This window comes from Xyrauchen texanus, chromosome 15 (genome assembly GCF_025860055.1).
Source record: "Xyrauchen texanus isolate HMW12.3.18 chromosome 15, RBS_HiC_50CHRs, whole genome shotgun sequence".
NCBI classification, from domain to species: domain Eukaryota; kingdom Metazoa; phylum Chordata; class Actinopteri; order Cypriniformes; family Catostomidae; genus Xyrauchen; species Xyrauchen texanus.
The window spans coordinates 20811845-20935812 of NC_068290.1; the positions used below are offsets into that span (position 1 = coordinate 20811845).

Sequence of the window (123968 nt, forward strand, 5' to 3'; positions counted from 1 at the left end):
TCCTTCTAGATGTGCCTACCTCTAAACCACAGTGTAGGCTATTTAATAGACTTAAAGCTGCTACAGATTCACTTTTAAACAAAGTTGTTTTCATTTATTCTCATATTTATCTCAATAAAGTGATGGCAAAATAAATGTGTTGATAAAGTTTACCCATCAGAGACTATGGAGAGGTCAATAAGGATCATGCCATCCCAGAAGTGTATGACTTTTTTTCTTCAGCAGAACACAAACAAAGATTTTTAGAAGAATATCTTAGCTCTGTAGATCCACAAAATGCAAGTGAATGGTGACCAAAATTTTAATCTCCAAAAAGCAAATAAAGGCAGCATGAAAGTAATTAATAAGGCTCCAGGGGTTAATCCATGTCTTTTGAAGTGATCTAATCAATTTAGGATCAGAACAGACCAAAATGTAACTTCCTTTTCACTGTAAACACTGACATTACAGTATCTAGGCACGATAATTATTTTACGCTCGATAACACTTCCTAGTACTTGACACATGAGCGTTAGATGGCGCTAGGAAGTGTAATCGAGCTTGAAATTATGATTCTACCTAGAGACTGCAATGGAATTATGTACAGTGAAAAAGGAGTTACATTTTGATCTGATCGCTTCCAAAAACCAATTGGATTGCTGGAGTATTATTGATTACGTTTATAATGCGTTTATATATGCTTTTTGGAGCTTCAAAGTTTTGGTCAGCATTAACTTGCATTGTGTGGACCTACAGAGCTGAGATATTCTTCAAAAAATATTTTGTGTGTGTGTGTGTTCTGCTGAAGAATGAAAGTCATACAGTTCTGGGGTGGCATGAGGGTAAATTAATGATTAGAGAATTAACATTTTTGGTTGAACCATTCCTTTAATTGTGGATTTCTTTATATAGGCTAATTGTTTAGTTAGGCTACATGGTAGGAATAGATACAATATTAAAATAATATAGTTCTTGCGTGTGAAGGCAGACGAGCAGGTGTGTTATTTTATTAGTTTGACTGTCTACTGCCATTGTGTTATAAACTTATCCTGAATTCCCTCACATCATGTTGGATGAGCTCTTTTTGGCATGCCATGCCACGTCCTTGTTTCTCAGGAATAGGAGGAGGGCTTTCGCTTGGACAGGTATCTATTACCTGTATCACGTGGGTGCTGGCCAGGTAGGGCACACACAAAACCAGCGCGATCTGAGCAGCCATTGCGGAGCAGAGACAGGCGTTTCGGACTGGATTGCATTGACACGATTAAAAGGCCACGGAACACGTAAAGGAGAGTCCGAACCCGGCACTGATCTGTCCGTAGGCGTGGGGTCACTGGAGTCTCTGCTTCTCTATCACCTGGAGTTGAGCTGTAGGTTTTCTTTTGGCATCGAGGTGGTGGCAATAGTTTTTCCTTCCTAACATGACGGTTAATCCCGATTATCTGCTGCTTTTATTCACCACCACATCTGGCGCAAGTGGGGACCAATTAGGATCAGATGAAAAGGAAATTATACAGTTGTTTTGGCAAGTTGTGGATTTAGCGACCAAACAGGTATTTTCATAATTTCGTCCTGATGTTGTGTGTGCGTGTATGTGTGTCGTAATTGTGGTGGGGGTGAGAGAGTGAGTTTGAAATAATAATTTACAGCAGTGTGCATCTTAAATTGATATAGGCCCATAAGCCTTTTTTAAAATAAATTATGACAGAATATTAGACCAAGTGTTTGTTCATTTTTTTTATTTATTCATGTATTTGTTGAAAAAATTTTAATCTAAAAATGTGCTTCATGTGGTAACATCTAACTGGTTTGAAATAAGTCCAAAATATTATTTAACATGTCTGGTTCAACCTGAATACACCATTTACACCAAACAAAACTAATTTTTAGCATTAGATTAGGTACAATTAGCTCCTTGAGCAAACAAATGCATGTCACCATTTTTACTGATCATTCCTGTCTTCCTACTCTTAGGCTGGTCAAGTAAACAAACTGCTTGTCAAACCGGAGCACATTGAGCTCTCTGAGGAGTGTCAGGAGGTGTGTGGACTCACAGAGGAGGCCTTGACCAATGCTGCTCCACTCGAGGAAGCCATTGACCAGGTGATTATTCTCATATCTGTTGAGAAATATTAGGGCTGCATATATAACAAAACAGAATCAACAACAATCAAATACATTCATGTGCAATTCTTCAATTGTGTCAGTTCTGATAAAGAAGTCCTAGTTCTTAGTTAATTAGCTGGTTTTGAATAATAATAATGATGTTTATATTTGTGAGTTCCTAGTTCATACTCAAGACTTTCCTTAAACTAATGAATTTCAATTGATCCTTTCAACAAACAGCTGAACTCAGAGTTTAATTGTTGCATATAATAGCACAACAGCTTAGACACCATTTAATGCTTGTGCAAGCAGTAATTTGTGGGTGTAGATTAAACACAGCCACATGAAAAAGAGTGACTTGACTTCATTTACTTAATAGTTTCTACATGTGTGCAGTTGAATCAGCGGTTTTGTGCAGAGGTGGACACAAGTGCAGGGAACACCTTCTGCCTCTGTATGGATGGACAGCTGCACATGCGTCAAGTCCTGCATCCCGAGGCCTCCAGCAAGGTAAACACTGCAGCTGAGTGGGTGATATTTGTAGTATCAAGTGATTAGCAAGCTTGGTTAATAACCTTGTTTTTTTTTTTTTGCTTTTCAGAATATTTTGTTGCCTGAGTGTTTTTTCTCATTTTTTGATCTGCGGAAAGAGTTTAAGAAAAAAATCTCTTCAGAAGGGGAATTGAAAGACTTGGATCTTCAGGTCATGGCTGACTGTATCCTTAAAAACATGTGAAATATTCATTGCTGCCTTTCTCAAAAGCACATATTATATCTTAATTCTCTTTGCAGCTGACAGCCAGTATAAAGTTGAGTTTGAGTCTACGTGTGTGTGTGCGTGTGTGTGTGTGAGAGAGAGAGAGAGAGAGAGAGATAGAGAGAGAGGCAACAGGGTGTTGGCTGCAGGATCCCAAGGTTTTGAAATGCAAATAGACTCACAATAGTGTGGGCTCATTGAGGCAGCAAGAGAAAGCCAAGAGTGTTTAGCCAACAAGCTTAACATGCCACACCTACACTGTAACGTCTTAATATCCACACACACACACACACACACACACACACACACACACACACACACACACACACACACACATGTTGATGCAGCTATCATTATGAGGACTCTCCATGACATAATGATTTTTATACTGTACAAACTATAGATTCTTTCCCCTAAGCCTACACCTAAACCTAACCCTCACAAAAAAACATTCTGCATGTTTACATTTTAAATAAAACATAGTTTTGTGTGTTTTTTTAAGCAATTTGAATTGACACTAGAAATGTCCTCATAAACCACATTTATAGCATAATACCCTTGTAATTACCAGTTTGTAACCTTTAAAAAAGTCCTCATAAACCACATAAACATGCCCACACACACACAGTCAAACACATAATGGAATAGCACAGACCTGTCTGCACTCAAAGAAATAACTCTTTAACTGAACTTGTTTCAATCTTGGACAGTGGTTCCACATATTTAAAATGAGGTTTCTTAACTTAAAATTACTATGCAGTCTCGACACAAACACTTTTTGTAGAAAAAACCTAGATGAATTGGGTAAACCTAACAAAATTAGACGTGTCAATGTAACTTAAATAAATCTCTATTATTTATTTATGTACAAACTAGTGAAAATGAATGTTAGCATACTAAATTAATGCTGGTTGTTAGCACTACAGAGTGTAGTTTAGTAACTATGCTATGGTTAGCAGCACAGCATTTGCTCAACGATGCGAACAGTGTGTGACATCTACTTGTACTTATCGTTAGCTGAAGCCCCACTCTTCACCATAATGATAATCTCCAAAACTCCAAAATAACAGACACTCTTCTAAATCTCTAGAAGAGCACAAACAAGTATCCCCCTATATGGTCATCTTGCATAAAAATCATATCAAATTACACTTTATTTTAACATTTACTCTCCCTATCGAGTCCCATGCAAAAGCATGCAGTTTCATCGATGCTACATTAAAAACACTAAGAAGGATTAATATAGTCCCAACTCAAATGCATTAAGTAAACTTCCATTTTACAAATTTAAATGGATAGAATGCAGTGAAATCAAGTTGTGACAAAATGTTCTAGAATTGTGTTGCTTTAGTTTATTTTAATTAAGTAAATTGAACAAGCAGCAAAAATCCTTTTTTTTTTTTTGTGTGGAGTGTACACAGTAAGAAAGGTTCATCTAAAGTCATACTCTTCCTTCATGTTTGCATTGTGCTTTCATTGAAGATTATTGTGTATCAATGTTTCTTTTACATTTGTAAACCATGCCTTTGATGTTCCTCCTGTCTTAAATGTGTTATTAACTAGTAATTAAGGTGTAGGTTGTAACGCTAAACACAGATGCTGTATTCCTTGACTGATGTGGTCAGATCTGAATGTTGTTGTAGATTCATCTCTTCATGCTTTCACTGCTTACAAGGTTGAGCAGATGTCAAAGATTGTTTTAGCACTCCTCTCTGAGCCTGTTTGTAAGTTCTTTAAACTTCTATATATTGCCATCTACATTATACGAATTTAATATCCTCAAGTGTTTTTGGTGTGAATCTGCTTTATTCTCTGTCATAGGCCATACATTTTCTTGTCCTGAAAAAGTGAATGACAAGTTTGAGACTGGGACCTGGTAAGAGCTAACAAACATTTGTCTGCAAACATATTTAATTGATTTGAGAAATAGTTGTGCAGTGCTGCTTGTTTAAGTTACACAAAAGATAAAGGCAAAGTTCATCCAAAAATGAAACTGTCATAATTTACTCTACCTCATTTTGTTCCAAACTCATTTTAATTTCTTCTGTGGAACACAAAAGAAGATGTTTGGCAGTATGTTTGTTTGTATCTTTTTTCATACAATGAAAGTGAATGGTGACTGAGACTGCCAAACATCTCACTTTGTGTTCCATTTAAGAAAGAAAGTCATATGGGAACAGCGTGAGGGTGAAAAATTGACAGAATTTTCATTTTTGGGTGAACTGTTCCTTTAATCAACTTTTTCCTGTGTGTGCTCTGTGTGCGTAGCAGTAAAATGGAGAGGGTAGATGATAACACGGTGATAAGAGCTCGAGGTCTTCCCTGGCAGTCCTCAGACCAGGACATCGCTCGCTTCTTCAGGGGTCTCAACATCGCCAAGTATGTACGCAAAACCTCACAAACCACAGCCAACATTGATTATCATGCAATCTGTGTACAATGGCAATCAAACGTTGACTACCTGTCTGATGAATGACTTTTTGTGTGTAGAGGAGGTGCTGCGTTGTGTCTGAATGCTCAGGGCAGGAGAAATGGAGAAGCACTGGTGCGATTTGAGAGTGAAGAGCACAGGGATCTGGCCCTGCAGAGACACAAGCATCACATGGGCACCAGATACATTGAGGTACACCAACATTTAAAAAGCTAGTAATAGAGATACATTTGTCTCCAATAGAGGGGTTCCCAAACATTTTGTTGTTATACCAGAATTTATGTTAAATGTTACATTCAAATATTTTTTTTTTTACTTAATTTCTTTTAATTATTAAAATGTTTTATTTAATTGAATTCAGCATTGTCATTTTTATCACAATGTCATGAACCACATTTTCTAGTGAACACCTGTTTGGGAAACCCTGTGTTAACAATAACTCTGTTTCTGGAAAAATAATAATAGTAATAATAAACTAAGTTACATTTAGCATTCTAATGAACTGATGTCTAGTTAAATGCAACGTTGAGATTTTTTCTTTTTTAATTGTAGTAATACTAATTTTAAAGCTTGTCACAGCTAATCCAATAACACTGTTTTGTATTGCAGGTTTACAAGGCAACAGGTGAAGACTTTCTAAAGATAGCAGGAGGTAAAAACAACCATCATTTTTATCCCTGAATTTGCATGTGTTTGATATGTGGATGCATAATTCAGCACCTTTAAAGGAGTTACTAGTTTGTGTATGAATGTTGCATAATTTGTGTATGTATTGTACATGTCCTCCAATGTGACATGCTATACTCCTGAAACTATTGTAAACAGAATTTTTATAATGATCTAATAATTATTATTCATGACGTTTTCATGACCTTAATTGAGATATTACAATGAGTATTTGTACTTTGGTCACATCTCAGGGCCTTTTAAAATGAACTAGTGAAGGGAAGAAGTTTTTTTAATTTTTCAGAATTTTTGTATGATAAGATATCTGCTTTTCCTAATACATTCATATATATTTTAACCTAAACTCTTGATGTTGATTTTGTTGAATATTTCTATATCTTTTAATATGGCTAAATTAAAAGGAATAAATTAGGTTACAACAGCAAAACTAATTATAAAGGTTAAATCAGGTAAAAAATAGCTATTTAAGGTAACAGTTGCAGGTTACAACCCTTTTCAGTGTGTGTTGAGCGGCTTACTCATATATGTGAATCTTTGACTGACAGGTACCTCTAATGAAGTGGCCAATTTTCTCTCAAGAGAGAGTCAGGTTATTATACGCATGCGTGGACTTCCGTTCACTGCCACTGCGGAGCAGGTGCTGCAGTTCTTCTCCCCGTCGTGCCCCGTGACTGATGGCAGCGAAGGCATTCTGTTTGTTCGCTTTCCCGATGGCAGGCCCACTGGGGACGCTTTCGTCCTGTTTTCCTGTGAGGAGCATGCTCAGAACGCGCTGAAGAAACACAAGGACATCCTGGGCAAGAGATACATAGAGCTCTTCAAGAGCACTGCAGCTGAGGTGCAACAGGTGAGACCAGGTTGACACATTTGTTTTGAAGTCTTTGTCTGGTACCCTAAAAATATGCTTTATGTGGTATCATCTAAATTAACTTGTTTCATTCAAGTCAGAAATGTTATTTTATATGACTAAATTACCTAAATTACCTAATACATTAGGTTACACCAGTGAAAGTCATTTTAAGGTTGAGATCAAGGAAAAATAGTACCTTAAAGAGATAGTCCATCAAAAAATGTAAATGCTGTTATCATTTACTCATTATTAAGAGTGCTAGGACTAAGCGCAATGCCATTAGTCATAAGTGCAAAGTCAGTGGGCATGGTCATTAAGTTTTGGTGGGCACAAGTGGATTTGGCAAAATCGTGTGTGTAAGGCGCTAATAGGCCTGGTCAAGTGCAATGTAATTCGGAGGTTGTTCCCCAGTTATTGCAGCATCTGTGTCCATTCACTCAAGCACCAGCAATATAAATGAAGACAGCACATTCATAAGAAGTTGGTAGTGTAAATGGACTGTATGCAATGAATGCTAAGAATAGAAATATGGACTTCCATTATTTTGTGTATTAACTGTGTCCTTGTTGAATGTGACACGCTCCTTTTTATGCATGGAAAATGGATATGGAAGTATTAATCATTTTCATCTACTGACACACAAATCATGGCTAGTTTTATCAGTGATTGTATTGAAATGCATTTCACTTTTACCAGTCGATTTTGAAAAATTAAATGAATTTATTGAAGCATGAAAGAATTTACCAAAAATATTTCTATATTCAAATTACACTTCAAACAAAATGAAAATATCTGTAATATATGTAAAAAAAAAAAAAACTTGACTTGAGTCACTTGACATGACTTGATTTCACTTGACTTGAATATATGAAAAAAAAAATCATACCAAATCCAAACATTTTACCCTCTCCAACTACTTCCACCGGCCACTTTTGCAGTGACTTAAAAATCACTCTGAGAAAACAGATGGAAAAATACCAATATAAATTACATAATAAGTGCAATTGTAAATATAAAAATAATATGAGTAATAATTGAAAAATAAACCATGAACTATAGCTAGTTTAACACAAATCTAATACATTTTCTTTCATAAAACGGCTACAATAGTGATTGTCAGGGACATTATATTTTCTGAGTTTGGACATGGACTTTATTACCATCTGCTGATGGAATCTCCAAACTGCAAATGCAGGAACTGAGTTTAGACTTTGCGCTGCAAACAGATATGCTTTTGAAACGTCATAGTGTAAAAAACTAGCAAATTACGCGTAGCACTTTGCGCTGGCAGGAAAATTGCACTTAGAATTAGCACTCTCACTAAAATTGGTGCTATGAAATCTTACGAAAATAGAGCTATGTTTTTCTGAATGTCTTTCTTTCTTCTATGAACACAAAAGGAGATGTTAGGCAGAAAGTTAGCTTCGGTCACTATTCACTTTCATTGTATGGAATAAAGATGCAATGAAAGTCATTGGTGACTGTGGGTAACATTCTATCAGTCTAACACCTCCTTTTGTGCTCCATGGAGGAAAGAAAGTCATACGAGTTTGGAACAACATGACGGTGAGTAAATGATGATAGAATTGTAATTTTGTAACTTTCCCTTTATGGTAACAAGTGCATGTAAGCACTTTTTATGATCTGTCGTTTGGATTGTATTTCAGTTTGTTTGGATTGTTAGACAGACAGTTAAACGTGAGATCTTTGATTGTGTGAGTCAGTGTGTGTATACATTTCTACTATAGCTGAATGTCCGGCTCACTGAACAAACACTCAATTCAGTGACTTGTAAAAGATTAGCTTTTCAATGCTGTCATAAACATTGTTCTCCCAAACCAGATTCTCTTAGTCCTCCCATTCTTCAAATATAAAACCTTAAAATTTCACCATGTCAATGCATTTGTAGAATTACTTGGAATTCCTTCATGTTAATATTTATTAAATCTTTAAAAAAATGTTAAGTCTACTCAACCATGGAAGATGGTTGAGCTCACCTTAACTTGTCTTTGAGCAGAGCTCATGTGTATTTGACTGGGAAGGGCACTGTCTCAGAACCCTAAAGTGACAGTGTGGACTCTTTGGCTTACTCTAATAGAAAGTGGAAGGTTAGACAGTCCTGATCTGGAAAAGTTCCAGCAAATATAAAACCTGAACCTCCACATAAAACCTAGTAAGCATGTTGTCTTCATATATTAGGGCGTGTTTTAGGACACAGACTAGAAATAGACTGATTATGGGTTTGACCAATATTTTTTATCCATTATTCACGCTTTTCCATTTAATCGTTTTTCAGTTCCTTACTATTTCTGTGCAGATAAATGGCTTTTTTTTTTTTTTTTACAAATCTCTGTTTGGAAACATTCAACTTTGTCATACAATTAACAATTGACAGTTGGCAACACGATTATTGTTATTATTATGAAAACAATAATTGTTATTGTATAATAATTGTAATCTAGCTATGATCAGGCTGGAAATTGCTCTTTGTGAGTTGAATCTCCAGTAATCCAGTAATCACGAGTGATCAAACTGTGTGTCAACCCCAATATTGGTGATTAGACACTTAAACAATGCAATAATCTGCATTGGCCATAAAAAAAAATTATAAATACAAATTTCAATTGGTCTCTGCACATACACCAAGTTTTTTTTTACCATGTGTAATATATGTACTGTATGGTGGAAAACACTGTCTGCATCTCCATTTAGAGTATAATTCATCACACATTTCTGACCTGGAACTGAGTCTTCTGATAATGTGTGTTTATGTTTTAATGTCTCTGCTCGGTGCATTATCAAAAAGTCCGGCGTGTGTGTTTGTATGTGTTAGGTACTGAACAGATACTCATCTGCCCCATTAATACCTGTGGCCCCCTCCCCCATCTTATCTGTGGTACCACCGCCCACATACCTGCCCCCAACGGCCACCATGACAGGTGTCCGGGACTGTGTGAGACTGAGGGGTCTGCCTTACGATGCCACCATCCAGGACATATTGGTTTTCCTTGGAGAATACACAGCTGACATAAAACCACATGGAGTGCACATGGTGCTTAACCAGCAGGTAATGCTGTCAGATCCACTTACATTCTTATGAACTGTTGTATACACAGAAATCAGAAGGTAGAGACTGACTTTGAATTAATGTAGAGTTGAATAACACACCTATATATGTAAAGGGATAGTTCCCCCAAAAATGAAAATTCTCTCATCATTTACACACCCCTCATGCCATCCCAGATGTGTATGACTTTATTTCTTCTGCTGAATACAAAAAAAGATTTTTAGAAGAATATTTCAGCTCTGTAGGTCCTCACTATGCAAGTGAATGGTAACCAAAACTTTGAAGCTCCAAAAAGCACATAAAGGCGACATAAAAGCAACCCATAAGACTCCAGTTGTTAAATCCATGTCTTCAGAAGCTATATGATAGGTGTGGGTGAGTCCTTTTTTACAATAAATTCTCCTCCCTGCCCAGTAGGTTGCAATATGCATGAAGAACGTTTCCTAAAAACGAAAGAAGAACTCTCAGGAGAGAAGAGTGCTTGGTAAAGTGAATGTGTAGATTCATAGTATAAAAGGACTTAAATATCTGTTTCTCACCCACACCTATCATATCCTTCTAAAGACATGGATTATACCACTGGAGTCATATGGATTACGTATTTATTGTCTTTTCATGATTTTGAAGTTCTGGCCACCATTCACTTGCATTTTATGGACATACAGAACATAGGTAATATTCACAAATTCTTAATTTGTGTTCAGCAGAAGAAAAAAGTCATACACATCTGGGATGGTATGAGAGTGAGTAAATGATGAGAGAATTTTCATTTTTGGGAGAACGATCCCTTTAAGAATGTGTTCTGTCAGGGCATTTTCCACATTCGACACTGCCAGAACAACTGTTCCATAAAAAGGATGATGAATCACTCAGTGCAGCAGCTTCTGTCAGGACTTGTGTTACTTCATTCCTTCACAATGTGTTTCTGAACTGACTGTCATGCCCCAGTCCATGCAATAACTAAAGCAGTGGTTCTCCATTGGTGGGTAGCGACCCAAAATTAATAAATTACAATTTAATAATATATGAATTTAATTATTTAGCTATTAAGGACAGTTTTGTTTAATAAACCTTTGATCAATAAACAATTTTGGTTCTGTGTTGGATCACCATTTGATGTCTAATGTAAAATCTGGGTCCTGAAGCAAAACCAGTTGAGAACATCTGTCTAAAAGCATGTTGAAGAAATCTAAACTTGAGCACAAGGTGTAAAGCCATTCAAATATTTCCACACAGACCCACAGAAACATAAAAAATAGTCTTGCATATCTGCAGTCAAACACAAAAAAAACCTGCATGTTTTTATTAAACATCAAGGTCCAAGTTGATGACTAAGTTCTCTCTTTCTTGCGTTTTTGTATAACCATTTAACCCACTTTGCATTTATTTAAAGGGTTTCATCCTTTTTAAAATCGAGTTTATTAATTTAACATTTGTGAATGTGTGTTTGGTCAGGGTCGTCCGTCGGGTGATGCTTTTATCCAGATGCGTTCGGCCGATCGGGCGTTCCTGGCAGCCCAGCGTTGCCACAAGCGCTGCATGAAGGAGCGCTATGTGGAGGTGTTTGCATGTTCTGCTCAAGAGATGAACATCGTGCTGATGGGGGGAACGCTCAACAGGAGCGGTCTCTCGCCGCCGCCATGTAAGTTACGACGTAAGTGCCGCTGGGCTCTGGGGCTGCTTCTCTCAGCTGTGTGTGCGGGTAGGTGGCGCTTCACGCCTTCCTGTTTTTTCCCCTTCTTCTCACTCATTCATTCACTTATTCATTCATTCATTTGGTGGGTGTCCTGTCCAGATTTTTCCAGAAATGGGCAGGAATAGGCATCAGGAGCAGTAGGAATCTCATTTGGTCAATTCAGATCTGATGACTGCGGTGAAATATGGCCAAGTTACTCAGATGCTTTTCCACAGCAGGGGAACTGAGGGCTTTGATTGGGGGTGATTCTGAATCTTTCTAATTTTGCACAAGATTTCAATCCACATCATAATATCATGTCATCAATTGCACTGTGTGGTAAGGCACATGTGGAGTAACTTTCTTTTTGGTGTAGTAGATTTCTCTCTTCTTCAGTTCTAGTCCTGGATAGATTGTCAGGTCAGTAACTTTCCTACCATAATATCTAGGGCTGGATCATTTTTAAATATTGCTTATTCACATATTTGCAATGATTTTGCTTACAATAAAAAATTAAGCAACATTGATAATATTGCAAAGATTTTAATGCACTTTTTTAAATGTCAGAAAACTCGTTATTTGACTACTTTCACAATAACTAGGTCTGAGCAATGTATTGAATATTCGTAAAATATTTGCAATATTCAATAATCAAGCAACTTCGATAATATCAATTTGAATGCACTTTTTAAGTTTCCTAAAGACTTAGTATAAGTATAAGAGTAAATTTGATTCAAGTACTCGATCCATAACTCTTATTCAAAAAATCTTACTTCATGGCAGTGTTTGCATGGGATTTTTGATGTTGAAAATGATATAGTAAATATAATGTATACAGTATGTACATAAATATTGCTGTTTTTATATTATATTATTCTATTGGTTTATTAGTGCATAATGTATAAATTAAAATAATTCAATCTCATTTAGTTCTTTACATTAAACATTTCTATACCAATGGCTGTTTGGTTGAAATGATAGTTCCTCGTGGGCCTGGGTAGCTCAGTGAGTATTGACGCTGACTACCACCCCTGGAGTCGCAAGTTCGAATCCAGGGTGTGCTGAGTGACTCCAGCCTGGTCTCCTAAGCACCCGGTTGCTACGGAGGGTATAGTCACATGGGGTAACCTCCTCATAGTCACTATAATGTGTGATTCTCACTCTCGGTGAGGCATGTTGTGCGTGGATGCCACGGAGAATTACTTTTACACACACTATGTCTCCGCGGTAATGTACATAACAAGCTATGTGATAAGATGCATGGATTGACGGTCTCAGACGCGGAGGCAACTGAGATTTGTCCTCCACCACCCGGATTGAGGCTAGTCACTATGCCACCACGAGGACTTAGAGCACATTGGGAATTGGGCATTCCATATTGGGGAGAAAAAAAAAGAAATGATAGTTCCTCTGACTAAACAAATAACTCAAAATAACACTTTTAAAGCAATTTAAAAAAAATACATGTTTGTGCAGCCACAGTCTGTGGGTATGTGCTGCTGAAGGGTGAAGGGAACATACCTGACTTGTAGCTGAATTATAGTGGCAGATATTGATGGTTTTGGGTTAAGGTCTGCTGCATGCTTTGTGTTTCACTATGATAAAAATAATGTGTATGTGATGTAAAGATTGGGATCAAAATTTTAATATAAACTTGTTGGACAGAGGAATTTTTTATTGAAGTTAACTGGTATTTTGCCAGCTCGGAAAGCAAAATATTTGGGGATATTTAAAGTGATGAGACACAAAACACATTATAGATGAGATTTGTAATCATACCTGGAGTGCTAAGGGATAATTCTGTCATTGTTTACTCACCCTCATGTTGTTCAAAGCATGTGTGACTTTCTTTTCTCAGAGGAACACAAAAGAAAATGGTAGGCAGTAGGGGTGGGAACATTTTTATTTTCCAATGCATTGCAATCTTCATTTGAATGATCTTGATATCGAACCTTAAATCATAAGATCAATCGTTTACTCTATGCACAATGCCCTACGACAATGAGTGGAAATCACTTGCATTTACAAATATATTTTGGGCTATGCAACTAAAATGTATGTATTTGGTAACTGGCTTGTAAATGTTTACATTTCAATCACCAGTGATTGTGTAGTATAGAGGTGGATTATTTAGCAGCAAGATCTTTTCACTAAGTTTTGAGGGTAAAAGTTGTTCCGCGTGTCCAAAGACGAGATCCACGCGACCCATTTGTCATTGAATAATGTCTATTATAATAGCCTTTCTTTTCTTTACAGTCATTTGTTGATCAAAAATAATAAAAAAAATAGCATTTAATTATAATCATGCATGGCACAGATGAGATAAACCCATTCAAGTCCTCTCTAGTTAACATGCGCTCATTTACAGATGCTCTTTAGCACGTGTTCAACAAATCAATGTAAATAGCTGTAAATAGTAAAAATTATGCAATTATACAATAAACATGTAACAAAAAATATTATACAGTACTATGCAATATAATATGTTTATTGATTGAATACATTGATTTGTTCATTTTTAAAAAGCCAAAATTTGACAAAATTATGATGAAAAAAATAAAACAACATAATTAGTCAAATTTATATTTTCGTAATGTACCTTGTTAGAAGGTCTTTCATATGTTACCAAAAGGGACAATATAAGTGAAATATACCCATGTGAATCGAGAGGTTGTAAATCGGAATTGAATCGAATTGGGAAATCTGTATCAATACCCAGCCGTAATTGGCAGAATATAAGGGACTGACAGCCTCTGTCATCATTTATTTTCATTGCATCTTTTTCCATACAATGAAAGTAAATGGTGACTGTGTAAATGGTAACACAATTTTAATTTTTGGGTGAACTAACCCTTTAACTATGTGACATGCAAGACAACTCATTTAGACACAGAGAAACACTGCTGCTAGAACAGGTTCACAAATGTGACAGGTGTTTGAGGTGGGCTTTTGAGGTGGCTACTGCTGGTGTTTTGGTTTTCCCATGCTCCAGCTTGTTGACAGAGTTGATTTGCCCTGTATTGTTCATTGATTGTATGTTGGGATGACTGCATGAGCCTCTGATGACAAACAATGACCGGGACATGTAAACGGGCTGTGAATGTAGTTTAAGAAAACAGTTAAAAGCATAAAGGCCTCATTGTAACTGGCTTAGGTTCAGTCAGGACCACACCCACAGTTGATTGGTGAAAATAACTCGACTAATCACAACTCTTATGATTGAAAGAGTTTTTAGACATGAAAGCTCTACTAGCATGATTTAATTCAGAATCACGTCTGGTTCAGAGTCAAGCAGGTTTTTTTCCACTCAGTAATTTTGTTATGTCCCACCTGCCCCTCCCCCATTTCAGGTTTATCACCTCCATCGTATTCATTTCCTCACGGGTCGGCTGTCCTTCCTGCTGGAGCTGTCCTTCCAGCAGGGGCGGTACTACCTGTGGACCCAGCAGCTATCTACCCCTCCCAGTTCCTGCTAAGTCCCCGGGGCCTGGCCCCAACCACTGCGTTCTACCCTGGCAATAACCCACTGTACATGAACTACACCACCTATTATCCCAGGTGAGGGTTATCACATACCTATTGTTGTTTTTTATAGTCAGTTCAGAAAGTAATGCACAAATGTTAATTCCTTTGTAAGAAATATTGGAAGCTGTAACTTAATTTACCAAAGATGATTGCATACCACTTATCCCTGTTTAAAGCTTAAGTGTGTAATTTCACTACGTGGAATTGCAAAAATAATATGTTTTCAAACAGGTTTCCTCATCTGCTATTGACAGTGTTGGGTAGATTACTTCTGAAGTGTAATCTGGTACTGAATACAAATGACATAATTAAATTGTAATCAGTGATGTCATATTTTAAATGACACTTTCTAATCTGATTACATTCTGATTATTGTTGTATTACTGATGAAAAGGTTACATTCCATAAAGTAGGTGTAAATAAGTAATTGTAATATGATTACACACTGTTAACATTTTAATGTAATTGAATTACTTGTAATACAGATTACATGCAGTCCATTACTACCCTAAACTGGCTATTGATCTAACAAACATTAGTTGAGCCAATATTTCTGTGTTGGGCTGGTCAGGATGCTCAAACAAACTGTGCAATGTTTTGATAGCATCAGAGAGCAACTCTGCAGCAAAGAGGCTAAATGCAGTAACTATCCCAAAAATGATTTTTTTTTGGAGTGTCCAGCCAAATTTGAATTATTTAGATTTTTAGATCTGAACATTGGTGAGCTAAACCTGCCTGTCACAGGACAGAAACCAGCCCAAGAGACCCGATTTTGGTCATTACTCAATATTGACAAAATGTAAAATCCTGCATTTTGCACAGCAAAAATGTGTCTGTATATTGAGAATACATAGGAGAAAGTACTTCATCATAAATTACACACTTCAGTTACTTTAAGTTAGACATCAAATACTCTAGTCAGTAAGTAAAAGTACACAAGTCAAATTGTCACCGTTATGTGACCTCAGGAAACTTGCCAGTCAATATGTTATGTTTTGACAAATAATAGCAGCATAGACAGAGAGGTTTTGAAAAGTGTGAATATTGAAATACACTGTGTAAGCGGGTAATGTTTGTGTTTGAGTGTAATGTGTTTTGTGTTTAAATGTTGTCTTTGTGGAAGTTGCCTGTGTATTTTGTGTGAGCTTTTGCCTCAGGCATTTTTGATGAGCTGCTTAAATGAAGCTCAGAACATAATGACTTTGTCTCTAAGAAGAGCTTGCACAACAAGGACTGGGTGTGTTTTAAAGGGTAACAGATTGTACAGGTCCTTTAAAGGAGCTATAATGCCTATTTTAGCACACTCCATAGTGGAAGAACTGGTTCACGCACAGAGTGTGCATACCAGTGTATGTGAGAAATAAGGACAAAAAAATAAGCTTTAAATTATTTAACTTTGAGAAGGTCACAGAAATGTAAAGACAAGCTCCTGGGTAGCTCAGCGAGTATTGACGCTGAATACCATCCCTGGTGTCGCGAGTTAAAATCCAGGGTGTGCTGAGAGACTCCAGCCAGGTCTTCTAAGCAACCAAATTGGCCTGGTTTCTAGGGAGGTTAGAGACACATGGGGTGACCTCCTCGTGGTCGCGATTAGTGGTTTTCGCTCTCAGTAGGGCACATGGTAAGTTGTGCATGGATCGCAGAGAGTAGCATGAGCCTCCACATGCTGCAAGTCTCCTCAGTGTCATGCATAGCAAGACACGTGATAAAATGCACGGATTGACTGTCTCAGAAGTGGAGGCAACTGAGACTTGTCCTCCGCCACCTGGATTGAGGTGAATAACATGCCTCCACGAGGACCTAGTAAGTAGTGGGAATTGGGCATTCCAAACATTGTGGAGAAAAGGGGATAAAAAAAAAGAATAATTACAAAAAGTTGATGTGTGTATATTTTTGTAAAATGTTTAAAGGCTGTTTTACTCCAGTTTCCTGTCTCAGTGTGCAGAGACTATGTAGCTATCTATAAGCAAGCTATTCCTGGTTGATTCCCCCTAAAAGTGTAAAAACTGTAGTGCTGTTAAAACATTGTTCTGTTTATTTGTACATCCAAACCAGCCCGTAACAGCAGCATTGGCTCGATCAGTAGCTTGAGGAGTTTGGGGCAGAACAATCTGTTTTCGACCAATGGCAGATGGTGGTAACATGTTTGAAAATTATTCCATATGTTGGCAATTCCGTTTGGTTATGCTAACGACACAGAAGTTACACACTTCACCTTTAATGCTGTTACACGAAATTATAATTTATGTTGTTAATGTTTGACTTTTTCACCTTTTTTATAAATTTCATTTACAGTATATCTTTTGTTTAACCACAGCCCACCTGGCTCCCCCCCTAACATCAGCTACTACTCTGCTGGCCACACCCCTTCAGTTGGCTCACTCCTCTCAGCCCCACCCACAGCACTGATACGAATGCAAGGTCATGTCCCTTCCCATGCTTACAACGGTGGAGTTAAAGAGATCCTCAGCATAGTACATGGATATCAGGTGAGTTTAAAATACACATCCGCCCACTAATGACTCTAATCCATAATAACAATGTGAATTCAGAGAAGGGACAGGAATTTGTGCCTGTAGGATCTAATTAATTATTAAAAAATTCCTTCCGAATATCAGGTAACTAAATATTATAAAAGTCACTGGCGACCTTTAAGGAATTTAAACAGTATTAACAGGCAGCTACTAATGCTCTTTCTCAATGTTATACAAGTCCTAGTTTGTCCCACACCATTAAGTGTGTGTTTGTGTGTGTGTGTGTGTGCATGCGTGTGTGTGAGCGTGTATTTATCACTTTGTGGGGACCAAATGTCCCCCATGAGGATAGTAAAACCCAAAATGTTTGATCTTGTGGGGACATTTTGTCGGTCCCCATGAAGAAAACAGCTTATAAATCATACTAAATTATGTTTTTTGAAAATGTAAAAATGCAGAAAGTTTTCTGTGAGGGTTAGGTTTAGGGGTAAGGGATAGAATATATAGTTTTTACAGTATCAAAACCATTATGTCTATGGAAAGTCCCCATAAAACATAGAAACTCAACATGTGTGTGTGTGTTTGTGTGTGTGTGTGTGTGTGTGTGTGTGTGTGTGTGTGTGTGTGTGTGTGTGTGTGTGTGTGTGTGTGTGTTTTTTATAGGCAGGGCAGGGCTGGATTGTAGATACCATTTAAGGTGTGTCCTGTACCCTGCGGAGTTCAGAATTGAAGATTTAGATGCTTTAGTGGGTCTGAGTAACAGTGCCGTATAGTTGCATTGTCACACTCCCTCTGTGTGCAGAACAGGTTCCTCTAGTCTGAATTCCCCCACAGAAACACACAAGACATTGAGTTAAGGTGCGGTGCGTTGGCCTGCTCTAACTTGACTACTGTTTCTCACATGTTCCGTTGCTATGGGAGACAACTGTTAGGATTCTGCCGGTGTAGACCAAAACATGGCAAAAAGACTCATGATACATAAGCAATCATACAAATGACTCATTTTCATATTATTTGAGTTCGTTTTGGAGCCATGAAAATGTATTTGAGTTTGTTTCAGGTTTTCCAATTATGTTAGTTTTCATTTGTATTTATTTAATGAAAATATTTTCATTCAGTTTTCATTTTAGTTTTTGTGAATTATAACACTGTTCATACATTCACAGTTTTCTTTTTGCACAAACTTATAACAGTCTTCAAATAACTGCAGATATGCTGTGCAAATGGGCATTGTAAAGCAAGGTGTGTATTGAAGATGTTTTCAAAAAGAATAGCATGAATAATTATTATTTATCAATTAACTTAATACAAAGTGGCCTTTAAAGGGTTAAATACAACCTCAATCACAGGATTTGTGGCATAATATTAATTACCACAACAATTTATTACAACTCATCCCTCCTTTTCTTTAAAAGAAGCAAAAATCAAGGTTACAGTGAGGCAGAGAATGAATATTGGTTTTATGATTTACTTTTAAAAGCATATGTGTGTTTCAGAAAGTCTTAATGACTCCAGTATCGTACACAAGTATTTAGCAATAATATCTAATGCCTTTTATTATGCATTATTCAGAATATTACTCTATTTAAGGTGCTTTCAGTACATTTACTTTTACTTTTCATGTCATCTTGAACTTATACTGACACCTAGCAGCTTTGATGCAGCATTACGCAAAAGAAATAGATTTGGTTTCCGATGCCATTGCCATTGTGCTCTTGGCAGTTAGCCATGAGTAATTATTCCTTGAGCGGGAATGTCGGATAATAGGGCAGTTATTGAGATAAAGAGAGTTGTAATCTGCTGAATCATGTGAGGGGACTCTCTCAGTATACTGTAGAATAAAACATCTTATATTTAAGCTATTGATAAGCCTGGACTTTTCATCTCATGCGAGTGTACATGTTTTTAAACATTTTAAAAGTGCTATTAATTTCTTTTTGTAAAATTTTTAATAAGGAAAAAATTACTGAGTGCACATTTCAGAACTGGGCTTTAAATATTTGACACCACAGGGGTAAAATGTTGTATGAAGTTATGGGCTAATTATAAAAATAACTGCGGCTCCTGCCATGCACAGCCACATTGTGTGTTTCTCCCATGCAGGCTGTCCATTTGCCTCAGGCAGTTCGCTAGTTTTGTTATTAATCATTTGAGGTGGGACTTATTACCTATAATGAGGCATAAGCATGTATCCCTAAATGAAACCTAATTTATTTCTTTCCTGTTTAGCCCGGCAACAGTGATGCCTTGGTAACTCTCCCCTCTGTGCTGTCGGCCAAGCAGCCTATTGGAGACCATACTGTAGGAGGCGGGGCCTATCTTGACTTGCAGTTGCTTTAAGCCAATTTATTCACAAAGCCACACCCCTCTGGTGGAGCATGGATTCAACGAACCCCCTCAAAACCAAGCCGTTTATGCCATTCCTTAGATTAGCTATTTATATGAGAATTAAAAATATATATATGTATTTTGACATTAATGTATATTGCACATTGTTTTTTATGCATTAGAGCTAATATTCTTCTCATACGGTCTCGTTGCTGAAGTCAAATATGTGTTAGTGAGAGTTTGTATGTTTGTGTACATACATGCACATGCAGTGATGTTCACTCAGGAAATAGCTGCTCAAACCAGGGTGTAAAAGATTCTACCTGCTGAATCCAGACAGACTTTCACTGATACCATAAATTTAAGCCAAAGGACCAGAAACATTTTTTGTACGTGTTTTAGTGTGTATTTCCCTGTTGATGTGACTCTACTATGAGTATGTGTAAATATGTGGAGGCCTTTAATCTGAAGGTTATAAATTGCATGATGAAGTTCAAAGAGCTATCTGTTTTAACATGTTTACAAGATTCGCCAAATCCTTACACGACACTTGGATATCTAATTGTCAGGTAATTCTCACAAAACCTGTCAAGAAAATTGCCTGGTCCTATTTTAGTTTGAAATAAAAACAAAAACAAATAAGAAATTGCATTTAGTATTTAGAAAATAAAGACTATTTTAAGGCCAATAAGACATTATTTACACATTTATTATAAGGCAGTTATGCACATTTTACCCCCAAATACAATGTGTATGTGCATATGTGCATATATATATATATATATATATATATATATATATATATATATATATATATATATATATATATATATGTAGTTTTGTTTTTTTTTACCAGGAAATTTTCTTAACAGGTTTTGAAAGACTTACCATTTCAGCAACATTGCTCAGAAGCAAAATCAGGAACAATTCATTACTTTTGTGCTTTCTAACTGTGTTTGTGTGTCATGAATCAAAAATATGCATTTTCCTTACCCAATGTACAATGTATGACGTGAGCTTGTGTGTGTGTGTGTGTGTGTGTGTGTGTGTGTGTGTGTGTGTGCTTTCACATGCACACCATAACCAAAAGTCAATGCATGTGTGTTTATTCACTGCACTCAGAGAGTGTTTCGGGCATGCTGTAATGCACACAGGTGTATTTTCACCCATTATCTGTGTGTTAAGGAGTGTTTGTGTGGAATGTGAACAGGTTTATTTGTTACCTGCAGCTGTACCCCATCTGTACCCTCCTATTTGTTTATGCCAATGTTTCTAGTTTATTTTACCCTGTGTTTTTTTTTTTTTCAATACTAGTGAGTAATTTGCATGCTTAGGCTGTTATGAGCTGTAGGTGTAAAGTGAATGACAGCAAAATTGTCAGTGTGATTTATTTGTATGTAGTGCCCACACATGCCAACAGGCAGTAGCAAAAGAAAAGCATTACTCGTTCATGTTACCAAACTGTTTCCATCCTATTTCTAGTTTATAAACATAAGTAGAGAAAGAAATCATGAATTTGGCCGTTTGGAGAAAGTATTATTTTATTTTGATATTTTATAATAACTTAAAATAAAGCAAATGTAAGAATTTTCTGAGAGATTGAGTGACTTAATCACTGACTACTGTACATATGTACATTTTCACCTAAAAAAAGGGAGGAGTGTCTGAGCTACGTGGAATAGATTAAATCGGTGTGATTATATCAAAATATTAACATTGGAATTGCTCTCCCTTATGATAATCAAGTTGTATACAAGAAAATACAAAAACTCAAATTTCACTTTGTTGCTCCTCCTAACCTGCTTTTCAAAGGCAAATCTATAATGCATATTTAAAGTAATAGTTCACCCAAAAATTTACATTTGCTGATAATTTACTCACCCTGAGACCATCCAAGATGTGTATGACCTGCTTGCTTCATCAAAACAGGTTTTTAGCCTCATCCAATGCAAGTGAATGGACACCAGTTTTTGACGGTCCAAAAAGCACATTAGTCAGCATCAAAGTAATCCACACATTTAATCTTCTGAAGTGAATCGATACATGTGTGAAAAACTGATTGCTAATTAAAACTTTATTAACTTTTAAAAAATCACTTCCTGTAAACATTATTGCCTCACATCACTATCGTATGACATCATCATGTTTTGGCGTTCGTGTGAGAATTCAGAAGTTCTGATCTGTTTTCCACAGAGGAACGTACTTTATGCAAGAGTTAGGTCAATTCAAACAGCAACAGAGAGCTGGCGGAAGCACAGATTTAAAGTTAAAAACGTTTTAAAAAACAATTTGTTTTTCACACAAATGTATCGATTCACTTCAGAAGACATTACTTGATCGGCAGGAGTCCTGTGGATTACTTTGATGCTGACTAAGTGTGCTTTATGGACCGTCAAAAATTGGTGTCCATTCACTTGCATTGGATGAAGCTGTGTGATACTTCCCAAAAAATTTTAAATCCTGTTCTGATGAAGAAAGAAGGTCATATAAATCTTGGATGGCCTGAGGGTTAATAAATTATCAGCAAATTTTCATTTTTGGGTGAACTATAATTTAATGCCCTCTACTGGGCAATTTTAGCTTCAAAACTGAATGTCTCTTCAACTTACTGAAACGTTTTCCTTTACTGTGTATTACAGATAATGTAGGTTGTTGTATAAAACTGTAGTTTCATATAAAAATTGATATTAGAGAGATGGTCAAATATTTAACAAAATATAGATTAGGAACCTTGCATGACATGTGAGCATGGTCAGCATGTTCAGAATGGGATACTAACATACTACTTACTACATAGTGTGTAGAAAAAATAGTAAAAAAGTACAAATAGTTTGTGTAGTACACAATATGTAATGACAAATGTTTCAGACAATAGTATGCTAAATCATTACATTTGCAAGTTCAACAAATTTTATTATTTTCATATTTTTATTTAAAAAACTATTGGTTTGTAATATTTAATCCAGTTTTGTGAAAAACTCTTGGCAGTTCAAATAATCAAATAATGGGTTAAAAAGTTACATTTCTTCCATTTCATTCTAAAATCTGAAAAAGGACGGTCAAGTAAAGCTAGAGTTGCCAAATTTTCAAGTAGGTATAGCTGCAGGGTGAAGACCTCCATATGGGGGCAGGATATCCAAAAGAGGGCAGGGTAAATCCAGAAGGGGTTGTGGTTATCCTTGAAAGGGGGTTGCGCCTACTCCAAAACTTCCACTCACAGTTAAGGTTAGGGAAACGGTTAAGGTAAGGGTCTCTCTATACCTTTAATGTTGGTTTGGAGCGCCCACCCCTTTTGGGAGCAATACCAGCAGCTACATCCTTCTCCAAATCTTTGCATGAATCCTGGACACTTCAGCATTTTGGACATTATAACTAAAATAAACCTCAAATTTATATCAAGATAGTTCAAATGAAGATTGCGATTAATTAAAAGATCAATATTTTTACCCATCGCTAATTTTATAATTTTTATTTTCAGCCATACACGTGATTTTGTGAGGTTCAACATAGCAAAATCCAATTATTTTCGCATACACCCTAGAAACTGCTTACGTACCCCTGGTAGGGAATAACTGCTCTACAGTATGCTGGACCTTTTTGCAAATGTAGTAGGTAACCCGTGTATTCCATGCATGCAGAAAATGTGCATACTGCACACAATATATACATACTACTCTCTGCAGAAATAGTGGGAGCAGTTTTATAGTATGCTATTCCGAACATTGCCAAATATACAGTATGCAAATACACTGACAGCTTAATGCCAAACGTGACCCGTTTCAACAAACTGGCCTCTCAACCACAACCCCAAGGAAACAGATTATAAAACATTGAGATCAATAAGTATAAAGAATTATTAAAAGTTAGCCACTCATTATGTCAGTTTGTACAGTTTACAGGGGCGATACTGATGCCATGCTATTAACAGAATAAGCAAACAAGCAAATGCTTCTGGAAACCATGTTCTGTAACTGCTTTAAAGATGCAAAATAGCTCTTATGTGATGAAGGTCTGTTTCAGGTCTATATACAGTGTAACAGTGAAAATAGTGCATTGAATTAATGGCTCTGTTGTCCAAGTAGTGTTTGTTGTCTGTACGCAGTCGTGTTATGTGTATGTTGCCTCAGAGTTCTGTCATTAACAGAGCCCTCAGCAGTTTTTCTCTATCCATCCTCAGGTCTTCAGAGCTGCACAAACACACATTAGCAAACACACATAAGCACAGATGGATGAAGAGAAAGGATGGGAACCATCAGAGAAAAAAAAAACATCAAGGCCCACGTCAACAGATGGAAAGAAAAATGGGCAAACATGCATATAGAGAGGAAAATATGAATAATTGGAGACAAAAAGCAGATAGACAGAGTTAGTGGAGAAAAAAAGAGAGAGAAAAAAGACATAGATCTTAATAGAATCATACAGTATTTTGAAAATAACCTGATAGTTGTAAATATGCATTACCTTTCTGTGTGTGCAGAATAGGGTAGCAGGTGCGGTACTGAACTTGGACAGAAGTATGGGGAGTGGTCACAATGCTCCAACCGTGGTGCATCCTTCTGCTACGGAGAGAAAGCAAAGGTCTGTTTGTATCTCACTACAGTCAAGCTACTCTTTTAGAAAAGTAGTTAGCTACACTAGAAACTACTAACAAAAAAAGTTATTTAAAGAAGATGCGATATCCTAATTAAATTAAATATACACATATAAATAAACACTATATATACATTATATATATATACATACATGCACACATACACACACACATATAGCTCTGGAAAAAATTTAGAGACCACTGCAAAATTATCCGTTTCACTGGATTTACTATTTATAGGTATGTGTTTGAGTAAAATTAACAATTTTGTTCTCCCAAATTCCAAATACAAATATTGTCATTTAGAGCATTTGTATTTTTTTTTGGCAGAAAATGACAACTGGTCAAAAAAGATGCAATGTTTTCAGACCTCGAATAATGTAAAGAAAACAAGTTCATATTCATTTTTAAACAACACAATACTAATGTTTTAACTTAGGAAGAGTCCAGAACTCAATATTTGGTGGAAAAACCCTGATTTTCAATCACTGATTTCATGCATCTTGGCATACTCTCTCTACCAGTCTTTCACGCTGCTGCTGGGTAACTTTATGCCATTACTGATGCAAAAATTCAAGCAGCTCGGCTTTGTTTGATGGCTTAAATACGGGACAAATCGTGCTATGACAGGGTCTTGATCCGATGGTCTTCCATCACACCTTGAGCGACCTGGCTGTGTGACATGGAGCATTGTCCTGCTGGAAAAACCAATCCTCAGAGTTGGGGAACATTGTCAGCGCAGAAGGAAGTTTTTTTTTTTTCCAGGATAACCTTGTACTTGGCTTGATTCATGTGTCCTTCACAAAAACAAATCTGCCCGCTTCCAGCCTTGCTGAGGCACCCCAAGATCATCACCAAATTATTTTTTCAACAAATTGTTTATGTTAGGAGTGTTGGTTATTAATGTTTTTGAGACATTACAGACATGACATTTTCTGTAAAGCTGAATAAATCGTTTTAATTCATAATAATGTTCATTATCCAATCACTGCCAACCATGTTATAGGCCTAATAGAATTTTGCACAATAAATCTATGTATTGTTTACCAAACATGTTGGGTGGACCAAACATAGGGTTTCCACCCATCCAGTAAAATACAGGATATTCCCGTATTTAAATATGAAATGATGCGTCCCGTATCGAATCGATCCAAGACCCGTTGTCCCGTATTTAAGCTGGTCAGATGGCGTCATGGTGAAATCATTCCAGATCGCTAATTTAACATTTGTAAAGTTGGAACTTTTACCTACTGTGGGTAAGGGACTGTCTGAAAAGTCCACATAATGTGCTAAAACGTGCTAATACTATGGAGGATGTGGTAAGGACCGTCTGAAACTCCACAAATTGTGCTAAAACTGTTTGTTTTTGTTTTTTTCCATATAAATGTTCAATTAGATGTACAAAATGACACCGATCGAACAATGTATAAATAAAATCATAAAGTCATAAAGACAAGTACGGGTAAAGAAAATATAAATAAAATAAAAATGAACAATATTCAAAAATACTTATGAACCAACCTCCTTTTTCAGTCCTTTTTCATTATAAATTCTCCTCCCTGTTCAGTCAATGGGTGCTTCTCAATCAGAAGGCTGCAGCCACGTTAGGCTGGATATCTCTGCAACCACGTAATCAAGCACCGTCAAAGGCTGTCTCAATTGTAGGGACACTGGGAAGGCAGTCTCATTTCACAGCCTTCGTTTGACGTATTTTGGAGGATGCATCAGGTGTATCCTTCGTGGCCTTCAATCACCCACAATCCTTTGCACATGTCCCAAATTATTTAAAAAAAGGGCGGAAAACGAGTTGCGTGAACATGGAGGCAGAAACCTTTATGATGCTGCTTACTTTTTTCTCTCTCCAAGTTTTTATTCGCATTTGCAGTAATTGACAATGTGTAGAAAAATAAAAAATGCAAGTTGTTACAAAGAACATACAAAGCACAAACAAAAGAAATAAAAGGGCAATTACATTTGAGAATCCTTGACTTTTAAAGTTTTCAATATAAATTCTAAGATCAGTGTTGAAAGATTTATTATACAGCCTCTAGCTTTGCGAATAAAATATTTTGCTAAAATAATTAAGGGATTACGGACAAATTTCAAATTTTCTGAAGTATATGGGTTTTCTTAAAGTAAAATATCACATGAGGGATATTGCCTTTGACGGTGCTTGATTGCGTGGTTGCAGAGATATCCAGCCTAACGTGGCTGCAGCCTTCTGATGGAGAAGCACCCACTGACTGAACAGGGAGGAGAATTTATAATGAAAAGGACTTAAATATTGATCTGTTTCTCACCCACACCTAACATATCACTTCAGAAGACATTGATTTAACCACTGGAGTTTTATGGATTACTTTTATGAGGACCTATGTGATACTTGGAGCTTCATAATGTTGGCACCCATTCACTTGCATTGTATGGACCAACAGAGCTGAAATATTCTTGTAAAAATCTTTGTTTGTGTTCTGCAAAAAAAAGAAAGTCAAACACATCCGGGATGGTATAGGGGTGAGTAAATTATTAGCGAATTTTCATTTTTGGGTGAACTATACCTTTATATTACAGTTTAGAGTGTTTTGAACAGTATTCAGTTGGTTTAAATTAATTTAAATTCTGTGTTGTGTATTTCGAAGCCAAAATACAAATGTACACACGTGTATATGGGGGAGTATGAAAAACAAATTAGAAAGCACCCTATTTTATATTACAGAATCCAAATATAGTAATAACTAGCAGGAATGAACTAAATACTTAGCTTCAAAAAAGAAGTCAAAGTCCCTATGAGTCTGCACAGGCCTCAAGTTAATCAATGAATCAGTTATTTGAACTAGGTCATTTTCATGAACTGCCCGAAATAACTAATTCACTCAAATTAATTTGAGTTCCCAAAGATAGATATAGGGGAATTGTTTATTTAAATAATTGTAATAAAATTTACATAATAGTAAATATTACTGCCCGAAAGAACTGATTTTTTTTTTCCAGCAATACATAATATGAGGACAATTTAAGTGAGTGTGTTTGATTACTCCCTTGACTCCAATGTGACAAAAGTTTTTTTCCAGTGAGGCTCTTACAATGGGAGTGAATGGGGCCAATCCATAAATATTAAATGCTAACTGATTCAAAAGTACAGCCACAAGATATAAACAGTATGCCTGTTGACATGATTTTAGTGTGATAAAATCGCTAACTAATCTTCTCTGTGTAAAGTTATATCCAATTTTAAAAGACAATGTAACAGCATTAACACCAAAAGCCCATAAAAAATTACAATATAAAACATTTTACAGTTCAAATAATAGTTTTAAAAAGGATAATTAATGCAAGTGCTTTTTATAAAATGATAAGCTTTACATTTCTGCCTTTAAACCCTCCAAAAATTGGCCCCATTCACTTTCATTGTAAGTGCCTCACTGTACCCTTAATTCTCTCTCTTTTATTTAAAAAAATATTTTTTTGTGGTAATCAACACTATGCCACAAATGCTGTCCTATGCTATGACTTTCTTTTTCCATGGAACACAAAAGAAAATGCTTGGCAGAATGCTATGTAAGTCACCATTCACTTTGCATCTTTTTTCATACTGATACAATGAAAAATGAATGGTAAATGAAGCTAATATTCTGCAAAGCATCTACATCTGTGTTCCACAGAAGAAAGAAAATCATAGGGGTTTAGAATAACATGAGGGTAAGTAAATGATGACAGAATTAAACATTTTCTGTGAACTATCTCTTTAAGAATAGTTTTACCATCATTATATTTCATTAGGAAAAATCATAAATGTTACCGGTGGGTAAATTGGTGGCTGGACTTGTTTGTCCAATGAGTTGCTTGACGTGGATTTTCCCAAACTGCACTGGGAGGATATGGCTGCAAGTGCCTCTGGAAGGTCATCTTCATCACTATGGTTACTATGGAACAAATGACAATATAATTCAAGAGAGGTCTCATTGTAAAAACTAAAAACCAGCAGAGGAAACATACCCTTGTTACAACCCTAATATCACAATAAGAGGTTCATAATATGTTTCTGATTGCTTAAGAAATCTGACATTCTGAATATTATGCATAATGTTTTATATGTTTAGGATTTAAAACGTAATAATCTTTAGAATTTATAAACTCATCAAGTTAACATTATTTAATTTGATATTTAGTATTTAAATCAAAGACTATTTGACTTATTTAGGTCATATTTTTTAATTAAGTACATTTTATTTGTGACCATTAATTTTTTTAAATTAGATGAGAAAGAGGGAAAAGGGTCCTAGATTAATTTGTGTTTTATTTCTCAAGCTTGCAAATGTATATATAGTTATATATACTGTCTGTATGTACAGTATATATTACACTTCAGTGTTGTAGTACTCGAGACCGGACTCAGTCTTGTCATGGACTCGTGAGCAATTTGACTCAGTCTTGACTCGAACTTGAGCAAGTGTGGACTTGGACTTAACCCAGAGTCCAGTCGAGTCCCTATTCAAAATATATACAGTGAAAAGCTAGTCAAACATTTTTGACTGATAATATCTGAGATCTACATGTCATGTCTTGCATTTCAATCTGCTGAGTAGAATCAGAATGAACTTTTATGATTTAGAATGATTGCAAATCAGAACTTATTAAAATGTTTGTTGTTGTTTTTTTGCCCAAATCTAAGTCCTTGTGGTGGCGTAGTGACTCATCTCAATCTAGGTGGCGGAGTAAAAATCTCAGTTGCCTCTGCGTCAATTGTTATCTCGAGGCTTCTTGAGCATGTTACCATGGAGACATAGCGTGTGTGGAGGCTTCATGCTATTCTCCACAGCATCCACGCACAACTCAACACCAATGAGAGCGAACCACAATATAGTGATCACGAGGAGGTTACCCCATGTGACTCTACACTCCCTAGCAACCGGGCCAATTTGGTTGCTTAGGAGACCTGCCTGGAGTCACTCAGAAAGCCCTGGATTCGAACTTGTGACTCCAGGGGGTGTAGTCAGCACCTTTACTCACTGATCAACCCAGGCCCCTTTTTAAGATATTTAGCAGATGTTAGATGCTTTCCAAATGAAAAGATCGAAAACAGAAATCTCAGAGAGACGTACATGTGCTATCTGGGTTCGTTGCACTACATTGGTCTGAATGGCCTCTAGTCTTTTAGAAATACTTTAGCCATTAGTTACATGAATGCTACACATACTGAAGAAATGTACAAATACTTCTCTCAATGTCATCAGAATTTAATGGTTTCTGGAAGAGAGAGAGAGAGAGAGAGAGAGGAGAGAGAGAGAGAGAGAGAGAGAGAGAGAAAAGGATTCTGTGCATACCCCGAAATTAATCTTGCAGGCAAAAGTAAGCAGAAATGCTTAGTTGACTTACAATGAATGAAAAATAGTAGTGTAATTGAGGAAATTGTTAACAAATTGAATGTAAATATTTATATCACTTTCTGTGTAAACATTGTAATATTTAATACATTATTGTTTGGTTATTAGGCCCTTTTTAGTTATTGTACAATTATACTGTATTTTGTAAAGCAGAAATTTTAAATGTTCAAAAACAAATGAGGTTTATTTGATATATGCGCTTATAGTTCTTTAAACTAATTGATACATTCATAAAAAATCTTTTGTCTTAGACTCAGCCTTTACTGGTCTCAGTCTTGACTCGGAATTAGCCCTCTCCAGTCTTGGTTTTGACTTGTACTTGACCCTCTTCTGGTCTCCATCTTGACTCGAACTCGACCTACTCTGGCCTCGGAATGGACTTGGATGAGCTGGTCTTGAGTACAACACTTACACTTAGTTTGTGGCTCCATGCATCTCGTTCTAATGGCATCTGGTAAGTAAATTGCAGAGTTGTGTGTGGAATGGCTTAGACCCTCCCCCTAGTGACTCACAAGCTGAACTGCCGGACGAGGCGTTTGCGCCGGTCCACCCTTGGCTTCTCTGTATTCAGACTGCTTGAGCCTGAATCCTGTGAGGAGCTGGGATACCTGATTTAAAGTACAAAGTCAGTGAATAAAACACACAGACAACGACACTGACACAATATGAAGGTAATTGTACAGTTTCAAAAATGCTTGAAAACCATGTGAGACATTTGCCAACTTCCATAGTTGGTACCTGCTATTCTCACCTGTCAGTTTGGTCTCCACTTGAAGAATTTCCCTTTGAGGTTCCACTATCACTTTGGGTGGCACGCTACAAAAGGAGAGAACAGAGCACAGACATATGCATCACTTATCTACTACACATATATTTATTCTGCAACCTTAACAATGACGTTTATAGATGGTTTTATACCATTATAATTTCCCAATGTAAAGCTAGGCATTTGAAAATGCAGCTAAAACAGCTTATAGTGTCAATTGGTTTTACATGGTCCCTTTTCATTAGCTGGTCTAAGCTGATTTGGGTGGTTGACATATTGGGCTACCAGCTGGTGGGACTGGGATCAAAGACTGTAACCGCATTAAAAAATGGGTGTAACAAATGTGCAAATACAAGAATCAACAATTAAAAACCCATCAGTCAACCACTAATCTGAACATTGTGGGAGCTCTCAGTCCCTGCTGAGGTTGACTTGACTTGTTCAACTTAATTATAGATTTTAGACCACTAAGCTACATGGGACTTAATCTAACTAGGTAACCATATTCCAAAACATCTAGTACTGTTTAAAAAGTTCTAGAAGTGAACTTTGGATCAGCTTTTGTAAACACATAGTGTCGTATTCAAGCATTCTATAAGTGAGAGGGCTTACTTTGGAGATGTTGCTCTTGAGGGGTTCCTGTTGAACCGCAGGGGAGCAAGGAAGACTTTTCTCAGACAATGGTTTTTCCTCTGCCTGTATGTGGTTATGAGGGACAATCACATGCTTATTCACAATGCAGCCAGATAACCTCATCAATTCCTTTGTTTGTTCTTACAGACCGTGATCTCTCTTTAACTGACCATGTCTATGTTGATATGGAGGGCGGGCCAAAGTGCTGGTTCTGCTTCCAACAGGTTCTGACTGTGCAAATCTTTGCGTCCTGGAGACACGACCCAAGCTTCTGATATAAACAAACTCATTAGCATACATATTCTGAAATGTATCACATTAAAATGTAAAGATTTCAAAGGAATAGTTCACCCAAAAATAAAAAGTCTCTCATCATATATCCACCTTCATTCAAACCTGAATGATTATCTTTTTTCTGTAGAACACAACAGGACAATTTTTTATGAATATCCTGGCCACTCTCTTCTATTTAATGAACGTGCATGAGGACTGGAACTGTTAAGCTCCACCATGACAAGAAAACATAATAAAAGTATCATAAAGCTGGCCATTATGGCTCGTGCGCTATGTAGTCCAAGTCTTCTGAAGTCATACTTTTGTGTGAGGAACACATCAAAATTTGTGTTATACACTCATAATCTTCCCCTCCGGTGGACTGCCTGCTGCGACCAGATCACTGAGTCAATGAGCTGAGCTTGAGAACCAGATCAGTACAATTAGTGAAAGAATCATTCAGACCAGATGCCAGTGACGTATGTGAGCATAGTGGAGTGGGAGCGGCATGATTTTGCCTGGAGAAGGAGATCATTGTTTTCTAACAGCACTCCACTAAAGCTCCATCACAGGCAAAACACCTGTTAATGGACCTTAATGCAATAATTCACCACGTGTTAAGCAGTGTTAAACACTATTAGCATGATATAACCAGAAAGAATGTGGAGAAAAAAAAAAAATTAAAAAATTAAAACCTAGCAGCATTTGGTAAAGTTCGACCTCCAGCGGAAAGGTTACTTTCGCTTTCTGTTTTCACGCTCCCAAATTGAGTTAAACTTGCGGTAAAGTTTGACTTAAAAACGACATATGTCTCCTCTCTCTATTCTTACATCAACTGGCATATAGTGAACATTAATGATGGGGTGGCAGAAAATACGAGTGATTGCCACAATCAAGGGTTTGTTGTGAAATCCAAAAAGTCGATAATCCGTTCACATGTGGAGAGAAAATCTAAAAGTTCAGTATTAATACCCCTATGAAATATTTTGAATAATCATATCACCATTCTAATCTAATGCATCTTAATCTTAATTGAAGGCTATTAGCCTATGTCCCGCATTCAATAGTATTGAACTTTCAACCACGTAAAACACTGCGTAGTTTAACTTTAATCGATTGCCATCTAAATTGATTTTAGTGCCATAGGCTAATTTATGCGTTATACATTTGCAGATGAATATGCTCAGCAAATGCGAATAGAGGGTTTAAGATTTTAAATATTAAAAAATTAAAACGCTATTATTTCTAAAAAAAGAACTCTACATAAGGCATATCGTTTTGACAGTATTATCTAGTTTTGATTAAAAAAAAAAAGTGTAGAGCACTCCGAGAATATATTTATTTTTCATTAACAAAATTATAGGACAAGGATAATTAAAAGAAGTGCAATAATAGGGAATGATTAGGCAATAATAGATAGGCCTAATAATGTTTTTCATTTATTAATTTGATTTAATGTTTTGTTTTTGTTCTGGTAATTTATAAAAAAAATATTTAGGTAATTCATATTTTTAAATTTATATATATATATATATATATATATATATATATATATATATATATATATATATATATGTACAGTGCATCTGGAAAGTATTCACAAAGCGCTTCACTTTTTCCACATTTTGTTATGTTACAGCCTTGCAAAATTTATTAAATTCATTATTTTCCTCAAAATTCTACAAACAACGCCCTATAATGACAACATGAAAGAAGTTTGTTTTAAATCTTTCCAAATTTATTACAAAGAAAATCACATACTTTGTTGAAGCACCTTTGGCACCAATTACAGCCTCAAGTCTTTCCTTGTATGATGCTACAAGCTTGGCACACCTATTTTTGGGCAGTTTCTCCCATTCATCTTTGCAGGACCTCTCAAGCTCCATCAGGATGGATGGGGAACTTCGGTGCACAGCCATTTTCAGATCTCTCCAGAGATGTTCAATCGGGTTCAAGTCTGGGCTCTTGCTGGGCCACTCAAGGACATTCACGTAGCAACTCCTTTGTTATCTTGGCTGTGTGCTTAGGGTTGTTGTCCTGTTGGAAGATGAACCATCACCCCAGTCTGAGGTCCAGAGCGCTCTGGAGCAGGTTTTCATCAAGGATGTCTCTGTACATTGCTGCATTCATCTTTCCCTCGATCCTGACTAGTCTCCCAGTTCCTGCCACTGAAAAACATCCCCACAGCATGATGCTGCCACCACCATGCTTCACTGTAGGGATATTGGCCAGGTGATGAGCGGTGCCTGGTTTCCTCCAGACATGACAATTGCCATTCAGGCCAAAGAGTTCAATATTTGTTTCATCAGACCAGAGAATTTTGATTCTCATGGTCTGAGAGTCCTTCAGATGCCTTTTGGCAAAATCCAGGTGGGCCTGAGCTCAAATTTGAGTGTCATTGCAAAGGCTGTGAATACTTATGTACATGTCATTTTTTTCGTTTTTTATTTTTAATAAATTTGCAAAGATTTCAAACAAACTTCTTTCATGTTGTCATTATGGGGAATTGTTTGTAGAATTTTGAGGAAAATAATTAACATAATCCATTTTGGCATAAGGCTGTAACAACAAAATGTGGAAAAAGCAAAGCGCTTTGAATACTTTCCAGATGCACTGTGTGTGTGTATATATATATATATATATATATATATATATATATATATATATATATATATATATATATATATATATATCTCTTTACACTGTTATACAAGCTGTACACTCACTACTTTACATTGTAGCATTGTTGTCACATGAAAATATATAATCAAATATTTACAAAAGTGTGAGGGGTGTACTCACTTTTGTGAGATACTGTATGTATGTATATCCTTCTATCAATTGATTTACTTAATTGATCAATCCCAGAGAATGCTGCCCATATGTTTCAAAAGTAAGATTGGACCAATGTTAGTGCTCTAATAAAGCACAGTGTAGCTTTTCTTCTAGTAGTGTGCATTTACTTTTCATTTAATACACCTTCTGCATGTAAGGTTGTGATATTAAAAAGCATACTGAAATAACTTTACAGTAGAGAGGTAGTTAGACGCTAATTCTGCCATGGATCCAATACAGAGCAGGGTTTCTCGAATCCAGGAGCGCAGAGCGAGCGGGGAGTGGGAAATGGTCAACCTGGAGTGGAGTGATTAATGAATGCTTTGAGCACGGAGGGGAAATTGTTGCCCCTCCACTCAACTCACATACTCTGATTCAGACCAGTTTTGTGAACTGGATCAACTATTTAGTTGAAAAAATTCAATTCAAAAGAATGATTAGTTCACAAATTGGACATCATTATTGTCTTATGAACGTGCCAAGGAGAGCTAACGTAGATATCAAGATTTTTTGTGAATAACCTAAATTTGGCCTGTTCCTCACACTAAGCATGTGGATTCAGAAGACTTGGAATATGACATGAGTTGTATGAACCACTTCTACTTCTGGGAATTCACAGCCCCTATCCTTCTTCACTTTCATTATATTTGCATGAGTGACCAGGAAACTCTTCAAAAATCCACCTTTTGTGTTCCACGGAAGAAAGCAATACAGGTTTGGAAGTATGGGTGTGAGCAAATAACGAAAGAATTGTCATTTTTGGGTAAACTTTTCCTTTAACTCACCCTTCACTTAGATCCCTGTAAATGCCGCTCAAGTGATTTTGTCGAGACTTACTAGGTTTAGCTGTTGTGAGGCACAGGGCTTCCTGTTTTTTGTACCCATGGTGATGGTAGCAGCTATGGATATTTCCAAAAGGAGGAGCTTCATTCTCTTCCACACTAAACCTCTGAGTGTCTGCACTGCTCAAAGGAAAACTACAAAACGGCACAAAAATTAGACCAACAACAATGGTAGGCTACATATGACCACTCCACATTTGTGTTGTATTAGAGGTTGCCAAACTCAAAGAAAAATAGGTGAAAAAACATGCAAGCCCGAGCATCATACGGCATGTTATGAATAACCATGTCAAAACAACATGCTAAAACATACATCCACAGGATTCTAATAGGATAAAAATGGCTGCTTATGAATGAACTTTAATGGATGGACCAACAACAAATATTTACACAAATTATGTTATTATACAGAAATGGAAAACCTTTTCTGAGCGCAAATGTTAATACAAAAAAGAGAAACAAATGTCAAGTGTTAATGTAATCAACAAAAAAGGGAGTCGATTAGTGTAAACAACACATTTATTAAGGCAGGTCTCATTGCAGCAGTCTGGGATCATTAAAAGCCCACCTCCCTTGATATGACTGAATGGATTTTGATGACCAAACACAAGGCACTGCTAAAGAGTCTGACTTAAAGGGATAGTTCACCTAAAAATGTTAATTCTGTCATCATTTACTCACTTATGTTACTCCTAACCTCGTTGACCGACTTTCTTGAATGGAACATGTTAGGTATAATACTGTATTAGGGATAGACAGCCTCAGTCACCCTTCACTTTCATTGTATAGGGAAAAAAGTTGCAATGAAAGTGAATGGTGACTGAGGCTATCATTTTCTCTAATATTATCCTATTGTGTTTCATGGATAAAAGAAACTCATGGGTTTAGAACAATATAAAGGTGAGAATTTTCATTTTTGGGTGAACTATTCCTTTGACAATTTGAAAAGTTCTTTCAAATGTTTCAAGGAGAATTAAGCATTTATTTAGAGGCATTAGTATGCTTGAATTAACTGTTTGTAAACAGTGAGGTAATTGGCATGATATCATATAACTGATTCGCACTTAAAGTAAACTTTGATAAGCAGGCGTACCAACATGCACAGATCTACCATAAGCCAGACAATCCAATACACTAAAATGATAAAATAAGTAATATTTCAAATAAGTCTCTACAGCAATGCTGCTCAATCTTGCTTCTAGAGATTGAATCACATTTGAATGTAATTTTTAAGAACTTAATTAGCTGGGTCAGATGTGAGTAGAGATAAAGCTAAACCCCAGCAGCACAACAGAACAACCCTGCTCTAGAATACAGCAGCAGTTACATATCCTGACATCATGATAATTATCATAGATAATTTGTTTGTTCTAGATTTCATCGTAAGGCAAACATCTTAATCATTGAATGACGACAGAGCACTAAAAGCTATAAACAAACACAGGTCCATATATACAAAATGTGCTTTTTAGACATCTCAGGGTACATTTGTAAAATGATGGATGATCACAAACAATTTGAATGTATGAGAGTCCTGCAGTTGAGATGGGTTGGGTTTGTGATGTAGCAGGATGACAAACTGACTGTGATTGGATGAGGGTGCCATGGAATGTTCAGTGGTCTCTTTTAGTGAGGTGAGCAGCTCTCACACGCTCAAAGTGCAGTCATAACTTTGTCTCTGTGCACCACAGACACACTCCTGCCACTGAGCTCTATCACATTTCTCTCAAACCCACCACTGCTCGCAGGAGATCGGTCCACATTGGAGGGTCTAAATCAGACAAACGTTCACATGCAAGTGAAACAGATAAGAACATGCATGCACACTGGCATCAGCCTACATTTTCTAATTTTAACAGGAACTGAAATACTGGCACAGGTTTTTAATCTTAGACCCAATTTAAACCTGGGATAAAAGGAATAGTTCAATCTTGAATTAAAATGAATGTTGTTCTAAACAGATATTACTTTCTTTCTTCAGTGAAACACAAAGGAGAATTAAAGCCTCAGCCACCATTCACTTCCATAAAATAAAAGTGAATGGTGACTGAGGCAAAAATTCTGCATAACATCTTTTGTGTTCCACAGAGAGAAAAATGTCATGAAGATTTTGAACAACATGACAAAATATACATTTTTGTGTGAACGGTTCCTTTAAGATCAGTCTTGTGTGATCCAATCACAAGTGGACAATGCTAAATACAGTTGCAAACTGGGTTAAAAACGTTTGTGACAGATAACAATAAACCTAACCGACAACGTTTTAAAAGCAAATTCGACACGAAAAGCACATTTAATTAAACAGCCACATCATTTAATTTCGCTACTATGGCACTTTCGCTTCACTTTCACACCGAGCGTCCTTGGCTGGGCTCCAGGCTCGGTCTCAGAGTCCAAAGTCCAACACTCTACCAGGTGAGCTAGAAAGCAAGCTAATCATGCTGGAATATGTGTGTAAATGTAGGTAGGTCTGTAATACAAGCATTAAAATGTTAAATTGTTTTAAATGATGCGTTAGAGCATTTATAAAGTCATAAACAGCCATAGTACCCATGATTTTTGTGAAAGTGAATAAAACAGTTTTTGTAGTGCCTCTAGTGTAAATTTCACCAGGAAACTGGAGCAAAATGTAGAAACCGGCACGTAAAACTAAAATAACTGGGAATTCTACTAAAAACATCACGTTTGTGCTTAAATTAAAATTCTAGTATATTTTTTTCCATTTTTTTGTGGTCGCAAGAGATGCATGTCAGATGCTACTACTAGGTGTGAACAGCAATGTGAATAAAACTCACAAGACAGTCAGCGGCTGACAATGTGCAATTTCGGTCTGTAGTTCTGTAACCCACACACTTTGGGTTGCTTGACCCTTCAAAACCAAAACCTCCATGCATCCACATTTACATTTAAGAATGCTTTATATCCATTTGGAGGCATTTTACACTGGATAGTTATTTTTAATAAAAAAACAAAAAAAAAAACAACATCAAATCACCTTTCACAACATTGGGGGGATGTGTGTCCCCTTCTCCCTCAATTTTAAAATTGATATACATCAATTTTACGCAAGTGCGGCTTACCACTTGCGATCGGATAACCCCAGACAGATCCTAATAACAGGAGTAAACTGGGCCTCTGCAAATTCAATGCATACCTGTGTGGTGGTGGAGCATGTCCCAATTCCATTGGCTGTACGTACAAGGGAGGGGTCAAACTAGATGTTTGTGATCTTTGCCAGGGTTCCTGTGAAATTGGAATGTTGCGCTTATACTATAGGGAAACAGAAAAACTCTTTCATTCATACTGGTGAAATCTCCATTTACTCATTACTTGGGCATTAAGAACTCAGTGTGCCAAATATCAGTGTATTTAAAAAGCTTATCATGGTGGCTTATCTCCGCCAAACAAACTTTTTTTCTGCATGTCATTTTAGATTGTGCTTGAAGTGGAAATGGCCCACACATGGCTAATAAACCCTCACATCTATTTCTTTATAAATATAATCATATGGAAGGTATGAGGATATATATATAAAAAGTACCGGTTGTAAGCTTGGGTCAGGGCTGGTTTGAGCACTACAGGAGCAGAGAGAGAATAAGCTCTCATTACACAAGCAAGAAACTATTAAAGTAGCAACACAAAGTATTACTGTATAGATGTGTGCAGCTTTACCTTAGATGTGGATGTTTTGCCGGAGTGATGGCTGTGGAAGGCAAAGGCAGTCATATAAATAACATATTCTATATATGATGTGGTATTTGCACTGAACATGCATTTAAAAGCTGTAGGGTCTGATGAAGTGTTGAGATGGAGATTTTGCACAAGTGGTACCGGGCGGATTTTTGATAGGAAAAATAGCATATGGCACACAGACCTACCCTTGCCCATTGAATGGGCTCGTGATGGGTATCTTTTACTTGGTCTTCTCTCAAAAGTGCTCGCCCTCCTGACTTTACCACTATGTGTGGCCTGATATTCAGTCCTTCCACTATAAACAGAATAAACACTTTTTTAAATTGTAATCACTGTAAATACTTTACCAGAATAATTGTACATGTGTGTGATAGAGATTTGCAAAACTACATATTTTCAAAATTGACTCGTCGACTAATTGATCTTAAAGGGATAGTTCACACAAAAATGAAAAATTCTCTCATCATTTCCTCACCATCATGCCATCCCAGATGTAGAATATCTCAGCTCTATAGGTCTACACAATGCAAGTGAATGGTGATCAGACCTTTTAAGCTCCAAAAATCACGTAAATGCAGCTAAAAGTAATCCATATGACTCCAGTGGTTTAATCAATATCTTTAAAAGCGACATAATAGGTGGGGGTGAGAAACAGATACATATTTAAGTACTTTTATGCTGCCTTTGTGATTTTTTTGGTTTGAAAGGTCTGGTCACCATTCACTTGCATTGTATAGACCTATAGGGCTTCATCTTCTAAAAATATTTGTATATGCTCAGCAGTAGAAAGAAAGTCACACACATCTAGGATGGCATGTAAGTAAATGATAAGAGAATTTAAATTTTTGGGTGAACTATCCATTTAAACGAACAGTTCACCCAAAATGCTCTCATTATTTACTTACCCTGATGCCATCCCAGATGTATGTCTTTCTTTAGCAGAACACAAATGAAGATTTTTAGAAGAAGATAGAGCTCTGTCAGGTCCTTATAACTTAAGAACATGGGTGCCAGAAATTTGACGGTCCAAGTCGATCAATGAATGTCTTCTGAAGCAAATCGATATGTTTGTGTAAAAAAATAAATTGAAAATAAAAACGTTATTAACTTTTAAAAAGGGCTTCCTGCCAGGAGCTGACTCATCCTGTAGCTGTTGTGAGACACAAGCGAGTTGGCGAGTTCACACGAGAATTCAGAAACTCTTTCACACCTCAGAACTTATTCACATCAGAAGAACAAACGTCAAGTTCGGCCATTTCAAACAGCATCAAAGCCCTGGATGGAAGTGCTGATTTAAAGTTTAAAACATTTTAATTATAGACTTGTTTCTTACATAAACCTATCAATTCTCTTCAGAAGACATACACTGATCAACTGGAGTCACATGGATTACTTTTATGCTGCCTAAATGTGACTTTTGGACCATCAAATTGCTGGCACCTGTGTACTTCTATTATAAGGAACAGACAGAGCTCTACCTTCTTCTAAAAAGAATTTGTGTTCTGCTGAAGAAAGACAGTTATACACATCTGGGATGGCATTCGGGCAAGTGTAATGAGAACATTTTCCTTTTTGAGTGAACAATTCCTTTAAGGAAGCACTGTATAATTAGGGTGGTTTTGATCTGACGTGTCTCTTAGAGGGTACACATAAGCCTCGTTCTTGCATTCAGAAACAGATACATGGAATAGTTTACTTTTGGAATGCTTTTTTTTTTTTAATCCTCTTTTCTCCCCAATTTTGGAATGCCCAATTCCCACTACTTACTAGGTCCTCATGGAAGTGCGGTCACTCACCTCAATCCGGGTTGCGGAGGACGTCTCAGTTGCCTCCACTTCTGAGACCGTCAATCCGCGCATCTTATCACGTGGCTCCCTGTGCATAACACCACAGAGACTCACAGCATGTGGAGGCTCATGCTACTCTCCGCGGTCCACGCACAACTTACCACGCGCCCCATTCAGAGCGAGAACCACTTAAATCGCGACCTTGAGGAGGTTACCCCATGTGACTCCACCCTCCCTAGCAACTGGGTAAATTTGGTTGCTTGGGAGACCTGGCTGGAGTCAATCAGCACACCCTGGATTTGAACTCGCAAATCCAGGGGTGGTAGTCAGCGTCAATACTCGCTGAGCTACCAAGGCCCCTTGAAGCACGTTTTTTTAAAAGTTTATCTAAAACATTGCAACATGCAATGACCAAAGTTGTCGATCTGAATGTGTATGTCTGTAGTATTCTTGCTTTAACAGAGATATAATAGTGAATCTAACCTTGGGCGATGTGTGTTTTGTCTTCGCTATACACACACAAAATTTTAATTCATATAAACAAACCGATCTCAGTTCAAAAGACTCTGTGCTGTCAGTAAAGGGTTAAACTTTCAAAGCAAGTCATGTGACAAAACAACATGGTGCTAACCACAGCAGAGTTTGTCTTTGGGTGAAAAGGCAATAAAACAATATCTGCCAAGAACTCCAATTAAGTTTTTACATTGTAACCTATTCAAAAGTCTCTAGATGGCCAATTTTAAAATTTAAGCAATTTATCACAAAACGCCATGCTGTTAAACACAAAAGTACAATAATGTGTACTTCAGAACATTTATTAAGTAGAAATCCTAGATATATTGTGTATTATCACATTGAGAATAAAAGGGTTCATCCAAAATCTGACATTTTTTGATTTTTAGAGGCTTATTATTGAGTTGGGATGAAATTAAGGTGCATTTCGAACTGTTCTGAGAACAGTGCAGATAGGCCAGGCACAGTGGAGGTTAAGTCATTCACTAAATAGGGAGCAAGAGAGCAACCTATAGCTCTCTATGCAGCCAAGTACATGAAAAAAACATGAATAACCAACACTACTGGAAACAAACAAATTGATAAAAATTCAGAGTTTCTATAGATTGGAATTATAAAAAATGTCACAACTTAGTCCCGCTGTCCACATTTGTTGCCATACATTTTTAGGAAAACTATTTGCTCTAGAATTCTTTTCTTTTTTTGCATGTTTATTAGGGACTAATTGTTACATATCAAAAAGGGAAATGCGAAATGCACACAGTAGTCACGATCGGGTCTCAGGAATTTAAAGATGCAGCTTTTAATATGCAAACTTTCTGTGTAAAGAGATAAACCACAAGATGCTACCAGGACGCTAATTAAAGCACTGCCATTTTCTAAATCTAGATAAACTTATCAACCTCAATAATTGACTAGTTAGTTGCTGAAAGCTTAGTAGGCCATCATGACCCACTTTTAGCGTGCATTTACCTGAATCTAAAGCGTGATCCGAGGCGTGTGAAATCACTGCGGTTGCTCTTATTTTGGGCTGGCTGTCTGAGCCGGAAGAAGGCGTGGCTCTCGACTGCACACTTCCATAAGTGCTTACACTCCCGAGAACTCGACAGCTGAAACACAAATGTATGCTCCTGCTCTCGGCCCTGTGGACACAAATATATATATATATATGTGCACATACAGACAAAGAGATTATTATGCATGCAAGTTTTCAGGAACCTCCTATTAATTGGGAGACTACATGGAATATATATACTTTTAAAAGTTACTTTGCCACACCACAGAACCATTTAAAATTAATGATAACATTTTTAATCAAGTTTAGTAAAGGAAAGAAAATTAAAAAATTAAACAAGCAGTTACATGATCCAAGATGTACACTTTCCCTCATGCATTTTAACCTAAACTCTTGTGTTGATTAAAAAAAATGGACATGTTTTGCATCAACTACCCATATAATAATTTGGGAAACATGCAGCGTGAGCACAGTCAGAAGAACAAGTAAAAGTTTGTGCATGTAAAACTCACCTTTTCGTCATCCTCCACCACTACTAAAGTCAGTGTGTTCTTCTTGAAGTCAAGACGTGTTATTTTAGGCCTGATTAAACACATTTACACACAGCATGAGGAGAAGGAATAACAGAAAACACAAGAGAAGAGTTATGACCCAGCCACTGGTGGTAACAACAACAGGGTGAGACTGTGAATCTTACCAAAAGAAGAGACCAATTTTGCTGGATCCCTCAAACACAAGGATTCCAGTTGGTGTGAGCCCCAGGGCATATTCTCCTCCATCCCGTCCCTGCACAGAAACAGTATACAGCACTGCTAGAAAGACATCACCCCATGGGTACAATATAAATACCTCATCTCACAGATATTCAAGAAGTTGCCACTGTTGAAGAGTACTTATATAAATATATCTTGTATTACATATAATCAATATTGATTAATTAAGAAAACAATGACAAATGTCATAAAGCAGTTTTAACAAATACAATAATAAATGGATGGATGGTTGAATGGATGGATGAGCTGCTAGTATAGCGTTATATTACTGCTATTTTGCAGGTATAATGCAGATTTTATGTAGGTTTACTGCTAATATGGTGAGAAGCAATTGAGTTAATATGGTGATATATCTTTGTAAAGATATAATAGAGCTACTATTATTGGAGATATGAATCTGCTAGTATGAAAGTATAACAAAGTATGACAATGTGCATACACTCTTAGCACACTGGAATCATTGAAATCAAAAAGCATTTAGAAATTAACAACTAAGTACACTGGAGTCAAGAAGGGAGTTCTCACCTTCACAAAGTGCATGTCCACTCCATACATCTCCAGCCACTTACACTTATTCAGAAAATTTATCTCAGCTTGAGATGGACTAATTTCCCTGTAGAGAGATGTATTTGTGAACATTATAACTCATGATCTCATGAAGCAAAACAAACAACAAAATTAATTAAGACCCTTTCTAATTCTCTACTCTATTCAAATCTTTGTCCAGTCTCCAGTCATTTCATGGCTATACTACAGAAACTCCTCATTGCCAGACTGTCAGAATCTGCCATATGTCCACAAAGTATCCAAAATGCTGCTGCTCGACTTGTTTTTAACCTCCGGAAATCCTCACATTTTACCTCTGCTAGGTTCTCAAATCTCAACACTGGCATTGATTCTATATTTAACCACAAAGAATCATTGTCACACAAGTCCAGAAATGTAGCTGTTAGTTTAACTCTAGTCTTCAGCTGTAGTGTGATAGTAATCCGCTCCGATTGTGGAGTGAAGTTGCAGTACGATTATTTCACTCATGTTCAATTTTTATAGTCGGCAAGAAAAGGAAGCCAGTTTCATTCTTGTATATTTCTTGGGGAACTCCTATTTTGGCACTGACACAAAAATCTAATGGTCTTGTAGTCCGAGCTACTGTATAAGCACTCTTGGAATGCCTATCCTCCAATCAGATTTGAGGACAGGAACTAACTTTTGTATAATTGGTAGTAATTAATTGATGACGTATTCCATTTTAAGATAATGCGGTTGCAGTTACTTCTATACTGTTGTTGCTTCTAAGTCTCATGTCCAGATTCTGTGTAGGGTGTTTTGACTATTGCTTGTGATCCTTGACTAAAACTTTTGATAGACCCCTATTTGGAAAGGTTTGATTTATGTACATTTCAATTGATAAGTTCAATACACAGTACAGATCTGGTAATTTGTGAGTCACGCAACATTTGTTTCTTTTATTTTGGCAATTTTCTCTTGTTTTTTTATTAGGCAGGGAGTGAGGGAAGTGCATTTTATTTACCATTTGTTTACAGATCATTTGGTTGATTGGCTTTTCCTAGGGTAATTTGTGTCTATTAATCTTCAAACCATTCTAAGGACTTAATTCAAAACCCAAACACACTACTACACTATGCTCTAACCAGGCCTGTGACAAAGCGTTACACCTCTTTCATGTTGACAGTTTCTGTCTCAACCAGCCGCAACTGGGAAGTTACTTTTTTTCCCAGTAACTTAGTTTCTATTTTATCACATATAGCCCTGCCCACAGTGAATGTCATTGGTTCAATATCCTGCTCCACTTAGCTGTATATTATACATTAAGATTGGCTGTATTTTTGTCACACTGCATTGCATTTTTGCTTTCGGTGTTTCAACTTGCCATTGTGTTAGCTACCAAGCAGTACGTAAAGTTGGATGGTGCTTACCGGCACTGAGCCCATTTGTGGTAGATATCTGCCTCCATTATCTCTGTCTGTTTGGGTGAAAAACGAAACTCTGATACCAACACAACAGAGTGTTCTAAAGGGTCACAATCCCCAAGTTCACCTATTAACACACAAAAATAAAAAAAATTTACATTAGTAAATGAAAGAGCTCTGCTGCAAATATGCAAACACATAGTCAAAATTATTATTTTTTTCATAGTCAAATACACAGAACTCACTCTGCAGGCAATAAGCGCCGAGCTCCACAGCCACATCATACGGACATTTTAACCTGGTCGGGGAAAAAAAACAGCTTGTAAATGTGTTTACGGCATATAAAAGCGACTTTTTAACCACATGTTCAAACAAGAGTTTTTAAAATAATGGTCAAAATCCACTTTCTTGAAACGTGAAATAATGAGACCCAGTGTTTGCATAAGAGCGTGTGTGCCCCCTGTATGGGGAAAGTGTGTCGGAGCATATCTTTGCTCTTAAATTAGAAGCTGTGTGTTGGTTCTCATCAGAGTTTCTTTTATTAAAAAAAGGAACAGAGCAGCACCCAGGAGACCAAACCCAGATTATATGCTCTGAAACAGAGCTTTTATCGGACCCCAGTAGAAAATTCTGCTTTACTGTGTTCTTTACACAGAGGGACTGTCAGAGGTGTGACAGGAAAAGGCCCTCTCTTTTTTACACAGCGAGTGTGTGTGCGTGCATATTTGTGTGTATTTAATTGTGGGCTAAGTGTAATTTCTTACTTGCCAGACAGTATGTCTTGTCTAAGCTGCAATACAAAGAGATACCTGCAAAAAGCATTTATAAATCACAAATGAGTCATATATTATAGTTTAAACAAAGGATTAGTTCACCCAGAAATTTAAATTCGGTCATTATTTAGTCATCCAACCTGTATGACTTTCTTCCGGTTTAAACAAAATAGGACATTTTGAAGAATATACTGTTTGATTTTTTTCCCCCATGCAATAACAAAGAATGGGGGCTTAAGCTTTTTAAGCTTTAAAAATTAAATAAAAGTATCATAAAAGTAGTCCTGCATTATTTTACCTTCTGAGGTCATATGATTGCTTTGTGTGAGGATCAGACTGAAATATAAGTCCAATATTTATGAATGAATCTTTCTTTTCAGTTGGATTTTCAATGAATTGATGGAGTATGTAAAAGATTTCTTCACGGATCGGATTGATCTGTTTTTTTAATTGACAATGTTGCAGTGGTTAAAAGCATTGTGGAAGGGAAGATTATCATGGACTAATGACATACAGTGTCAAGAAAAAGCATGTGAACCCTTTGGAATTAGCTGGTTTTTTGCATTAATCGGTCAATAAATGTTATTTCATCCTTATCAAAGTCACAAATATAGAAAAACACAATGTGCTTAATCACACAAACAATTATAAACTTTCATGTCATTATTGAACACATCCCATACAATTTTTACAGTGCTGTGGAAAAAGTAAGTAAACCCTTGGATTTAATAACTGTTCGTGGACAGATGAATATCGAAGCTCTTCGACTTAACTTTACAACCCTTTCCAGCTTAATGCAAAGCAACAACGCTTGATCAAAGGTCTTCTGAGATCTCTTTTTTGCGAGGCATGGTCCACGTCAGCATATGCTTCTTATGAATAGTAAACTCAAAATGTTTAAGTGCTCTAACCCACACCTCCACTCTCGTTTCATTAATTGGATGACAAATTTGCCAACTCCTGTCTTGAATTAGCGTATGTAGATGTCATTAGTCAAGGGTTCACATACTTTTTCCAAACTACACTGAATTTTGAGTGATGTATTCAATATATAACAGACAATACAATAATTTGTTTGTTATTAGTTAAAGCAAATTGTGTTTGTTCATTATTGTAACTTAGATGATGATCAAACCTGATTTAAAGACAGTTTCTCCTCAATGGAACATAGAAAGTCATACAGATTTAGAACAATATGAGGGTGAGTAAATTGACAGAATTTTCATTTTTGGGTGAATTATCCCTCTAAACATACATTAAAAAATCTTAGTTGAATGAATTATAATGCTTTACAAGATCTGAGAACATTAACTATGGCAAAGCATAACATGATTTAAAAAGCTTCACGTCAATCATGATGTTTGTAATGATTGTTGGTTAGTCAAAGTAAAAAGCATATATATGACTGCTATCCTCCTTTACCTGGTGAATTCCTCATGAAGGTTATTGGGCTCTGATGAATAGAACTTAACCCTGAAAAACAATCTGTATGGAGGTCCATCTAGGACAGAGAGAAAGACACCCAATGACTGTCAATGAATTAACAGTAAAATTTGTACATAAACTTAAAAGGAAAAAGATAAGAATCATCCATGATAGCTATAGAAGACGGTTGTCATAGAGACAGGCATAAGTCAGCTAAAGATGATTCAAAGTGACTCAACAGCTTTTTAAAGTGTTGTAAAGCATATACCGTTCTGAAGGGCACTACAGTAATTACACTAGAACACAGGAAAGAAAATCAGAAATGTTGCATCACTAGCATCTATATTAACAACATCAACTAATTTTAAATAACCCACTAGTTGCTTAGAACAGATGGCCAGAAATGATTTAAATTAGAGCTAAAATCATATTATATTTACACTTAAAACTACACTGAAATTAAGTGCTTTGTCACTGCAGTTAATTTTAGCTATATCTCCCACTTTCTCCTTGCAACAATTTTCTCTCTGATAAGCTGCTTGGGGTGTGTCTTTTACAACATACACCAGGATTGGCTTTAGTCACACCCATAGAGTATACAGTCATATAAAATCATTGCAACAGAAGATTATGAGACCAAGGTCATCAGCTATCTGTATCCAGCAAACTAAACAACTCCACAATACCTAACTGTATGTGTGCATGTACGTAACTTAGCTTGTCCCCAAAAGTGAGCTAAATCTGACAAAACCTCCTTTTGGAAACTTGATTCACTAATAATAATGTAAATACTTTCTGCATTTTTTTCTGCATTTCTAAAAATGCTAAAAGTTTTCTTTTAGAGATACAGTAGAGTTAGTCTATGTTCTTTATAATTAGCTTTATATAAAAACAACAGAAGTCTTTGGTGTCCCCCTATTTAGATGGTTAAGATCCTGTTTACATGTGGTACTCAAATACATTTTGGACGATCCGATCACAAATGGACAGTTGAGACACATCACCGTTTAACCTGATCATAATATGCTTCTCTACTGGCCACTTGTGTTTGGATTTCAAAGGGAGGGTCTCTGATTTAATTACAACATACTCTACATCATAATAAAGCGCAAAAAGTCAAAAGGTGCTACAAATTGCGTGCTCTTTTAGTCCTATTTTATTAGCATACGTGTACTGACTTAACCATCCACTGTGAGAACTTTGGAGGGCTAAAAGGTTTGGGGCTCAAAAATAATGGTTATTCGGAACTCACAATTCAATTTTATTGGAAATTCTGTTTGACGCAATCTTCAAAGTGCCCTTTGGAATGCGATTTATCCAGTTTAGACTGTAGATCATGTATTCGCTCTTTAAAATGTTTTAATTGGACAGTTTTTTTCCTTTTAAAGCTGCACATTACTGACAAAATGTAAACTTGTTTAATCACATCAATTAATCACACTTTGACAAGTGAGCAGGCAGTACTTTGCTGCATTTCGAACATATTTAAATGGAAGAGCGTTTACACTTAGAGCCCAATCAAACAAATCGCCCAAAATGCATCTTAATAAAAAATATAAACTGGGTCTACCGTAAGCAAAGTGTGTAAGAGAGTACTGCATGTCTCATTACTACTCACGTCTAATCTGCTTCTTTATGGGCTTGGCTGCATCCAACCAGTGCTGAAATCATAAGGAAATATGAAATACAAAAGAGCAGAACACAGCAAGGAAGGAGTGTGGGAGAAAGTGGGAGGAAAATAAAGAGGGTGAGAGAGTCAAAGAACAAGAAAGCAGGGAGAGAGAGATTCTTTTTAGTCTGAGTGCTTAGGAAATTAAAATCCTGTTGTTCTGATTGATGTCAAGTGGTTGTTTCACAGTGACAGACTCCATTTCTCATTTTTGCTCTAAGAGCAGCAGCTTATAGAAAAACAGTTCACCATCGTGCACACACGAAACACACTCATTAAGTGCCACTCACCGCAACCTGCTCTGGGTCCATGAACTGCAGGCCAAAGTAATCAGCCTCCACCAGATCCAAATGATACATAATCTGATCAAACAGATCCTGTCCTTTAGAGTGTTTCTGAAACGCACACATTTAGATCACAGATTAATCACTAAGTGCAGAAAGCTTGAGGCTTCACACTGATCTTGTGACAGTTTAAGAGGACACCTGTGGAGCATGTCATCAGCAGGAAGCAGCTCCAGAACGCCTGCAGGGCTCAATGGCCCTCATTAGAAACAGCGCCATGCATGCTACATTTATTTCCATATGCACTCACCCTATTCTTGCCTTGCAAAAATTAGGTAGTCTCATTACAAGACATTTGATGGCATGTACCAAGCCCAGAGCTCTTTGAAAAGCCAAAGAGAGACCGAAAACTTGTTTCTATTTTGAGTTATCACGTCTATATGAGAGGGACCTCCCAAACTCATACAAAGGGAAAAAAGTACATCAACTATTCTAGAGATAATCTCTTATTTGGTTTGGTCCATTTGCTTTCAAGGCCAGCATCCACTCAGATCAAAAACTCTTGAATGAATGCAGAGAATTTTTTATTTAGTATTGATTTGTTCCATTTCACGGCACCTGATTGATTTCTACTGTTGGTTTGAGGATATTGTTTGGAAAAGGAGGGAGCACATGATCTGAATGGGTCATGACAGTGGCAGCAGCACCTTGTTATGATGATTATGAGTATTCCCTAAGTGGTATTCAGCCAGTCAGAGTGTTGGAATTCCTGAATAAGCATCTCTGCAGGATAATAAATATTTGTAAACTATGACATCCTTGAAGATACCAGACAAATCGCTAATATAATGAGTCACTAAATACAGACCCTATTGGATATAGACACTTATTCCACACATGGATAAATATATTTACTTTGCATCACATAACAAAATAACACAACTAACTGGAGTGGTGATGGTGTAGTGGTCTAAAGCACATTACTGGTAATCAGAAAGTCGCTGATTCGATCCCCACAGCCAATACCATTGTGTCCTTGAGCAAGGCACTTAACTCGAAGTTGCTCCGGGGGGGATTGTCCCTGTAATAAGTGCTCTGTAAGTCGCTTTGGATAAAAGCGTCTGCCAAATGCATAAATGTAACTTCATTTGTCTTAATCATTTTTGCAATAACTTTTAACCAACTGTGCCCAAGGTCATTTTATTGGATGTATGAAGTCCACACCTGTGTCCTACAGTTTAAGTCAGAAGTTTACATACACTTAGGTTGAAGTCATTAAAAACAAAATGTAACCACTCCATAGATTTAATATTAGCAAACTATAATTTTGGCAAGATATTTATGACATCTACTTTGTGCATGACACAAGTAATTTTTCCAACAATTGTTTACAAACAGATTGTTTCACTTTTAATTGACTATTTTACAATTCCAGTGGGTCAGAAGTTTACATACACCAAGTTAACTGAGACTTTAAGCAGCTTTGAAAATTCCAGAGAATGATGTCAAGCCTTTAGACAATTAGCTTCTGATAGGAGGTGAACAGCTGAATGTATTTTAAAGCCTACTTTCAAACTCAGTGACTCTTGGCTTGACATCATGGGAAAATCAAAAGAAATCTGCAAAGACCTCAGAAAAAAAATTGTGGATCTCCACGTCTGGTTCATACTTGGGAGCAATTTCCAAATGCCTGAAGGTACCACGTTCATCTGTACAAACAATAGTATGCAGGCATAAATACCATGGTACCACGCAGCCATCATACCACAAGGAGACTCATTCTGTCTCCTAAAGTGGAATGTAGTTTGGTGCAAAAAGTGCAAATCAATCCCAGAAAAACAGCAAAGGACCTTGTGAAGTTGCTGGAGAAAACAGGTATACAAGTATCTATATCCACAGTAAAATGAGCCTATATCAGCATAACCTGAAACGCTACTCAGCAAGGAAGAAGTCATTGCTCCAAAACCACCATAAAAAAGCCAGACTACAGTTTGTAAGTACAGATGGGGACAAAGATCTTACTTTTTGGAGAAATGTCATCTGGTCTGATGAAAATTTAACTGTTTGGCTATAATGACCATAATTATGTTTGAGGATAAAGGGTGAGGCTTGCAAGCTGAAGAACATCATCCCAACAGTGGAGCATGGGGTGGCAGCATCATGTTGTGTGGGTGCTTTGCTGCAGGAGGGACTGATGCACTTCACAAAATAGATGGCATCATGAGGAAGGAAAATGATGTGGATATATTGAAGCAACATCCTAATACATCAGCCAGGAAGTTAAAGCTTGGTCACAAATGTGTCTTCCAAATGGACAATGACCCAAAGTATACATCCAATGTTGTGGCAATGGCTTAAGGACAACAAAGTCAAGGTAATGTCAGGAGGTGTATGTAAACTTCTGAATTCAACTTAGCTAGGGAGCCGCGGAGGCATTCACTAAAGTACAGGGGTTTCAGTACAGCGACGCACAAGGGGCGTGGCCATGACATAAAACAAATTTCAGGTCAGCGCACATGCGCATTATAGTGCCTTCTTTCCGCGGGCGTTTCATATTTTCATCGCGGGCTTCAGATTGTTTACATTGACACTATTGGTACAGTAATATTTACATATTTTAGCGTGTGATTTTGGATTAATCTACTTTGCCAAACTGACATATTAAATTTCAACATCACTTTCTATTAGCGGCAAAAAAGGAAAATAATTCAACCGTTAGCGATGTGGGTTATCATCATCATTCACTTTTAGTGCGCATGATCGGTGACCTATGCAAATTTTGAATTAGGAGAACGCCTACACTACCACGTCACATTTTTACGCTGTACTGAAATCCCTGGAAATAAGTGACTGCCGATGTGCGGAACAACTAATTTCACTGACGTTTAAATGAAGATTTTGAAGTCGCCTGCTCTAAAAAATTAAAATCGAATAAAAGACACCTAGTTGAAAATAGCCTTCTTATTCAACGAATTAAAAAATTGCATAACTAGACTAAAACCATCATTTTCTTGGCTACTTACTCAAAAGCATATATATATTTTTTATGAGCAAAATGAACACGTCAACATGGTCACCTGAAGCGGATATCCTGCGCTTGAAAAAGCATGCACGGCGGAAAAATAACATACAAGTATGCAGAGATTTAAAGAAGACTCAAATGTAAAAGCATCCACAGGGACTTCCAAACATTTGGAAATCCGATACCCACACCACCACCAAAGTGATTTAATAACTACTTTGCGGAGTTTGCTTGTCTAGCGAGGACATTTTCCTATACGCGCTGCAAGTGAGACAGGGAAGAAGCACGTGCAGCCTGGTTGAAATGAAACTTTGTATCTGCTCTAGATATCCTCTTTTTTAAATTTTTTTTAATAATATTTGTATGATTAATTCTATATAAAATATGTAACCTCAAAATGACAGTCATTTAAGCACAGTCTCTGTAAATATATAAAGCCAAACACAGGGATGTGCACAGACGTTTCAACAAAACGTTAAATATATTAACAAAACTCTGACTTCCTCACAAATTAATCAGTTCAAACAGAGACCATGGTCTTCTTTAGTATTCACTTGGTTTATCACAAGAGCAGGCAACAGCAAAGGAAACTATGCCACAATGTGTATGTTTTCTATGCTACTAGTTTCAAGTGTATATTTAGAATAAATGACTGCACCAAAGAGAGGGACATAGTTTCACTAATCATTTGTTTATTTTGCACAAGACAATGTGGGAAATTAAAATTATTACAAAAAAAGGTCTTGAACTTTGAAATAATATAGTTATTTTGTTTAACCTTTATTATATTCACCTGCAGTGCCTTGTCAAATGTATGCATATTAGCGCATTTTAATTAGTTAACGCCTAATTTGCATATCAATGTGGCGATTGTGATGACGTTATTAGACACAAATTTTACTGTATTCATCTGTAGTGTCTCCATTAAGTACAGTACATTAGCCTGTATGGCCATGATATATTGCCTAAGGTAACTTAATATATTAGCTAGTAGCTCATGATTCATGCATGTTAGCAAGACACAAGTTAACTATATTTGTCTTTTGACTATTTAGCTGTAAAGTCGAGGCACTGGTAGCTCCACAGGGAGGGCATCGGAACTCAACAAAGTCTCATCGCCTGACCTGATATTTCGATTTTTTATTCAATAAATATATTTGTTTGACAGGGAAGCTGTGCGTAAACAGGATATATATATATATATATATATATATATATATATATATATATATATATATATATATAATTAAAAAAAAAATCACCCCTGAAAAAAGGGCACTTTCTCTTGAGGAAGAAAAAGGGCAGGTGCTAAAGCCCCCTTTGATGTCCATATGTGCACGTGCCTGGCCAAACTTAAATGTGAAAATTTTGGTCTGTTTAATGGGGGGAAATATTAACCAACAAGTAATTCCAGTGACGACTAGCAGCATCAGAACAGTTTAGTCGACTATTCTAGCACATTACATCCTAATGTGATGTACTACACATGTGGTTACTCTGCTAGCACAGTCCTAGCACCACCTTTTAACCACATTTACAATTCATCACATTAACTGTGGACATGTTCCACTAAGACAATAATAAAGTGTCCAAATACATTGCATCTTTATGTACTGTGAAAACCTATTAACCAACTTTTTATGAAATGTTTCCTTTCAAATAGTACAAATGGTAATTTGTTGTGTAATGCAATGACATTCATACATAAGTGTGGCCATGTGAAACTTCTGCAAAAGAAAGAAAAACTAAGTCCATCTGCCTTGACTGAATTCAATGATTACCATGATACAACGACCCAAACAACTGGAAACACTGACTGACGTACTCATTGTCTATCCACTGACAATAATGGGCTATTGTGTTAGCAATAAGTCTCAAAGTCTTGACACCTTGACGTTTATAGGAACTGCACAAAGCACACACACTAAATCCATAAGACAGATAAAAATACACACATAAGGTGCACATACAAACCAAAGGAGGACTAAAAATAGCTGAAGTAACAGATTATAGTGGCTGGAACCCTTTTCGGGGTCTGTGTCTATAGTCTGTGACAATTTTTCTCCTTGATTTTAGCTGCTGTTCAGACTGACCTACACAACCCTTAAAATACATAAGTCACACATTTTAGGGTTCTCCTCCATCAGCATACATCATGCAACACTTAACTATATGTACTGCAATGGAAACAAAAGTTGCTACATTTGAAATGTAACATTTTAATAGGTTGGATGTTTGGGATTCAGATGAGAAAGAACTGGGAGTGTTAAAACGAGCGATGAAGCAAATTATCTATTGTTTCGCTAAAGCATTGACATACTAAAGGTCCTATATGAATTCTTTTACATGTTCAGACTTGTATAGCACCAACATTGCCTGACTATGACGTGCGTGTTCATAAAGCAGTGATCAGCAAAACTGTCCTTCTATGAAATACAAAACAATAACATTATGTTTCCATGACCTTCAGGTGTTCACCAGGCCTATTCTGAGAAGGACATGTTTACTGTTAAATCAAATTAAAACACAAACTATTTTATTCCATACTCAAAATTACACTGAAATGCAAGGAGTTAGTGTAAAATGATCAAAAGTTTTAAAAGCAAACAGAGTGAACACATAGTTCTTTTTTTCCCCTCGGATCTGTTAAGTAATTTTAAAATCCAATTCACACAAAACAATTATTTGAATACATCACTACTGAAGAACATGTTTTCAATTTCTGAGTTGAAAGACATTTTGGTATTTTTTCTGGGGCTTGTAGTGGTTTAACCAGAGATGGTAAAAAAAAAGTAAAAGGTTTTAAGTTGCAAAAAAAAAAAAAAAAAATTATAAATAAAATAAAAAATATGTTGGCATAAGTAGTAATTAAGCAGTGAAACTTTTTGAAAAAAAATATTATTTGCCTTAGATGTGGTCACACATACCTTTGCACAGCTAAATATCCTCGGGCGAAATACAGTCATCTCAATGGGAATCTGCACGTGAATTTTATATAATGGACTTCCGGTGATAAAGAATTTCCCGGTCATGTCTAGAAGTGGGTAAGAAGCAGATCAACATTTAATTCCTTTTTTACCATAAATTAAAGAATGTGAAAGTGGAGATTTATAGTAAAAAAGGACTTAAATATTTATCTTCTTCTTACCCACACCTTTAATATCACTTCTGAAGATATGAATTTAGCCACTGGAATCTTATGGATTACTTTATGCTGCCTTTATGTGCTTTTGGAAGTTTCAAAGGTCTGGTCACCATTCACTTGCGTTGTATGGACCAGCTGAGATAATTTGTGATTAATTTGTGTTCAGCAGAAAAAAGTCATACAAATCTGTGAACTATCATTTTAAGTTGTGTACCTATTTGTCAATTAAATAGTTGAACTGTCAAAACGTGACTGACACATTTCAGGTCCAATGGATCAAAGGTGAAGCGCCTAGTTCACCGACCTCAGTGAAAAAACATTTTGTAAATCATTTCTGGAAAACACATTTCCCGCGAGAGAACATCACCTGGGGAACTCCGTGTTTTTCCCAACATAATGGTTTCATTTTCTGTGAGAGCTCCCAGTGCAGGTGATTGGCTTGTGTGTGACAGGTTGAGTGCTCGTTTGGGTGGGACGTAAACAGCAGGACGAGAGCCCGAGCACCATCTGTCTGCCTCTTTAACCACCGGGAAAGAACCCAGCACCGGGGAAATCCACCCGGCCACACAGATCCATGTTGAAAATGAACTTTGCAGACGACATTCAAAATATAAGAATATTCCAGATGAATATTTCCCCCAGATGACTTGACTCTTTGTCTAACAATTGAACTCCTCTGAACACAAAAGCACTCACCGGTAATTCCACACTGACATCTGATCCGTCCAGCAGCAGGACTCTGCATGTGATGGCGTCTTTGCTGTTGCCCGCAGCGGGAATGTGTACTACGGTTCCTCCGATCACTACAGTCGGCGCGTGAATCACCTGCTGCTGGTGCGCCTGAAGAATTGTGTTTCCGCCTCTGCCGGTCCCGTCCAGCTCGTCTGACGTCCGAAAACGTCTCTTTGACCGACGGCTAAACGTCCTGCGGAGAAACCCCATCATTTTCCCCCACTGGGTCGCGAGACAACGCTTTAATCGACCAGGGAAAACGGCACCGGTACCGGACTGCTAACGGCGACACTCAGGAGGAAGGCATCCAGCTGTTTCCCAGGCTTTCCGCGACGGCGGCGTCTACCGGAATGAGACGTGCAATGCAGTGTGGACAAGTCGGGATACAGGGACCTGTCACGATCTCCGTTTCCTATCTCGAGGACTCGTGGCATACGGGCGAGGAAACACGAGCACACCTGCGGTGTCAAAAGCCACTTCCGTTCAATCTGTATTTTAATAAATACTCCTCGCGCTTTAATTGAACTTCGCACGCTTACCGGGGTTCGGGTGAAAGACGGCGCGTGACTCCTTCGCTGGTTCTTCGTTTCTGTTATCGATCGAAACTGATGTACCTCTCAGGTAAATCAACCAGAGGAACTGGCCAGGCGACCTGTTCTGCGCAAGCGTTAAATCTCAGAGCAACACTCAAACTTTTTTCCCTTTCGGGTCAGCGTGCGCAAGGCAGCGCTACCTGGTGGCAAGTTAAACACTGATCTATGTGAGCGAGGTTACCCTCGAACACTGACTGAATTCCCCAGCAACGATTAAGAAAATCAAGGCAGCCTTCATAGCATACTGTGCAGTGAAATTGCGTCAACTCTTACTGCCGTTATGACCCAATCGTCAGCATTTCATGCACGCATGTTTCCAATCAAACATTCCCCAAGCCATCATGAATAAGAGAAGAGGCACAACGTGATAAGAATTACACATTTTATTATTTATTAGCAGAGGTGAATTTAATTATTCTAGCAGTAGTGGCTTTGGTTTATGTATAGTATACCGTGTTTGTTTTGGGGACAGACTCAGAAAGTGTGTGTGCACTGCAGAATTCTGTCAGCTTTAAATGTCAAAGTGCTTCATGTTTCTCCTTGATCCGCACAGCTGTCAGGAGAGCCGCAATAAGAGAAGAGATTGTCTTTATCCAGTCACGCCCCCTAATCCATGCCCCTTTTTCCTATTTTCATCCATCTTTATCGAAAGTCTGATCACAGTAGCAGAGCTTCAGGCTTATTGTCTGTTTTTTTCAAACACTCTTGTAATGTCTCTCTCTTCTCATCAACTCTTAGGTGTTTGGCTTAGTTTAAATCTCTCTCTGTACACCCTCAGAATGGCCTCGCACACAAAGGTGAATTGGCACTGAAAAACAAATGAGCATACACAAATAAGTAACAATGGCACATCCAAAATAAATATAGTATTACTTTATTTTTGAGCTGAACAGAAACAAAGATTTTTAGAAGAATATCTAAGCTCTGTTGGTCCACACTATGTGAGTGAATGGTGGGCAGAACTTTGAAGGTCCAAAAAGCATATGAAGGCAGCAAAAAAGTTATCTATAAGACTCCAATGGTTAAATCAATATATTCAGAATGGTTATGATAGGAGTGGGTGAGAACCAGATATATTTAAGTTCTTTTTTACTATAAATTCTCCTCCCTGCCCCGTAGGTGGCAATATGCATGAAGAATGTGAATCGCCAAAAACAAAAGAAGAAGAAGAATGTGAAAGCGAAATTTGTTTCTCATCCACATTTATCACATCACTATTGAAAATATGTATTTAACTACTGCAGTATTATGAAATACTTTTTATGCTGCCTTTATATGCTTTTTGGAATTTTAAAGTTCTGGTCAACATTCACTTGCATTGTATGGACCAACAGAGCTGAAACTGTTTGTGTTCAGTAGAAGAAAGTCATATACATCTGGGATGGCATGAGAGTGAGTAAATTATGAGAGAATTTTCGAATTTCCATTTTTGGGTGAATACTTTGCGTTCATTAGTTATTGCATTTGATTTGAGGTATGTTCCCACTGAATATGTATGTAAGAAAAAGTGTGTGCACATGTCTGTATGTGAGTTGTACCGATGTTTGAACCAGCATGGCCCTCTGTTCTCTCAGCATGATAATGATCTCTAGGGGATACACTGGCTTTTCCTTCTCCATCAAGGTCATGGCTGTCTCCATGGTGATCAGCACACCTGTCCGCCCAATCCCAGCACTGCAGAAAAACATTCTCTAAAGTGAGATGAGTGTCTGATAACATTTGTGTTTGCTGTTTTAAATTTGCTCACCTGCAGTGGACCATTAGAGGCACAGACTCCCCCCTCATACTTCTCACTGATTGGACAAAATCCAGGAAGTCTGAGGAATCTTCTGGTACCCCATGATCTGGCCAGGCAACATACTGCAAATGAGTGATTGAGCGCTGCTGTCCCAACTGTCAAATAGGGGAGTGGGGGTAACCGAGAGAGAGAAATAGGGTGAGGCAGAGTGAGACAAAATGCTTGAATGAGTTTGCATAAAAGCCTAGACAAGTCTAAGCATGCCTGTGTTTTGCCTTATACAAAAACATATTTATATGAAATGTTCCAAGAATGAAAACACTTTTATTTTCATTTTCAGGTGTAATTCTATTACTGCAGACAAATCGCAGTTTTAAAAAAATGCCTCAAATGATGTTTCTATAAGATCCAGTTTGCTGTCATACTTTAAGACTGATGTGTATTTTTTATGTTAAATAAAAATATGCTCATAGATTGATTTCACTTGTGTACACATGCTTTCAAACATTGTTCTGCTTGTTTGAGCTTCCCGACTGCTGACTTTTTCCAGACATTTTGTGTTTGATCAATGTTGGTGTAGGGTGTATTTGGGAAATCTGTTTGAAAACAATGTTTATCTTTGCAATTCCATTTGGTATTACTAGTGGTGCAGAAATTATACACTTTTAGCTTTAAAAAGAAAATTCTGTCATAATTTACCTTGCCTCATGTCATACCAAACCCATTTGACTTTTTGTTTTATGTGAAATGCAAAAACAGAATTCTGAAGGAATATCACCATCTGTCTTTTCAGTACAATAGCAATTTATAGTGAATAGCTTTAAAGCCTAAAATAAGACCAGATCCAAAAGTATCATTAAAGTATTCCATGCAACTTGGGCATCATAGTCCAAAGCCCCATTCACACATGCAGCGACTTTTAGAGACAAAGCAATATGATCTTGATGAGTTGGCGACTTGATGTGTCCAGCAACTTCAGAAAGTTGAGAAAAGTTTAACTATGCAAATGAGTAGCATGTTTCCGCAGCGGCAACCATGAGGAGTGAAGATTGTGTCAGTGGATCTCACGTCTTCCGTCTCCTGTGAGATAATGGAGTTGAGTGCAGAAAAGACGGAAAAGTGAGAGTTTCTGTAGTTCAAAATGGATATAATAAAAACGTATGCATGGAAAAGAAATTGTAGGCAGTATGAGTGAGTTTGAATTGTATATTGATAGATTGTTCATCTTGCAAATTATATGATGCAATGAGCATGTTTGCAGTTCATATAAAAACACTCTCCCCTGCAGAATGTACATTTTTACTGAACTGATTTCCTGTCAAATTAGAATGGCATTATAAAAATAGTTTGCAGGGTAGATTTGATTCATATATTGATCTTGTGCATTCATCTTGTTAATAATATGATGCAATGGGCACTGCTGTAGTTTAGTTAAACATTTTCTCCTGCAGTGTCATTTTTTAGAGACAAGTAAACTGATTCCTTGTCAAATTAGAACGATATCTTAGTTTTAACATCAATATGTCTGTGAACAGATTTTCTGAAGATATGGCAAGACCAGTGGGCCAGACATGCAATCCACCAATATTATTAGAGCAACAGCAGTAGCAATGCCCAAAAGTGACTTCACAATGCAAAGACTAGAGACTTAAAGCGATAAAGTCACTGCATGTGTTAACAGGGCTCAAGTCCTATAAAGGCATTTTATTCAAAGTCACAACAAAGTTGCACATTTTTTCATGTCAGAACTTGCATTTTTTATTTTTCCTACTGAAACAAGTAGTGGGGGTGGGACATGTCAAATGACTCATCATTTAAAAAATTAGCCAAGAGGCTTTAGTTTACAGCCACACACACATACCCCTATCCACCGTGCTGCTCATGTCAGAGCCGCTTACTGGGGAAACTTGAGAAGCGATCTCAATACCGGCCAGCTTTTCCAAAGACTTGAGAACCGAACGACGATCTAACCGACAGCATTAATCCATAAACAGCTCACACACACAGCACATCGCAGTCTTTGCTTACGATGAGGCTGGAGCTGTTGTGCAAGTCCAATGCAGATACATGTGGTAACAAGTGAGTAAAATATAATATATCCATGTTTTGAAACACAATACACTAAACAAAGAACACTTACTTGAGCTGCATATACAAAGAAATCTCTGGCTGCACAAAAAATGTAAACAAACTTTTTTATTTACAGCAACTTTCCTTGCATCTAGCTCCTGCATTGGCGCATCCCATTTAAAAGTGATCATCCCTATGCGCTATTTTCTTCTAAAACAATTACATCCACTGTAAGAGCTTCAGGTAGCTGGAAGGTGATAATGGTCAGACAGAACTCACTTTCTAAGTGATTTTTATTGGGGGGGATACAGCATGGATCAAGCTCCCTTCGAAGTGCCCTGTGGAGGTATGATCAGCTTCAGTTAGAACACAGCCAGACGCACTGAAGAGTTGTAGGAAGAGGATGTGTTCTCGTTTTAGAAATCATTTGACTGGACAATGTTTCTCAATCTCTGTGTGACGTTATGGATGTTCCCGAGTCTTTATGGACAGAAGAGAGAGACTGTAGATTGTATATGCTTATATCTTATGAAAATGCATTGTCAACTTTTAGAAGTACACTAGCATATAAATGACCTTAAAGCTAATAGATATGGACTAAAAGCAGCTAACAATATGAGAGTAAATCATAAATTTTTGGAAGAAAAATTCCTTTAAAACAGTATTTCACCTCCAAAATGACTAAATACACTGCTATTTTTGTTACATTTCCCTCAGTTTTGTCATGATTTTATAAGTGGAGGCAAAAGGAACAAGTGATCTTTACGTTCTTCATCTTGAATAAATGATTCACAGTCTGAGGGCTGAAGTGGGAAAAGAAAATCACTTATTGTGACAAATTGTTGGTTCAAACACTCACACGCTGCCATTTTTCCTGTACCCCCAATCAGGGCCAGTATTCACAAAGATTTTTATATTACCACTAGGAGTTATCCAAAGAGTTCTTAGCTGAGAGTTTCTGCTTAAACCAATTCACCAAAAAAATAAAAAAATAAATCTTAAGGTAAGAAGGCATCCAATAAACGTAAATCCAAAGTGATTGGTAAACAGAGAACCGCTATTTGTCGTCAAATTCATTATAGACAGACACACAGTAAGTGTATATTATAACATTTATTTATTTATAACCTGGCTTTTAAAAAGACTACAAGCTAAAAAATAGCTATGGATAATACAGAACCCACACATAAGAAAAGATAAAGAAAGGTTTTTGCGTATTGCTCCACTAGGAAACACAATTAAAAGGAACATTTGGAAGTGGTGTCACCATTAAAGTGAAAAATGAAGCATGGGAACAAATATTTTACCAATTAAGATAATGCTAATTCAAAATAACCACTTCAGAAAAGGGTTAACCCTTTCCTATCACAAAACATCTCAAGTATTTTATAAACAAATTCATCTCCATTGTGATTAGATCGGTCACTGTGAGCCCATTTTGAACATTTTTAAAAACAAAGCCATGCATCGGATGGTTTGTGATATACACTTCTTGAGACCTCAAGAGGACTTCTAAACTGTTATAGGTTAAGGATTTACTTGTAGTGTCAAAATGCTCCATGAAATAATCTTAGATTAAACATATACAAGTCCTATTTAAGTCCCTTTCAAGAGTTGCTCCTAAATTTCCGAGTTAGGAGTACATTTTAGCCTTAGGAGTTTTTGTGAATACAAGCCCCAGGTCTTTCAACTATTTTCTTTCCATTTCTTTACTTCTAGATTTGAGACACACACACACACCCTACATGGACGATGAATGTGTGATGTAACCTCCGTCTGCTGTCCGTGCTGAGATTAACTCCCACCAACAGAGACAACAGATGGGTTTCCATTCTCCAGCAATGATAGTTTGTGTGTGTCAGTGAGTGAGGGTGTGAGCATGTGCATATACATTTGTGTATATGGTTCCATGCTCATCGCCACAGCAGTATGTGACCTATTTGCCATGTTCACCACACAAATCCCACATGTTTACACTCTCTAACACAAATGGCTTTCCCATAAAAAATGCCTAAAGCCACAATACTCGGTTTTATACAAAAAGTTAAACTCCAGTGTAATGAGACGGACAGAAGCATGAGTAATGGCAAACATTTGCATAGAGAAAACAAAATCTAGACTAGGCTAAAAATCGAGGGAACAATATATGTTAATGAAATGGTTCTAGAGCATCTGTACCAAAGATACAGCTATTGATCATTTGATAAAAATGTGTGAGGTTTTAATAGTGGATTTTCAGATATGATGGATTGTGTTGGATATAGTTGTTTTAATAATTTTTTCTCATTGTTTTCTACAGGGGTTCTGTCCGTTACACTTGTTGCTGAATAAAGTTACCTGAGTATTTGAGAGTGTAAGTTCTCTGGTAACATATGCCAGGTTACACTCTTCTGAGTGACAGCACACCTGAAGATACCCATAATCCTTCTCTTCAGGAGGGTGCGGCCAGTATTGGTGGCACTTGGTCTGTGGAAATGGAAAAGAGATTACTGAGCACAGCAAAAAAACAATTGCACTCCTCTCTCCCTTCCTCACACAAACGGTTTATTAAATCATTCCTTTGGAAAAGAATGCAGAGCGCTTGGTTACCAAGCAACAGTCAAGCCGATCCGAAGAACACGATAGTCACAATAAGCTGTCCTTGGGGAGCTGGAGGTGTTGTGATGGGTGTTTAATGGGTATCGTCTGATTAGGTAGAGTGAGTGTGTGTGTGTGTGTGTGTGTGTGTGTGTCAACTTTGAGAGCCCCTGTTTGTAAGTGCTTGTTTGTTTTAAAAGTGAGTTCAGGTCATGAGTATATCTGTGTGTGTGTGTGTGTGTGTGTGTGTGTGTGTGTGTGCGTGTGTGTTTATGTGTGTGTCAACTTTGAGAGCCCCTGTTTGTATGTGCTTGTTTGTTTTAAATGTGAGTTCAGGTCATGAGTATATCTGTGTGTGTGTGTGTGTGTGTGCGTGTGTGTGTGTGTGTGTGTGTGTGTGAGCGTGTATTTATCACTTTGTGGGGACCAAATGTCCCCATAAGGATAGTAAAACCCGAAATTTTTGACCTTGTGGGGACATTTTGTCGGTCCCCATGAGGAAAACAGCTTATAAATCATACTAAATTATGTTTTTTGAAGTTTTCTGTGAGGGTTAGGTTTAGGGGTAGGGTTAGGTTTAGGGGATAGAATATAAAGTTTGTACAGTATAAAAACCATTATGTCTATGGAAAGTCCCCATAAAACATGGAAACTCAACATGTGTGTGTGTGTGTGTGTGTGTGTGTGTAAAGTGCAAGTTTATTAAATGGAAAGTTTGGCCAAAAATTTAGATTCTGTCTTAATTTACTCACATTCCTGTCATTCCTTTCTTCTGTATAACTTTTTTCATATGTGTAACACAAAGGGAGATATTTAGCAGAATGTCCAAGCTGCTCTTTCCCTAGACATCAAGCACTTTCATTGTCATTCTTATTTATGCAATAAAAGTAAATGATGAAAGAGCTGCTTTACATCCTGCTAAATATTCTCCTTTTGTGTTCCATGCAAGAATGGCATTAGTGTTTGGAACAACATTAGAGTGAGTAAACAAAGACTTTAAATTTTTGGGTGAACTATACCTTTAATGGGTCCACGAGAGAAAACCAAAATATTATCAAAATTTTAATAACTACAGTCTTGACATTTGACATATATGTTTCATGTGAACATTTATTGATTATATGCCACATTTTCGCTTGTAACTTCACGACAAAAAAAGAAAATACCGAACATAAAATATCACATACCATTACTTAGAGGAGGCAATTATTTTTAATAGATCATTAGATAACCCAGATGAACCACATTGTGCACACAGAATCTGGCTCTCTGGCATCTTGCTATCTTGCTACAATCATGTTAGTTTTCCTAGATCAGATGACGTAATCAGAAATGCTGTAGTCATGGAAAGCTAAACCAATAGTATTGGGTTCAGATTGCTCTAACCAGTGGTGATAGTCCTCCATATTTGGGCAGAGTGTCATGTGATCAATCACTCTAATTTTGAATCGATGACTCAAATGGCACAGAATGAAACTCATTCTGTGGAATCTCATTACTAAAATCATTTCTGCATGCTTTGCAAATCTTTAGTCATTGTGGTATTTGCAAGTATAATTAGTTCTTTTGTACAGTTATTATGTTTTATTTGTTTGGAGAGATGTTTTTAGCCATAAATTATATTTGTCTTTTGATTGCTTTGTTGTATCAACACAAAATGTTTCTGTAACAGATGATTGGTATTTACACACTAATATATATATATATATATATATATATATATATATATATATATATATATATATATATATATATTTTATTTTTTATGTATTTTTTTTTTTAAGTTTTCTTTAAAAAAATTATACCAAACACTACTTGTTTTGTTGTTGTTGTTTTTTTTTGTTATAAGCCTTTAATATTTGGTATGCCACTGAAACAAGAAATCTTTAAAAACACCCTCAGAGCATAAAGGGTTCATTTTACAGCACACTGTAAAAACCTTGTGTGTATAAGCTTCTATGTAGTTGTGTGTGCAGTTTTGTTGCAGTACCCGTCCTCTTTCGGTCAGTGTGGTCAGCATGACGATGATTCTGACATCCTGCTCCCACACACTCCTCCAGAAGTGTGTACAGGTGTGTGGCAGTGGACCCTGAGCTGCTATGTACTGCAACATGCAACCTGCTGGTTCAGTCTGACACACACATTTTAAAGTCTTTAATGTGTCATCCAAAGTAACCAAAATTACATAATAAATACAAAAAAACACTATCTAGAAACAATGATTACTCTGTGTAATGAGCACACATACAACAGATGTGTAAAGCAACACTCTTAGACACACTTTAAAAGTGGCAGAAGCCAGTAGGTACATGTTTTTATGTTTCATTGGTCAATACAAAGTGGTCTAACTGAAGCCTAACGGGTGGATGCAGCTTCACAACAAACCAAAAGCTATAGGTTACTGATGCCATTGTGGAAGTATATTATTTGCACAGTGTCCAATAATTGGGGAGTTACCAAGATAAGGTAAGTATTGTTCATTGGTCATGTGATCTTAATATGGCAGCTTAACATGAGGGGTAACCACTCTTATGCAGAATAAAACAGTAATTCCTTAGGCCGCTGATATGATTATCTCTTCAAAGTGTACATCATTTATAACATATTTGTCAATGGTAATATTCCTTTTGTCATGTTTAAAACATTGTGAAAAAAGTTGTAAAGTGCATCTCTGGAACACTGTATCAGTGGACAGTTTAATATCAATGAATAATACTGATACTGATGAGTGCAAGGCAGAGAGTTTGAGATCAAAACCTTAACATGACTGGCATTGATGTAATCCTCCCCCTCCTCTTGTAGCACCACCCTGGTGATGTCATCTGTAGGGAACAGTGTGAAAGAGCAAAGAATGAGGAAATGAGGATTTAAGGATTATTTGAAAATGCCTCCTCAAACTAGTTTTAAAGAGCATTACGCCTCACTTCACAATCAAAAGCTTGTACAGAAAATAATAAAATTATATGCTCGACTTTAGCCCTAATCTACTCATGTGGTAGCTTTGTTAAACAATCCTATCATTTTCATCTAGTAACAAATCTCTAGTAAAATAGAATCTTTGCATTGGGGTCAAAAATTTTACCAGGGCTTGGGGCATAAATGCAATTTAAAATATAAGAACAAAAACATGTCCCAGTCAATTTATCTGTTTTTTATGTAACATTTAATATATTTCATAACAGACCACGATAGGTCTGTCTAGTTATGGGTTTAGACACTGTGATCATTTAAATAAATAGATTCAAATTAAGTATTTGGATAATGTGACACAGTATATTAAAAAGATTTGCACTCATAAATGTAAAAAAAAAAAATACCCTGAAAATGATTTCAGGGGGTAAATATTTCCTCTTTATATATATATATATATATATTTCGTTTTTTTGTTTTATTATATTATACTATATTAGTTAGGTTTGATCAAATATGTAAACACACTATCAAATGCAGCTGAACAACAAAAATATAAACCATTTCTGATTGTAGTGATATGTTTGCCGGAATTATTTTACTATGTGATACAGGTTCTTGTTTGGGTGTAAAAGTATTGCAACTTACACGGTAATACATCTTTGTATCGATTCTTGTCCATATTCTCAGACAGCTTTGCGCAAGACATTAACATTCCATCTTTCTTCCTATACAACTTCTGTGAGTAATAAAACACATTCAAACACATGCATGCATGGAAAACAATTATCTGCAGTGCATTCACATGCCAGCTGAGACATGCTGCAAAACACTCCACCTCTCACATGCCAAACCTCAAATTGCAGAAGCAGTGTGCCAGTGACCAATCCCCTCTCTAGACGGGCCATGGACTCTTCCAGTGTCTCTCCAGACGGGTGACTGGACAGCGGGGATAGTTCACCTGGAAGGGTGAGACCACCAACTAACAGTAGTGTGTGTTCAGCTCGCAAAGAGACACCTGTTAACAAACAGCACACGACCATAGTATGAGGTGAGCTGTTCAAAAACAACAGCAACAACAACAACCATTTCTGGAAGGACTATAAAAAAACTGAATGCTATATACAGTAGCCCCAAAGAGTATTTGGACACTTAAGCCAAGCTTAATGTATTAGTATTGTTGCATTATATAACAAAATATCAAACCAAGAGCATTTATTATAAAGAAATATAACACAAACAAGTAAAATACTCAGTTTCAAGTAAACATTTCACAAAAAGAAATTAGATTTGAATATACATATTGTTCAAAATCAATATTTATTTATTTTTTCAAACTTTGAGGATAATGCGCATAGTTAATGTGATGATCTAAACCAGTGGTTACTCTGCCAAGACACCTATTTAAACTTGAGGGGACCAACGCCCTACTTTCACTAAATATGACCTTGGGATCAGTTGGTCATAAGTAAAAAAAAAATTGAAATAACTTCTTAAGACAAGTGAAGTTAGTTCTGAGAAAAGATCTAGCATTATTTTCTTGTAAATGCCACTTGGTTTTGATATTTTGTCTCTTATACATTCAGACATTTTTAGTGTCTATGGTGAGTGTCCTGATCACAAACCAGTGTTGCCCTTAAAACGACTTTTCATTGGATAATTGGAGGAGAACGCAGCAGGCTGATCAGGCACACCTCACTACTCCGCAACATTTGTTATTCTTTCATTGTGTAAATAAAGGCCCCTTTGGAGTGACATTGACATGCAATCTTTGCCTGTGCCTCATTGCATCCTGCCACATGTCACTTAAAAGAATAGTCCATGTTCAATACAAGTTAAAGTTCCTATAAGCGATTTCAGCCGTTCTACCTTCTATGAGACTGAGCTGATTAAGCCATGCCCCCTCTTTCCAAAACACCGCACCGATACCATTGAAACTGACACAAAGCATCTTCTCACGGCTGTCAAACACAACAGCAGCAAAATTGCGCTTATAACTTAATTTGTTTTGAAAATGTGTTACATTTACAACAGCAAACGAAACCATATACATGATCAGATATAGTGAATCAACTGAAAACTCTAAATCAGAATATGGCATTAAGCCTCAATAACTCACTGCAACAACACTATGAGACTGCGCAAAAAGCATCAGAGACCATGGACAAGCTGTAACAGAGACTGGTAGTGAGATATCTCCATGACACTTATTTCAGTCTTTCAGGGAGTAGGAAAACCGTTTTCATATCTTTCCATGCAAAAAAAATGCTCGCAGAACTGTGGAGCTTATAATTTTATAAAAGCACTAGCATGAATTATTCTGTAAAAACTCCTGTATTATTTGAGCTGCAAAGTTGTTTTAAAATTTATAATTTTTTCAGTCATTTTAGGATTTGTTGACATTACATCATGGCGAAGTTGTAAAATTGGCTATAACTTTACACAGAAAAGGTTAGCAAGCCACGGTCTTGTTGGTATACTTTTGAAATAGTGAGTATTTTAACATTTACAGATTGGCCCCTTTAATTTCCATTTTAAGTGCCTCAGTGTAACCCAGATTTTTCCTATTTGTTTTTAAAGAAAAGGAGGGGCAGATCAAAATAATTGTGGCAATATGATGCTGCCGATTGTGCTTCACTTGTATTGAACCTGAATAGGGCTGCAACTAACGATTTTGATTATCAATTAATCTAATGATTATTAGAACGATTAATCATTAGCTCTATACCGATTATTCAGCTTGTGTCCTGACTTAAAAGGTTGTATTAAACGTGCTTACTAACCATAAAGAGGACAAAATACCTCTAAATGACCTTCACTGAATTAAAGGGAATAAGTTTAATTCAGTAAAGAAATTCACTGCAAAAATAACTTTATCAAGTGTTTTTGTCTTGTTTTCCATTTAAAATGGTCTAAAAATGTTTAACAAGATAAATTTACTTGAGAAGCAAGATAAGATAATTATAATTTTTTTAAGAGGATGTCTCTTAAATATAAGTATTTTGTATATATATATATATATATATATATATATATATATATATATATATTATTTTTACTTTGTTATACTTCTGTGTGTGCAGTAAAGACAAAATATACTTGTACTCAAGATTTATTCTCTATTATTATAAAATATTTGTGTTTTAATATTATATTCAATATTCTCCGATAACAATTTTTCTTCTGAAGTATAGTTCCTAAAGAAAATGTACATTGTTTTAAAATGTGCTTCAGATGGTTTCATTGGAAAACAAGCCAAAAAAAATCAAACTTATTTTGTTGCAGTGTATAATGGGGCAAAGACTACCCTCTCTCACCTTTCTGTTCACTTCAATCCATCTTTAACTCCCAAAAAACAAACTTTCTCTCTTATTAATAAAGCTGCTTGATGGCAATTTTCTTCACGATAAGAAATGCACAATGACATGTATTATGATTCAATAAGTCGCGAGACATTGCGTTATAATCTAGCTTTAGCAAGTGCGCACTCGAGGGATGAGCGTTCATCAGCCAGGTGCAGTTTCAATCTCTCCCACATTCGCGCAACTCATAGAAGATGTGCTGACCGCACAGAGAAATGCCAGTTTTGGAGTTTGTAATTAATTACATGACCTGATTCTGTATTATTTGAACTAGAATAAAGCTATAACGCATTAAAACTGCATTTAAGATGTAACACCAAGGTGTTTCCTTTAAAGAGCTCTGGCTCCGCCTATTCCACAATGAGAGTGCTTCTGTATTTACATATAAATTAACTTACTTAATATAAACATGCATGCATATTTACTCCAACTATATCTTACCCTTGCGGCGCACAAGCAAGGCTAGTTCCTTGCTGTGTGACTCTCGGCTGGCTTTGATGAACATGACCACCTGCTGATGTGTGTGCTCTGAAATGTCACGTCCATTTATCAACAACACCTGATCTCCCTCCATCAGAGGAGGCACACAGCGACCAGCCTGTAATACACACGTAATGTCTGTACAAACATAAAAACAAGTGCCCATTCATATAAAAACCAGTCTGGCCTTTCAGCTTACCGGAGATGCAGGGCTAACATGAGAGATGGCCAGGGACATCTTCTGATCCACACCTCCCTAAAGATTAACCAACCATGACCTTGTTATGCTACATTATATCAAAATAATATATGGCTGCATGCAATGTGAATATTTGATTATAAATACACAAGTTATATTATATAAACTCACTTTAACATTGAAGCCGAACTTCCCATCTTGGTCTGGGCTGATTCTCACAAGCAGAAGATCTCCATCAACTGTCACACTCTGAGGTGAGCACACATTTGTTTCACTATTAGTTAATTACATCTCATTGACATTTGACCCTTAACCCAATCCATAAACCAAAGTCTCAGTAAAACATTATTTGGCTGATTTATAAGCTTTTTATTATGTATTTATAATTAATTTATTATATATTTATTAAGTGTCCTCACTTGTAATTTTTTTAAATCACATTTCACTATATTAATTGAGTCATTAAAAAAAAAAAAAAAACATGTCCCTAAATGTTATAGCCAAACCTGTACACAAACAAACACATCCGTTGAGGTAAGCAGGACAGGAAATTAACCAGGGCCTCCTTTCCCAAAAGCATCATAAGCCTAAGTAGATCGTAGAATCCATCTTGCGATTCCTCATAGTTATGTGGCCATTTCCTAAAAGGATTGCAGCTTAAGTAGAACTTGAAAATGCTTGTAAATTAACAAGTGCTCTGGAGAACTTGTACAGAGCTAAGAAAACCATAAGGACATCGATTTATGCAGACACATGCAGGACAAATTTAAATGCCTATAGCTACACTTTATGCTCATTAAATATCGGTGTATATATAAGTTTTATTTTATTTATTTATTTTTTACCGAAAAGGCTAATAATGATAGAGAGGGGTTCCCCTGTCACAGGGGGACATGGGACCCTAGTAAAATATAGCCAGAGCAAACTGGCAAACATTTGAGATGTGTCCTGAGCAGGAGTCAGAGCGCTTGGAATTTCAACAAGAAATTAGAGATTCATCAATGAACATGTTGATATAATTCCTGATCTATCCATTCAAAATGAAAGAAGCAATCGATTTGAATTTAGTTTGAATGACTTGTGTAGATCAGATGCTCTCAATCTACTTGGGTCTCTGAAATCCAAACAAAAATATATTTTCTATCAAGTAAGACAGTATTGCTTAGAGAAATTTAGAGGTAAAAAGCCAGAGCCTTTTCATGTATTTGTTTTTGGAGGTGCAGGAACAGGAAAGTAACATTTAATCAGAGCTTTTCATTATGAAGTGACCAGATTATAATCCCAAATTGCAACTGCACCAGACAAAGTTTCTGTTCTATTGACAGCACCTACTGGAATTGCTGCTTTCAACGTGGGTGCCAAGACCATCAATAGTACATTTTCAATCGGGACAGATGCAAAATTGCCTTGCACACCTTTTAGGAGAAGAAAAAAATTTCTATGTTAAACCACAGCCTACTAGCCTATGTCCATGATAGGCTTAGGCAAATAAAGCAGACAGATGACTACTCTTCATTTGGTAAATATAATGTAATTGTTGTGGGAGTGCTCCATAGGATTTGTGGAACAGCACATTAGCACTGTCAGAATTAACAATCATTGTTAGACAAAAAGACTCTGCTTTTGCAGAAATATTGATTAGATTGCGTACACGTAGCAAGAGTTCCCCATTATCACTTAATGACTTGAATACGCTCAAAAGTAGGGAAACTGGGCAAACCTCTTCCGCTTTAAACATTTTCCCAACAAATATGCAAGTGGAAGAGCATAAAAAAACAGATCACATCCATATGATCAGACCCCAATACCAAATATAAATCGCAATTTTGATCTATCTATATTGTAGCAAGCAGGGCATGCCGAGCAGCGTCGGGGCAGAGCGAGGCCGGAGAAATAAGTGGTAAACCTGTTTGTGCATCGGTCTCATGTTCCATGGAGGAGCGGCAGGGGTATTTAAGGAGAGTAGGGAGAGACAGATGCACAAAGCTGTGTGTGACTGTGCCACAGTGACTGCTGAAAAGCAAGGCTGTTGAGTGTTGTTGAATGTGTTTTTTATTGTGCAGAACAGCACATTTATGTTTTGATGTACACTGAAATGTGTTGCATTAAAGTGTTATGTGGATTGTTCACCCAGCTCCCGCTTGTCAAACCGGCATCCTGACAGTACCCCCCCCCTTCAGGGGCGTCCACAGACGCTCCCTGGGTAGAAAGGGGCCGCTGCTGGTGGAAGTCCTCGATCAGAGAGCGGTCCAGAATATCCCGGGACGGCACTCAACATCTCTCCTCCGGGCCGTATCCCTCCCAGTCCACAAGGTACTGGTATCACCTACCACGCCTCCTGGAGTCCAGCAATCTCCTGACGGTATACACAGGGACCCCATCAACCAGATGGGGGGGTGGGGGGGATTGGACAGACACAGTAGGGTTAAGGGGGGAAGAAAATACTGGTTTTACACGAGAGACATGGAAGACAGGGTGCACACGACTGAGAGCAGGTGGGAGTCTGAGCCGCACCGCCGCTGGACTCAAGACCTTAGAGATGCGGTAGGGCCCTATGAACCTGGGTGCTAACTTGCGTGCCGGCACCTTAAGAGGTAGGTCCTTAGTGGACAGCCATACCCTCTGCCCACAGACATACTTGGGTGCCGGAGTCCGCCGGCGGTCAGCTGCCACCTTGGCACGTCTCCCTGCCCGAAGCAGGACCTCTCTGGCTCTTCTCCAGGTTCTTTTACAACGCTGGACAAAGGCCTGGGCAGAGGGGACAGCGGCTTCAGATTCCTGAGAAGAAAACAGAGGGGGCTGATAACCAAGAGAGCACTGAAAAGGGGACATACCAGTAGATGCCACAGGAAGTGTGTTGTGTGCATATTCTGCCCAGGTGAGCTGCTGGCTCCAGGAGGCGGGATTATGCGATGCCAGACAGCGGAGCATGTGCTCTAAATCCTGGTTGGCCCGCTCAGACTGCCCGTTGGTCTGCGGATGGAATCCTGAAGTCAGGCTGGCAGTAGCCCCAATAAGACGACAGAATTCCCTCCAAAAGTGGGAAACGAACTGGGGCCCCCTGTCAGACACCACGTCCTGTCGGAAGACCATGAATCCTGAAGACGTGATCGACGACCACCAGTGCCGTCTCCTTAGCAGTGGGTAGTTTGGGAAGGGGAATAAAGTGCACCGCCTTGGAAAAACGGTCAACCACCATCAAAATCGCGGTGCAGCCCCTTGAGGGAAGAAGGCCAGTAACAAAATCAAGGAAAATGTGAGACCAGGGGCAGGAGGGAACGGGCAAGGATTGCAGCAGGCCAGCGGGGGGCTTGTTAGAAGACTTATTCTGGGCGCAAACCAAGCAGGCTGCCACAAACTGTCTGGCGTCTTGGTCCACGTTGGGCCACCAGAAGCGTTGACGAGCAGAAGCCAGAGTTCTCCGCACTCCTGGATGACAGACCAGCCTCAATGTGTGGCTCCACTTCAACACAACTGCACGCAATGGCTCAGGGACAAACAACAGGCCATCCGGGCAACCCATCGGAACAGCCACCCCTCGTAGGGCCTCCCTGACCTGTCCCTCGACCCCCCAGGACACGGCAGCCACCACAACATCTTCAGGCACTATAGTGTCGGGAAACGACTTACCCCTAGGGCAGTCAAAAAGACGGGACAGGGCATCAGGCTTAACGTTCTTCGATCCTGGCCGATATGAGAGGGTGAAACTGAACCGGCCGAAGAAGACTGCCCATCTGGCCTGCCGAGGGTTCAACCTCCTGGCCGAACGGATATACTCCAGGTTCTTATGATCGGTCCAGACCAAGAAGGGCTCCGCTGTGCCCTCCAGCCAGTGACGCCACTCACCCAGGGCCAGCCTCACCACGAGCAGCTCCCGGTTACCGACATCATAGTTCTGTTCAGCCGGGCTCAGGCGGTGCGAGAAGAATGCACAGGGGTGTACTTTTCCATCACGAGGGGACCGCTGGGAGAGAACTGCTCCAACCCCAACCTCGGAAGCATCTACCTCCACAATAAATTGCAGATCAGGTTCAGGAACAGACAGGATAGGTGCAGAGGTGAAACATTTCTTAAGTCTCTGGAAGGCCTCCTGAGCCTGATCTGACCACCTGAAAGGAACACGTGTGGAGGTTAGAGCTGTCAAAGGTGCCGCGGTTTGACTGAAGCTGCGGATAAACCGCCTATAGAAGTTAGCAAAACCCAGGAATCGCTGCAACGCCTTGCGGGAGTCAGGGACTGGCCATTCGGAGACAGCCCTTACCTTCGCCGGATCTACCTTGATCCCCTCCGCTGAGATTATTTGCCCCAAGAACGGAACGGAGTCAGCGTGGAACATACATTTCTCTGCCTTGACGTACAACTGGTTCTCCAGAAGACGCTGCAGCACCTGGCGTACATGCTGAATGTGTACCTGTAATGAAGGGGAAAAAATTAAGATATCATCAAGGTACACAAAGACAAATCTATTGATCATGTCTCTCAACACATCATTGACCAGGGCTTGGAAAACGGCCGGGGCATTGGTGAGCCCAAAGGGCATCACCCTATATGCAAAGTGCCCAGTGGGGGTGTTGAATGCCGTCTTCCACTCATCACCCTCCCTGATCCGAACCAGGTGGTAGGCATTGCGGAGATCCAACTTAGTGAAGACCTGGGCTCCCTGCAACAGCTCGTGAGCAGTAGACATCAATGGCAGAGGGTACCGATTCTTTATGGTGATGTCATTCAGCCCATGATAATCGATGCAGGGACGGAGTGAACCATCCTTCTTCCCCACGAAGAAGAACCCCGCGCCTGCGGGGGAAGAGGAGGGTCGGATGAGGCCAGCCGCCAATGACTCATGGATATACTTATCCAGAGCCCCCCTCTCTGGTCCAGAGAGGGAGTATAGGTGGCCCTTGGGTGGAGAGGTGCCAGGGAGAAGGTCAATGGCACAGTCATATCTGCCACATTGTCATTAATGTTTTGTTCATCTACTTTATATTCAATCAACCAATTTTCATTTAAATTTATATATGCATAGTATGGGTTAAATGTTTTCAAATAATGCAAAGCATTTTTTACATGAACAGTGTTGACATTTATATTCATAATGCCTTTTTATATGTTCATTTGCATTTTAGCTTTACACATAATATAGACTCCCTCCATGTTAGCTTGTGGTCGTGTCAGCAATATTTGAAGGAACACAAGTAACTGGTGCATGAACACCAATTTGAGCCCCTTTTGGTAAATCTAATAGCATCATGAAAGGAATGTGTTAGGCCACTAAATGCTGTAAGGATCTCCTCTTTGGGTTGCTGTTCGCTTCCAGATCAGCAGAGGGCGTTCGCCCTGGTCCTCCTATGCAATGCTCCTCTCCACTCCTGCAGATGGCACCAACACCCCAACCCGTTTCAACCATCTGTTCATCAACCCTCATTCCCTTCACGTGTGTTTTGCCCTATATAAGTCTGTTTGTTTCTCCCCTTTGTGTTCAGTCTTGAGCCTTTGTTCCGTGTTCCTCCTGTTTCCAGATCTCTAATTTAGGCTTGTCCTTATAGTACCTTTTTGACCCTTGTGTCTCTTTTGTTTCTCAGTTTTGGCGAAGCTCGGCTCTCCCAGTTTATTTTGTACTTTTGACCCTTGTGTCTCTTTTTGTTTCTTTGTTTTATGGAAGCTCTGCTTTCCTGTTTTATTTGTACTTTTGCTTTTTCTTCAATTAAAAGATTTTGAAGAGTTAGCTCAGTGGTAAAACACCATACACTCGAGCACTACAGACCAGGGTTTGATCCCTGCCTACGGCAGCCTCGCCACAGCAAGACTGAACCATGGAAGTGAACCCAGCGGAAGAGTCTTCGGTTAACCTTGAATAGATTCTGTCAGCCCTCTCAGACCAAGACCGAGAGATGCTGTCTCTATTGTGGCAGGTCAGGCCATTTTTTTCCCAGAGTTGGCTGGAAGAGCCAGGACAAGAATAGGAACACTCCCCTGCTCGGCAACCGCTGGTTTGACTTTTCACGCCACCCATATCAACGGTAGTCAGCATCATCAGAGTGGTGCCTTTGTAGACTCTGGGGCCGCCGGGAGCTTTATGGATTTCAAGTTGGCCAGGAGCCTCTCTATTCAGCCTGTTACCCTACCAGACCTCTCAATTTTACGGCAGTGGATGGCAGTCCTCTGGGTTCCGGCCAGGTTAGTCAATGCACCCCGCCTCTCCAGCTAAGGGTGGGGCAACACCAAGAACAGCTACAATTCCTCTTGATCCACTCTCCTAAGCTTCCTTTATTTCTCGGCTTCCCATGGCTGACTACCCACAACCCTCACATTGACTGGTCCAGAGGGGTTGTTAGAACATGGGGAACCAACTGCTGTGTCTCTGATTCCGCCTTCTGCTGTGTCCCAGAACCTTCGCCAGATTTCTCCAAGCAGAGTTGTACCTCTGCTCCAGAGACCCTGTCGGCTGAAGTCTTGGCTCCTCTAAAGGTGGAGCCGGAGAAACACAAGTCTTTAACCCACCTCCCCGAGTTATCCCGAGTATCCCCGGAGTATGCAGATCTCCACGAGGTCTTCAGTAAGGACAGAGTGCCCCCTCACAGACCTTATGATTGCGCTATCGAGCTGCTTCCCAGTACCTGTCCACCTCGTGGAGGACTCTATTCCCTCTCAGGTCCTGAGAGATTAGCCATGGACAAATACCTCAAGGAGTCTTTGGACAGTGGATTCATCCACCCAGGACCAGGTAATGGCCCTCCTGGGCGCCTCTTTGTTCCTAACCGTCTCCGTTCTGAGGTTTTGCAGTGGGCTCATGCCGCCCTTCCTTCTGGACACCCGGGAACTACCAGGACCTGCAAGCTTGTCCAGAGGAAGTTCTGGTGGCCCAAACTGTAGAGCAACGTCCGGGCCTTCGTCGCTGCTTTCCCCATCTGTGCCCAGAACAAGGAACCCAGGAACCACCCTCAAGGCCTGCTGCACCCACTCCCCAACACGAGACACCCTTAGTCCCATATTTCTTTGGACTTCATCACAGGCTTACCTCAGTCCCAAGGTAATATGGTAATTCTTGTGGTGGTGGATAGATTCTCAAAGACTTGTCGCCTCTTACCTTTGCCCAAGCTCCCCACAGCAAACCAAACAGCAGAACTGCTATTAAGACATGCGTTCAGGATCCACGGGTTCCCGCAGGATATGGTTTCCGACCGAGGCCCACAGTTCTGGAAGGCGTTTGGTCTGCTCATCGGGTCTTCAATCAGCCTGTCTTCTGGCTTCCAGTCCAATGGCCAGACAGAGTCAACCAGGACATTGAAAGGACTCTAAGTTGCCTGGTCTCCAACAACCACTCCACTTGGAGTCCTCGTTTAATCTGGGCTGAGTTTGCTCATAACACCCTCTTCCATTGGCATGTCCCCCTTTGAATGTCTGTTTGGTTTCAATCATCTTTTCATCAACCCTCATTCCCTTCACCTATGTTTTGCCCTATACAAGTCTGTTTGTTTCTCCCCTTTGTGTTCAGTCTTGAGCCTTTGTTCCGTGTTCTTCCTGTTTCCAGATCTCTAGTTTAGGCTCATCCTTGTAGTACCTTTTTTTTTTTTTTTGACCCTTGTGTCTCTTTAGTTTCTCTGTTTTATGGAAGCTCGGCTTTCCTGTTTTATTTGTACTTTGCTTTTTCTTCAATTTAAAAGATAATTTATTTTTATTTTTTTGTAGATCGCATTTCTGTTTTTCTCAAATATTTTTCCATTTTACAAACAAAGACTTGATATTTAAAAAGCAACCTTTGAAAAACACAACAGACATAATCTGGCCCATACTTTATTATATAATTAAAATCCTTCAAAGCCTGACTGAAACATTTACTATTTTGTTTCACAGCAGTACACTTTTGTTTAACACCTTCCCTTACTGCAAGTCTGTATCTTGGATATGCATGGTATCCATAACATATGTAAAGAGACAATTCTCTTTAGTCTCTTGCTTTCAAGATGTGACGCAATAGTCCAATTCTTTGGCAAGGTCACCGCTTATGTAAAACACTGAAGTGGTGGCAAAAACCATGCGTAAAAAGTAAACTTTTATCGGATTGCACTGTTGAAAAATTTGTCCGAGGGTTCTCGTTGACTGCTGTGGCTTCAAGCCATCAATAGAGCTGACTGGACTGAGGATATAATTTCAACTCACAACTTTGCAGCAAAAATGTATAGTGAACATGATTACATATTTGTTATAAACTAATTTCATTATCGTACTTTAATTGCTGAGAATATGTGTGATGGTTTTGTGTCATATATTCGTTTAATCATCAATTTGTTAAATCTAACGCAACAGTCAGTGGGATTTCTTCCACCACTAACTTTGCATGTGCTGACAAAGACGATTGGTCTATAGCAGTGTTTCCCAACCAAGAGGTCGCATTGGTGCGACTGCAAAGTTGACTGACTCTCTGATTGTACTCTGTTGTTTTTTGTCCATATGAGAAATATCAAACGGCAAACGTTCAAAATATGAAACAGCTTTACCCGGATCAGATCAGCGCAGAGACATGCATTTACACGTGGACCGGTCTCAAGAACTCAGCCAATGCAGATCATCATAAACAGAGCTGCGAGAAGCATTGGCTGGGTAGCGAATTCATCATTGATTATTTGTTTAAAACCCTCTATGAAAGTGTTTTTCTTACGAAAAATGACATAATTTGTTTTATGGTTACTGCTAATCATGGTTTAACTTGTACTTTTGGTTACTATGATCTTATTGCAAATGCCACAGTAAAAACTATGGATACAATGGAACTTTTCTTCTGTGTAAAATCTTGATTGTAGAAAAAGGCTTTGTTGGTCTTCATATGACTGTATTTTAATCATCAAGATCCTGATAAAACAAAGGAAACCATGAAAGAAAGCACATTTTCTTTCAGTTGGACCAGTGCAACAACCATTTGTAGAATTTAACACCGGTGCTACCACTTTTAAATGTTAATCTGGAGCTTGGAAATAAATAGATACTGTGATAACTTGTAAATATCAGACATACTCCGTGGCAACCACAACAATAAACTCACTCGAAATGTTAGGGGATGCTATGGAGTCCACTGGTCACACCCAAGACAAATGATAAAATAATTCTAAAATCTTGCCAAACTTCGACGGGTGTGCCAAGTTTCAAGAGTTTTGAAAAAGTAAGAAGCATTTACGAACTAGAGGGTGCTGTGGAACCTTTGCTGAATTGCAATATCAAATCAAAAGATGTCCTAAGACAAATATATGTGTAAATATACATTTTCAGCCATTGTAAGCCCCTCAAAACACCACAGGAAAAGTGTGAAAATCCCACACTTCCTGATGGGTGGAGTCAAAAACAACCAAGTGAACTTTGTCTAACATGATGAGAGCAGTAAATATACCAAGTCTTGTGCACATCTGAGCAACATCATCCCAACCACTGCCTGCATTTGGAGGCCCTGTAGAGCTCCTCGACCACACCCTAGCCTAAACTCTACATAACTTTTTGATTTTATGCAGGTCTGATGTGTGTGCCAATTTTCTTGAGTTTTCAAGCATGATGAATGATTTATAAACAGGTGAATGCGTTAAAAATAAAATAGAAAATTTGTGCTCGGGCCCTAATAATAATTGTTAAAAAACATTCCAAAAACAATAGGGCTTCAGCACCTCAGGTGCAGGCCTCTCGGACTGCACCTTTGGTGCTCAGGCTCTAATAATAATAACAAGAATCTTTAGAAGAACAATAGGGCTCCGCACTTTCAGTGCTTAGGCTCAAATAATAATAATCCTTAGAAGAACAATAGGGCTCTGCACTTTCAGTGCTTGGGACCTAATAATAAAACGTTTGAAAAAACATTCCAAAAATAATAGGGCTTTAAAGATCGCTTGGGCCATAAGAATAATAATAATAATGAATGCATAAAATTCTTAGTCAATATTGGATGAACAGATTAATAAATAAGCAAACAAATAAAAGTTATTTGTGGACTACTTATTAACAAAGTAGCACTTAAATCGCATCCTTGCATGTTCATGTAAAGAGCAGGTTTTGGAAACATTTGTGAAATCGCTTGTAGAAAATGCTCTTAACCGCTAAGATCAGTCATTATTAGGAAACGAGGTCCAGGATGATCAGAAAATGGAGGCTGCTGAACTAGAGGTCCAAATAAATTAAACATGTTTATCTATTCATATATTTGTTTTACAGCATGAAAAATAAGAACAAATAATAAAACCAGCAGAGGTCACAAACTTGATCTTTACCGAATATTGCTCCTCTGTCAGATCTAGTTGTGCTTGGCTCAATCCAGCCTCATTCTCAGCTGTTGGGCACACAGATCGCCTGACACAGTTTTACAATGTTTTACCTCCCAGATCTCATGATTTGAGAGATACATTTTCAGTGACTCATCAATCAATAATACATATCTGTAGTATCATTAATACTAGGTGGATGTGTCAGAATGACAAACATTGGATATTATTTCTGACAGTCCTTATGGTGGACTTGTTTTAGGTCTAGTGCTGTTTTGCATGCAGCATGCATAATTCAACAGCTTTTTAATTGATTTTCTGAAATCCAATCATATGACCATCACAGATCATTCTAGAAAAAATCTGCTCAGGGGTGAATTTTGCAAAACCTGTCAAGAACACATTTCACGTCGAGGAGAAAAAACTAAAAAAAATAATCTTATAGTATCATTAGGATGTTTTGCATTGTGGCATTAATTTACATGACAATAAAGCAAATTCCCCAATTCTCATTACTGTAATTTGTCCAGATATTTCACTTTTAAGTTTGTTTGTTATTGAAATTGAAAATTCACATTAGATTCTCTTTAATGTGTTACTGGAAATTTCCCCTTTCCTGCCACAAACTTTTTAAAAGTATAAATTAACAGCAGTATAAGAAATATTTGCATGATGTATTAATATTACAATTTAAATAATATAACATTATTAATATAATTATTTTTTTTTTTGGTCACATTACAGTATTGTAGAATTGGATAGGAAGTGTGCTTTTTGTCCTTTTAAGTCTTAATTATGCTTTGAGGTTAGACTGAGATGTGAACCATTTTATACTGTCATTTTACACTCACCTTATCCCAGAGGTGCAAGTCGTCATCTTCTGCAATGATATCATCACTTTGGGACCAACTACTGCTCGTCTTCCCATCCTCCTGAGGTTTCCTTCCATGTAATGTGTAAAAAGTTACAATTAGTGTTATTACTAGGGTTGTGCACCATTCAGAATGAATAAAGGATGCCAATTCAATACCAATTCAATTTCTGAATTTGGAATACATTTGAATTAAGGTACCAAAAAGTATGTGGAATTGTAATTCTAATTTGATTTAAAGGAAGTAGAATTAAGTGGGGGCCTGGGTAGCTCAACAAGTAAAAACTCTGACAACCACAAAATCCAGGGCATGCTGAGTGACTCCAGTCAGGCTTCCTAAGCAACCAATTGGCCCAATTGCTAGGGTGGGTAGAGTCACATTGGGTTAACCTCCTCGTGGTCGCTATAATGTGGTTCTCGCTACATTCATATGACTGTATTTGAGTTTATTCTTTGATAATATGGTCCATTTGATTTTTCAGTATAAACAAATGGGATAGCTATATCCATAAATATTACACTGTAAAAAAAAAAAACACTGCAAGAATTATTTTATTAATATAGTTTTTATGGCTAATTAAAAGTAAGGCATCTCATTATAGCTTTTCTATTACAACACACATAGATTCTTTTTGCATGCATTTAGTGCATTTATTTGACTTCTAATTGGCCAACATAAAATGTTTATATGGTTTAGTTCAATTTTCAATTTACATTATTTGACCATTAGCATGGTTTTCTTTAAATTGTTGTTGTTTTTAATTGTGTTGTCACTGTAGGTAACTTGGGAAAAGCTATAATGAGTAACAATTTGATATAATTTTTTTAAGCCAGCAAGCACATCATTCTCCAAGAAATAAATGTTTATCGAAATGTACATGAGATGCTCAAAATATTGAACCGTTAAAAATAATATAAATAAAGGAAGCAATGGTCACAGGACTTAGATAAGTTAAGAGATTTATTTTTATTAATAACAATTTTTATTGATTCCACTCAACAAATTAAATAAACATAACAGAAAATTAGGAATCAAATTATATAAAATATCTGCCCCATTTCCTATCAAATAACCTTAGACCCAGTCTTTGATATGACATCTCCACAATTGCCGCTACCCATGCACCACTCTCGAAATGAGGGCACTCCAGCCAACATCCATACCCTGAGATTAACCCATCTGACGATCATAACACAGGCCAGGACCCAATTCTTTATGTATTATCCCCTATATTAATGACCACCCCATTGCCTAAAATGCAGAGTCTGGGGCAAAATTGAATTTGAGTGCCCAATACGTCACACATAAAACTCTGAACTCTCAACCAAAATTCTTGGATCTTAACACACCACCAAAAAACATGGGTTGTGTTCCCATCTGAATGGCATCGCTAGCAGGTGGGCGTGTCTTTAAGACCAAGCCTATACAATCTAGAGGGAGTCCAATAGAATCTATGTAAAATCTTAAATTGTATAAGGCACCCCTTTGCATCTCTAGAAGTAGACTTGACATTTTTTAGAATCCTAGCCCACACTCCCTCCTCCAATACCAAGTTTAAATCTTTATCTCATAATTTCTTGAGAGAAGCTGAAGTGCCATCCCCCAGACTTTGAATTAGCAGGGAGTAATACACTGATTCCTCATGATCTTTTCCAAAAGCAGTAATCACCTCTCCCAGAGTATCTGCCGCTTTAGGGGGGTGTATGCTACTCCCAAAAATAGAACAGAGCAGGTGGAACAGCTGTAAATACCTAAAGAACTGAGACCTGGGAATCCCAAAATGTTGAACCATATTTTCAAAGGATCTCAACACTCCACTCTCATATAGGTCACTGAGCGTATTAACCTCCCACACAATCTACTCTGTCTAGCAGAAAGGGAACTTATTAATACATAATTTTAGGTCCAGCGATATACTTGAGGCTACATTTAAATAAATGTCCGAATTAAACACTCTGGACACTTTTGTCCACACAGAGTTCAAATGTGAGATAAAGGGCTGTAACTTAACTTCACCGGTTAGTTTGATAGAAAGGCTTTGTAATGGCGAAATAGGGGCAAGTACTTCCTGTTCAATAAAAAACAGGAAGGGGCTCTGTGGCAGCGGGGCGTGGTCGAGCGTCCATCCAGAGAGAGAGAAAGTGGTATAGGTGCTTACTCCTGAGCTAGATTATGTCTAAAAACTGTCTCTAATTCCAGTGAGCATGGGGAGAGTGGCATATAAACCACGCCACCAGCAGAAGAGAGAGAGTCAGAGATCGAGAGTCCCGCTGAGTAGCTGAGATTTTGTGAAGCTACTGAGTTATTGTGAAGCTGTAAGCCCAGAAAAGTTGACCATTAAAAAGCTTTACCTGTGACTGGAGAAACCCGGTTCCCTGTGTCCTCCTTCCCTCCTACTGTGAAGTCCGTTGCACTGGTGCCGAAACCCGGGACAAAGTCAGAGGAAGTACGCCCCATGGAGTTCTCCCCGTTGGCAGAAATCCTCAAGCCCCTTGCTGGCCTACACCTGTCCAACCAACAATTCCTGCTTGAGCTCCAACAAGATCAAGCAGAGGAATGGCATGTGATCAGGAGCCTTCTCAGCCAGGAGAAAGCCCATCACCTTCACCCAATGGCTCCGAGATGTCTGCCAGATAGCTGCTGGCGGGGGATCACAACGTTGAGGGAGTGATCGACCAGGTGGTACTGGAGCAACTACCAACTACCGTGAGGAAGGGTGGAGTGGGTCCAGTGCCACCACCCGGAGGTTGTCTGAGAACCATATGTCGTCGTATCCGAGGGCGGAAGAGCCCTCCCACTCTAGCTCCCCTCCTCCTATGTTTTTCCCGTTCTCTTCCCCCTCTTCTCTTTCACTCTGCTCTTTCCCCAGAGCCCGAGCAGTCCCGAGTCCTGCCACCGAAGTCAGAACCCCATATGCGGGTGTTTGCACCCCCCCCCCAACATCTACAGTATCCCAGAATAAACCTGGACTGGTCTGCTGGAGTTGTGGGGATCCGGGACACTTCCGGGATCAATGCCCTGTGATGGCGCAGAGGATGGTTGTCCAGATCCCAGACACTCCGCAGGATGCACCTGATTGGGCCGGAGCATACCCAATACCAATAAGAGTCAAGGGGGTACTCACCAGGCATTGTTGGACACGGGTTGTAATCAAACCACTGTCCACCAATGCTTTGTTCAACACGAGGCTTTGGGCACAACCAAATGTGTGAGGGTGAAGTGTGTGCATGGAGATATTCACAAGTACCCCATGGTGACACTTGTGATAAAATTTCGGAGAACAAAACATAGAGTGGAGGCCACGGTTAGTTCCCACCTCACCTATTCACTGATTATGGGGACTAATTGGCCTGAATTCAGAAATGCATTAAAGGGAAAGCCTTCCTTTACTCCTCGCCTTGCGTAACACAAGATCTTTATCGGATGATCTCAGAAATTTGGCCAGAATTGATCGGGGCCTGTCTCCTGTTGCCAAGAAGGAAACCTGTTAGATCACTTGATTTCCAGATTATGATCTGCAATGTCGAGCAGATTCGTAAAGAGCCCATCCAGGAATTTCACCATATCCTGACCCTCTTCAGCCTCAGGAATTCCTACGATATGGATGTTATTCCGCCGGCTACGGTTCTCCATGTCCTCCAACTTCTCCCAGACATGCTCCAAATCCACCTTGGTCACTAGCGGGTTAGCAGATAATTCCCTCTAAGATGACTCCAGATAATCAATCCATTTCTCGACATCCCTCACTCTTGTAACCACCTCAGTGAACTTCGCCTCCATGGCAGTGATTAGCAGCCTTGCATGACGTCATGTGACTCTCCAGTTAAGGGAGTTATTTAAATACGTTATTGTTAAATATGTAAAACTAATATGAAATGTCATGGCAGGTTGACATTTTTAGTTCAGTTAATTTACTTAAAATGATGTAATTATTTCAACTTAATTATTTAAGTTCTACAAACACAACCTCTAATAGCATTAATAATCAATAATAAATATAATAAAATGCAATAATGTTTAAAATGCCACCTATATAAATTAAATTTATTTTATTTTACAATACTTAACACATTAAAATTTTATGGACAATCTGGATGAACACTTTATTTCCAGCAATGCTCTGATTTGCTCAACATATAAAACAATATATTACACCGATTCCATTTATTTTTATTTTTTTTATTAAGTTATCTGAAAATCAACAATGTGGACCATTGCTGCTGCTGTACAGAAAAAAACAAAATCTTTTGAAGGCTATGCTATGCTTTTTGCATTATTTGTATTTATTTATGGGAGGTTTTTAGAGAGAGAGAGCAAAGTTATGTCTAAGTTAAAAAATATATATTTCTAACAATTAGGGAATAAACAGGCATACTTGGTAAAAATAATGTCAAAAAATTTGTCTTGGACTAATGAAACTGTGTAGTGTGACTGTGTGGAATTTCTTTGAATTGTAATTCAGTATATTCCACTTAATATCATTCCAATATAAATTCCAATTCAACTCCCTGGTTATTACTATTTAATACCTATAATATGCATAATTGAATTTGTGCGTTTATGTACAGTATGTAGAGTGAATTTGCCTGTAAGTGTAGAACACGTCTTCACTCTCTGTCACATAGCTCATTTCACTGGTCAGGTTGTCCACAGAAGAAGGGCGTGGCTTACGAATATCATGCCGCAATCGAGGACTTCGCCTGAAGTGGAAGAAGGAAAAATGTTCAACACTTGTCAGGCTCATCTAGTAGTAAAATCAAGTTTAAGAATTTGCTTGTTTGTTAAATTAAAGCTCTCTCATTAACATACAGATTAAATACTCAACATTAGAGTGTATTTGAGCACTGTTACCAGTTAGGTGTGTTTGGTGGTGACGGGGAGGGTAGGCTCTTGGTTTCCAGGTGTTCCATTGAGTTCAACTTGACTGCATGGTTCAACATCTTCTCACCAATTAGCGTTCGGTACAGCGGGATAGATCTTTAACAAAAATATATGCAAATAAACACACACAGAGGCAGCATTGGACATTAATTATAGCAATAAAACAGGACACACTGTAATTTCTCATTATGACTTCATTGTGGCTTCATTTAAAATGTGTGTACCTGAGTTTTGAATCTGATTTAGAGGGCTTCCTATTGTAGAATGTATGATGGTCAACACAGGACTTCCAAAGGTTCTTACAGGCACGTGAGCTTGGCATGGAGAGAGAAACCACATGGTGGCCCAGCTCACCCTGGATGTTAAAACACACACACACATAAATAAACCACTTCAAATAGAAATAGAGAGTGCATTGATATTAGCAGAAAAAAACAGATAAGGATGTTGCTTTTGCAGTATTAAATATGCAGAATGTCTGGTTTTAATATGGCAATGCCTGTGATTTTGTCTTTATAGTGAATGATGAGCATGATGACAACCATGTGGTTATGCTTGTATGTCATACATGTTTCCGGCGTAGGTGGATGAAGAACCTTTTCCATCTGAATGATACTTTGATGATGTTAATCCTAAAATAAATACATTCATTTAGAAACATGCTCCTCTTCACAAATTATGCATGCCAGAGTCAAATCAATGGTAAAAGTTTACAGGGGCTGTTAATTATAATAATTACTGTTATTACACATTTCTGCAGTGTTTGTACCATATCAATGGCAGTGTGTGTTTGTTTCCATTGTAGTGATAATAACAGTGACACTGTAGTGACATTTTGCATAGCAAGTACGCATTTTGACATCAAAGTACGCTGGTACGATCTGTCACTTTAAACTATGCAAAAAGCTGGTGACAACTTTTTGTTAAATTGTGCATGTGTAGTACTCAAGTCTAACAGCAGGAGGCAGCAGCATCTAGCCTGTCGAAAAGCAAAAGCAGAAGAAGAAGAGTTCGACCAATCATAGCGCTGGGTTCATACCGCCAACTATCAAGCGGAGATGATTGAGAGATGTATAATGTCAATCATTTCAAGAGATTGCAACACAAAATAGGTTTTATCCTTTTTGTTCTTCCTCCATCTAGCTGGTTCCTCTAGTGAGGACGGTACTTTTAACTCCTTTGCAAAGGTAAATGGGCTGGGGTGGATGAGGAAATTTGAAATTGTGAAGTGAGTTAAATTAACGCAGACCTGCCAAACTAGGCATTAAAACCCAAGTTTCTGTAAATACTTTAAAATGAAAACATATATTACAATATAAAAAATTCATTATTTCCATTTTTATTAAATAATTGAATTAAATTATGGTTATCAGTTTGTATAAGCACACATATCATACAATGAAATATTACTCATGAAAATATGGTTGTAAGCAGGTGTACAGATACTTTTTTTCTTCTCAAGAATATATGATTGTATTGTTTTCTTCATAGCCGATTTATATGTTGAATAACTTGATGATATGGTGGTGAGTAGGGAAATGGCCGTGTGCAAAGCAAAGTGGTGCAAAAGCATGTGAACTTAGTGTTACACTATTCTGGTACTCAAAATATTTTCCCTTGGTTGGCAGGTCTGAAAATAGCTCAGATCCAGTCCGAAAAACAGAGCCAAAGCACTGTAATGTGTGTCATTATGACAGCCATAAACATCAAATTTACAAATATTAACAATCTGCATTTCAAAGCACAAGATTCAAGCACAAATCAAACACATTGCCTAGAAAGGAGATGATTTTTCAAAACTTACCAAGGGAAGAAACTGGAACAAATGAAATTGCAAAACAAGGCCACACCCCCTGATGTAATCCCCACCCAGAGGGCGGGGTTGCTCACATCCTATTGATAGGGATTGATGAAAATTAATTAAATTACGAATTAAATATTAAATAAACTTAACCCTCAATTAAACAACATTACAAATATTTTGTTTGGATTAGGAGTACGCTAAACTGCAGGAATTTTCAATCCATGTGTGTGACAGAGATTTACCTGAGCATTGTGTAGCTCCACTCCATATAGGTCTAATGTTCTTGCTGTATTCAAGTAACACAACACAGCTTCACTCTGGGAAAGACCTCTGAAACATATTCAGACATGCAGATTAAAAAACTATGCACATGTATGCGTGTATGAGTGTGTGTGCATGCTTACTTGTGTTGCGGATGCAGTGACTCCACTTTAAGAAGGAACTCCTTGTCTTGATCAGGGAGAAAATAGGCAGGACTAAGGTATCCAGGGGGAGTTTCAAGGACAAAGTCTCCAAAATCAGCTGTCAAAAAATGCTGTGTTTGAGAAACAGTGGCTATGTTTGGAATGGCATGTTAGCTTTCTACATAAAATTTTTATTTTTTTTAATAGTATGTGCAACAAGATTCAAAAAGTAGTATACTACTTTATTGCCATTTGAACTCTTTATGTTTGTCACATAACCTCATAACATTGCCTGATTAATTGAGGGAGTGCATCCAGTTAAAATCTTGGAAATAAAAAGGGTTCTTTTGCATTATTAATCCAGGTTTGTGTCAAAATGTCTTAAAATTTGGCAGTCTCATCAAATAATTAGTCAATAAAGAGATGTTAAAAACCATGACTGATATTACTTCCAGTTGATTCGTCATACAAGAAATGGAAGGTCAAGTCAAGCTCACTAGAATAGTGGTGTCATACAATATTCTCAGCTGTATTCTGCTCATTTCATCCATTTGTCCTATGCATACAGAAAATGTGCATACTGAGTACAGTATATACATACTACTGTATATAAAGCAACAATAGTAATAGTACGGTAGTATGTTATTCTGAACATATTAGCCAATATTTGTACAGTGGCAAGAAAAATATTTGAAAAAACTGTTTTTTTATGTAAAATTCTATCCAATATGTGCAACGTCCATGCCTACGTAACGTGGCCATACACATGAAAATGTCAAGGAATGCAGACAGGACCCAAATGCAGATGTAAAAAAACAGGGAATTTATTAAAACTAAAGCAAAACAAGCACTAACATAAAACATAAAACACAACAGAAAGGCTGGGAAACCAGGGAGGGAACTTAAGGAAAGGGGCGGGGTGGGGGGAGGCCTCAGGGTGGAGGCAAGGTCTGGTGGCCTGGGAGGAGGCCTCAGGGTAGAGGCGGGGTCTGGTGGTCAGGGCAGCGGCCACTGGACAGGGGTCAGAGCACTGGACAGCAGCCGCTAAACAGGGGCAGAGGACTGGGCAGCCACTGGGGGCAGAGGACAGGGCGGCTGCTATACAGGGCGCAATGAACTGGATGGCGCCCGCTGGACTAGGGCAGTGAACTGGATAGCGGCCGCTGGACAGGGTTCAGGAGGGAGCAGCGGACGTGAGGGCAGAGACGTGGAAGGTTCAGGCACTGGCCATGATGGAACGGCCTCCGTGGCAGTGAACACTGGCAGAGACAGGTATTGTACTTGTACCATGAGTTCGGCTGAAAGTGAAACCAGGAGTGTAAGTGAGATTCGTGAGGGATCAAATGTCCGTTTGAAGCGCAAGACTGTTCTGCTCTGACAGGGTGAGAGAAAATTTATGTTTACAGAAGTTTAATTAGAGTGCCATATTTATCGACTATATAATGCTGAATATTATGTATAATAATGCTATGGTGGAATATAATCCTATGATTTGATTTGAGTTCATCAGTAAATTATTATTATTTAACTGTATAAGCATACACTTCCTTTAAATAACCTATGTATTTTTTTTAAAATATATTTAGATGTAATCAGAGACAATACTATTTTTTGTTTAATTTAAAATATGTTAAATGTTTGTTATCAGTGACAGTGTGTAAACAGCATATGTATCTAACATAATTCTGTATTTTACGTAAGCAGTTTGGTGTCACCCTGTTCTGGGCGGATTTAGTCCTATTACATCTCTGGTCAATCATTTACCACTTTTAAGAACAGTACTTTTATCTAAAATTTTAAGGAAACAAACTGTATGCATATGACTATAAAGTATGCTAATCGATCTAAAACTTTCGATCTTAACTTTTCTTGATTCAGGCTTAGTTTAAAGAAACGTGAAACGTACCTAACCGAACTGTGAGTTCAGTATCGTGAACCGAACCGAATCACTAGATGAGTGAACTGTTACACCCGTAATATGAACCCTTTGGAATTAGCTGGTTTTCTGCATTAATTGGTCATAAAATGTGATCTCATCTTCATCAAAGTCACAACTATAGAAGTCTGCTAAAGCTAACATCACAATTTTTTTTTTATAATATTTCATGTCTTTACTGAACGCATCCCATAAAATATTCACAGTGCTTTGGACAAAGTATGTTTGCCAGTAATCACCTCAACCAAGCATATCTGGTACTGTTGATTAGACCTGCACAATGTTCAAAAGGAATTTTGGACCATTCTTACAGAACTGCTTCAGATCAGCCATATTCTTAGGATGTCTAGAGTGAATGGCTCTCTTGAGGTCATCTCTATTGGGTTATGGTCTGGGCTCTGACTTGGCCACTCAAAAGATGGATATTTTTTTTGGAGACATTCTGTAATGGATTTTCTTTGGTGTTTAAGGTCACTGTCCTGCTGCATCTCCCAACTTCTACTAAGCTTCAGCTGGTGCACAGCCAGCCTGACATTATCCTGTAGGATATCTTGATAAACATGGGAATTCATTTTTCCCTCGGTGATAGCAAGTGGTCCAGGTCCCAAAGCAGCCCCAAATGATAATGCTCCCTCCACCGTACTTAACAGTGACAGTGTTTCGCAACCTTTTTTCTGCCAAAGCACACTTTTTATGACTAACATATTCTACAGCGCACCTCTATCCCACATAGGCTAACCATCGTCAATATTTTTCCTTTTCAAGAACTTGTCCATGTTTTCTGTCCATCTTAGCAGCGTGTTTACTTGTTATGTTTGAAATTCTGCTATGCAAAAAATAAATAAATAAATAAAACAAGTCACATACAGTGCTTGCGTTAGACTTTCTCATCGTCCGTCATTTTGACAGACAGGGTCGTAAAAATTCTGTTATAATCTATTTGTTACGATCCCTTGTTGTCTGCCCCGTGTTTCTCTTGTCACCTGTCATGAACTCCAATTCCTATGATTCCCGGCCCTCATCACTGCCAGCCCTGTGTCATTGTTCTCACCTGATTGTCGTTTGTTATCATCATGTCTCCTGTGTTTTTAAACCCTGCTGTTTCTCCATTCCTCTGTCGATCGTTGTTGAATGTAGATGTTGGTAAATGTAAAGATATATGTTCTAATGATTTGTGTTCTCCTGCTCTCCATGGATGTTTCCCCCAGCCTGTGTTCTCGTGTTTATGTTTTGTTTTCCCCACGTGGATGTTTTGTTTGTTCCCCGTATTGTTTCATTCTGAGTTACCCTGTTCACCGTCTTGTTTCACTCATTAAAGAAGCTGCTTTTAGATCCCCACTCCTCGTCTGCCTTCGTCTGAGTCATAACACTATTATTACCTATCATTTTAATTTTCATATTTGAATGATAATAAGACATTTAATAACTTTTATTTTCGTTCACATTTTCATTTTTAATCATGAACTTACAGGATGAGCATATATCTTACCACTGTATGTGCATATTTGAATCTCCATTTTCGACAGTATCATCAACCCTAGCTATTACCAGTTGAAGACACATACCTCTTCCAAGCACACAATTACATTCTCAGCTGTATCAAGGGTGTTTCTATGGCAGGGCTACAAATCACAAAGCCAAAGTGTGATTTCCCCAACTTACACTGAACAGCATATGAAGCCAGTACCACTGCAGAGCTCAGAGGACACTTTAATCTGCAGTTAAAAAAACAACAAGATTACACTCTCCATCAGTCATACAGTAAATAACAAAATAATGGGCACACTGTGAGTGAATATTTACCTCCCCTCAAGAATATCCTTCTTAATTTGCAAGAAATAAAAATGCCTGCAAAATCAAAAAAGGGTCAGAATACCTCTCACTCTGTAAATACAGTATATATATATATATATCATTTGCACATATACAGGGAAATGTACCTGGTCTGTTCATGCTGGAGGGAGTTTGGGTCAGAGATGAAGAACCGCACTCTAAATATTAAAAAGAATGGAGCAGAACCTGAGGGAATAACATAGATAGAGGGAGAGAGCAGAGGAAGGAGTCAGAGGAAGAAGGATAATCTACCAAAACCTAATGTAGCCAACAGAGATTCACTGAGCAGATAAAGAGTTTATAGCAAAGAAAATGTGGTTTTGGCAAATGTGGTAATTTACAATTTACATTTAAACAAATCTATTAATAATCCGTTATGTGCCAAAAAAATGCAGGTGGGCAATGAAGCTTGAGCTGCAATCACCATCTCTGCCTTACTGAATGCTCATGACGTCTGATGACTCAAGCAAGTTGATTAATTAAATCAGCCACCTCCAATTCTCATGAGGAAAACAAACATTTGTCTTCTGATGTGCTTTTAAGGGAAACAACGTTCTCTGCTCTCTTATGAAAAATTCATATTAAACATTCATCAGACATGTGTACACAAGAGAATACTCGGCTAATCGTTAATGTCTGCAGTTGATGAGGATGCCAATACAACTCCCACAGAATTCCTTAAGAAAGCCTCAGGTACACCACTATCCCACATAGGCTAACCATCATCAATATTTTTTCTTTTCAAGACCATGTCCATGTTTTCTCTCTGCCTTAGTAGCATGTTTACTTGTAATGTCTGAAATTTGGCAATGCAAAAAAACAAACAAAAAACAAGTCACATAGGTAGGCTACGCTGTGTGAGGACAAAGGTGGCAAGAGCGCAAAGTGGGTAGCGAAAAAAAACAAATGTGCTTCTTTTCTAAATTGTAGATTTGTTTTTGCAATGCCACAACAAATTACAGGGATTCAAACTCATGAGGGGTGAAAAAGGTAAGATAATCACTGGTCCACAAACATTTTTCTGGGGATATTATTTTTAAAGAATAAGCTAAAAGCTATTTTAGTGATTCAAGTTTATTCAAATTTAAAATTGTGCAGAATTAGCTGCAAAATAAAGAGTATTTTGGTGAGGCTTGCTTCTGTTTCACAAATGTGTTCAATTTTATTAACCCTTGTGCATCAATTAAAAAAAGTTACACATAGGTTCATTATGGACAAAAATGGCCATGTCCAAAAACTGTCATAAAAATATTATAGATTTATATTTTTTCCACTTTCACTGACATAATTTTTTAACCAGCATCAGCTCTAATCATAATGACCAAACATTCATTCATTTTTAGAATTTTAACCCTTTAAACGCTGGTTTGTTTACATAATGCCACTGTTGTTTTTTAGGAAAAAATGAAAAATAGTAATTATTTTCAATTTAATAGATGCTAAGCAGAATTTTTTTTCTTTGATTATTAGAGCCTCGTATATGTCAATGATTAACAACAACATTCATTTTGATGCTTTCATATTTTTTATGCAGTATCAGATTTTAAAAAAGCTACCACTTAGGTCCATAATGGACAAAAATGGCCATGTCAAAAAGTGTCATAAAAATATTATAGAATAACATTTTTTCTACTTTCACTGACTTATATTTTAACCAGAATCAGTCCTAATCATAGTTACCAAACATTCATTTATTTTCAGAATTTTAACACTTTAAACGCGGTTTGTTTACATAATGCCACTGTTGTTTTTTATAAAAAATATAATAATTATAATTATTTTCAATTTAATAAATGCTAAACAGAATTTTTTTATTTTTATTATTAGAGCCTCAGACACATACAAACCACACTCTGAAATCCATACCAACACACTCACACAATTATATATTCATAATGTATCTAATTGGCTCTATAATATGCATAAGCCAAAAACAGCAGAAAACAACAACAAAAGCTGATGATATGCCAAACCTGAAAAAATGGCACGATCTGGTAAAAAATATTTAAAATGTACATTTTGAAGCCTTGCCAACATAATGAAAGCATGTTAAACAAGATTGCATAATTTTATAGTTAAATGGCACTGGGATTAAAAATCGCAGTTTTAATGGGTTTCAATGTGCCATTTTTGTCCAAAACAACGCTAAGAGGGAGTATTTTGTGTAACTAGTGCAAAAAATATTTTTTTAAAGAAAATAGGATGAAATATTAAAATTCCAATAAAAATTCACACCTGTGGAAAATTTTATGCAGTTAGCATTAACACAGACAAAGTTATCAAAAAAACAAAACTGAAAAAGCCAAAAACGTCCACAAGGATGCACAAGGGTTAACTGATTAGTTCAGTGACCCCTTCTGGTGGCGACAATGAGAGTCTTATGTGCTATGTGTGAATAATTTTGAGTCATTCATGACCGAAATCTACCAAGAGACTTTATAGTGTTTAAGCATTAAAAGAACAAAGCAGATCTATAGTCTTCCTTCAGTCTGAGCATTATTTTTCATCCAAAAAGAACAACAATAATAGTCTAATAATAGTGAGTTTCAATAACATCATTATCTTCTCCTTTATTAAAACTCGCATGGCTACAAATCTACTGACTTCAGTATAAGAATTATAAACACAAAGCAGATCTATTGTATCATTTCCTACAGTAGCCTATTTAAACTGCTGTGCATGGCTTTAATCAGAAAAGACCACAGTAATAGACAAATAATAATAATTTTGAGTTTCAATAATGTTCTTTCATTGTAAAGCACATTTCACATGAGTTGAGTCAAGGCATCAATGCTCTGTTCAACGCCAGCATCAAGTGCCACATCGCCCTCCACATGACAAGAGTTGCAGAGAGCATCACAGAGGGGTGATTTTATGAGTTTGCCACGTAAAAAATGGGAGGTGTGCACAATAAACATTGAAAACATGTATTTGGAAGAGAGAAAAAAAGCTTGCAGAAAATTTTTCACAGCACCACGGCACAGTGGTTGGGAAACACTGCCCTAACCTTTGCATGTTTATTAGTTTTTCCTTCTTTGTTTTTATAGAAAGACCTCTAACTAAACTTTGTTTAAATAAAAGGTCAAATATAAATTTAATATAAATTTTAAAACGCTTTCAGTTGCCAATAAATGTGTTGTCTCATCTCCGTCTCAACACATTTTTTGGTCATTGCTTATTGATAAAGACAGTATATGAAAGGAGACAGGATGTCATAGGGAAATTACACAAGTGGGACCTGAATTGGGGCGCCCACATGAGTGACAGCAGGCCAGCATGCGGACTAACTGCTAGGTTACATCTGCGACCCGTTTAAACATTTAACCACTTATAAATCTATTTCCCACCCAATTGGCCCAGAAAATGTCAAACAAATCAATTTATTCTGGGTGGCCATACTGATGTGAGTGTCTACTTCTTCTCTCACCTTTCAGCTGTTTCTTAAAGGGTTTGTTGGGGTCCAGCCACCTCTGAAATGACAGGTATTCACCATTAATGAATCAGCTATATCACTGTGAAATCGTTTAGTTTCTAATAACAGTGTATTAAGTTTCTCTATTTCTGGGTCACAGCAATAAACTAAAACACACACACACTGGTTTACCGGAGAGCTGGAGGTGTCCTCATTGATCTGCAGGCTGAAGTACTGTTTCTCCACTATGTTTAAGTGTTCAAAAGCCAAGTCAAACAACAGATGACCAGCATCATGTTTCTGCAAATCAATAGTACATGCTGTCCCATGAATTGTGTGAGTTTTGTTTTTTTTAGATATCACGCTGTCAAAACATTTTTAATTCATTTTCTTACACAGCATTTATGAACAGTTTTTCAGTAAACTCAGAATGTTTTAAAATAAGGTACATTAACTGAGAAGAAAAATTACATAAGTCTTGTTTTCAGGTTCAATCTAACAAAATTTGACAATTAATACAAATTTACTTAAAGGTATAGTTCATCCAAAAATAAAAATTATTTAATCATTTACTCACCCTCATGCCATCATAGATTTTAGAAGAATATCTTAGCTCTGTATGTCCATACAATGCAAGTGAGTGATGGCCAGAACTTTGAAGGTCCAAAAAGCACATAAAGGCAGCACAAAATGTATCCATAAAACTCTAGTGGTTTATCAATGTCTTCTGATGCAATCCAATTAGTTTTGGGTGAGATGTAACACATTTTCGATTACACTTCCTAGTGCTTGAAGCATGCACAGAGCGCTAGATGGTGCTATAGGAAGTATAATCATGTAAAGTCATGTGTCATGGCATCCGCTCATGTTATTTCTTCCTGCATTGCATGTCACATGTTTAAACTAGCCTCTTCCGTCAGCAGTGAGGGATTCACATGTGATAAATGTAAGGAATTAGTCAGGCTGACGGAGAAGGTTAATGAGTTAGAGACACGCATCCGAACGCTAGTGGAGGTCAGTGAGAAAGAGAAGCCAGTAGATACTGTTTTGGATGTGAGTAGTACAGAGAGCAACACACACACTTTGGTTCCGGCTGTAGAGCCCCCGCAGCACTGCATTTGGGTGACGTCTTGGTGGCATACTCGCTCAGCAAAGAGACACCACTCTCCCGTTCCTGTTAGGGTTTCCAATCAATTTTCCCCACTCAGTGATGCACCCACTGAGAATCATGTTGAAAGAGCCCTTGTTATTGGCAATTCTATTGTAAGGAACGTGGAAATAGAGACTCCAGCCACTATTGTTAATTGCATTTCGGGTGCCAGCGCATCTGACATCAAATCAAATTTACAAGTGCTGGCTAATGCTAAACATAGATTTTCTAAAATTTTTATTCATGTAGGCACTAAAGATGTCCAGCTTTGCCAGTCGGAGATCACTCAAGATAATGTTAAAGCGGTGTGTGAATTTGCAAAAACTATGTCAGACACTGTAATATACTCCCTCCTTGCTCGTTGTGGTGACGAGGTTTATAGTAGATTAGTGTCACTGAACGGCTGGATGTCTGAATGGTGTCTGGAGAAATGAATAGGATTCATAGACAATTGGAAGAGCTTTTGGGGTAGACCTGACTTGCTAAAGAGAGACGGACTCCATCCCTCCATGGAAGGTGCCGCTTTCCTCTCTAGTAATTTGGCTCATAGTCTTAATAATTATAGTATTTGACTAACTGGGGCCCAGGTCAGGAAGCAGACAAATTGGTTAATCCGAACATCTGCTAGCTGCCTTGAGATGTCACACAGGTCACATAAACTACAACACAAAGAGACTGTATCACCTAGATATCTCATAGAGACTGTGTCTGTTCCCCAAACTATCAAACACAAACCCATCACTAAATCATTTAGAAAAAATGTGATTACGATAAAACTTATTACGATAAAACAAATTAATGACATACATCATATGAAGATAGGGCTACTAAACATTAGATCTCTTTTTACCAAAGCACTAATTGTAAATTAAATTATTACAGATCATAGTTTTTATGCACTCTGTTTGACTGAAACCTGGCTTAAACCAGATGAATATATTAGTTTAAATGAATCTACTACCCCAGGTTATTGTTATAAACATGAGCCTCGTCTGAAGGGTCGAGGAGGTGTTGCTACAATATACAGTGAAGTGTTTGGTGTTACTCAGAGGACAGGATATAAATGTAAGTCTTTTGAACTAATAATGCTTAATGTGACACCGTCAGATATAAATAAAAAAATTATGTAGTCTTTTAACCTTGCTACAGTATATAGATCACCTGGGCCATATTCTGATTTCCTTGGTGAATTTGCAAACTTTTTATCAGATCTTGTAGTTACTGTAGATAGAGCTTTAATTGTTGGTGACTTCAACATTCACATAGATAATGAAAATGACAGATTGGCATTAGCATTTATCGATATTCTGAACTCTCTTGGAGTCAGACAAAATGTAACGGGACCAACTCATCGCCATAATCATACACTAGATTTAATTCTGTCATATGGAGTTGATGCTGATAATATAGAAATTCTGCAGCAGAGCGATGACTTCTCGGATCATCACCTCGTGTGTTGTATACTGTGATCAGCTAATGTTACTCAATCTACACCATGCTATCATTCAGGTAGGACTATTCATTCAATCACTAAAGATAGCTTCACTAATAATCTTCCAGATCTATCTCATACACTCAGTAAACTCCAAAGCCCAGAAGAACTTGATGAAATAACAAAAAATATAAATGCAGTCTTCTCTAGCTCTCTTGATAGTGTTGCCCCTCTTCAATTAAAGAAAATTCAAGAAATAAACTCTGAACCATGGTACAATGATCACACTCATGTTCTCAAGAGAGCAGCTTGGAAAATGGAGTGCATGTGGAAGAATAAAAATTTAGAACTATTTCGTGGTGCATGAAAGGATAGTATCTCATAGAAACTCATAGAAAATAACCACAACAATCCTAGCTGTTTATTCAGTACTGTGGCTAAATTGGTTAGGAATAAAGCCTCAACAGAACCAGATATTATGTCGCAGCACAAGAGTAATGACTTCATGAATTTCTTTACAGATAAAATTTAAATAATCAGAAATAAAATTGGAATTATCAGTCATAGCACCTCAGAAAACAGTGTCTTTTTTCCTCACGTGCAACTGCAATCCTTTGCTGTCATAGGTCATGAAGAGCTAACAAAACTTATCGAAACATCAAAAGCCACAACATGTTTGTTATATCCAATACCAACTAAGCTCTTAAAAGAGGTATTTCCTGTAATTTCAGAACCTCTTCTTAATATCATTAACTCCTTGCAATCCTTAGAAGATGTCCCAAGAAACTGTAAACTGGCAGTTATCAAACCGCTTATTAAGAAGCCACAACTTGGTCCTGAGAACTGGCTAATTATAGACTGAATTCAAATCTCCTCTTTATTTTAAAAATACTAGAAAAGGTAGTATCCTCCTAAATATATTCATTTCTACAGATAAATAGTATATACAAAGAATTTCAGTCAGGATTTAGGCCCCATCACAGTACAGAGACAGCACTTATCAGAGTTACAAATGACTTGCTCTTATCATCTGATCGCGGCTGCATTTCTGTAAGGATCTCCCTTTTGGGATGTTATTCTCCCAATAGGGGGAGAATGTTCCCCTCCCCTCCTGCAGATGGCACTAACACCCCTAACCCAGTTCTACCATCCACTCACTAACCCTCATTCCCTTCACCTGTGCTTCGCCCTACATAAGCCTGCTTCTTTTTCACCAAGGTGTTCAGTCTTGAGACTTTGTACCCTGTTCTTCCCGTGACCAGCCCTCAGCTAAGTTTCTTTCTAGTTGCATTATTGATCCATGTTTCTCTTTGTTTCTCAGTTTTGTGGAAGCTCGGCTTACCAAGTTTATTTGTACTTTTTGACCCTCGTGTCAATTTTGTTTTTCAGTTTTGTGGAAGCTCAGCTTTCCAAGTTTATTTGTACTTTGCAATTCTCTACAATTAAAAGATTATATATACTTTTTGGAAGAAACACAAGTATCCAAGACTCTTTACTTTTCTGTTTTTGGTTCAACTATTGGGGAATTAGCTCAGTGGTAGAACACCATACACTTAAGCATTGCAGACCTGGGTTCGATTCCCACCTACGGCAGCCCTGCCACAGCTTCTCTTCTAGTGCTTTTAGATCTTAGTGCTACATTCGACATGATAGATCACAACATTCTTGAATAGGCTAGAGCATTATGTTGGCATTTGTGGAGTTGCATTAGCATGGTTTAGGTCCTATTTAGCAGACAGCAACCACTTTGTCTATGTAAATGAGGAACTGTGAAACCAAACAAAAGTTAAGTATTGAGTACCACATGGATCAGTTTTAGGGCCTCTGCTTTTCTCCTTGTATATGCTTCCCCTTGGAGATATTATCAGGAAACGTGGAATAAGTTTCCACTGTTATGCCGACGATACCCAACTTTACATTTCTTCAAAACATGATGAGATTTCAAAATTCTCCAAATTAGCAGAGTGTATCAATGAAATAAAAGATTGAATGGCCAGACATTTCCTTCTACTCAATTACGACAAAACAGAGGTACTAATTATTGGACCAAAAAACTCAAAAAATAAGCTGCTAAAATAAAATTAGACTCTCGATGGATATACTGTTACAGCATCTTCAACAGTGAAGAATTAGGTGTTATATTTGATACCAATCTGTCCTTTGAAAATCTAATTACAAATGTTTGTAGAAAAGCATTCTTCCAGCTTAGAAATATTGCTAAATTATGGCACATGCTCTCTGTTGAATGAATTAATGCATTCATGACCTCAAGACTAGATTATTGTAATGCATTACTGGGAGGATGTCCAGCAAGATCAATAAATAAACTTTAATTGGTTCAAAATGCGACCATATTAGCCCCATTTTATCATCGTTACATTGGCTACCTGTTAAATTTCGTATTAATTTTAAAATTCTGTTAACTACATATAAAGCTTTGAATGGTCTAGCTCCACAGTACTTAAATAACCTTCTACCACGCTATATTCCACGTTCATTATGATCGCAAAATTCTGGCCTGTTAATAGTTCCTAGAATATCAAAATCCACAAATGGAGGTAGATCCTTTTCATATTTGGCTCCTAAACTATGGAATAGTCTCCCTAACGATGTTTGAGATGCAGACGCACTCCCTCAGTTTAAGTCTAGACTAAAGACTCACCTATTTAGCCAGGCATACACCTAATTTATCTTCAAACCCCCAATTAGGCTGCTTTAGTTAGGTCTGCTGAGACCAGAAACCAGAAACATTGATCATGATCTATAACTATGTAATAAATTGAATGGCATCTATGCTAATATTATCTTTATTTGTTTCCCTGCCTCAACCTCGGGATTCCTATCCTGAGGTCACCAGAACCAGCTGGATCCAGCACCATTCATGTTTCGTGTTGGACTCCACTGCTACGTGTCACTGAATGATGATGACTAAATGCAGCCGGTGCCAGCCAAACATCATTTCAATCTATTATGATGGACTTCAGAGGATAAACTGATGCCAACTCCAACCATAAGACATGGGATACTTCATATGCCATTGTCTGAACCTTGGACTTAGGATGGACCACACCGAATCTCACCGAAATTACCGGCCAGGTTTAACTGCGATGCACCTCACTGATCTCTGCCTGCATCACCTCGGTCTACTGATGGACTATACTCTTGAAATGCAATACATAGGACTATCAATTGCCAACAAAAGCCTCCATCAGCCAATTTACAAGGACAATTGCATTTATGTGAACTTCTGCAGTTAATACAGGATGGACTTCAAAGACATTAGTCATTAATCTTACAGTCCCTTAACACTTACTTAGTTTAATAATTTTAAACCATGACTTGCACTATACATAAGTATATTATATTATATTCATGATGTTAGCCTGAGGGGAACTGGTCCCCACAGTGAGTCTGGTTTCTCCCAAGGTTATTTTTCTCCCATTAACCAACATCTTATGGAGTTTTGTGTTCCTTGCCACAGTCACCTTCGGCTTGCTCACTGGGGTAATAAATACAATTAATATATAATTTTTATAAATATATAATTATTTTATAAACACAATTCACAATCGTATTTTATCTAATTACACAATGATATTATAGTTTTATCTTCGGTTAATGCCTGACCTTCTGTAAAGCTGCTTTGAAATGTTGTGTGTTGTGAAAGGTGCTATACAAATAAAATTGTCTTAACTTGACATGACTAATCGAGTTTATAAATAACCTGATCGCCTAGGAGACTGCTGATATCAAGATTTATAATTAAAAAGAAGTTATATTTTGGTCTTTTCACACCCAAAACCGATTGAATCACTTCAGAAGATATGGATTAAACCATTGTAGTCTTATGGATTATATTTTGCGCAGCTTTTATGTGCTTTTTGGAGTTTCAAAGTTTTGGTCACCGTTTACTTACATTCTATGGACCTACAAAGCAGAGATATTCTTCCAAAATATGTCATTTGTGTTTTGCAGAAGAAAGTCATACACATCTGGGATGGTATGGGGGTGTGTACATTATGAGAGAATTTGATATTTTTAGGTGAACTCTCCCTTTTATCCAGCTTGTCTTTCTTACCCCATTGACAAATAGTGTTTTCTTGTTTCAAGCATAAACCCCACAAAATTTTGCCAGAGTTCTCTGAAAACAAGACTTACTTCATATATATATATAAAACAGTAAATATACTATGTGGTATATGAGGTTTAAAATAAAATAACAAATCAAATTATCACACAACAATTAATACAAACTGATTTTAAATACAATTTTAAGTGGCCTCAGTGCCACTGCCTTCATTTCTATTTAAGATACACTACAGATTTAAAATTATACTGTTTTCTGTTGACTACATCATGACATTTCTGACTAATGTGCGACTGTGTGGGTGGGTGGTTGTCCTTCAGAGTATCAAGCCAAGGTTGCAGCATTGCAGTATGGAACATGAGAAGAGGAGCACCAGTATAACATCCATCTCCACCCTCTAACTGCCAATAAAGGCAAGCAAGTGCACACACACACACACACACAAACACGCACACATGCACACACACACACACACACACACACTCACAAATTCCCCTCTCTTTCCAATGCCTCCTTTTTTGACAGCCACGTTTCTCTCTAATACTGCAATATTAATATACTGGTACTCACACTGACAGTAAAATTGTGGGTTGTGCCATCAGGGAAGAGCACCAAACACAGTAGACTAGAGCGTGGCATGTGTGTGTTTTTGGACAGACCGGCCTGTCCAAGAGAAGTGATCCTATTTCCAAGCACACACCATGGGGATGTCATCTCCAAAAACTCTCACACAAATGCACACCTGTCAAAACAAGGAATTGAACAGGTTAAACACTTATTCAAAACGTGCACAAAAACACAGACGATGACGAATACTCTCTGTAATAATATATTGTGACACACACGAATAGTACTGAACATACCATTCTAACGTTATGAAACTAACATATAAGGTACATTATAATCCAATGTAGAAAGGACATTTCAAAAACATGTTGTGACAACAAGACAACAGCTAATTCCTTTGGGATAATAATCGTAATTATACATCTCATGCAAACAGTGTTCCAGCCCGACAGATGGATGGACAGGTCAACACAGATACTCAGCCTATGACACATTCATTGCAATGTATAAAGTAGTAATTACATACACACCCACAAATTTCAATAAATCATATTTCCCACTATTTGCACTGGGGTGTAAATAGCATCTACACTGTTTATTTTTTTTGGAGGGGGAGTAAATACATTAGAAAATATTAAGTACTTTACATTGAAATATTAAGTAAACAAATATTAAAACAAGAAAAAGTGAATGCTGTTGCTTATAAGTAAATTATAGTAAATTATTATTCATGACTGTTTGTTATCTTTAAAATGTGTAATCATGTATGAATCCTAAAGTAGAAAACCTTATCACATTTATTTGCTAATTTGAGTACATTTCAAAGAAAAGAAACTAAGTATATTTAACTTACATTTTTAAAGCTGTTGTTCCCAGCAGACTTGAATAATTAATGAGCTTGCAGTTTCCCTGTTTACAAGGAGATTTTCACCAATTGTATTGTTGATTTTGTTGTTACGTTTGGGTAACTTCTTGTATTGTGAAGTTCATTTTCTACTCAAAATTACCTTTTTATGGTAAAGAAAATTAACTGTTGATTGTTACCATCATCCTGTTTTATGCACCAAGTGTCCAGATCTGCATGCGCAGCTCATGATCTTGTTATCATCATGAAAGCAAGGTGATGTTGATGAATAGTCTACAAAGTATTTATTAAGCTTCCCTGTGGTAAGCTTCCGTGTGTCATGTGGTTCATGATTAAGGACGTTAAAAAAAGTATTGAAATGCCAGTACACTGTAAAACGCATGGCTTAAGCATTGCTGAAGTAAAATTTCCAGACAAAAAGTGAGTCAAATGTACCTGAAACATAGCATTGCAAAGTTAACGGTACTTGAGAAGTTCTAAGCCTCCAAGAATTGTGTATAGCCTTTGCTTGAAAATCTGGTCTGTTAGGGCATTTTCACACCTGCCCTGTTTAGAGCGTTTGTTTCAGAAACTGGCATGTTTTCTCCCTTGTTTCGGAAAATATAAACTAGGCAATAGTACACGGATCCACACCAAAACAATCAGCCCGAGACCACCTCGACCGATTGCAAATGAACTCTGGAGCGGTTCGCTTGTGGTGAGAATGCAAACCGGCCCAACGGAACAACGCATCAAACAATGTCCATTAAAAACCATGAACATAACTGAGGGATCTTTGGAGAAGACATCTGTAGATCAGCACTTCTTTGTAATTCATCATCAAAACATAATATAGCCTTTTGGCAACTATATTTGATATAATTGCACGTTTAAAATAAGAGCTGTTTTATCATTTCTGAGGTAATTTTAGTACGCTCGTTTCTCTCTTTTGGATAGCGGCAGAACAGGGGTAGGATGGCGTTAGCAACTTTTTGACCAAAAAACTAAACATTTTTACATGGCTTTACTCTGCTGTTTGTGTGTGCGTGCATGTGTGTACGTGCAAGAGAGGGAGAGAGAGATCTGTGAGAACAGGCACGTTTCAACTTGTGATGGATAAAAATAACCATGATGGAAACTTTACAACTCAAATCCATCCGAGTGATGGATAATTTGTATTTGGAGCACATCAACTTTACAACTCATATCCATCCGAGTGATGGATAATTTGTATTTGGAGCACATCCCCTAACTGGCAACACTCGAAAATTCTCTAAAATGTTTAATGGTTGACATGTTTTATAGGCATATAATCTTAACCAGTATATCAATGGATGAGCTTAATCCTGGAACAGTGAACAAACATAGTGACCAATAAGTAGACAACTTGCTCACATGTGACTTTTACAGTATTAACATTTACATTTACATTTATGCATTTGGCAGACACTTTTATCCAAAGCGACTTACAGTGCACTTATTACAGGGACAATCCCCCCGGAGCAACCTGGAGTTAAGTGCCTTGCTCAAGGACACAATGGTGGTGGCCGTGGGGTTCGAACCAGCGACGTTCTGATTAACAGCCCTGAACTTTAGCCACTACGCCACCACCACTCCTAACATAGTTTTGGTGCATTTTGTAATGTTGCCTTGTGAAAGCGAACAAACCAAGAAGTAAATGCAACATTGTAACAATTAAGTCTCCGTTTCCAAACAAAGCAAACAGTCTACAGTGTCTGAAAATGCCTTTAAACTTAAAAAAAAAAAAAGGTTTCCTAGGCTTTATTAAGTAAACCTCACTCCCAGTGTTGGGTAAGTTACTCAAACAAAGTAATTGTAAGAGGTAAAAGGGAAAGGAAGAGACGAGATACGGCTTGAAAATATAAATAATAATTTAATGATTAACTTAAAGCAAAAGACATACAACACAATCGCATACAGGGCAGCTGCTTGTAGCTCTCTCTCTCTCACCCGAACTGCCGCCTCCAGCCACTCGCAGGCTTGATTAGCCTGATTAGGGGCCGGGCGTGCGGCATCATGGCCCGGCCCTGCCCTCCTCCTTGCCACACTCCTCCCTCTTTTGCTTCATGCCAGGAAGCTCCCAGCAAGACATACCCCCCCCCCCCCGCTCACGGATGGCGGTCTTCTCTTTGACCCCGCCGCATTTTAGCGGCCGGTAGGGGTCTTCTCCACCGCTGCAGGCGGTCGGTAAGGAGCCCCTCCTCATTCCTCCACTTTCAGGCGGCCGGGGTCCTCAGTCTCCCAGTGGATGGCTGCGGCTGCTCCTTTGGGGTGAATGGTAGTGGTGATGATTCTACTACGCCGCATCCCTCCTCCTTACCGGATTTCGGCACCAATGTAACAAGGTAAAAGGGAAAGGAGGAGGGGGGAACTGGACAAAGCATCAAAGTAATGTTTAATGAGAAATTAAAACATAAAGACAAAAGACATAAAACACAAACGCATACAGGGCAGCTGCCTGTAGCTCACTCTCTCACGAACTGCCACCTCCGGCGGCCTTTATCCCTCTTGCGGGCTTGATTAGCCTGATTAGGGTCCGGGCATGCATCATCATGGCCCGGCCCCGTCCTCCTCCTTGCCACAGTAATGAATTACTAACCATTAATTACATCTTCTACAGTGTAATTAGATTACTGTACTAATTATTCTGTCTGAAAAGTCAGTGAGTTGTGCGAAGATGCCTTGGAGAGTAGCATGAGCCTCCACACGCACTACGTCTCCATGGTAACACGGTCAACAAGCCACGTGATAAGATTGCATATTGACTGTCTCAGACGCAGAGGAAACTGAGATTCGTCCTCTGCCACCCGGACTGAGGCGAGTCACTATGCCACCACGAGGACCTAGAGCACATTGGGAACTGGGCATACCAAATTGAGCAGAAAAGGGGAGAAAATCCGAAAACAAAACAAAAAAGGATTGACATGAAATTGTTCTTTTAATTCTTTCAAATAAATCATATAAAATCAAATAAATAATTCATGAACTGGCCAAAGAATTTAAATGGGCTGCATTAAATTAGAAAATATAAATTTTTAACATTAGACATGGTTTCGATTTTAAATTCACTTTTGTTTAATATAGAATTGTTCTATAGCCTATACCGTATTTAACACAATTAGATCAAAAGTAATTAATTAAATTCCTGAAAAATTAAGAGTAATCCCTTACTTTACTTAATTTTTAATTTGATTACAGTAATTTATTAGTAATGCATGACACCCAACAATGCTCACTTCAACAAAAAAACAAATTCAGTCTACCTTTTCATTTTAAGAGTTTCTAGAATTTCAGTGAGCACCTTCAAGCATTCTGAGGCACATTAATGTTTGGTGAACAGAACAGAACATCGGAACAGAGCTACAAAGAGAAGAAGAATTAATTTAAAAGCATTTGGGTTTCAGTTACTTATCCTCATCTCCCTTTCCTTCCTTTTCTCACACAGATAGCCATCCTCTTTCTAAGTTTAAACATGTTCTTACATTGATTTTCTCTCTTCTTTACTACACCCAGCACTGTCCAGGAATGTGAAATATTCTACAATCCAGAGACAAATTGCACAAATACATAAGCTTGGACACACACATGTACTTACAAAGAGGCACAACCAAAATGTCCTAAAGAGACATAAACACTTTTAAAATGCATATAGCTCCTACAAACAAACACATACTGTACACACACGTTGGTCTTACGACCATTATGAGGACTTTCTATTGACTTTACATTATATTGAGCTAACTATATGATATACCCTAAGCCTACTCCAAACAGAAACCTTTTTGCATTTTTCGATTTTAAGTTAATCATTTTTTGGTGCCTTAGAATCTAATTCTACTACAAAAAAACTAAACAAACGAAAAAGGCTAAGAGGAAGTTTAGCCTACTGGTTTGCCCTCTCTCTCTCTCTCTCTTTCTCTAAAAAAGTATAACATACAAGAACATATCTAGCCTACCTAAAACACATTTCTAGAATATATTTCACTTTCACTCACGTTTGAAAACAGCTCTTTTTGCAGGAGACATGGGCTTTTCTGAGCGTGACGTCTTAATTTCTGAATCAAGTTCATGCAGATCTGCTCGGGAGCTCTGCTCCCGTATAACTGAACTTTAATTTTAGTGACATAAACATTTTGGCTGGAACAAAAGACAAAATATTGCTCCGCTGTTAAAAGGACAAGAATCGCTATAGTTGACCGATCTCTTGTTTTTAAAGGCAGAACGTCAAATGGCATCTATCTACATCTGGAGTCAAACCATGACATTGCTAAAGTACAGAAAAGTGTCTGATAGACGCAGAAAGTTACCTGCTTAGATGTTTGCAGTTGTCTGTTCGATACTAGTGGTTCTTATATTCCAACCCAGTCTCATATTCCCCGTGATGAGGGAAACGATTCAATGTTAAGGCGATCATGGTCGCAGGTGTCGGTAAAGTTCCGGAACATGTTTTTCTTTTTTTCCCCTTCATCTCCGGGTTCCTTTGGGAGGTAATCACAGCGTCACTGCGCTGCCCACGAGATCTAAAGCTGAATTTGAGGAAATATATTGTTATTGTGTTTCCCTTTCTCACTGGTAGTGTGGATTGAATTACAATACACAGTTCACAAATTGCCTTGCATGTAATTTTCACCCGTATTAGGAAGATTTCCGAGTTTACATGAGTCTTGATTGTTCAAATTGAGCGTGAACTTTGAGGAATTCCGGCTGGGTGCGCACAATCTCAGGTGCATGTGCCCGCCGGTTTAGGGCGCTGTCTGTCCTGGCCCTGAAGAAAAATTTACTTCACTATGAATATTTATCTTGGTGGGAATTGAACCCTTAATCTGCACTTTATTTATCTTTTACTCAAGAGTTGAAGGCGTCAAAAAGAAGTGTGTGTTTGCATGTTATTGGTCAAGTAACTATTGCTTTACTGAGCTCAAAACTTATAGGAGTAATTCGGGTTCAATACAAATTATGCTCTATCAACAGCATTTGTGGCATTTTGTTACTTACCACAAAACTCGGACTCGTCCGTAATTTTCTTTAAAAAAAAAAAAAAAAAGACAAAGACCTGGGTTACATTGAGGCACTTAGTGGAAGTGAATGGAGCCAATCCATAAACATTCAAATACTCACTGTTTCAAAAATATAGCCACAAGGCGTAAACAATATGTGCGTTAACATGTTTTTTTGTTGACGTCATTAGCCTAGGGTTCACATAGTTTTCCCAACCTACACTGTGAATGTTGTATTTTAGGCTATATGTACAAGAACAATACAATACTTTGTGTGTTATTAGTTAAAACAGATTGTGTTTTTCATTAACATAACTTATTTTAAGACAATTTACTACATAAATGCAGGTAATTGCAAGGTTTCACATATTATTTCTTGCCACTGCAGAAATCTCATTTGACCAAAATCCCACTACAAATGACTGTACATCAGTTCTTACTGATTGTGTTAACACTTAATTGCGCAGCATTTTAATTGCCTTGTGGACAGATCCAACTTTGTGCATTCTCGTTGCTTTGCTCCTCCGTCCTCAACCACGTGTCCCAGAAATCGATCAAAGTCCGCCATCACGAAGAACAGAGGACGAAGGAAGCTTCCAGAGGATGCTTGAGCGAGGAAGCACAGAAGAATCCAACGTTTTGTCGAAAAACTTGACGCACACATAAATTCTCCTCCCCTTTCACATCTGACACAACAGTTTTTATATATATTTCACCGTCGCCGTTTTAATATACCATAATTTCCACATTCTTTAACAATGCATCTTGAATTATTAAGATTTATTTTGAATAGATTTTTTAAAATAAAGTTTCGACAGCAAGCACATCGAGGTAATGCGGCTGCGCAGAGACGGCACTGAAGTGACGCTTGAGTGAGCAGGACATTACACTGAACAAATCTTTCTTGCTTCGATTCCTCTGTTCTCGATTCCTTTCCATTGATCCTTGTTTCCTAAGATGGAGGAGTTGGGAAATGAGGAAAGGAAACCAGGACGCACTAGTTCAGAAGTGATAAGCACCCATAGAGTCAATATTCCTTCTTTCTCAGTGTTGTGATCAATGCTCTTTCTTCACATTCACACTCTTTCATTCCCTTGTTTTCTGAAGAAGGCTGTGAACTTGCTATTCCTGAGACCTCAGACAATAGCAAGAAGCAGATGGTGAGGACCACAGCAAGAAGTTACTCTTCAGAGTGCCAAAGGAGGAGTGGCTTCAACAGAGGAATTTAGGTGCCTTTAGCCTTTGATTCCTCTTACTGACTCACTGCTGCACTATTTCACTTTGCCTTCTATAGGGAGATGCTGAGGGATTCTTAAATGAGATCCAAGCTGATCTCAAGCCCCACCAACTTCAACCACGTCGCTCACATGGGCCCAAGCGATGGCATGCAGGTCCTCATGGATCTGCCTCTGGCAATGTCTTCATTATGGCTTTGTCGACATCAGGAGATTGGGCGTATTAGATAAGAGATCCAAAATCTGCGGTGCTATGGGGTTCGTTGAAGCACAATTGACAAACACTTTTCTTATAGATGCTCATAAGTTACTAGAATTTAAAAAGTGCCTCCTAATTGAGGAAATAACCATGTAAACTTTTTGAGTAAGTTTAGATTTGTACAATATCCAAAAAAAGTCATTTTAATCTGTGAAATCTGAGAATTTAGGTCTCTGATATAAGAGATGAGTTCATTTTGAGACTGTAAACAATGTCCTACAATGTTATTTAAGGGTGGTGTAAAAATTTTTGATCACGATTCTGGATCAGTCCATAAAATTTGTAATTAAATTATCAGAATTTGTTAATAATATTGGTTATTGAAAGCAGGATAAAATATTACAAAAACAGATAAGTGGCATATAAACCATTCAAAGCAAACAAATATATGCAAATATTTGCTTTTTTGTGTAAATTTATATAATATTTTAGAACTTAGCTGCCTTGATGACGTACTGGTTTAAACAGGGGCGATTCTAGGGTCAGAGCTTTAGGGGTGCTGAGCACCCAATGAGCCCCACTGCCACCACCCACCCTCTTTTCACACAAAAACAAAAAAATATGTCTATTGAAAAATAACTTTATCATTTTAACATTGGTTCAACTAACTCCAAAATCCAGAATTTTTTTCTTCTTCTTTTTTTTTTTAGACCTTTTCAGAGCACCAGCTTAATTGTGAGAGTTCACACAGACAGCCCCCTGTAACAAACACAAAACCTTCTTCACTCAGCTGTGCCTCCTTTTGTATCAACAGTCATCAGATTGGTTAGATTAGATTCAACTTTATTGTCATTGAACAAAGTAACAGGTACTTGGACAACAAAATGTAATTCATCTTCTGTAAATTATTTACAAAAAATGGTTCTGGAAAGGCTCTTTTTTTGTGTGCCAAACTGAGTATGAGGGTATTGAGACAGCTTTAACTGTTTAGGACCAGTGTCCTTATCCCCTAAGTCTGAACAGCTCTCTTCTGTCTCAGCTGCTTTAGCTTGGTGGTCTCTATGTTGCACTCCCTCTGTCTCTTCATTTCTTTCACTAGTCAATTCCCTCTCATCCCTTATATGAGAGGGAATTGTTGTTTTCCTCCTCCTTTATTATGAAAAAATGTTACAAAAAGTAAATGTAATATAGGCTACTTAATGCAAATAAGTTAGTATAGCAGTATGTGTAGTCACTGTTTTGCTTGCCACTATTCACTATATGTCAATTTATTGTTGTTGTTTCTTCACCTGGTTCTTCCTGCATGCTCTCCCTTTCCCTTTCTCCTTCTCCATCTCCCTCTCTTTCCCTTGGCACTGACAATCATACACAAATATATTGTAGGCAGGAGAGTTGAGGTCAGTTTGTAATGTCACAAAAATGTTATGGAGACCATTTACAGATTCTAAGGATATGATCAAAAGGCACACAGAGCATGCCATTTTAAATGTCTTTATTATTATTATTATTGGGCTTAGAAACTTTTTAAAATCACAAATTCCTTTCACAAGAGAAGCTGTATTCTCCATTGTAGGTTTGAAATAAAAATAAAAATAAAAGCAGGGGATTGCCTAGATAAGTAATTTGATACAACAACAGATAGCTGGTTTGTATTATCTGTTACTTTAGCTTAACACTTTTCAGAAGAACAAAAAAAAAACTAAAAACAAGACAGAGGTCATTATGGACTGTCTCTAGTCTCTCACCTGAATCTGTCTTTTTTCTTTTAAAGAACTGTCGTATGTCCATTGCTCACTGGCAGGCCACACACACACACACACACACACACACATGCACAGAGAGAGAGAGAGAGAGAGAGAGAGTAATGCTAGGAGTTCAGGAGTTAAGCCTGATTCAGGTTAAACCCTCTGTGTGTGTGGAATGAATAAATACAGCAAAAGAAAAACATTAAACTTTCTTTTATTGTCTAGTTTGATAGTCAGCCACAACTGAAAAATAACATATATAAATCTAGGAATGAATAACAATTCATTTAAAAAGCCACAGTGAGTGTTTTCACACATACTGGTGGTATACAGTGATATGTTTGTTTTACTCTGGTCCAAACGCCAGGGCTTCATGTTTCCATGACGACTGACCAGAAAAGACGCACGTGATGTCATGTTTACATGACTCCCGATTGTTAAAATGAGTATCAAATTAACGATAAACTTTACCAACAGAGACACAGGTACGCAGTTTATTTGTCGTGCTGCTGTTTTTGTTTCACGCTCTAACAGTCCGAAAATAAACACTTATTATAGGTGTACCATGGTGATTCAGGATACTGACTCCAGTACTCACCGATATGGTTTCGGAATCAGAACAACTCTAGGTAAAAGGAAAGAAGTGTGAGACACAGCTTTGGAGTAACTTAGCTGATTCACAACACTACATAACAGCTTCTCCCTCTGCGTGTGTTTCTCGCTGGATGACGGTCGTGCTGAGCGGTGCAGGTACAGAGGAGAAGTAGAAGAAGAGAAGAGGATGACACCATTTGCTAAGCGGGGGTGTTTTCATTTTGACCCTTAACACATACATTTTAAACCACAAACTACGGAGTATGTTTTGGACATTATTTAACCTTGTCAAAGACTAACAACATTTTTTGAATAACAACATTTCTTACTCCCAAGTTTTAGGGGTGCTGAGCTCCTTTTTAGGGGTGCTGAAGCACCCCTAAAGAGGGGCTAGACTCGCCCTTGGGTTTAAACCCTAAAACTGCTATAAAAATTATGATTTAAACAACTTTACAGCTCAAATAATTCATTAGATTTAACAGAAGAATTAATGTAAGTGCTTTTATAAAATTATAAGCTTTTAACTTCTGCCTTTTTACCCTCCAGAAATTGGCCCCGTTCACTTCCATTGTAACTACGAATTCAGTTTTTGTTGTTGTTTGTTTTTAAGAAAAAGACGGACCAAGTTGCATGGCACCATGCGAAGGTCGGACATGTGAACGGAGAGCTTTGCGCTCTTTGATTGTTTTATTACTATTTGTGTCACAAACCAGTTAGATTCGATACACCCAGATTATTATTATTTTTTTAGATAATTTTTTTTTTTGATTCATATATTAACAAATAAAAGCAAAAACATTTACAAACAGAATCAATACTTAACCCCCTCTATTACTACCCCCCAATCACCAACCCCACCTGCAAGAACAACCCAGTTGTACCACATGATTCTAGACACATAAAAACAAATATTACAAAATAAAATAAATAAATAAATAAAATATAACAATCACACACATAACATCTACATCTCTCTCTCCACTGTCCCTCCTCGAGAGCCCTCCAAAAATGCCAGATATTTGCCCCACTTTACCACAAACAAGTCCAAAATACACAATCATCTAGATACCCCTTCTTCAAAAGCTGCCACCCTCGCCATCTCAACACCACTCCGGAAATGATGGTGCTCCGTCTGACTTCCAATCCCTTAAAGTAACTTGTCTGCCAATCATAACACTTGTCAGAACCCAATTTTTTATTCATTTGTCCAAATTTATGACTGTCCCATCGCCCAAAATACAAAGTCTAGGGCAAAGTAAAACTTGAGTGCCCAAAACTTCACACAAATAACTCTGAACCCTCAACCAAAAATCTTGAATCTTAACACAACCCCAAAAGACATGTGTTGTGTCTCCAAATTCTGATTGGCATTGCCAGCAGGTGGGTGTGTCTTTAAGACCAAGCCTATATAATCCAAAAAAATCTATATAAAATCTTTAATTACTTAAGGTGAACCCTTGCATCTCTAGATGCAGACTTGACCTTTTTTAGAATCCTAGTCCACACTCCTTCCTCCAATACCAAATTAAATTTGTTTCCCCATAATCTTTTTATAGAAGTTAAAGCTCCATCCCCCAGACTCTGAATTAGCAGGGAGTAATACACTGCAAACACCTCTCCCAAAGCACCTGCCACTTTAATGGTGTGTGTGCTACTCCCAAAAACAGTACAGAGCATGTGGCACAGCTGTAAATACCTATAGAACTGAGATTTGGGAATCCCAAAATGATGACCCAAATTCTCAAAAGATCTCAACACTCCACTCTCATACAGGTCGCCAAGTTTAATAACCCCCCTCAAAATCCACTCTGACCAACAGAAAGGGGACTTGTTGATATATAATTTGGGGTTCAGCCATATGCTTGAGGCAACTTTTTGAAGGGGATCTAGAAAGGGTCCAGTGATGTCCCTCAGGTGGGCCAAGACCAGTCTCTCAAATGACTTCATGACCACAGAGGTCAGGGCGACAGGTCTGTAGTCATATGTCCTGTGATTTTTGGTTTCTTAGGGACAGGGATAATAATTGAGCATTTGAAGCAGCATGGGACTTCACACTGCTCTTGTGATCTATTGAAGATCTGTGTGAAGATGGGGGCTAGTTGGTTAGCACAGGATCGAAGGCACACTGGTGAGACGCCATCTGGGCCTAAAGCCTTCCTTGAACTTTGCTTCCGAAAGACACGGCACACATCTTCACAGATCTTGAGTGCAGGTTGAGTAGCAGGAGGGGGGTGGAGGGGGGGGGGGTTGCAGGAGGTGTTAATATTTGTGTGAAGTGAAGGTCCGAGTGCATGTGGGGTGTGAGATTGGGCCTTTTGAATCTGCAGTAGAACACATTCAGGTCCATCACAGGGTTGGGGTTTGGAGTCCTGTAATTAGTAAGTTGTTTTAGGCCACTCCACACTGATGCAGGGTCGTTAGCTGAAAACTTGTTTTCCAGCTTCTCAGAGTAACTTCTTTTAGCCACTCTGATTTCCTTATTCAGTGTGTTCCTGGCCTGATTGTACAAGACTTTATCCCCACCCCTGTAAGCATCCTCTTTGGCATGACGAAGCTGTCTGACTTTTCCTGTGAACCATGGTTTATCATTGTTGAATGATTAAAATGTCCTAATACGGATGCACATGTCCTCACAGAAACTGACGTATGATGTAACAGTATCTGTGAGCTCATCCAGGTCTGTAGCTGCAGCTTCAAAACACTCCAATCAGTGCAATCGAAGCAGGCTTGTAGTTCCAGCTCTGCTTCATTGGTCCATATCTTAACAGTCCTTACTACTGGCTTATTATTTTAATTTCTGCCTGTAGGTCCGAAGAAGATGAACGAGACAGTGATCAGAGAGTCCCAAAGCTGGACGTGTGACAGAGCGATATGCATTCAGACATTACTACACCACTTTATAAACCCTGGCGATTAAAAAAGATGTGAGCTGGTCCTCTGTGCAAATGTATTAGTGCAATTAACATTGTATTTTACATTCAGCAATCATTTTTAACCCTCTGGGGACTGAGGTTGTTTTGGGCCCTGGAGAAGTTTTGACATGATTTGACATTTGTGCTTTTTTCTGTTGCTTAAAATCATATTAATGACTAAAGTCTTATAACACTGTATTCAGCACAAACTGGGATATAATAATATGTGAGCAACATGTATGTACATGTTTGTATTTTTGAGTGTAAAACCCTCACGGGAAGGAGGACAGGAAACGAAGGTTACAACGAGAAGGTAAGGTTTAATGGCTGTCTGTCTCACAAACATTTACAAAAAAACCAACACACAATAACACAAGCGCACTGGGTTGGCTTGCTCTGGTCGGCTTCCCTCTGCTCTCGGGCTGCTGGCTTTTTCACCGCTCTCCTCACTCTACTGCAATTAGAGACAGGTGTTAGTCATAATTTGGCCCAGGTGTGAGCGCCCTTACCGCTTCTCTCTCCCGGACTGACCGCGCCGCTTGACCCACGCCCATCCGCTGCCTACCCTCCCCCATTTCTGGAGAGGAAGTCGGCGGCAGCCATCTGCACCCCCGGTCTGTGGATCACCTTGAATTTAAAAGGCTGGAGAGCGAGATACCAACGGGTGATCCGGGCGTTAGTATCCTTCATGCGGTGGAGCCACTGGAGTGGGGCATGATCCGAACAGAGGGTGAAGGCCCGCCCCAGCAGGTAGTAACGGAGGGTGAGGACCGCCCACTTGATGGCCAAACACTCCTTTTCCACGGTGCTGTACTTAGTCTCCCTTAAGGAGAGCTTCCGGCTAATGTACAGCACCGGGCGCCTCCCCTCCACCAGCTGCGAGAGTACGGCCCCCAGCCCTCTGTCTGAAGCGTCCGTCTGCAAAATAAAAGGGAGAGAAAAATCAGGTGCATGTAAAAGCGGCCCCCACAAAGTGCAGCTTTAATTTGCGTGAACGCCTGTTGGCACTGCTCCGACCATTGGACCGGATCTGGAGCCCCCTATTTAGTGAGATCAGTCAGCGGGCTGGTGACGTCCGAATAATTAGGCACAAATCTTCTGTAATAGCCAGCCAGCCCCAGGAACTGTCTCACCCCTTTTTGGTCTTAGGTCTAGGGCAAGTCGCAATCGCCGCAGTCTTTTCAATTTGGGGACGCACCTGGCCATGACCCAAGTGGAACCCCAGATACCGTACCTCCACACGCCCAACCGCACACTTCTTAGGGTTTGCCGTGAGCCCCGCCGCCGCAGCGATCTCAGGACGGCCCTCAGATGTTGCATGTGCCGCTGCCAATCATTGCTATAGATGATAATGTCATCCAAATAGGCAGCGGCGTACGCGGTATGCGGTCTGAGGATCCGATCCATGAGTCGCTGGAACGTGGCTGGGGCCCCGAACAAACCGAAAGGAAGCGTCACAAATTGGTGTAATCCAAACGGCGTGGTGAAGGCTGTTTTCTCGCGGGACATTGGTGTCAAGGGGATCTGCCAATAGCCCTTTGTTAAATCCAGGGTCGAGTAAAATCGAGCAGTACCTAACCGATCGAGCAGTTCATCAACACGGGGCATTGGGTACGCGTCAAATTTAGACACCGCGTTGACTTTCCTGTAATCCACACAGAACCGAACCGACCCATCACTCTTGGGAACAAGAACAACCGGGCTGGACCAATCACTGTGGGATTCCTCTATTACGCCCATATCGAGCATTGCATCTAATTCTTCCCGAACGACTTTCTTTTTATGTTCAGGTAAGCGATAGGGCGGCAACGCACCACCGCGCCCGGCTCGGTCTCGATGTGGTGCTGTATGAGGTTCAGTACGGCCCGGAGAGGGGAAAACACGTCCGCAAACTCTTTTTGTAACTCGGAAACCTCTGTGAGCTGCCGCGGTGAGAGCTGGTCCCCACAAGTGACCGGAGTGTTAAGATTGTAGTTTTTGTTTACCTCCGGTCCGAGCTCCGCCCTCTCCGAACTACCGTGGCCAACGTCACAGAGGCCGCCTCCTCCTCCACAATTTCAGGAGGTTGAGGTGATATATTTGACGCGCGCCCCTCTATCGGTACGTTTGACTTCATAATCGAGATCCCCTACTCGTCGTGTGACCTCAAACGGTCCTTGCCACTTGGCGAGTAATTTTGAGCTCGATGTTGGGAGTAATACAAGCACTTTATCTCCCGGTGCAAATTCCCGTAGCTGAGCACCCCTGTCATACAGCCGGCGTTGGCGTTCTTGAGCCTGGAGCAAATGCTCTTGTGTTAGTCGCCCCAGTGTGTGGAGCTTTGCTCGAAGATCAAGAACGTATTGAATTTCATTTTTGGCATTAGAAGGACCCTCCTCCCAATTTCCACGGATGACATCGAGGACCCCGCGTGGGCGTCGTCCGTACAACAACTCAAACGGGGAGAACCCGGTGGAGGCTTGCGGGACCTCTCGTACTGCAAATAACAGGGGGTCTAGCCACTTATCCCAATTTCTAAGCGTCATCGTGTACGAATTTACTGAATCATGTTCTTGAGCGTTTTATTAAACCGTTCCACTAGGCCATCTGTCTGAGGATGGTAAACGCTAGTGCTGAATCGATTTGATGCCCAAGAGCTCGTAAAGTTCGCGAAGTGCTCGTGACATAAACGTTGTGCCCTGGTCGGTGAGGATCTCTTTCGGGATCCCCACCCGGGAGATTATCTTGAAGAGTGCCCCTGCAACACTGCGTCGCGGAGATGTTGCTCAGAGGCACTGCTTCCGGATACCGCGTCGCGTAATCCACTAGGACTAACACGAGCGATGTCCGCGTGCTGACCGTTCTAATGGCCCGACGAGGTCCATCCCAATTCTTTCGAAGGGGACCTCGATTAATGGTAGAGGGCGCAATGGCGCTTTTGGGGTGGCCGGTGGGTTTACCAGCTGACATTCACGGCACGCCGCACACCACCTGCGGACGTCACCGCCAATGCCCGGCCAATAGAAGCGGGCTATTAGACGGAGAAGTGTTTTTCGTTCCCCTAGGTGACCGGCCATAGGATTATAGTGAGCCGCCTGGAAAACCATTTCCCGACGGCTCCGTGGAATCAACAATTGAGTTACTTTTTCCTTTGTCTGGGCGTCCTGCGTCACCCTGTATAAGCGATCATTGATCAGCGAAAAGTACGGATATGAGACGGCGACACCCGGCCGGAGTTGTTGACCATCGATTACTCTCACTTGGTCAAAGGCGTGCTTAAGGGTTTCATCCCGCGACTGCTCCAGGGGAAGTCCCCTCCGGGAACTCCCGGAGGGAGGAGCGCCCACCTCGCCCCTTCCCCGTCCACTCGGAGCAGCAGAGGACGGCCCTGGCTCCGCCTCCCCGCCAAAGCCTCGCACAACACACACCCCTTCACTTTCACGCAGGACCCATCCGCGCAAACTCCCTCCAATAATTTCCTAAAGTTTGGCCAATCTGTACCCAGAATTAGCGGATGGGTGAGGCGGGACTAACCGCTGCCTCTACACTATGCTTTTCTCCCTGAATTTGATCGCCAAAGTCACCACGGGATATTTGTGAATATCCCCGTGCACACACCTTACCCTCACCAATTTAGCTGAGCCCAAAGCCCGGGTTGAACCAAGCGTTGGTGGATGGTGGTCTGGTTACAGCCGGTATCCAACAAAGCTTGGTATGTACCCCTGGATTCTTACCGAATCCGATACGCTCCAGCTCGATCGGGGCAGTCTGTGGAACATCGGAGACCCGTACCACCGCCCCTATTTCCATCAGCGGACACTGATCCCGGAAGTGGTCCGGTCTCCGCACCTCCAGCAGACCGGCCCAGACGCTGCGGCCGCACCCGTGCTGGCGGGCGCCCCACCTGAGGAGGAGAGCGGCTGAAGGATGGAGAAGGGCTTGGTGGGTGTTCCCAAGACCGGGGAGCTGGGCGCTGAACGCTCCACGCCTGCGGGGGCAGGAACGGACCCTGGGGAGAGAGCAGAGCGAGAGGGAAGAGGGGAGGGAAAAAAACAGGGGAAGACACAGAGGAAGGGGAGACAGACAAAGAGGGCTCGTCCGCCCTAGGAATCGCCGCCATGTGGTCCTCCGCGAGCCGGACGGCTTCCTCCAGCGACGCCGGGCGGTGGCACTGGACCCACTCGGCCGTCTTCCGGGGCAAACGCTGGACAAACTGCTCCAGTACCACCTGGTCGACGAAGCTCCTCGACGCCGCGGTCCCGCGCAAGCAGCCACCTCCGACACGCATCACGGAGCCGTTGGGCGTAACGCAAACGGGCGGTCGGATTTCTCAAGTTTTAAGGCCCGGAAGAGTTGGCGACTTTCTTCTGGGGACCGACCAACCCATTGCAGGATGGCTTTTCGCAGGTCGTTGTAAGCCAGGAGGCTTGTTGCCGGCAGTTGTTGGGCCGCGAGTTGTGCTTCCCGGACAGGAGAGGGACTAACCGGGCTGCCCACTGGTCTTGGGGCCACCCCCAAATCTCCGCCGTCCTCTCGAAGAGGTCGATGAAGGCCTCTGGGTCGTCCGCCGGCCCCATCTTCTGTAACGCTGGTGGGGGCAATGTGGCGTGGTGTCCGGGGTCGCGGCTGCGGCTGGAGCGGCCTCCTGGCTGAGGAGGCTCCGGATGGCGTGCCGGTCTTCTGCTTGAGCCCGCATGATTTCAAAAAACGACGATCCTGGTCTTGCCGGAGCTCAAGCAGGGATTGTTGGTGGCTCTGGTGGAGTGTCACGAGGGACTGGAGGACTTCAGCCAGCTGGGAGGACTCTATGGGGCGACTCTGTTCCATTATTATGGTTCCCGGTTTCGGCACCAGTGTAAAACCCTCACGGGAAGGAGGACAGGAAACGAAGGTTACAACGAGAAGGTAAGGTTTAATGGCTGTCTGTCTCACAAACATTTACAAAAAAACCAACACACAATAACACAAGCGCACTGGGTTGGCTTGCTCTGGTCGGCTTCCCTCTGCTCTCGGGCTGCTGGCTTTTTCACCGCTCTCCTCACTCTACTGCAATTAGAGACAGGTGTTAGTCATAATTTGGCCCAGGTGTGAGCGCCCTTACCGCTTCTCTCTCCCGGACGGGCGCTTGACCACGCCCCCGCTGCCACATTGAGAAAATAGCATTTATGCATGGTTTTTATTTAAGTCACTGAAATAAGGCCATATAACACATACTAAACATTTGTTCACAAGATTTTTGAGAACGAGGAGGTGTGGATGATCATTAATATTGATATGATTCACACCTGAGGAGACAAAGACCCCTCCCCTAGGCCTATCAATGAGGAATGTGACTGAGAGAGAATGAATGTGAGGAGACTTATTCGGAGTAAAACTTTAAAACATCCTAAATGGATATTCCTGTTTGAATACAAGTTAAGCTCAATAGAAAAAATGTGTGGCATAATTTTGATTAACACAAAACTCATTTCAACTTGTCCCTCCTTCAAAAAAAGAAGCAAAAATCTGGATTACTGTGAGGCACTTACAATGGAAGTGAATGTGGCCAATCTGTAAATGTTAAAATACTCACTGTTTTAAAAGGACAGCCACAAGACATAAACAATATTTAACATGATTTTAGTGTGATAAAATAATTTACTAACCTTTTTGTCTAACCTGATTTGTGTATTTGGTGTCATCTTTCTGATTCAGAAACTAATCAGAGCTGACTGTCCTTTAACCTTTTTGCTAGCCAAATATAGATTTCTCTATAACTGCCTCCCCTCCACCTCACTCTGATAGAGAGATCAGTGGATCAGTGGTGGACATTTCTTGGAAGGGCGCCTTCAATAAATAATTTGGTGTACGTCATAAGTCAAAATCAATAAGGATTTTATAAAACAGAAGCAAAGAGTGTCAACAAACAGAAAGCCCCCTGTTGATTATAAAATAAATTTTAATATTTTCTTTGGTTTTACAGCTTGATTATAGTCAGGTTGTAATTGATATATTCAATGCATATTGATTGATATATATGTTGGTAAATAAACCAAACTTCATATTGAAGAACAAAATGAGGATGACTTGCAAAAATAATTATTGTTCCCAACTTCAAAGGTCAAAAATTATGTTAAGTTATGCAAACATAAACCCTGACCCTAACCCTAACCCTAAATGAATACTGTAAACAGCATAACTTAACAGTCTTTTCCTGTCACTCATCTCTTCATACCTCTTTGCAAACTAATTATCCCTTCCCTTCTTACGTAAACATATGCCTGTGTAAGAGTAGGAATGTGAGTGCGTTTTTGTGTGCCAGCCTGTACATGTTTTTCATCCATTGTTTTTTTCTTCCTCCCTGTTATTAAATTACACTATACATGTTAATAGTGTTCCCTAGACAATTTTAACGTCCTGCATCAATGTCTACATGCATGTACTTTTAGCTTTTTGTATGTGTGTTTGCTTATGTGTATTTGTCTATAGTGACAGACAGGCATCTCCATTATGTAACCTGTATAGTTAGCTGAATGAGTGGGTTAACATGCCAACATGGCAATAAGAGAACCCTAAATTTATCAGTTCCTTTGACAGGTTGATGAGGGTTTCCCCTTACGTATCAGAAGGAATATGTGTATGGCAGGCCTATCCAAGAACGTTTCTGAAACCCTCAATCCACATTATGATTGTGTTAAATGTGCAAGTTCATATAGGAACTCTTAGTTTAAAGAAAAGGGTTCAAAGAGGCATTTGCAGTGATATAAATAATATGCACCTAAGCCAAATGGCCTAATCCAGTGTTTCTCAACTGGTGGATGCGACCCAGAAATCGGCCTCAGGACTGTTTTGTTCTGTAAAAAAAAATCTAAATTCAAATAATAGCATGCTACAATTGAATAATTGTGCATAATATCACAAAAAGGGGAGGAGGAAATGATTTCCATATTTGTGTTGTTGACATCAAAAGCTGATTTGTGTGGCAAATCAAACTTTAAGATATTTTGGTATAAATTTATGTCACTTGGTAGAAGCAAAATTGGCCAGCTCCCAGCATTGACATGTTATGTTTTATGTCCTCATACTATTGTTAGGCCTACACAGTTCATGGTAATGTAAATTTCAGTGTTGGATTTTAAGATCACTTTTGTAGGATAAACTATGTAGTACTTTGTTGTGTCGCCATTTGATGCTCAATGTAAAAAAATATTGTCCTGAACCAAGACCAGTTGGGAACCACTGGCTTTATCCACATACTGTAGATTAAAGACATGCCGTTAAAACAAATGCATTTAGGTCTTCCTCTACCATTTTGTGTACTGCTTTGAGCTTGCAAGCTAAAAAGACTCTCTTTGAGAGAGAGAGAACTAAGTTGCTAAGTACAAGAGTGTCATGTCTTTTTTTAATGCACATTATGTGTACATAAACAAAAAACAGCGAGGAATGCCTTAAAGAAAAACAGGAAGAGGGGAAAAAAGTCAAAGTATCAGAAAAAATATTGACATATAATTTGTGGTATATATGTCTTTCAGATGAGACGTTAGTTCCCCAAAAAATGAAAATTCTCTCATCATTTACTCACAATTATGCCATCCCAGATGTGTATGACTTTCTTTCTTCTCCTGAACACAAAATAAGATTTTTAGAAGAACATTTCAGCTCTGTAGGTCCACACAATGCAAGTGAATTGTGACCAGACCTTTCAAGCTACAAAAGGCAGCATAAAAGTAATCCATTTTACTCCAGTGGTTAAATTCTGGAATTATATAATAGGTGTAGGTGAGAAACAGATCAATATTTAAGTCATTTTTTACTATAAATCTCCACTTATACACGAAAGTGAAAGTGGAGATTTATAGGGAAAAAAGATTTAAGTATTGATCTGCTTCTCTCCCAAAATGATTGCATCGCTTCAGAAAACATATATTAAACCACTGGAGTCATATGGATTAATTTATGCAGTCTTTATGTGATTTTTGGAGCTTCAAATGTCTGGTCACCATTCACTTGCATTGAAAGGACCTGCAGAGCTGAGATATTCTTCTAAATATGTGTTTGTGTTCACCAGAAGAAAGAAAGTCATTCACATCTGGGATGGCATGAAAGTGAGTAAATTATGAGAGAATTTTCATTTTTGGGTGATTTTGGGTATCCCTTTAAACAGAGATCCTGATTCTCAGAGGTCATTAAAAATCCCAGGGCACCTCTCATAAAAGAGTAGGGGTGTAACTCCAGTGTCCTGGCCAAATTCCCCCTTTTGGCCCCCTAATAATCTCCAACCAGCTGGTGTGTGGTGAGCGTACTGGTGCACTATGGCTACCATCGCATCATCCATGTGGATGCTGCACACTGGTGGTGGTTGAGGAGAACCCCGTTCACTATGTAAAGCCCTTTAAGTGTAGTGTCAGAACAGTGTTATATAAGCGTAGTGTTCATATTAAATATAATAACAAAAATCTGTCAATCAATATTGTTGAGTAAGATGTTTCTAAAGCCTAAAATACTTTGAATCTGGATAAATAATTAAGAAATGTGATCTTATGAACAGCATTTACACTGTCTATTCAACAGCATTGTTGTAACTTGAAAAATAACAATAATAAAAAAAAATGTTCATGTCATGTTTGTTCATTTTCTTTTTTATTGATGACAATTTACTCATACACAAAGTGCATACAAAAATATACAACTCAGCAAAAATGTTTAAATAAAAAAGTTAATAAAATAAAGAGAAGCTATAGCTTTCGATACATTTTTTGCTTTTTTTATTTCTCATACGGTCCAAAGAAGTGCCATATTTCTTAACTTCATTCATAAAGTGATCAAAATGTGGCTTAGCTGTTGTCAGAGAGCAAGAAAAAAATACCCAAGAGTAGAGGAACAGCTCAAAGGATTTATTAGAAACAAATATTCACTTCAACTGTGCTGGCGAAGACTGAGGATCCTGGCACTGGCT

The 123968-nt window shown here is 38.5% G+C and overlaps 3 protein-coding genes and 1 long non-coding RNA gene across 6 annotated transcripts; 2 read left to right on the forward strand and 2 right to left on the reverse strand.

The window, feature by feature from the left end:
* Positions 1-1175: 1175 nt before the first annotated feature.
* On the forward strand, positions 1176-20641 carry LOC127656128 (epithelial splicing regulatory protein 1-like). 2 transcript variants are annotated; one of them, XM_052144310.1, is made up of 15 exons: positions 1176-1532; positions 1954-2082; positions 2482-2595; positions 2687-2801; positions 4468-4566; positions 4664-4718; positions 5111-5221; positions 5333-5465; positions 5883-5925; positions 6506-6807; positions 9644-9877; positions 11333-11531; positions 14903-15110; positions 17395-17566; positions 19781-20641. In XM_052144310.1, the coding sequence occupies exons 1-15, from the start codon at positions 1401-1403 to the stop codon at positions 19889-19891; spliced, it is 2157 nt and encodes a 718-aa protein (XP_052000270.1). In that variant the 5' UTR covers positions 1176-1400; the 3' UTR covers positions 19892-20641. The 2 variants fall into 2 exon arrangements, with proteins under 2 accessions (XP_052000270.1, XP_052000271.1); XM_052144311.1 differs by having other exon boundaries at positions 11333-11519.
* A 99-nt stretch (positions 20642-20740) lies between these two features.
* LOC127655996 (band 4.1-like protein 4B) lies at positions 20741-56701 on the reverse strand. Its single transcript, XM_052144107.1, has 23 exons — positions 55930-56701; positions 49073-49177; positions 48732-48774; positions 47111-47189; positions 45680-45724; positions 45161-45213; positions 44922-45042; positions 43510-43597; positions 42909-42997; positions 42724-42793; positions 42169-42338; positions 39082-39191; positions 38876-38906; positions 38745-38778; positions 38358-38473; positions 35199-35338; positions 31424-31524; positions 31233-31316; positions 30606-30670; positions 30367-30462; positions 28270-28393; positions 24341-24438; positions 20741-24066 (listed from the first exon to the last, which is right to left on the reverse strand). The coding sequence occupies exons 1-23, from the start codon at positions 56176-56178 to the stop codon at positions 24003-24005; spliced, it is 2175 nt and encodes a 724-aa protein (XP_052000067.1). The 5' UTR covers positions 56179-56701; the 3' UTR covers positions 20741-24002.
* A 236-nt stretch (positions 56702-56937) lies between these two features.
* On the reverse strand, positions 56938-108146 carry LOC127655639 (tyrosine-protein phosphatase non-receptor type 3-like). 2 transcript variants are annotated; one of them, XM_052143549.1, is made up of 27 exons: positions 108003-108146; positions 107680-107898; positions 102511-102682; positions 95464-95571; positions 95287-95329; positions 91967-92045; positions 91830-91874; positions 91689-91741; positions 88091-88208; positions 87929-88016; positions 87687-87775; positions 86451-86514; positions 86107-86237; positions 85853-85978; positions 85588-85701; positions 80981-81071; positions 70066-70143; positions 69895-69951; positions 69657-69813; positions 66708-66871; positions 66502-66592; positions 65701-65765; positions 64934-65074; positions 62704-62832; positions 58306-58451; positions 58097-58232; positions 56938-57366 (listed from the first exon to the last, which is right to left on the reverse strand). In XM_052143549.1, exons 3-27 carry the CDS (start codon positions 102652-102654, stop codon positions 57286-57288), a joined length of 2538 nt encoding a protein of 845 aa, XP_051999509.1. In that variant the 5' UTR covers positions 102655-102682; positions 107680-107898; positions 108003-108146; the 3' UTR covers positions 56938-57285. The 2 variants fall into 2 exon arrangements, with proteins under 2 accessions (XP_051999509.1, XP_051999510.1); XM_052143550.1 differs by having other exon boundaries at positions 107680-108116.
* Positions 92739-101545, forward strand: LOC127655641 (uncharacterized). The gene is made up of 3 exons (XR_007972059.1): positions 92739-92849; positions 95294-95341; positions 95432-101545. It is a non-coding gene; the product is annotated as an uncharacterized LOC127655641 (long non-coding RNA).
* Positions 108147-123968: the final 15822 nt, after the last annotated feature.

Excerpts from the sequence above, each read along its gene's own strand:
- LOC127656128 (XM_052144310.1), top strand. The coding sequence starts at position 1,401 with ATGACGGTTAATCCCGATTATCTGCTGCTTTTATTCACCACCACATCT. Across the intron at positions 1,533-1,953 it reads TGGATTTAGCGACCAAACAG|GCTGGTCAAGTAAACAAACT; the intron begins GTATTTTCATAA and ends TCCTACTCTTAG. Across the intron at positions 4,567-4,663 it reads ACTCCTCTCTGAGCCTGTTT|GCCATACATTTTCTTGTCCT; the intron begins GTAAGTTCTTTA and ends TCTCTGTCATAG.
- LOC127655996 (XM_052144107.1), bottom strand. The coding sequence starts at position 56,178 with ATGATGGGGTTTCTCCGCAGGACGTTTAGCCGTCGGTCAAAGAGACGT. Across the intron at positions 45,214-45,679 it reads CAAGACATACTGTCTGGCAA|GTTAAAATGTCCGTATGATG; the intron begins GTAAGAAATTAC and ends TTCCCCGACCAG. Across the intron at positions 42,339-42,723 it reads TGGTGGAGGATGACGAAAAG|GGCCGAGAGCAGGAGCATAC; the intron begins GTGAGTTTTACA and ends TTGTGTCCACAG.
- LOC127655639 (XM_052143549.1), bottom strand. The coding sequence starts at position 102,654 with ATGACATCCCCATGGTGTGTGCTTGGAAATAGGATCACTTCTCTTGGA. Across the intron at positions 95,330-95,463 it reads AGGACACCTCCAGCTCTCCG|AGGTGGCTGGACCCCAACAA; the intron begins GTAAACCAGTGT and ends CTGTCATTTCAG. Across the intron at positions 81,072-85,587 it reads GACGTGTTCTACACTTACAG|GAAACCTCAGGAGGATGGGA; the intron begins GCAAATTCACTC and ends ATTACATGGAAG.